The 139,319-nt window shown below is 41.7% G+C and overlaps 1 protein-coding gene across 1 annotated transcript; it reads left to right on the forward strand.

Moving 5' to 3' along the window:
- Positions 1–59,132: 59,132 nt before the first annotated feature.
- On the forward strand, positions 59,133–117,638 carry LOC148511557 (uromodulin-like). Its single transcript, XM_088442102.1, has 11 exons — positions 59,133–59,207; positions 68,235–68,249; positions 78,090–78,266; positions 78,400–78,498; positions 80,504–80,718; positions 103,017–103,171; positions 104,043–104,288; positions 104,910–105,066; positions 107,059–107,116; positions 114,937–114,972; positions 116,706–117,638. The coding sequence occupies exons 1-11, from the start codon at positions 59,159–59,161 to the stop codon at positions 116,765–116,767; spliced, it is 1,269 nt and encodes a 422-aa protein (XP_088298228.1). The 5' UTR covers positions 59,133–59,158; the 3' UTR covers positions 116,768–117,638.
- Positions 117,639–139,319: the final 21,681 nt, after the last annotated feature.

The following is a 139,319-nucleotide window of genomic DNA, read 5'->3' on the forward strand; positions in this document are numbered from 1 at the left end:
ACTTTTATGAGTGCGTGTATATTTATGATTATATGTAAGTATGCGTTGTGGGTCTACATGCAGCATAAAAGGTGCGCTGTGTGTGTTTCTATTTACAAATGCAATTATATCTATATGTGTGAATATATGTTCATAGATGGAGCAAGCTTTGGAAAACATTCTGATCATTTTAACAAAAGGCTCTCCTATGTTTATTCAGAATACAATTGTCAGTCCCTCTTAACCACATCAGCATTGAACACAAGGCCTACAATTGTTAACGATAGCTAAACGTCTGACAATTATAATACAAAAAACCTTAATGTGCCCTTAGTTGGCACTGGATATACAATAAAGGGTGATGTAAAAAACAAGAACGATACTTATCAAAAATGTCCTTTATCACCAAAGTCCCATAAACCAATGGTTTATGGGACTTTGGTGATAAAGGACATTTTTGATTGCTGGACTTTGGGATGCATTAACCTGTTTTGGGAGAAAGATAGCGGATTCCGGACTCCACTATCAGCACTCTACAGATTGTCATTTTATACGTTTATGTTGTGTGTTTAGTCATTGGAATAAAATTATTGTTCAGCCACCAACATCATCCTTTTCCTTTTTTAATGAGGATATATGAATGGTTGATGAGAAATTAAAAGTACAGTGAAGGGGACCCCAAAAGAAACCACTACGGACGTTGCCAGCGTATCCTGAATGTGAGTTAGGTACGCAGTACCACCTTTGTGTTGGGTCCACCACATACTCTAATTAGAAGCACTGTCGTTTTAAAAAGTGGAAGGATAAAGATACCGAGATATACATAAACTCACAGCTTGTCATGTGAGTTCGCTACGAAAAATACCTATGATATTTGGGTTCTAAATTAAGAATAAGTCGCCATACTTATTGCAATTTATGTGAAAATTGTTTTTCCATTAAGGAGTGTTTTTCTTCTGTATGCTTTTTCCACATATGCACCATATGGAGTCTCCTGTGTTTGCCTGAAATTGTACATAAAAGGATTGGGGGAGAATTTAAGACCACCCTAAAAGGATTAAGTATCGTTCTTGTTTTTTTACATCACCCTTTATTGTATATCCAGCGCCAACTAAGGGCACATTAAGGTTTTTTGTATTATATTTTGTGGGTTTAGTGAGACCCTTATTTTTGTGCCTATAGGGGCTGCAGGTATTGTGCACCGAATACGTGACCTTTCTTCTTTGTTAAACGTCCGACAATTGTTTCTACATCCACTCTCTCTGAGCATATCAGTGTCTGTGTTATACTTCAATTGCCACAGACAATCTGTTTCTATATGCAAAGTAAACACTCACAGTATCTTTGTGTATTCTTAATTATTTGTCACAAACATGTCCACAAGACATGTCTGCCATCACTGAATATATGAAGTCTTTAAAAATGTACGTATTGTTTTTGTAAGGACTTTTAACAGTGTTCTATTGCGTAGGAAATGCACGATGCTATATAATAACATAGTACCGTATACTGTGTAGGATTCGCAAAATGGTGCTGATTAGCCATTTGCCAATTGGCATCATGCAGATTTTGATTTTAACAGATTCTGTCTTAGACAACATTCCGGCTTCGACAGTCCACCCTTTGATAACAAATAAAGCGCTATCACAACCTGTACTGAATCTGTTTAGCCATGCATGATAATATACTGTTTAATGTTATGTATGCTATGATACAATGAGGTCATTTGAACCATTAAATAATGCACCTCTGGAAGGGACATAAAACTGCTCTTATACTCACACCGCAAATCTATAAGGGATCATGGGAAAGACGTGGGGATGCGCCTAACCTATAAGGGGGATTGGGACGGCATTATCTAGGATGTTTTAAAATAACATCAACAATACCACTCTGCATGACCAAACAAATCCAGATTATATCATCATATTGTACACTCTAATTCAATATTGTAATACAGTTCCTCCTTGACCTTGGTATCATAATATCATTGCTCATCACCAGTGGCGGGCTGGGCCGGGGGGCAGGGTGCCATGTGCCCCTCGGGCCGCAGCATCATGTGGGCCGTGGGCCACGGGCTGTCTGTGTCACTGTGACACAGACTGCACCACATGTGTAGTGCTAACCGGACGGAGTTCGGTCAGTGCTACACAGCACAAACACACAGCCGCCGGAGCCGGCAGCTGTGTGTTTGCTTTAGCAGCTGATGAGAGTCAGACAGACTCTCATCGGCTGCTGCTCCCACTTCCAGAGCCGGACATCTTCTGGCTCCCGCAGTGGGTAATGGGATTGACGCGTCACTCCCATGACGCATCACTCCCATAATGCAAAGCGGCAGACGGAGCAGCTGATCTCAGCAGCGGGACCAGGAGCAGGAGTGGGTGTCAGGTAAGTGGTTTTTTTTATTTTATATTATGTGTGTCTACTGCGGGGGCTCTGGCACTATAAGGAGGAGACCACTACTGGGGGCACTACAAAGGGGGGACTAATACTACTGGGGGCACTACAAGAGAGGGGGACTACTACTACTGGGGGCACTACAAGGGGGGGACTACTACTACAATTGGGACACTACAAGGGGGAGACTACTACTACTGGGGGCACTACAAGGGGAGGACTACTACTGGGGGCACTACTAGGGAGGTACTACTACTGGGGGCACTACAAGGGGGGGACTACTACTACTACTGGGGGCACTACAAGGGGGGGACTACTACTACTGGGGGCACTACAAGGGTGGGACTACTACTACTGGGGGCACTACAAGGGGGGGACTACTACTGGGGGCACTACAAGGGGGGTACTACTACTGGGGGGACTACTACTGGGGGCACTACAAGGGGAGGGGACTACTACTAGGGGCATTGCATAGGGGGGAGGGGACTACTACTAGGGGCACTACAAGGGGAGGTGACTACTACTAGGGGCATTGCATGGGGGGAGGGGACTACTACTAGGGGCACTACAAGGGGGTAGGGGACTACCACTGGGGGCACTGCATTGAGGGACTACTGCTGGGGGCTCTATATAAAGGGCAATAGTGGGGGTACTGCATAGGGGGAAGACTACAACTGGGGCCACTATTAAAGTGGCACTGCATAAGGGTTACCACTACTGGGGGCACTATATAAGGGGCTTACTACTGGGGGCACAAGGGGCACTGCATAGGGGGGATCACTACTGGGGGCACTACTCAAGGCCTGCATAAGGGTGTCCTCTCCTGTGGCACAGGGTGGCACTGCATATGGGTACTATGACAGGGGGCTGCCCCTAATCTTTATTGTTACCTTACATTAATCCCATATGGGCCCGCCTCCTCCCTAGAACACATAAGAGGGGGGGGGGACGCTGTAGCACACACGTTCTTTCGGGCACCCTGGCTACACGCTACTCCTCTGCCAGGGCCGCCTGCATGCATTTGCCCCCCCAGGCTAAAAGTTGCCAGCCAGCCCCTGCTCATCACCATCATCTCAGTTTCTCTGTTCGCCCTGGTACATCTTCCACACTTCAATACATTAGGAACACACCTGACACATAAGCCAATTACTATGATGACAATCAGTATAAGGATCAGGAGTTTACCCACAGTAGCAACCAGTTCCTGGACCCACTTTCCTAGACCAGAGAACCATTTCACAGGGTTCAACCAAGTGAACCACTCTTCTACCTTTTCCTCTACTTCAACCAGTGAAGCATTATGTTCTTTCGAAATTCCCATTTCAGCTGCAGAATTTCATCCATCTTCCAGTCTATCACCTCCTTGGGGTCACCAGTGTTTATAATGTGTATGAAGATATAGAGATGGTGTGTTTTTATAGATACCAAGCATTTCACCATGTGTAAGGGTCATAACCTCTAGGAGTACCCTTCTCAGGTAACATAAACCTTCAGAACTCGGAGAGAGACACTTATACGCTCGTTTTCCACTTACAAAATACATATCATCTGGGAGTACATAAGGGATAGAATATATCATTATTGTCGAACATAATTCTCTAACAAATAATCCTATATCAGATATCCCCATTTGACTAACACATTTCTGGTTGTATAATCCTGACACAGTACCCTTCTGGTACCCTACCAACCATTTCCTTGGTGGAACTAAGTGTATAATTATACAGAAGTGTCTACCACATAGTATAATGGAGTGTAAAAGTTCAAAATTAATAGGTTCATTTTCAGCTCTTAGTGAGAAGGTCATCGTCTGGTTATTCCCAGTCACCTCCCAACTTCATGGTTTGTTGGAGTTGGTGATGTTCAAACACAAAAGTGATCTATCTACTTGGTACTGGTGGAGTTTAAAATGGGGTGGTTTGGACATAAGAAATTTTCCATCCAGTGCCTCCCCTTTTTGCAAGTCTAAAACCTCAGAGACATTCAATTGGAATGGCACTTACCCTACATTATGCTGTCCCTGAGGCACGTGAGAGCACACCCAACATTCAGTTTGGTTTAAAACTTTGCCCACCATGGTATGATAATCCTCTAAAGGATACCCACACCAATACTGGTTATACTTAGGCTGACACCACTGGATGCATCTCTCATTGACTAGTGACCCACAAAACTCACAAATACAATAGTCCTCAGATGATAGAACTTCACACAGTCTCCGAGTATCCAAAATAACAGATCTCTTAGCAATTACTGTACTGGGTTTGGTCAGATACTCCCCCGATTGGTTTAACACTCCTTTTTCTGACTCCACTCCATCAGTATCACCATCGACCTCTCTCTCCATCATCTGCCCACCGTTACAGAAACAGGACCTCCCAAACCAAACAAGGATCATTAGAACTGTGGAAGAAAGTAAGAACACAAACCCAGCCCGCCACTGCTGGAACAGTGGGCTGCAAATTTCCCTAGCTCAGGTTATCTCACGACAGTCTTTAACTCTCCCAGAACAAGTTCGCGATTGACAGGGCTACGTTATCTGCCTTGACTCCACCTTGTATCTCCACTGGTTGGTTGACCTTTCTGCAGTGAGTGGAATAGACCCAGGTATCTCTCTCTGCTACTTTCATGGAAGTTGTACTTATCAGCAACCCTTGATATGGACCTTCCCACCGATCTGTCAGACAACCAGAATGTAAGAAATTTCTGATCATAACAAATGCTCCAGGTTTGACATCATGACAGTTTGTTTCTGACATATCAGGTGACAACAATTTCAGTTTCTGCTGCTGTTGTTTCAACTGTTTACTCATTGTTATAAGATACTTCACAGTAACCTCATTGTTACTCTTCAAATCATCCTGTGGACTTACAATCAAATGAGGTTGCCTACCAAACAGTATCTTAAAGGCAGACAGATTAAGAGGGGGTCTAGGAGTTGTCCTGATGCTATGAAGGACTAGCGGTAATGCTTATGGATATCCCAGTCCAGTTTCTGCCATGATCTTACTCAATTCATTTTTAATAGTACCATTTACCCTCTCCACCTTGGCACTGGCCTGGGGTCGGTAGGGGGTGTGAAGTTTACTATTAATACCCATCAACTTACACATATTCTGGAAGACATCACCTGTGAAATGAGTACCCCTATTTCTTCAATAATTCTAGGGATACCGTATCTGCATACAAACTCCTGTACAATCTTTTCAGCAGTGAACGCAGCAGTATTAGTAGCAGCTGGGTATGCCTGTACCCAGTTAGAAAATACATCTGTACAAACTAATACATACTTGAGGTTCCTGCAGGGTGGTAATTGGATGAAATCAATTTGTATTACCTGAAAGGGTCCATCTGTCGGAGGAATGTGGGATGGCTCGGTTGGTATTGTTTTTCCAACGTTCTTTCTCAAGCATGTCAAACAGGACATTGCCCTCTTTTCGGCTTGGGAAGGGAAACCTTGTGCACACCAGTATGTGCTGACCAACTTGCACATACCTTGCTTTCCCAGGTGAGTCAGACCGTGCGTTGCCTCAGTCAAACTTGGGTAGTATGCCTTGGGTGCCAACAGCTTACCTTGTCCATCTCTCCAGAGTCCAGAGGACTCTTGCCCACATCACTTAGATCTCCAGACTGCCTTTTCCTGAAAGGAACACAAATTTTGCATCTCAATTAGTTTCTGCATATCAATCGTCTGAAACATCATCATTTGGTTAATTGGCATTTTCACTCTTAAACCTGTTGCCCATTTGGCAGCTCCATCTGCCCTGTTATTGCCCAGTGACACCGGATCATCCTCACATGTATGGGCTTTACACTTAATGACGGCCACTGCCTTTGGTTTTTGGATCGCTCTCAATAGTCCTTTTATATGTTTTGAATGTGCGACTGGTGTGCCTGCTGCTGTCATAAAATTTCTCAGATGCCAAAGAGCTCCAAAATCATGCACTACCCCAAAGGCATACTTAGAGTCAGTGTAGATATTAGCTGACTTACCTTCTGCCAGTTCACACGCTCTCCTCAATGCCACCAGTTCAGCCACTTGGGCCGAGTGAGTTGGACCAAGGGGTTTTCTTCTATAACGTCCTCATCATTTACCACAGCATAACCTGTACATAACTCTCCAGTGTCAGTTTGTGTGTATCACGTATGTCAGGTCTTGCAGTAAAGGTCTGATTTAAATATTCCATACAATCATGTGTATCAGTATACCTGCAGAACTCACCTTCCACCAACGACTCACCTCTCTCCACCCTTTGTGCATCCTGAGGCACATATGGTAAATACGTTGCTGGGTTTGACATACTGCACCGTTTAATGGTGATGTTTGCAGATGCTATTAGAGCTAGTTCCCATTTCGTGAACCTAGCTGAGGAAACATGTCTGGTTTGGGAAGAATTCAGCAATGCAGATACAGCATGGGGTGTATAACCAGTCATAACATGGCCTAATACTACATCCTCACTCTTGTGTTGCTACACTCTTGTTGTTGCTACACTTCTTAAACACGTTGGGAGTGATCTTGCCACAGTGTCCAATTGTGCACTGTAGTATGCTACGGGTCTGCTAGCATCACCAGGTTTTTTCTGTGAGGACACCTGCTGCACAACCATTAGCTTCTGTACAATGTAAATCAAAAGGTTTTTCATAATCTGGTATTCCCAATGCAGGTGCTCTTGTCAGACTGTCCTTAAGGTTAAGGAAAGCCTGCTCTGTTTTCTCTGTGTGTATGACACAATTGGGCTTTGAGGAAGAGACTAAGGGGGTCATTCAGACCCACTCACGAGCGGCAGTCCGCTTGCAAGTGGGTCGATGTTCCCCACTGCGCAAGCGCACAATGGAAGGAGCTCCGTTGTGCGCATGCGCAAGACCCGGCGAGCGAAGGACATTCCATCGCTCCGGGTCTCGCACCAAAGGGGGCATGCTGTCGATGTTGATTGACAGCATGCCCCCTTTGGTGGGCATTCTGGGGGCGTGCCTGCCAGACGGAGGCATTCCTATGGGAACGCCTACCATCTCAAGCCGGCCCCACTGACATTACTAGTGATGTCAGTGGGAGTGATTTTGGCTCTGATAGAGCCAAAATCACTCCTGGCCTTGCGGTTGAGAAACCCAACCACAGGGTTTCACTCACAAGTCCGATGGTTGGACACTCATATATGCTGTGGGTGGTGACCCACAGCTATACGAGCGTCCAGGAGGATGCTCCATTTTAATAGAGGAGGGCCCTGATTCAGAGCGAGCGCTCTGGTCAGAGCGTCCGGCTCTGAATCAGGGCCAAAGGCCCTCTTTCAGAGGCGCTTGCAAGAAGCGAGCGCTCATTCTGAATGAGGGCGGCTGCTTGTTTATTTTAGTGCAACCTCCTGGTCACTAGCTAAGCTGTGGGTTACCACCCACAGCTTCAGCAACTGACCAGGTTGATGGTCGCGGTGGTCAAGACCATCGCGACCATTGGGGCTTGCGACAAGACCCTAAGGTTAGGTCTTGGCAACCACAAGCCCCAGGGAGCTTCCTGCTCTGATTGAGCAGGAAGCTCCCCACTGACATCACTGCTGATTTCAGTGCGGCCACCCACAAAATGGCAGTCGTTCCATCAGGAATGCCTCCGTTTGTGTAGCCACCCCCCGCCCCACCTACAAAATGGGGCGAGCTGTCGAACATCATCAACAGCCGCCCCTTTTGTAGTGAGCTCTGGAGCGAGATAATTTCTCTCTCACTCTGGGGCTTGCGCACGCACAGTGCGGGCCGCTGCATGTGCGCAGGGCCTTAACATCGACCCGGTTGGGAGCACTCATGGCTTGCAACCGGGTCTGAATGAGACCCTAAGTCCTGTAATGGTAAAGCCAAAACAGAAAAACCTGGGATCCACATTCTGCAGTATCCACACATTCCCAAGAAGTTAGGGATTTGCTGTTGGTTCTGCGGCAGTGTCATGGTCTGTATGGCCTGGATTCTGGCAATAGTCAGATGTCGTAATCCCTGGGTTAGACAGTGTCCTAAGTATTTAACCCTGGACTGGCATGGCTGTACTTTGTCCTTAGCAACCTTGTGAGATGAAGCAATAAAAGTTTAGTATCATATAAACATGATATAAACGAATCAGAACACAACAACAAATCGTCCACATATTGTATTAGAACAGATCCATTGGCAGGTTGAAAAGATTGTAAACAGTTGTGTAAGGTCTGGGAGAAGATACTGGGGCTGTCTATGAAGCCCTGGGGCAATCGTGTCCATGTGTATTGTACCCCCCTGTATGTAAATGCAAATAGGTACTAACAGTCTGGATGAAGAGGGACAGAGAAGAAGGCAGAACAGAGGTCAATGACAGTAAAATGGGTTGCAGTTGGTGGGATTTGAATGAGAATGATAGCTGGATTTGGCACTACAGGAAATTGGCTCTCAACTACCTTATTAACCCCTCTAAGGTCCTGTACTAATCTATAGCCCCTCTCCCCAGCCTTCTTCACTGGAAAAATCGAACTATTGGCAACACTTGCTGTACGGACTAAAATTCCCTGTTGCAATTACCGCTCAATTATGGGATAATCCCCTAACTCTACTTCTTTTTTAATGGGTACTGGGGAATTTTTGGAGCTTGCCTACCACTTTTTACAATTTACCATTACGGGAGCTACATTTGGTATCAATCCAGTGTCCTGTCCATCTTTGGTCCAAAGTGAACCTGGTATTTGAGATAACATCTGCTCTACCTGAGATGGATTTTTATCTGAAACAGTAGTGTGAAATAGTAACCTTTGGGGAGTGCCCAATATATCCCTCACGTCGTGCGCAACGCTCTCTGGGATATCTAAAAATATACCATCAGGGGTACAATAAATGACACATCCCATTTTACATAACAAATCCCTTCCCAGTAGGTTAGTAGGGGCTGCTGCTGCCAGGAGAAATGAATGCCTGGTATGCAATGGACCGATTGTAACCTCTGCAGATTTGGTTAAAGGATAATGTTGCACTTTACCCATTACACCCATTGCTGGTACTGTTTTGCTGGTCACCTGTAAATTAGATGGAGATTTTATCACTGATCTGGTCGCCCCTGTGTCTACAAGAAAATAATGTTTAGTACCAGCTACATCAACAGTCAATACAGGTTCTTCCCTAGTACTCCCAGTTAACCTGACTGGCTGTAGACTACAGGTGTGACCTGACCCCTTTAGCTGACTATCTTCTTCCAGCAATGCATTCACTGCTACTATGTGAGCCAGTGATGGCTGGAATTGTCCTGACTGTGGTGGGTGTCCCTTCTGTGGGTATCTAGGTGTTCCCTGGTTTGGGGTTTCCCACGGTTTAGCTTTACAAAACCTACTTATGTGCCCCTCCTTGTTAGATCTATAACACTTTCGTGGTTGACGTGTATTGAAATGTTGTTGTGTGGGTTGGGGAGTGTGAAAAGATTGTGGTTGTGTATGGGGATAAGGGTTTAGAGGTTGTATGGGATGAGTGTATTGTGGCTCTGTGTGTTAAGAGTGCTGCAGTGTTATTTGCATTCCTTCCAGTGCTTGAATACTAACAGCCATTAGTTTATTTCTCTGCATTTCTCTCGTCCAAAGGATGTTTTTATCATGTTCAATTGCAGATTCCCTGAGTGTGTCTACTGTAATGCCCCTCCAACCAGGAAGTGAGGTCTGAACCCTGGCCTTTAGAGTGTCTTTAAGACCATCCATAAGGACTGTGATTGTCATTTCCCTGTGGTGTGTGTTGTCTTTCATATCCTCTATACCTGTGTATTGGTTAATAGTCTGCAGTGCTCTGGTGAAATAATCTGCTGCAGACTCACTCTCTTTCTGCTTAATTGTAAAAATCTTACTCCAGTTAACTACTACTGGGAAGTATACGGCCAACAATCTGGGCTATGTTGTCCTGATTACCTTCATCAGTTATGGGACTATCTCCATCCAATACACAGGCCGTGATAAACTTTTTCACATCGGTATTGTGTGGAAGACATGCCCATAATACAACTCCCCAATCTTTGTTGGTTGGCTCATGAGCATTATCTAAATTCTTTGCAAATCTCTGGAACTTTGCTAGTTCTTTCCTAGGGTCAGGGAAATCTGTTATTATGGAATGTAGTTCTGCTCTTGTCCATGGACAATGTATCTCTACATTCCTTGTGGCCACTACACCATGTGCATCCGGATTCCCATTGGGAACAGTTATTGTCTGGACCGGATGGATGCCTGCCACACTGCTGCCTTTGGCCTGATTGCCTGGTTGAGGGTTCAGCCTACTATTACTACGTATGGTATTAACAACCTCCGCTACTGTTACAGCAGGTGTTAATACCTCCTGCACTATCAATGGTGGGGCTACCTCCACTATGGGTACTGGTGGGGCAGCTACCTGTGCTTGCTGTGATGGTACATTTAACTTTTGAGCAACATGGGAAAGAGCTGACATTACAACAGGTTCATCATCTACATCAAAAACATGTTCCTTATAGTTGCTTAGGAGAGGGTACAAGTTACTTGTTAAATTTTTATGATTTTTGAGATCGAATGTACCTTGACCCCCATCTGCATAGGACGGAGGTGGTGTGCATGCGCAACTAACAATACCTTCTGAAACACTACCTTGCTGTGTGTGCACGCTCTTTTGCGGTGCACACACGCTATTTAGCGTGGCGTACATGCTCCCTTGCACCATGTGGTCACGTGCACACCACTAAACCACATGTTTCCCTTGTGCTGCCACAACTTTAAACAGTCATTAAACTGATTCCTTTTCTCTAGAGATTTCACTAAACATATACTCTCTCTAACATTTTTCAGAGCCTCCAAATCAAAGCTAACAATCTTAGGAAAAGGTGTTCTACATTTCTTGGTCATCTTGACCCATATGTCACAGTACTCCATAGCATACGCACCATACTTTTTAAACATAACATACCTGGCCAATCCATGCGGCCCTTCCATCAGCAGCACATCATCGACCACTACTAGAGATTGCCTCGCACCCATCTGAGAAAATGCTTAGCAAATTCTAGAGAATTTCGATAGGTGAATGATTTTCAGAAAGCTACGTTCACGCACTCCCTCCTGTTATGCACAGTCGGCCTGCTGGGCATTACAGTTGGCTTGCACAACGACGAGCAGAATAACAACCTATTGTAAATTATTGTACCTGCGGCGATATTAAACCAAGCTTCAGCTGCTCACCTCTTCCCGCTATGCACCACTTTCCCTCTAAGCGATAGGGTCCATGTGCATAAACGAGGAGTAAAATAACCGCCTAGTGAATTATTTTACTTGTGGTGAATTTAACTCCAAGCTTCACCATTTTGAGTTTACTCCCACTGGTAGCATCTAGGAGTTCCAATACCTCCTAACCTTGCCAGCAGTTTCACTCCCACAACAACCCACTTCACAATCACAGTTTATATAACTATGTGGTTCGATCGCATTGCCCAAAGAACCTAACTGATCAATGGACTTTGCGATTAATGGGTGCTGGACCAAGAAACCCCTTTGTTTCTTGATAACCACAATGTACCTGCTTTGTACACTGGCCCAGTAGTTTGTACGGCCCCGTCAGGCACCTACCGAGTTTCCACTGAGGTTTAACAGACAGTAACCTCCACTTTTTAGGCTTAACATACAGTAGCCTTCACAATCACATGTTTCAATTACATACACCTTTTCTGTGCAGTCAAAAAATAAAACCTTCTCCCTAAATATAGCAGTATAATTCAGAGGGTTTAACAAGCAATCATGCTATGAATACAATGACTGGTTGAAAACGTGGCAGCTATACAGGAAATATGCATATGCTATTGTGCGACTTACCCCCTAACACAAACTTTAACAATGAAAGAAAACAAACTTTTCCTTCCTTGTCCCTGGATTCTAATCAGCGCTCCTTGAACTCATACAATAACAGATATCGGTCTCTCAACATCAAGTGGAAGCAGGTTTTCGGACACATTGCGTCCTTTCCTGCATATGGCAATGTCCACCCTTTGGAGAGAGATCAATAACCGTGTGTTACCATGTAATTTGGTAGCGTGACCTCACTGCGAGCCCCCAACTATGAATTCCTATTAATCTATACACCCTAAATGTCGCTATTTAGCATTGTAAGTCGCACAATAAATAATTGCTTTACAGACTTTGAGTGTGGTTCCAAAGCACAAACAGTTATTATTCATATAAAAAACATTTAGTTACACGCTATGTTCTAAATACAATTAGCGCAAAAGATTATACATAAACAAGATACAGTCGATATATACACAGGTGCACTGGTCCCAGTTACAGTCATCACTCCTGAGGTCTGTGGTCATCCAAGAGAATGGCTACTAACTGGGACCGGGACACAGTCTATATACCCTAAAAGATCATGATAACAACAATGTAGACAGACAAACATAATTCCATTGGTTCTTGCTCTTGGTCTTTGTAGTACACTGTAGTTCATAAGACAGTTCACTATAGGTATGTCCCAATTCTCCAGATTACATTGTCTTTCTTTAATTGATTTTAACTAGATAGATACACTACATTACAGTGTATACATTCTAACCGATAATTTCTTATATTCCATAACCATCGAATGCAAGATGCGACTCCCTCGCTGATAGATTCAGATATCTGGAAATAAACAGTGTGTCAGTTTAGTACCAAACATGCCATGTCTATCATGTTGTATACCATTATTATCAAATACATGCATTTTACATCATAATTAATAACTTTAATATAAACCATAATGTGCAGGAACCATTTATGAGTGCATGTACATTTATGATTATATGTAAGTATGCATTGTGGGTCTACATGCAGCATAATAAGTGCGCTGTGTGGGTTTCTATTTACAAATGCAACTATATATATGTGTGTGCATGCACTGTGGATACCCATGTGATCTTTTGAGTGTATATATACATATATATATATATATATATATATATACATAGCTTTAAACTGGTTATTATTAATATTACTTCTGTCTGAACTAAAAGATTGACAGACAATGAAGTTTGTCCTGTTCATAGATGAAGCAAGCTTTGGCAAACAGTCTGATAATTTTAACAAAAGTCTTTCCTATGTTTATTCAGAATACAATTGTCAGTCCCTCTTAACCACATCAGCCTGGGAAACAAGTCCTACAATTGTTAACGATAGCTAAATGTTTGACAATTGACAATTGTTTCTAAATCCACTCTCTCTGAGCATATCAGTGTTTTCAATTGCCACAGACATACTGTTTCTATATGTAAAGTAAACACTCACAGTATCTTTGTGTATTCTTAATTATTTGTTACAAACTTGTCCACAAAACATGTCTGCCATCACTGAATATTTGAAGTCTTTAAAAATGTATGTATTGTTTTTTGTAAGGACTTTTAACAGTGTTCTATTGCATAGGAAATGCACGATGCTAAATAATACTGTGTAGGATTCGCAAAATGGTGCTGAGTAGCCATTCGCAAAATGGCGTCATGCAGATTTTGATTTTAACAGATTCTGTCTTAGCCAACCATCCGGCTTCGACAGGTCGCTCATTGGCAGGGACCCACGTGGAGGAGCTGCTCATTGGCTAAGCCCACGTGGGTCCCAGCCAATAAGCGGCCACTAAAGGAAGCCGTTGCTGATTGGCTGGTGCCACAGCACTAATGATAGCTCAAGCCTGGAGCTGTCATTAGTGATACTGTAACAATATGCTGTAGCGTTTGTTAATGTGTCTCTGGGGCCCTCTTTGGTTTACTGCAGAGAACATCGTAGGACAAAAGGTGAGTATTGGTTCTTTTTTTACAGGTACAACCATTGGATACTTTATGTTGAGAAGGGTACGTGAACATCTGGGAGCAGGTAGGTATGTGTGTGTATGTATGTAAGTAATAAATCTTTATTTTCACGGTGTGTGTTGTGTTTTTTTACACATTTCTTTACAGGTGAACTACAGGTACCAGTGACCCCTTAATGCCCCGCATGCTGGTACTTGTGGTTACCCAAGTACCAGCATGTGAGAGAGGCTTGTTGGGACCTGCAGTTCTACTGTAAAGACAATGTTGTTGATTCAATATTTAACACTACACCTACACTATCAACCAGCCACCTGCCGCCCAGGGGTGGCGGGGATAGCCCCGGGCTATCGGCCTAGGCCAGACATACCCTGGAGAGGGGGTCCCCTTTATTGGAGGGGTCCCCAACTCCCCAGGGATCCCTGGCCTGGGCTGACTAGCGGTCAGGGCTGATGCTGTGGCTGGGGGGCCCTGTGAAAGGGCACCCCTAGATGTGGCATCAGCCCCCCACTAGAAAGGATCCAGTGCTGGTTTTCATTTTAGGGGTACCCCCACACAAAAATTTTTACCCCTAAAATGAAAACAAGGACTGGCCCTGCAGCCTGGTGCTGGTATCTAATTTACGGGTGAACCCTACTCATTTTGTTCTCCATAATTTTAGGTACCAGGACAGACTGACAAGTCTGGTGCTGGTTAGTCTTTTGGTGGGGACCTCACATAATTTTTTAAAAATAATTAACCTAACTTCAACAAGTTGAAAAAAAAAAAAAAGCAAAAACATAAAAAACAATGATTTGTGTATGTTTTCACCCAAACTCGCAGCTCAGGTGAGTGTTTAAAACTTCTATTTCATAGTGAGTTTGCCACAATCTCACACAAGATTGGAAACTCGAATCTTAGTAAATTTGTGAGTTGCATCTTTTTCATCTAAAGTACTTCCAATTTTGGCTGATGGTGAAAAAGAAAACTCACATCAAACTCACTTCAAACTCACTCGAGTTTGTCTTTAGTAAATCTGTGAGATGAAAAACTCAGGTAAGCTATACCTATCACCACTGTTCCACACACAATATACTGTATAATTCCAGAAAGGAGTTTGGTAATGCTTATACCCAACCATCCCCAAGAGTAATCTACCATCTCCTACTCTTCACTCCTCCTACTTTACATAATTCTTTCTGCATTTCTCCAACCTTCTTCAAATGTCCAACAATTTCTGCCTTATTATTATTATCAACATAGGTGAAGCATTCTTACCTACCAGTGAACAGGTACCAGCTTCTGCTGCCAACAACTTATCCAGTGCCATCCTATTCTGTAAAGTCACTTTCCTAATCTGAGCAACTTCCTCCACTGTCTGATTAATAGAACCAATCAATTTGTCCACCATTTGGTCCATTACAGTTACATTGTCAAAAGTACACATTTTTTTTAAATTAAACTAAAGTCTGATTCTTAATTAAAAACATTTGTTATCACTGTAATACCAACTAGAGCTAGTGTTACTAGAATGAGTATCAGGCATCTTAGTCACAAAGGTTGTCCCCCCACAGTCAGTGTACCCAAATCCTGCCTTTTAATCTTAACTCTTACAGTTGGACTGAACCCAACTAAATGAAAATATTCTGTCCTGTACGTTTCACATCATCTACATTCATGCAAAATTCAGGTTTTTCCATAGTAACAGTTACTCATAATGCAGGAGCATGGATTGAAGTAGTCACTGTGACATTCTAGAACTAGTCACTGACACATTTGGATTTTGATTAGCACAGTATGACAAAGCCATTCTCTATTTAACATATCAGCTGTGCTAATGAAGTGTGCTAGTATATGTATGCATGACTCTACATTCATAGACAAGTGAGTGCAAACCCAACAGTTACTCTCATTGAGTGTGTTAGAAATTTTCCCATGCATTTCTATCATTGAATTCCCAGAAAAATTATTTTCTGTGAGCTTCCTATTGCAAGGCTTTGCGGACATGCTTCTTACTTGGGAAAAAATGGTGATAGCGCAAACTAAATCAGATTTAAATCAGATTTATGTGCAGAGAATGGTTAAACAGTGTGGTTAACTTAATCCTCTGACGAAGCTGTTTTATACAGAAAAACGCGTTAGCCAGGACCTCACTTGCTACCTTTGGATCAAAACTTGGCACCCTTTCACTGGACATTATCATACCATTGTCCCCTGATCATCCAGCCGGACCCCGGTCACATCTCCTAAACAGGAATATAGGATCTCCTGCTGCATCACGCACCCAGCTGCCCAACAGCCGAGCTGTCACCATTGCTGGGAGATACCACCTGTTCACATCACATTCCAATATCCGTGGGACATCAATTGCCACTAAAACCCATTTACTAGACTACAGAAAAACCCTCTGAAATGCTGCATCAGTTGTCCAGCTGTGGAGCTGACATCCCCATGGAGAGAAATCAACATACATCCATTATCAAGTGGGATGTGGACCATTGGTCACTCCAACCTGCAGGTCAGGTAACTTTGAAATTAAACAGTGATGTGCCTGAGAATTCTCATATTTTCCCATCTGGGACTTACCAATTCAGTCCATTTTTTCATATGCTTTTTTATTATTGATAGTTTAAGTGTTTATTGTCTGCATCAATCCCAGTATATATATATATATATATATATATATATATATATATATATATATAGACATATTTTTTCATATTATATGATTTATTTATTCATTATTATGGACAATCTATACCTTTTTAATATGTAAAGATGATTTTAACCTTATTAAATATATGCTTCTTAGACATCTGCCTCATGATAAGTTAACCAAAGGTGATTCCCTATACACACTGTTTAACCATTCTCTGCACATAATTCTGATTTAGTTTGCACTATCACCATTTTTTCTTTTGATACATTTGCCAAATGACCATTGTGTTATTGATAGCAGCAGCCTATTTCCAGTTGATCCAAATTTCATATATTCAACAAACATTATCTGTCTACGACATAATATAGGTGACTCTCTAGCGCGGTCACTTTGTTATTTATCTGTGTATGCTTCTTACTTGACATACTACTAGTGGATGAATGGAAACTATCAGTTGTATTTCCCTTTGATATGTTATGTGGAATATCTGTGTCATTCTTCACATTGTCAGCAAATATTGAAATGCATAATGTAAATTCAATTAAAGCAAAAATCATCACAATCAGAGTTCCCCAGGAGAGAATGCACCACCAATGTCCCGAATCTGTCCTTAGACCTATCAGAATCACTCTGTTTAGCATGGTCCTGATGTTCACAGTACCCTTTAGAGTTATGTACCTCTTCAGAGGGCAAGTGGCCCTTCCCACGGTCTGTCAGTGAGCCTGATCTCGGGAAATTCCAGACCATTACCTCATCAGAAGGTTTTAGTTCATGACAAGCACCTTCCATAGGAGCTGGTTGTGTGCCTATCACAGCAGTCTGTATCTTCTTAAGCTAATTGCTTAATGAGGTAAGATAATTCACAGTTAAGTCATCTTTCTTACTGAGTTTATATGCAGGTGCAAAAATAATATTGGGTTGTTAGCAAACAGTATATCATAAGGGGAAATGTTCAGTTCTCTTCTAGGGGTGACACTGATTGAACAAGAACAAGGGTAAAGCCTCCGGCCTCTGCAAGCCAATCTCTTTGCATGTCTTACGAGAGTTGTTTATTTATTAGTCTCATTAAAACCTCTGATTTTTCTCTTTAATTGAGGTATATAACTGTTCTATTCCAAGAATTTGACACAAAAATTTGTCTAGAATAATGTGTGTCTTGGTCAGACAATATTACATAAAGTGTACTATACCTATAGACAAATTTTAGCAATTTGTTTGGCAGTAATTTATGCTATCAAAACACTTCAAAACATGACTACATATAACAAAACATACTGAAACATAATACCCTTTAGGAAGTTGAATGAAACATGAAATCAATCTATGTCATTTTGAAAAGACCTATGTTTTTGGAAGATGTGAAGGTAATGTCTTAATTGATAATACTGCATTTTTCTGTAAACAGATAATATAAGAGTTGCAATATCTGGCTGCTTCTGATGCAAACCTGGAGCATACCAATAAGTCTGAATCAAACTGATCATGGCCATCTTACCTGCATTGGTCATTCCAAGGAATATCTGTGCCAATGCTTGCAAGAGAGATTTTGGTTTGACAGGTTTATCTTCAGAGCTTCAACACATGCCTTCTGTGTATACTTTACATCTTCCCACTTGGTCTCTTTTCATAAATCACAATCTTTTTCATTTTGAATAATATTTGTTCACTTGATATACAGTACATATACTGTATCAATAGATGAGCAAACATGTTCTTTTATTATTATTTTTATACTGCTGCAATGTTACCATTAACATGTTAAACTGTTATACTTTTCTCATCCCCACTTCTCTGAACCTCATCAGTTTCATCAACTTGTAATGAGATAGTGGGTTCAAAATTTCACATTTGGCCAGAGTAATATCTTCATTGCAATCCATAAACTAGAAAAATAAAATAAGGTAATACAGATTCCTTAGAACTTTTAAACAACACATGTAACACCTCCCCTACAGCAGGTAAGCATCAACTTCACTGCCTACTTTCAGCAAGACAGGAATTTCCCGATCATGCCGAGACATCTGTCATTCAACAGTGAAATTTTCCTTACCCAGGAAAATGGTAAATAAAATAATATTTTTGCGGTAACATTTCTCTAACAGAATATTTTTCTTTTTTCAAATGAGGCATATGACGATTTCCTATAGTACTGAGAAATGAAAGTGAAAGGGTTATCTGTGTGAGACATTCCAATTCAGCAATTGCAGAACCACAGGGATCAATCTGAAAATAATGTCAGGTTAGGCATATTAACATATTAGGACCTTGATCATGACCATTTAAGTAATAACTTATAAATATAAAATTGCATAGAAAACCAAGGAAAGGGGAATGGGGAATGCAATTTGAGCACAGGATCTAATCTTCAATAATATAGGTGATTTATGAAAGAAGAAAAAATGAAATGAAATGATCCACAATCATAATTATCAAACCCAACTGTGGGTAACACAGAATATCACATGTGGAGGTGCTCCCCTTGAGAGTACAACTAAACATAGTTAGGGAGAGAGAAAGAAAAAACTCTCTTGGATGGGGGCACTCTAATGTGAATATTTAAAGGCATGAACGATAATTAATAATAATTAGCTTTTATTAGATATACATTAAAAGATGCCACCAATGGGTCTGGACCCATCAATATATAGCCTTACTGGCAGTCATAAACAACGAAAAACTAACAAACAAACACAGAACATAAAAAGACATATAGTCACCATGAAAATCACAAAATGTGTGAAGCTGAGTGAAATATTATCAATGGGTCTCAAATTCTTGATTTCATATAGTGTTGAGACCAAAATGCACGAAAAAAATGTCACAAAGTCCAATGACTATGTAATCAGGTAATAGCACAATGGCTCATAAAAATTACAGCAGACACAAAGACATCAAAATACTCTTTTAAAAAAAGGTATGTATATATATATATATATATATATATATAATGATAATGCATGGAAAATGTCACAAATATATGCAGACTGTCTGTCTACATATAGTGCACAGAACATATACTAACCCACTCTCTTCTGTTGCAATATACTCTCTACACCCTAATGATAATTGGGTGAGTGTTGCTCACACAGTATCTGTGCAATATCCACCAATATAGTCAGTGTTAGATGTATATCAAAACATCCCAAGGTACTCCTATGTCACAACAATTCCTCTGTTACAAAAATGTATGAGATAATGAGCATACATATATTATTAAATATACTGAGTTGTTGCACCTAGTTCTGAATCGGGAAAGCTGCCACGTGTAACAGCAGCATCAGCGGCTATCCGGCTGAACTTATTCCCCAGAGTAGTAACAGAAGAGGCTGCTGTGTGTATTCGCAGCATAAGTGGTCTGTCAGCTGGAGCCCGCACTGACTCTGCAGCGTCGTGCGGCTTACAGTTACACTCCTCATAGCCGCGTATCGTGCACAGTGTGGGACACACAGTATCCGTATTAAGGTATCAATTCACACATTTATAACAACATATTTAGACACATAGTTAGACACATTTAGACTGGCACAAGAAAAACGCCTGACGCGCGTTTCGCAGTTCTTTTTCAAAGGGCAGACCAGAACACACTTCCTGAGACCCATTAAATACCAGTCTCCTCCTATCACACTCAATTGCAACTTGATTGACATATCAGAGAGCCAGTCATAAAGGACTTGGTTTGGATATAATGTATCCCTTGAAAACATATCATATTCCTAATGCTCCATATCACCTATTAATGTAATATAACAAAAATAATAGACAATATACCAAAAAATATCAAATATCCATATCTTATTAATCTAATAAATATATATAAAAATAATTATAAACTCAAAGGTGCACATTTTCCAAAATTATATGTCTGTATATCTTATATGCATTAGTGCATCCACTCATAAATTATGACAATCCATAATACCTATAATAAAACTAATTAAACATATACCACCAACTAGAAAAGGGGTTTGCATGTATACCCATATATATACATGCACATCCATTGATATGCATGTACATATCAATATATACACATACGCACACATACACACCTACGTGTCCATAAATACCCACACATTTATAAATATCTGTCTCTATATGACTACGTGCTATAAATGAATAATGTAAGATTTAGAAAATATGCTTTCCTCATTATACCTAAGATTGCATATTCTAAAAAGTATCTAAAGTGTATGATCTAAAGCATAACATACATGCCAATCCTGTTATAGTGTTAATAACCATCATCTCTCTGTGCTCTCAAAATAAAAATATAATATAATTAAACTAAGTGAAAATACCAAACAAGTGACTAAAATTAATAAAAATAAGTGTTTAATTGTGATAGATATATACATTACACTCCGTACAATATTCCTTTAGAAAATTTTTTTTTTCCTTTCTTAATTTTTATAAACAAAACTAACTCTATATGATAATGGGATATCTAATAGTATTATTATATCCTACATTTACCAAAAGATCTCATCACTAGATTTACAGAAACATGGAATAATTAATATTCTCATTCATCCCTTTTGGGTATACACTATCCAAGAGAAAAATCCACCTCATTTCTCTGCGCAGTAATTCCTGCACCAAGTTGCCCCCTCTTAGGCCAAGCTGTTCTCTTTCGATGCCAAAGACTTTCAATCCACCACTATCACCTTCATGATGTCTTAAAAAGTGTCTAGCGACACTAGTCAAGGTTTTCATTCTCTCAGCATCTTTTATGGCATTTTTGATATTATAAACATGCTCTAAAACCCTGAACTTCAATTGTCATTTTGTCATACCTACATATAATTTTTGACAAGGACAGATGAGACAGTATATTATTCCATACGTGGAGCAATTGAAAAAATCTCTGATCTTCCAATTTTTGCCAATTTGTCTACAACCTGTTCCTTCTTGATCATGTATGAACAGGCACTACAATGTCCACATTTGTGTGTGCCTGTAACTCGTATTGAATTATTGATCTTCTTTTGTCAATTTTAGATTCAACATGTTGATGTTCAATTTATATAGAAATTCTTCCAAATGCTGTAGGTCACCCTCCCAGACAATCAGAACATCATCTATATACCTCAGCCACAGCAGTATATTATCCGTATATCTCGCGTTCTCTTCTGTAAAGACCACTTCACGCTCCCACCAACCCAAATATAGGTTGGCATACGTCGGGGCACATGTTGACCCCATCGCTGTGCCCCGCACCTGTAATTAATAACGTTCATTGAACGTGAAGTAATTCTTCGTTAAAATGAATTTTAATAATTCCAGAAGAAAATTATTCAATTCATTATCTCTCTCCATATCGAGAAAATACTTAACTGCTCTTAATCCATCTTCATGGTTGATACTGGTATACAGACTTTCAATATCACAAGTTGCCAAGATAGTGTGTTCTTTCACAGTTATATTCTCAATTTTACCTAAAACATCCAAGGTGTCTCTGAGATAAGATGGTAATTGGGTGACATGTTTCCTGATGTGCTTATCAATAAAATTACTTGCTTTTTCACCCAGACTGTCAATCCCCGACACTATTGGTCTTCCCGGAGGTACTTTGTCACTTTTATGCACCTTAGGTAGCATATAAAAAGTAGCAATTTTAGGATTATCAACCCACAAGTAATCAAAATCTGTTTTTGTCAAAATTCCTTCCTTGTATCCTTTTGTGATCAAGTTTCTGTATATAATCAAAAAGTTCTGTGTAGGATTGAAAATTACTTCTTTATAACAAGAGACATCTCTCAATTGTCTATACGCTTTGTCCAGGTACATATCTTTAGGCCATAATACGACATTACCTCCTTTATCCGAAGGCTTTATTTCAACATCATCCCATTCCTGGATTTCTTTCAATGCTTGATATTCTTTTATATTCAAATTATAAATTTGTTTTGATTTATCTAAGGAAATCTTATCCATCTCCCTAGACACCAGCTTAAGATATGTTTCTACTTGTGGACATATCTTCATATCAGTTGTAAATGTGGACTGTTTTTTCAAAATGGGTCTCTTGTTGCTTATACCTATCTCTTGTAACAATTCTTCTAATGTGTCTATCGCATTGCATTCTTCTATAGACATACTGTCTCTCCAATTGGTCTCTTCATCATGAGTTTTTTTATTTTTGAAGAATTTATAGAGTAATAACTTTCTCACAAAAAGATTCAGATCTTTCTCTATTTCAAATCTATTGATATTACTAGTGGGAGTGAAGGATAGTCCTCTATTCAGAAGGGAAATATGTTCTTCTTGCAATATTTTATCTGACAGATTGATAATTCTCAATCTGTCTGTAATCCCTAATACTTGTGATTCCTCCTCTGTCGCTTCGGAGCATCTTCCCACATTTTCTTTGTTTCTTTTTCCAGCAAATGAACTAGCAACGGTAGAATTACAGAAAGAATGGGAAACAGCTTTATTGAAATGCTCTAAAGAAATAATGCAGATAATAATTAAGCATGACACCAACCTTTTGGAAAGATATACTAAAGAGTTTTAAATCTTAGGAGAAAAACTTAAAACGTTTGAAGGAATAGAGAAATTTCAGAAAACTTTTGAAAAATTTAAGAATGAGATAGATCAATCAGAACAAGAGATTATTGAAATGAAAAAAAGAAAGTTTTCAAGAGACAAAAATGATTATGCACAAAATCTGGTATTTAAATGGCAGAATATCAATAAAAGGATGAGGGAGAAACAAGATACATCAATGAATTATACAACCTCTGAAATAGATTCATCGGATGGTGAGAATGCAGGAACATCATTTGGTAGACGCAATTTTTTAGGGAAAAGTGGAGACATTATAGAGGAACCCCTAAGAGAAAGAAGATACGGAGAGGGGGTCAGAGATCTCAAATGAAAAGAAACAAAGAAAAAGTGGGAAGATACTCCGAAGCGACAGAGGAGGAATCACAAGTATTAGGGATTACAGACAGATTGAGAATTATCAATCTGTCAGATAAAATATTGCAAGAAGAACATATTTCCCTTCTGAATAGAGGACTATCCTTCACTCCCACTAGTAATATCAATAGATTTGAAATAGAGAAAGATCTGAATCTTTTTGTGAGAAAGTTATTACTCTATAAATTCTTCAAAAATAAAAAAACTCATGATGAAGAGACCAATTGGAGAGACAGTATGTCTATAGAAGAATGCAATGCGATAGACACATTAGAATAATTGTTACAAGAGAGCTCAAGTGAGCCTTTAGGTATAAGCAACAAGAGACCCATTTTGAAAAAACAGTCCACATTTACAACTGATATGAAGATATGTCCACAAGTAGAAACATATCTTAAGCTGGTGTCTAGGGAGATGGATAAGATTTCCTTAGATAAATCAAAACAAATTTATAATTTGAATATAAAAGAATATCAAGCATTGAAAGAAATCCAGGAATGGGATGATGTTGAAATAAAGCCTTCGGATAAAGGAGGTAATGTCGTATTATGGCCTAAAGATATGTACCTGGACGAAGCGTATAGACAATTGAGAGATGTCTCTTGTTATAAAGAAGTAATTTTCAATCCTACACAGAACTTTTTGATTATATACAGAAACTTGATCACGAAAGGATACAAGGAAGGAATTTTGACAAAAACAGATTTTGATTACTTGTGGGTTGATAATCCTAAAATTGCTACTTTTTATATGCTACCTAAGGTGCATAAAAGTGACAAAGTACCTCCGGGAAGACCAATAGTGTCGGGGATTGACAGTCTGGGTGAAAAAGCGAGTAATTTTATTGATAAGCACATCAGGAAACATGTCACCCAATTACCATCTTATCTCAGAGACACCTTGGATGTTTTAGGTAAAATTGAGAATATAACTGTGAAAGAACACACTATCTTGGCAACTTGTGATATTGAAAGTCTGTATACCAGTATCAACCATGAAGATGGATTAAGAGCAGTTAAGTATTTTCTCGATATGGAGAGAGATAATGAATTGAATAATTTTCTTCTGGAATTATTAAAATTCATTTTAACGAAGAATTACTTCACGTTCAATGAACGTTATTATTTACAGGTGCGGGGCACAGCGATGGGGTCAACATGTGCCCCGATGTATGCCAACCTATATTTGGGTTGGTGGGAGCGTGAAGTGGTCTTTACAGAAGAGAACGCGAGATATACGGATAATATACTGCTGTGGCTGAGGTATATAGATGATGTTCTGATTGTCTGGGAGGGTGATCAACAGCATTTGGAAGAATTTCTATATAAATTGAACATCAACATGTTGAATCTAAATTTGACTTCAGAAATTGACCAGTCAAAAGTGAATTTTTTAGATTTAACCATTCAAATTGATGAAGATGGTAAATTAACAACTGACATTTATAGAAAACCCACGGCAATGAACAGCATATTGCATTATCAAAGCTCACATTTCCCAGCTACCAAGAATAACATTCCAAAAGGGGAATATTTAAGAATGAGGCGCAACTGTACTCAAGATAGTACATTTGAGAAGAGGGCAGAAGAACTTGGGTCCAAACTCAAGGTGAGAGGATATAGCAATACTATAATTAAAAAAGCACATTACAAAGCCAGGAAGACTAAGAGGGAGTGTCTCATTTATCCTAAGAACAAAGACAATTCCAAGGAATCTCAGCCTATTAGATTCATTGGTACATATTGTAACCAGTGGAAAGAAATAAAACAAGCGTTACAAAAATATTGGCATGTACTAAGAACTGATGACGACTTGGCTCAGCATATAGGAGAGCAAATACAGGTGAGCTGGAGAAGATCTAGAAATTTAAAAGACCATTTGTCACACAGCCACTTTCTGAGACAAAAGAAGATCAATAATTCAATACGAGTTACAGGCACACACAAATGTGGACATTGTAGTGCCTGTTCATACATGATCAAGAAGGAACAGGTTGTAGACAAATTAGCAAAAATTGGAAGATCAGAGATTTTTTCAATTGCTCCATGTATGGAATAATATACTGTCTCATCTGTCCTTGTCAAAAATTATATGTAGGTATGACAAAACGACAACTGAAGTTCAGGGTTTTAGAGCATGTTTATAATATCAAAAATGCCATAAAAGATGCTGAGAGAATGAAAACCTTGACTAGTGTCGCTAGACACTTTTTAAGACATCATGAAGGTGATAGTGGTGGATTGAAAGTCTTTGGCATCGAAAGAGTACAGCTTGGCCTAAGAGGGGGCAACTTGGTGCAGGAATTACTGCGCAGAGAAACGAGGTGGATTTTTCTCTTGGATAGTGTATACCCGAAAGGGATGAATGAGAATATTAATTATTCCATGTTTCTGTAAATCTAGTGATGAGATCTTTTGGTAAATGTAGGATATAATAATACTATTAGATATCCCATTATCATATAGAGTTAGTTTTGTTTATAAAAATTAAGAAAGGAAAAAAAATAAAAAATTCTATAGGAATATTGTACGGAGTGTGATGTATATATCTATCACAATTAAACACTTATTTTTATTCATTTTAGTCACTTGTTTGGTATTTTCACTTAGTTTATTTATATTATATTTTTATTTTGAGAGCACAGAGAGATGATGGTTATTAACACTATAACAGGATTTGGCGTGTATGTTATGCTTTAGATCATACACTTTAGATACTTTTTAGAATATGCAATCTTAGGTATAATGAGGAAAGCATATTTTCTAAATCTTACATTATTCATTTATAGCACGTAGTCATATAGAGACAGATATTTATAAATGTGTGGGTATTTATGGACACGTAGGTGTGTATGTGTGCGTATGTGTATATATTGATATGTACATGCATATCAATGGATGTGCATGTATATATATGGGTATACATGCAAACCCCTTTTCTAGGTGGTGGTATATGTTTAATTAGTTATATTAAAGGTATTATGGATTGTCATAATTTATGAGTGGATGCACTAATGCATATAAGATATACAGACATATAATTTTGGAAAATGTGCACCTTTGAGTTTATAATTATTTTTATATATATTTATTAGATTAATAAGATATGGATATTTGATATTTTTTAGTATATTGTCTATTATTTTTGTTATATTACATTAATAGGTGATATGGAGCATTAGGAATATGATATGTTTTCAAGGGATACATTATATCCAAACCAAGTCCTTTATGACTGGCTCTCTGATATGTCAATCAAGTTGCAATTGAGTGTGATAGGAGGAGACTGGTATTTAATGGGTCTCAGGAAGTGTGTTCTGGTCTGCCCTTTGAAAAAGAACTGCAAAACGCGCGTCAGGCGTTTTTCTTGTGCCAGTCTTATTGTGTCTAAATATGTGTCTAAATATGTTGTTATAAATGTGTGAATTGATACCTTAATATGGATACTGTGTGTCCCACGCTGTGCACGATACGCGGCTGTGAGGAGTGTAACTGTAAGCCGCACGACGCTGCAGAGTCAGTGCGGGCTCCAGCTGACAGACCACTTATGCTGCGAATACACACAGCAGCCTCTTCTGTTACTACTCTGGGGAATAAGTTCAGCCGGATAGCCGCTGATGCTGCCGTTACACGTGGCAGCTTTCCCGATTCAGAACTAGGTGCAACAACTCAGTATATTTATTAATATATGTATGCTCATTATCTCATACATTTTTGTAACAGAGGAATTGTTGCGACATAGGAGTACTTTGGGATGTTTTGATATACATCTAACACTGACTATATTGGTGGATATTGCACAGATACTGTGTGAGCAACACTTACCCAATTATCATTAGGGTGTAGAGAGTATATTGCAACAGAAGAGAGTGGGTTAGTATATGTTCTGTGCACTATATGTAGACAGACAGTCTGCATATATTTGTGACATTGAGGGGCATTACAGTACTTGATGGTTTATATTATCACCATCATGAGATACTGATATATTATGCACACTATCAACTTATGTTTAGTGTACCATAGAGTATTCATTAGTAGAACACACATGACTGAGCACGCATTAGTATTATACATACTATTTTAACAATTTTCTTTTTGATTTATATTTTGTTCGTGTTTTTTAAATTCTACCACTGAAGTGGTTATTTTATTATCTTAATAAAAGTTATATTTTATGTGAATATTGGCAAGAATCTGTGCACTCATATAGGGTTTCTTTTCTCTTTCTGTGTTCATATAGTATTGTAATATCCCTGAGTTGCACCCCTGTAGATCATTATACTAGAGATTGAGAGATAATTTGACTATTAACAGGGTTATTCTGCAAATATAATACTCTTGGTGCGACCCGTTATTCCAATTTTCCCTTTCCTTTTGTTTAAATACATGGAAAATGTAAGTTCCAACGAGATTCCTATTAAGCAAAATGACCCTAGAAGGTCTATCAAAGGTATCTAACACTGATGTGTAATGAAAGGCAGATCACGCACAGGCCGACTGTATGATTACCCAGGTACTCATAGATAGTAAGATAGAGATGAAAATTCAAATACTCCCTTATGTGGAGTTCTTAAAAACAGCAGCTGCTGCATGCCATTGTATTTTAACATTGAATGGCACGTGAGCATACTATTTAGTACTCCCAGGATAGGGAATGAGTGTAGTAAGTATCTGCTTTTGGACCACGCTCAAAAGAGGGTCCTGGTATAAATAGTGCAGGAGCCTCTAATGGTTGGACCCCAATGAGAGTACTCATAGAGCAATAGAGAACATATCATGAATCAATAACACAGCATAAAATCGCAGTCTGTGCTGCTGCCAATCACATACTCTGGGGTAGTGGTGAGTGGTGGAAAACCAAGATTGCGTATGCAGTAATAATAAGAAAGTAATGTAGCAGCACTGTGGCTAATAAAGAGTGAGTAGGACTCTGTTGTCAGAAAGGCATTGCAGGGTCAATTGCTCATCTCTAAATTACATAGCCGCTGCGTGTGCTGGAAAGAGAGATATGTAAAAGTACCTGAGTGCTCACATCCAGGGAGCCGGCATGAGATGAAAAAAGGGGGAGATCTGCCACGAGAAGAGCCTATCAGTGTGCTGCTGTGTAGAATCCAGCCTGTACACAGCCGGATTCGCGGGTCTGAGACACGCATTTCACTTTCGCTTCCTCAGTCAGATGCCGGTGGGCTGGAGTACACTTATTCATCCACACATTACACAGTACACACAGTACACTTAACCCACTTATTCATCCACACATTACCCCTACCTCACTATTATATATCCATTATAACACATTTTTTTCCCACTTTATATTCTTTTTCTTTTTTTCTTCCAATTTTCTTAATTTTCTATTTACATATTTTTCTTACACTTCAACCATTAAGTCACCACTGTTTTTATTTTAATTTAAAATTTTATTTTTATTTTTATTGTTTCACTTTATTATTTCTAATTTTATATTTATTTTTATTTTTATTTTACAATTATCCACATTTATGGTTTTATTTAAATGCCTCTTTGTTCACAATGATACCCCCGCTTATCATATGTCATAACTTTTGCTGAAAGCCATTACTATCACTTATCCATCAAAGTCTGCGAGTCTGTTTGTTTGTTAATAACTTCATCCAACTCTGCACCACCCTCCTAATGACTAACTCTCCTCTGTTGCTGTGGGCCAATAGAGGAAGAGAGTGTTAGCGTAGGATGCTAAATTAGATTATTAAATGCTCTATCTATGTGTGTGTCGCTTTAAGAGTGATTTTAAAAGTTACATAAGGTTGAAGTTTCAGAAAAACATGTTAATCACCAGACAGCTTGGAGTAGAGAAGATAAAGTATTATCAGGGGTGGAGACCCTTGGACAGTCTGAAGATAACGAGATAGAAGATGCTGACGAGATGGCAGGCGAGGATAACAACAAGAATGTGCATCGTAATGTCTTATGTTTATCTTATCTATATGTCCATCCAGTATGCATAAAGCTGACTCATGGTGACTGATCCTTTTAGACCCCTATAAATAAAGCCGGCACTCGTACCATTCTCTAGAACGGTCTACGCAGTGCTATGATGTGTAACTACTAGGGGTGAGCGGGTTCGGATTTCAGAAATCCGAACCCCCCCGAGCCCCCCCGATCCGAGTCCGATCCGAGACAGGCTCGACTTTTCCCGCCTAACTCGGATCTGAAATCGAGGCAAAACGTCATCATCCCGCCTTCCGAGTCTCGCGGGTTTTGGATCCTATATAAGGTACCCGCGTCGGCGCCATTTTCTCACTCGGCTGTGGACAGTGAAGAGGGAGGGTGGGAGTTAGGGCTGTGTAGTGTAGTGTAGTGTAGTGCTGCTGTTGTCCACTACTTCAAAGTCCATAGGGGCTGGCTGTGTTGTGCTGTGCTGCTGTTGTTAATAGGGGCTGTGTCCACTACTTCAAAGTCCATAGGGGCTGGCTGGACTGTGTTGTGCAGTCAGTTCTCCATAGGGGCTGTGTCCACTCCAAAGTCCTGTGCAGTGTCCCAGTCCTATAGGGGTGCTGTAGTGTTGTCCAGAGGGTGCTCTGTCCATCAGGGGTGCTCCCCCCAAGTGCTAAAAAAATAATATATTTTCTGTGTTTGTGAATTGTGTGCGCAGTAGCCGCACGTGCATCAACAAAGTAGTGCCAAGCGTGCGCCTGTGTCATAAGTAAAGGGCAGGCTGGCTTGACCGTTAAAGGGTGCTGTAACCCCCAAAGTACACTCCAAACCAAATAACAAAATATTTTTTCTGTGTTTGTGAATTGTGTGCGCAGTAGCCGCACGTGCATCAACAAAGTAGTGCCAAGCATGCGCCTGTGTCATAAGTAAAGGGCCGGCTGGCTTGACCGTTAAAGGGTGCTGTAACCCCCAAAGTACACTCCAGTCCAAACCAAAAAAAAAAATATTTTCTGTGTTTGTGAATTGTGTGCACTGTGGCTGCACGTGCATCAACAAAAGAGCAGCGCCAAGCGTGCGCCTGTGTCCCATATGTAAAGAGCCGGCTGGCTCATTTCTTAAAGGGTGGTGTAACCCACAAAGTGCACTACTCTCCAGCAAAAATAAAAAAATATTTTCTGTGTTTGTGTGCGCTTTAGCCACATGTATATATCAATATAACATAAATGGAGGACCAAACTTTCTCCGATAAAAATAAAATAGGGAAAGATCAAGAACCACTTCCTCCTAGTGCTGTTGCTGCTGCTGGGAGTTGTTCATCATCCCAGAGAGGAAGTAGGAACATCACTACTTTTACTAAACAATTGACCCTCCAACAGTCCCTAGCGATGAGGATGAAGTACGACAGCAGTCATCCTGAAGCAAAACGTATAACTGAGGCCTTGACTGCTATGTTGGTGTTAGATGTGCGTCCGGTATCCGCCATTAGTGCAGTGGGATTTAGACAATTGATGGAGGTAGTGTGTCCCCGGTTCCAAATCCCGTCTAGATTCCACCTGCATCCTCAAAGCAGCAGCGACAAGCGTGCGTCTGTCTGTTAAAGGATGGTGACACCCTCAAAGTGTGCTACACAAACAATAAAAATATTGTTATTTTTATTTCTGTCTTTGTGAAATGTGTGGACTGTAGCCGCACCTGCATCCTTAAAGCAGCAGCGACAAGCGTGCGTCTGTCTGTTAAAGGGTGGTGACACCCTCAAAGTGTGCTACACAAACAATAAAAATATTCTTCTTCTTTTTTCTGTCTTTGTGAATTGTGTGGGCTGTAGCCGCACTTGCATCCTCAAAGCAGCAGCGACAAGCGTGCGTCTATCTGTTAAAGGGTGGTGACACCCTCAAAGTGTGCTACACAAACAATAAAAATATTCTTCTTCTTTTTTCTGTCTTTGTGAATTGTGTGGGCTGTAGCCGCACTTGCATCCTCAAAGCAGCAGCGACAAGCGTGCGTCTGTCTGTTAAAGGGTGGTGACACCCTCAAAGTGTGCTACACAAACAATAAAAATATTCTTCTTCTTTTTTCTGTCTTTGTGAAATGTGAGGGCTGTAGCCGCACCTGCATCCTTAAAGCAGCAGCAACAAGCGTGCGTCTGCCTGTTAAAGGGTGGTGACACCCTCAAAGTGTGCTACACAAACAATAAAAATATTGTTCTTTTTATTTCTGTCTTTGTGAAATGTGTGGACTGTAGCCGCACCTGCATCCTTAAAGCAGCAGCGACAAGCGTGCGTCTGTCTGTTAAAGGGTGGTGACACCCTCAAAGTGTGCTACGCAAACAATAAAAATATTCTTCTTCTTTTTTCTGTCTTTGTGAATTGTGTGGGCTGTAGACGCACTTGCATTCTCAAAGCAGCAGCGACAAGCGTGCGTCTGTCTGTTAAAGGGTGGTGACACCCTCAAAGTGTGCTACACAAACAATAAAAATATTCTTCTTCTTTTTTCTGTCTTTGTGAATTGTGTGGGCTGTAGCCGCACTTGCATCCTCAAAGCAGCAGCGACAAGCGTGCGTCTGTCTGTTAAAGGGTGGTGTAACCCTCAAAGTGCTCCAAAAAATCAAAAACTATTTTTTTAATGTGTTTGTGACTTGTGTGCAATGTAGCCGCACTTGCATCCTCAAAGCAGCAGCGACAAGCGTGCGTCTGTCTGTTAAAGGGTGGTGACACCCTCAAAGTGTGCTACACAAACAAGAAAAATATTCTTCTTCTTTTTTCTGTCTTTGTGAATTGTGTGGGCTGTAGCCGCACTTGCATCCTCAAAGCAGCAGCGACAAGCGTGCGTCTGTCTGTTAAAGGGTGGTGACACCCTCAAAGTGTGCTACACAAACAATAAAAATATTCTTCTTCTTTTTTCTGTCTTTGTGAATTGTGTGGGCTGTAGCCGCACTTGCATCCTCAAAGCAGCAGCGACAAGCGTGCGTCTGTCTGTTAAAGGATTACATCAGTGACAGCATCCAAGTAGGCATGTCAGACAGTCCGTACCTGTACTGGCAGGAAAAAGAAGCAATTTGGAGGTCCCTGTACAAACTGGCTCTATTTTACCTGAGTTGCCCCCCCTCCAGTGTGTACTCCGAAAGAGTGTTTAGTGCAGCCGGGAACCTTGTCAGCGAAAGGCGTAGGAGGTTGCTTCCACAAAATGTGGAGAAGATGATGTTCATAAAATGAATTATCAACTCTTCCAGAGAGACCAGCCTCCAGAACGTACAGAGGGACCTGTGGTTGTGGATTCCAGCGGGGACGAATTAATACTCTGTGAGGATGAGGATGTACACAACACTGAAGAGGGTGAGGAATCAGTGGATGAGGAGGATGAGGACGACATCTTGCCTCCGTAGAGCCAGTTTGTGCAGGGACAGATTAATTGCCAGCTTGTTTTGTGGGGGCCCAAACGAACCAATCATTTCAGCCACAGTTGTGTGGCAGACCCTGGCGCTGAAATGTTTGGTTTGTTAAAGTGTGCATGTCCTGTTTATACAACATAAGGGTGGGTGGGAGGGCCCAAGGACAAAACTCTTTTTTTTCTTTGCATTATGTATAGTTTGGGGCCTAGTTTTTCAAACTGCCATCCTGTCTGCCACTGCAGTGTCACTCCTAGATGGACCACGTGTTTGTGCCGCCCACTCGTATCTCTTAGCATAGTCATCCAGCTACCTCGGTGCAACCTTTTGGACATAAAAACACTATTGTGAGGTGTGAGGTGTTCAGAATAGACTGGAAATGAGTGGAAATTAAGGTTATTGAGGTTAATAATAGCATAGGAGCAGAAAAACCCACAAATTCTGTGATTTTAGCTGTTTTTATGCTTTTTTTCAAAAAAATACAGATCCAAAACACAAAACCCAGAACCCAAAACACGGAAGGGTGGTTTTGGCAAAACCAATCCAGATCCAAAACACGAAGAAAGATCCAGATCCAAAACCAAAACACAAAACACGAAAAGTGGCCGGTGCACACCCCTAGTAACTACATTGTTGTCTGTGTCTGATTTGTTCTCCAACCATGGTTGTCTGTTTGTCCGCTTGCTCTGTCTTGTAACGTAAGCTACTGCTGATTCCAGATACATCGAAGGAAGTAGTGCAGCTCTCAAAACTACGCTCACTTAGAGCACTTAGACCTATTAACAAGGGCTTTACATTTGCAATACACAGCAGCTGCCCTCCTATATAACGCTGTTTTATTACATATGTAATTATTCACAATTAAAGTTTTATTTGGATGCCTCTGTGATCACAATGGTATCTCCGCTTATTATATGTCATAACTTTTGCTACAAACCATTACCAACACTTATCCATCTAAGTCTGTGAGTCTGTTTGTTTGTAATTAGTTTCTTTTAACTCTGCACCACCCTCCCGATGACTCACTCTCCTCTGTTGCTGTGGGCCAATAGAGGAAGAGAGCACTTTGACCTATTAACAAGGGCTTTTCATCTGCAACACTCAGCAGCTGCCCTCCCATTGGTCGCGACACAGGGTAAAGCTCACCTGTGTACTCCAGCTCACCGGCATCTGACTGAGGAAACGAAAGTGAAACGCACGTTTCAGACCCGCGATTCCGGCTGTGTACAGGCTGGATTCTCCACAGCAGCACACTGATAGGCTCTTCTCGTGGCAGATCTCCCCCTTTTTTCATCTCATGCCGGCTCCCTGGATGTGAGCACTCAGGTACTTTTACATATCTCTCTTTCCAGCACACGCAGCGGCTATGTAATTTAGAGATGAGCAATTGACCCTGCAATGCCTTTCTGACAACAGAGATCTACTCACTCTTTATTAGCCACAGTGCTGCTACATTACTTTCTTATTATCACTGCATACGCAATCTTGGTTTTCCACCACTCACCACTACCCCAGAGTATGTGATTGGCAGCAGCACAGACTGCAATTTTAGGCTGTGTTATTGATTCATGATATGTTCTCTATTGCTCTATGAGTACTCTCATTGGGGTCCAACCATTAGAGGCTCCTGCACTATTTATACCAGGACCCTATTTTGAATGTGGTCCAAAAGCAGATGCTTACTACACTCATTCCCTACCCTGGGAGTACTAAATAGTATGCTCACGTGCCATTCAATGTTAAAATACAATGGCATGCACCAGCTGCTGTTTTTAAGAACTCCACATAAGGGAGTAGTTGAATTTTCATCTCTATCTTACTATCTATGAGTACCTGGGTAATCATACAGGCGGCCTGTGCGTGATCTGCCTTTCATTACACATCAGTGTTAGATACCTTTGATAGACCTTCTAGGGTCATTTTGCTTAATAGGAATCTCGTTGGAACTTACATTTTTCCATGCATTACCATTATATATATATATATATACATACCTTTTTTTAAAAGAGTATTTTGATGTCTTTGTGTCTGCTGTAATTTTTAAGAGCCATTGTGCTATTACATGATTACATAGTCATTGGACTTTGTGACATTTTTTTCGTGGATTTTGGTCTCAACACTATATGAAATCAAGAATTTGAGACCCATTGATAATATTTCACTCAGCTTCCCACATTTTGTGATTTTCATTGTGACTATATACCTTTTTATGTTCTGTGTTTGTTTGTTTGTTTTTCATTGTTTATGACTGCCAGTAAGGCTATATATTGATGGGTCCAGACCCATTGGTGGAATCTTTTAATGTATATCTAATAAAAGCTAATTATTATTAATTATCGTTCATGCCTTTAAATATTCACATTAGAGTGCCCCCATCCAAGAGAGTTTGTTCTTTCTGTCTCCCTAACTAAATATAAAATTGCATAAGGTTGTTAAATGCATTAATTATGAGAGGTATATCTTACTTAATGAATTAATCATATTATTTTACTCCGGAGTTGTACTGTTACACTAAATATACCAATAACTACAAACCTCATTAGTAAACATATACTTATTTTGATATTGTTTTATTTCTGAACATTTTTAAGCTGTTTTTCAAAATTTAAGTATTTATAACAAAGTAATTGCAGAAGAAATAATTTAATCCATTAATCAGAAGTTGCACTGTGCTGTGGAGAGCTTTGACAAGGGTTAACATCAGGAATTGGACTCCTTTCGAAATATTATGGTATGTCCTTAAAGCGTTCCTTCGAACCTCCATTTTTCATTGAGAAAGAAGGGAGGATCACTGCGCACTGAGAGTGGGTAATGCTTGGCGAGCTGCAGTATAAGAAATAATAGCTGACTATTACAAGGTAAGTAGATTAATAGTAAATTATATACTGCGCTCAGCACTTTGCATCCTATTAGTGTGGTGTATGGCAAACTAGAATAATCTAGTATACAATGTTAGGGTGGTCTAACTGAGGAATAATTGTTATATCACTGGTCACTATTTGAGGAATAAGGATAATATCAATGTGGTAATATTAATGAGCAACAAATGTGTAGACAAAAAAAAATCTTTGCTTTTTAGGTGATGGTTGCAACGATAAATAGCAGGCAAACATAGGTAAATTCAAATGAACCCTGAGAACATATATAACCAAAACAATCCAATGAATGTTCAATCTTATAAAGTTGTCTCTTAATGCTTTGGGAGATAATTCCGATATGAATGGTAATGTTGAAAGAAAGTCTAAGCAGACTGCGGCATCCCGCTAGTCTGATTCATATATAGTTAAGGAATAAGTCCAGTATGTGCTCACCGGTGCCTGGGATGATCTTCTCGGGAGCGTGAGCCGGGAAACTGGGGTAGTATGAGAGAGTCTCCTGGCTGGACCTTATCCCCTCTGGATGGGATAACCGGAGATGTGCCTGTTGCCAGGTGTACTCGGGGACCCGTGCTGCAGGAGGGGCTGGTCAATGACTGGGGAGGGAATGTGACGGATCTGGTTCTGGTGAACCGGCCATCTAACACCTCTTCTTGATGGGGACTCACCTCTGATTAGCGCTCCAGATGTCCTGCTTCCACTCCTCACTGTCTTGCTTTCTGTGCTCTGTCTTCCTCAATCGCTGGTGTCCTGCACTTCTGGGTAGTTGGTCACGTGACCGCTGATTGTCTGGCGCATCGAATTAGTTAGTATAGATCTGTTAGGGATTCCCAATGTGTTTCTTGTATATTAATGCCAGTGCATATAAACTGCTCCAATGCGTTTCAGCCGTACAGGCCTTTTTCTAGGAGTTTAGGTAAGTAGTGGTTTGCTTGTCTGGGAATATAAGGGAGAGCTCCTCATCACGGATTGGTGATATGTAGATTAGGTGGGCTCTGATAGGTTATCTGGTCATAGGTATTCATTGGTGGGTGTATGCAGCTGTATTATTGGATTACAAAATAGGATAAGCAAACATAAAAATCTAATAACCTACTAGTGTCACAATATGGTTATAAATGTGTCTGATGGAAGAAGAAAGAAAATGTTAGATATGTATAGAAACTCAGACTGTAGGTGTATGATAAAAAAAGAGAAATAAACAATTATTAAATAGTGAATGTAAATGAAATCCTAATAAAATTGTAAATAAAAAAAGAAATAAATGAATCTAAATATGAAAAAATGGAAATAATATATAAATCAAAATTAGAAAGAAGGTACAGTCAGGTGCATAAATATTGGGACATTGACATAATTTTCATATTTTGGCCTCTATTCACCACCACAATGGCTTTGAAATGAAACAAACAAGATGTGCTTTAACTGCAGACTTTCAGATTTATTTTGAGGGTAATTACATCCAAATCAGGTGAACGGTGTAGGAATTACAATGGTTTCTATATGTGCCTCCCACTTTTTAAGGGGCCAAAAGTAATGGGACAAACTAAACAATCCTAAATCTAACTTTCACTTTTTAATACTTTGTTGCAAATCCTTTGCAGGCAATTACAGCCTGAAGTCTGGAATGCATAGACATCACCAGACGCTGGGTTTCATCCCTGGTGATGCTCTGCCAGGCCTCAACTGCAAATGTCTTCAGTTCCTGCTTGTTCTTGTGGCATTTTTCCTTCAGTTTTGTCTTCATCAAGTGAAATGCATGCTCAATTGGATTCAGGTCAGGGGATTGACTTGGCCATTGCATAACATTCCACTTTTCAGCCTTAAAAAACTCTTTGGTTACTTTTGCAGTATGCTTCGGGTCATTGTCCATCTGCACTGTGAAGCGCCATCCAATGAGTTCTGAAGTATTTGACTTAATATGAGCATATAATGTTTCATAATGAATTCATTCTGCTGCTTTTGTCAGCAGTCACATCATCAATAACCAGTTCCATTGGCAGCCATACATGCCCATGCCATGACACTACCACCACCATGCTTCACTGATGAGGTGGTATGCTTTGGATCATGAGCAGTTCCTTTCCTTCTCCATACTCTTCTCTTCCCATCACTCTGGTACACGTTGATCTTTGTCTCATCTGTCCATAGGATGTTGTTCTAGAACTGTAATGGCTTTTTTAGATGTTGTTTGGCAAACTCTAATCTGGTCTTCCTGTTTTTGTGGCTCACCAATGGTTTACATCTTGTGATGAACCCTCTATATTCACTCTTGTGAAGTCTTCTCTTGATTGTTGACTTTGACACATATACACCACCCTCCTGGAGAGTGTTCTTGATTTGGCCAACTGTTATGAAGGGGTTTTTCTTCACCAGGGAAATAATTCTTCTGTCATCCACCACAGTTGTTTTCCATGGTCTTCCGGGTCTTTTGGTGTTGCTGAGCTCTCCGGTGCATTCTTTCTTTTTAAGAATGTTCCAAACAGTTGATTTGGCCACACCTAATGTTTTTGCTATCTCTCTGATGGGTTTCTTTGGATCTCATATTGAGAGTTGACAGCAACTGGTTCCAAATGCAAATGTCACACCTAGAATCAACTCCAGACCTTTTACCTGCTTAATTGATAATGAGATAATGAGGGAATAGCCCACACCTGTCCATGAAATAGCTTTTGAGTTGATAGTTCCATTACTTTTGGCCCCTTAAAAAGTGGGAGGCACATATAGAAACCATTGTAATTCCTACACCGTTCACCTGATTTGGATGTAATTACCCTCAAATGAAATCTGAAAGTCTGCAGTTAAAGCACATCTTGTTTGTTTCATTTCAAAGCCATTGTGGTGGTGAATAGAGGCCAAAATATGAAAATTATGTCAATGTCCCAATATTAAGTCAAAATTAGTCATATGCATGTATCTATATATGCACACCACAAATGTACCTATATGTACATATTAAATTGAAGAAAGAGAAGAAGATGGTGTTTACTATAAGAAGGGAGTTAGATAGGGAAGCTGTAAAAGGTTATGTGGGCGGTCCTGGATTCTGATAAGCTTGTCTGAAGAGGTGAGTTTTCAGAGAACGCTTGAATGTTTGGAGACTAGCGGAAAGTCTTATTGTGGATGGGAGGGCATTTCATAGAGTGGGTGCAGCCCAAAGAAAGTCCTGTAACCGTGCATGGGAACAAGTAATGCGTGGGAATATGAGACGCAGATCTTGTGCAGAGCGGAGATGTCGGGTTGGAAGATATTTTGAGATAAGTGAAGAGATGTACAGTATGTTGGTGTGATTGCTTTATGTGTGAGTGTAAGTATTTTAAATTGAATATGGTAGAAGACCTGCAGCCAATGGAGGGACTGGCAGAGTTGATCAGCAGACACTGAACGTTTGGTGAGAAAGATCAGCCTCACAGCTGCATTCATAATGAATTGTAGTGGGGAGAGCCTGTTCTTGGGAAGACCAATAAGGAGACTATTGCAATAGTTGGTGCATGAAATAATGAGTGCATGGAGTAGAGTTTTTGCAGTGTCTTGTGTGAGATATGGTCGAATTTTAGCTATGTTTTTTAGATGTATGTAACAGGATTTTGAGACCGATTGAATGTTGGGAACAAAAGACAGTTCAGAGTCAGGGATAACACCTAGGCAGCGAGCTTGTGGAGTGTGGTTGATTGTCGAGTTGTCAACAGTAATAGAGATATCAGGTTGGTAACTACTATTGGCCGGTGGAAATATAATTAATTCTGTTTTGGATATATTTAGTTTGAGGTGGCAAGATGACATCCAAGATGAAATGGCAGAGAGACATGCAGTGACACAGACCACCACTAGAGCCAGCCCAAAGCAGCAGAGTATCGAGCTCAAGTCCAGCGCATGCCTTCAATTCACATTTTCACACTCACACAAATAACTGTGTGTGATATATTATTCATTGCTTACCACCCCATAATGTTATAAGTGTTGCTATCGAGCTGGGCCCGTGGCCTTAGAAAGGCTCTGTCAGTCTTGAAGCATCGCCTGCTTCTGTGCATTGACAGTCGCAGCAGCTGAGGTGGGGGAGTGGGTGTAATGTGAGGAGCTGATACAGCTGTGTGTGGCTGATGGAGATCACACACCAGGAGACCCAAACATCAGTCGCATTACTGGTGATCTGACTGCGGGGACACAGGACTTCATACCCCCTAAAAATGAGGCTCTCACTAGTAGTCTTGCCTGATTAGGATTAGCACATCTCACAAAAAAACAGACACAGATCCACGGGCTGCACTCTGCATGTGGAATGACACTGAATGGTGACTGCCAGAGCCTCCCCCTCTTTGCCAGGCAATTAAAAAATAAAAGAGGGAGTTGGTTCACTAAAATGCTCCCCCAAAGCCAGATTAAGGGCCTTATTCAATGTAAATTCCCGATGGTCAGGAATCTGTGCAGGCGCTCGACCCGTACTGCGCATGTGCAGTACAGGTACTGCGTGATCGCACACAGTCCGGCAGCAGACTGTCTGTTGCCATTTGTTGGTGGGGATGGGGCTGCGATGACCTCCGTTTCCTAAAATGGAGCCGTGTCGCCGCTGTTTGGGGGGAGGGAAGAGGCCAGTATCACCATCGGCTGAACGCGATTTCCTGGCCTCTTTCTCTCAACTGCAGTGGCTGGCTTGTGTGACCCCATGGGTCACTAAGCCGGTCAATGTTCTCGCAGATTATTTTATGTTGCGTTGTACAACGCAGCTCGGATAAGCAATGCATACAGGAGGTGTGATGTCTCCTGCTGCATTACCATAATTGCAAGGACAGAATTGCAAAGCTGCTTACGTACAGCTTTGCAATTCCTTCCTAAACTGAATCAGGCCCTAAGATCTCACAGATACTATCTTAGGGGCCCCCATCTTGATCCATTCAGGCAGTGTCTACCTTTCCTAGACAAACTAGAGTTTAAGTTGAAAATTAAAAAATCACCCCCTCTTAGCTTAAATTAGATGATTCATTGCACATCTATCATCTAAATCCCTTATAAAATATGTTGTTAGAGCAATCAAATTGCCACTGCCAAACAGTGTAGAAACAAATTGAAGATGCAGTGCAAAAAATTACATACAGATAGAAAATAGTGCAAAAATCAATGTAAATAAATAATTACAGAAAACAATGTAAACCTATGGACTCACTGAGTACACGAAGTGCCAACGCATCTAATCTGTGTATCCAATGGGACTGGAATACAGTATGTGTGTGTTCATTCCTCCCAAGCCACTGACATTCCCCAAGGCTCTCCATTGCCCTCTTTAGATACCATGCGCATGTGGACTGCATATTTTCAGCCTATGCAGAGCAATGGGACAATCCTGACAAGAAAGGTATGGTTGGGGGGTATGTATGTGTGAGTATGTATGAAACATTAACACACTCCCAAATAACAATACTACACCCCCTAAAAGCACAAACTTTGATGTATCTTCTTGATAACTCTAAATACCCTCCATAATATTAATATATCCCCTACTCCAACTACAGGTTGGATTAATAGCACTCCCCCCTCCCTCTCCCCCTCCCCCTCCCCCTCACTCTTCCATATACTTAACGCATCTGACAGGAGGCTCTCTACAGTAGTGTTCTGCTCACAGTGGAGCTCGGGAGAAGGTCAGAGACAGCCATGGGGTAGTGGAAAGGAGGGGGTGGGCACTTGTAGAAAGAGAGGCATAGATAAAGGAAGGAATGGGGCGGGGCCTAAGTGAGATGAGAAATAGGCTAAAGCTAGAAAGGGGGCGGAGCTTCAGATGAGAAAGAAGGCTCGGGGAGGAAGGTGAGTGTGATTGACATGCTGTATGGGCATGCTGCTCTCAAACAGCACACTGAGCAAACACAGCAGGCAGCAGCATGTGGTGTGACAGTTATGACAGCCTCCCCGTTAGAGGAGCGCCCTCCACAGTGCAGACAGTGTCAGTGCTTCTAGAGCTGCTGCTCCCAGCTGCTGACTGTTGGAAGTCCCCCAAGTTGCTACTCCACCCCCCCCTGCCACGGCCTGCTAAGCCCCGCCCACTTATAAAAAGGGGGGTAGGCATAAAGCAGTGGGGCCCACCGGGGAAATACCTGATTCCCCAGCAGCCCAGTCAAAGCCTGAGTGCAGGACACCAGCGATCGAGGAAGACGGAGCACAGAAAGCAAGATGGGGAGGAGTGGAAGAAGGACATCTGGAGCGCGAATCATAGGTGAGTCTCCATCAAGAGGGGGGTTAGACAGCCGGTTCACCAGAACCAGATCCATCACATTCCCTCCCCAAGCATCGACCAGCCCCCCCTACAGCACAGGTACCGGAGAACACCTGGCAATAGGCGCATCTCTGGTGATCCCGTCCAGAGGGGATAAGGTCTGGCCAGGAGACCCTCTCATACAGTACTGCCCCAGTTTCCCAGCTCATGCTCTTGAGAAGATCATCCCGGGCACTGGTGAGCGCATACTGGACTTATACCTTAACTATCTCAGAATCAGACTAGCAGGACGCCGGAGTCTGCTTAGATTTTCATTCAACATTACCATTAATATTGGAACTATCTCCCAATGCATTACGAGACAACTTTATAAGATTGAACATTCATTGGATTGTTTTGTTCTCAGGCTTCATTTGAATTTACCTATATTTGTCTGTAATTCATCATTGCAACCATCACCTAAAAGTAAAGATTTTGTTTTGTCTACACATTTGTTGCTCATTAGTATTACCACATTTATATTATCCTTATCTTCAAATAGTGACCAGTGATATAGCAATTATTCCTCAGTTAGACCACTCTAACGTTGTATACTAGATTATTCTAGTTTGCCATACACCACACTAATAGGATACAAAGAGCTGAGCGCAGTATATAATTTACTATTAGAATAAAATAACTGTAGGAACAGATTAAATGCGCTCTAAACCCCTATTCACACTGATATATGACAAGTAACGGTGTGTGACTATATGGCACAGTGTGGGCGTGTGTCTTAATTAAGAAGTCAAGGTATAATATTATTAATGCTTTACTAGAATTAAGCAATAATACACAATTACATAAGAAGTGTATATAGTACACTGTAATGAAAATTCTCAAATACTGAATCCAATGGGGTAGTTAGGATGTACTTGAAATATGATAGAGCTGAAGGTTTGAGCACTAAATATGTTCAAACAATATAGGGAATGGTGACAAAAATAGAAAGGCCAATGGTTAGCAATGGCCAAAAAAGGCAAAAAAATCTAAATTGGCAACTACAGATGGATGCTGCTGGAATGGTAGAAGGCGCTCATCTATATCAGCGCCTTCTACCATTCCAGCAGCATCCATCTTTAGTTTAAGTGCGGAACACCGCGCCAACTCACACACTTCTACGATACATATCACCCCTGTCAACGAGCTCCAGGGTCTCCGGGCTTCTTTTCTATACTGACTCAGACTTTGAACTTGATCATTTACATTTTTTTGTCTTTTTTCAACCTTTTATATTTCATTTATGATATCATCATTGATTCTTTATCAGCATTGGCATCAGTATTTGGACATTGCTAACCATTGGCCATTCTATTTTTGTCACCATTCTCTATATTGTTTGAACACATCTAGTGCTCAAACCTTCAGATCTATTATATTTCAAGTACATCCTAACTACCCCATTGGATTCAGTATTTGAGAATTTTCATTACAGTATACTATATACACTTCTTATGTAATTGTGTATTATTGCTTAATTCTAGTAAAACATTAATAATATTATACCTTGACTTCTTAATTAACACACATGCCCACACTGTGCCATATAGTCACACACCGTTACTTGTCATATATCAATGTGAATAGGTGTTTAGAGCGCATTTAATCTGTTCCTACAGTTATTTTATTATAATTCTAGAAGGCCAGACACCCTTCTATAGGTGCAGCTCACCCCCCCACATTCAGATCCAGTCCGGTGCGCAATATCCCTCCATCAATTTTGTCTATTATTAGCCAGAGTGTCTATTTATTGCAGCAAGGACTAACACACATGAATGTAGATGGGACCTTTTATAAACAGAGACATTAGGGAAGATAAGGCTACTACCCTATTTTTGCAATTGGGACATAAGAACCTACAGAGCAGTAACATCACTGATTTTTTTACAACTTTTACAAAATTAGAAAAAACAGTGACACTAGAAAGTAAGCTATGGTGTGACCTACAGACTCAAATGGTATTTAGATAACAAGGTAATACCCAAAGGCCTGAAAATCAAAACACAACCATCATATTATCATAACAACACTAAGTTTACAGATGCCTGGTGCACAATACTACAGGAATGTTCACATAGACTAGTACAATTACTCATCGAAACACATATAAATCAGCTGACAAACCTCAATGAGGACATACAACAACTGCACTCACTCTTAACTCCATATGAACAATATACTGAGTTTTTGACATTGACTAGGCTAATCACAGATAAAATAAACAAAAAAGAGGACAAAATTATTTACATCAAAAAGAAAAAAATCCATAGAGACAAGTACGGGATCAGTAATAAAACATTACAACTGAACACACACCAACTCAAATCTAAGATACAAGATCCCTTAAGAACGAGACATAAACAAACTAGTCATACAAGTAAGAGGTTCAAGCATTCGACACAGGGCACTCCCATTTATAAAAAACTGAATCTTACCTATCAAGAATATTAAACGAAGATTCACACACAGAATAGAACTATACATAACAACCAAACTGTAAGTATTCAGGCTATTCCGACCCCCTCGACAATTTCTGACACTACTACATTCAGTGAGGACTCATTCTCAGTACATGATATAGAGGAAGATTTTGATCTCAATTTGGCTATATTGTCATTAGAAAGGGGTTGGCTAGACATAGAGCCTGTACACCTCAACTTGACCACTCACGGTACTCACCCAGAGACCATACCAGAGGTAACTACTAACCATCAGACCAACAATACAACTGAATTGAATATACAAACAGCCGCACCCAATTCACCATGTGCACACCCCCTTTTTTTAGGACAACCAACAGCTCTACATCCAATCAACCCGCCACCAAAACAAACAAAAAGAAAATTAGAAGAGGATGCAGGGGAGGGGAGATCAGCAAAAAAACCCGGACAGACACAAACACCACCAGAGGACAGGGCATCTTTAACCTAAGTAAGTTTATACTAACAGATAACCACCTATCAGTACTAGATAAGGGACTCAAATTTGCCCCCACTACTCAACCTGATAAATTTAATACCTACTTGGACGTACACAAATTTGCCAGAAAATTGACCCTCAAGAGATTTGTTCATCAAAACCCTCACCTCAATACAAACCGGCTCAGGATGCATTTTTACAAACAGAACTCAAACCTCCGTCTAGATTTTACCCAATTCAGGCCACAGGTAACCACATTACAACATTTACAACCATGTTAGCCAAAGATCTTGAACATTTGTGTGATAAGATACCCAAACCCAACCTTAAACACAATAATCTATCTAAGAATGAATTAACAGCACTTGAGAAGCTAAGAAACAACACTGACATAGTTATCAAGCCAGCAGATAAGGGGGGTGGCATAGTTATTCTGGATAAAACTAAATACATTCAAGAGGCACAGAGGATCCTACATGATTTTTCAACATATAAATTACTACCATGTGATCCCACAAAAGAGTACCAACATGAACTTAGGTTATTATTGAAGGAAGGTTTGGACAAGGGGATACTCACCTAGAAAGAACATGAGTTTTTAGATATTACATACCCTATTATCCCAGTATTTTATCACCTTCCAGAGGTCCACAAAGATTCCACTAACCCTCCCGGTCAGCCCATTTTGTCAGGCATCAGTCTTTAACTTCCAACCTTTCTCAATATCTGGACACCTATCTACAACCATATGTCAAACTACAAAGGTCCCATCTAAAAGACACTACAAGTATCCTCAACAAACTCACTACAATAGACTGGAATGATAACTTGTGGCTAGCTACCAGTGACGTCACTACTTTATATTCCGTAATCAGACACACTCAAGGCGTAGAAAGTATTAAATATTTCCTTACAGATGACCCCAAGATGACCTTGATACAAGCTGAATTCATCCTGAACAGTATATCTTTCATTCTATCACATAATTACCTATGTTTCAACGAGCAATTTTATCTACAGACCACGGGCACAGCGATGGGGATGAGGTTTGCCCCAAGTTATGCCAAACTCTTCATGAGTCATTGGTAGGTCCTTGCTGCAATAAATAGACACTCTGGCTAATAATAGACAAAATTGATGGAGGGATATTGCGCACCGGACTGGATCTGAATGTGGGGGGGTGAGCTGCACCTATAGAAGGGTGTCTGGCCTTCTAGAATTATAATAAAATAACTGTAGAAACAGATTAAATGCGCTCTAAACACCTATTCACATTGATATATGACAAGTAACGGTGTGTGACTATATGGCACAGTGTGGGCATGTGTGTTAATTAAGAAGTCAAGGTATAATATTACAATTTATGACCAGATACAGTAAGACCAATATCGAATTTCTCAATTTAAACATCTTTATAGATGATAACCATATGCACACCAGTACCCATCAGAAACAAGTAGATGTCAACAGCTTCTTCCTAGCCACTAGCAGTCATCATCCAAGCTGGCTCAACAGCATACCAACAGGACATTATAAGAGACTTAGGTGAAATTGCTCTAAACCCAAGGATTTTGTGATACAGGGTGAACAACTCAAATCACAACTCATAGCCAAGAAATACAATACCGATACAGTAGAATCAGCCTTTCTAGCAGTAAAGGAGGGTGACAGAGTTCCCATTCTAACATATAAACCACAATCAGATTCTAATAAAGATAATGACATCTACTTTATTACTCAATACAGTAATCAAGCCAAACCCCTCAAACAACTAGTGTCCAAACATTGGCCCATCCTTTAGGAGATTAAATTCTAAGCAAGACTTTACCTTCTATACCTAAGGTAGTGTTCTGCAAAACACCAGATATCAGAACAAAATTTACCAACAATCATATACCTCCACAAAACACTCTACACAAAACACTCTGATGAATATGTGGCACCATAAACAGTCAGGGGAGTCAAGAGGATTTTTTTAATTGTGGCAGGTGTAAAGCCTGCACCCTAGCTAAACAAAAAAGCACCAAACCCAAAATGACAATACAGTCCACATGCAATGATGCAATGTGGAAGATTAGGGATAGTATGACTTGCAGTAGTAAAGGGGTCATATATTTACTGCAATGCCCCTGTAGCAAACAATATATCGGCAGGACCATTCGCCCTTTAAAAATAAGAATGCAAGAACACCTTAACAACATAACAAAGGGTTATGACTATCATCCTCTCTCGATACATTTTAAACAATTTCACCAATCAGACCCAATACCCCTTGAGTTCACTGCACTTAAATCAGTAAAGCATAACTAACAGGGGGATGATTATATCAAACAATTTAATAAAGAAGAACTCAGAGCGATGATCTACATGGGTACCATCCACTCGAGAGGACTCAATCTGGACAACGAGATTAGGTCCATTGTGTGTGACTAGATTAGCCATGTGTAAAACTAACATTATCTTACCACTTGTTGACACATTGCATCCAACCCTTATAAGCAGGGCATATGTTTTACATATGTTTCCTCCATCCAATACTCTGAGACCGAATCATTAGCCTTCCCTTAAGGACAATAGGTCCATAATTTCTGGAGTTACTGGGTCCAATACTCAGACCCTTCTTGAACATTAGAATTATGGACACAGCTCATATATATCCATTTGCACTGTGCCCACCAAGATGCTAGTTAACAGCCATAATGTTTTTCAATTAAAGTTGTACTCCTTTATGTAGGGTTCAGATTCACTATGAACCTTACAATTAGGGATACAGGCCTCTGATGGTCATTTGCATTTGCCTTCACAGAGGCCAGTTAACAAACAACAGTTTTTGGTATAGATATGCATTTAAATTTAATTTACATTTAGCTTTACAATAACGTGTATCATCATATCTTATATGCACATTGATAAAGTCAGATTGGTTTTCTGCAGTATTATATTTATTCGCATAACATAAGATGATATACACAGATCATGTAACCACATACTTGCAGGGCTTATCACCTTAAAACAATTGGTGATTTTTTCACACTAAGTTCATTTCAGCACTCTGTCTGTCTATGGCCATGTATTCATTATCAATCCTGATCAGCTGTTCAGAGTGGCTGATTGACACCTCATCCGGCCTATGTTCTATAAGGCATGTTATTTTCTTCACCACACCCCACCCTCCATCTACCTATCCATGATGAGACATGCCCCAGATATTTGAACTAAAGTAACCCCGGGACACAATCACTTCAATCATTTTGCCTAGAGGAAGACCCCATGTGGGTTGAAACGTGTTGGCTACACACTGCCACCAAGCGAGGAACCGGAAGTCTACCCTGTGACCATCTGCTTCAGCGGCACCTTATGAGCCGCTACACCCGCCCGAGGACTCGGAAGAAGACGTCGAAAAGAGGAGGAGAGCGACTGCAGCAAGCCGGCTAGGGGTAAGAGCGGACCCTGCCAAGTCCCTAGGAGGTGAGTCCTTAGTCAAGGAGGGGAGTACGGCATCTGGTCCACCGCACCACAACCGTATCTCCCCCCTCCCTGTACACCCAGCTGTCGGCCGACAGGACGCGCCAGAGGTTACTTGGTGATCCCAGGTGGTCTCTGTTATGCGCCTACGCGGCAAGACACTGGTTTGGAACCACACCTCCATTATACTCCAGCAGTTCTCCGTACTGCTTACCCTGGGAACATCATCTATATCAGTGCCTTCTACCATTCCAGCAGCATCCATCTGTAGTTTAAGTGCGGGATGCCGCACCAACTCACACACCCCCGTCAACGAGCTCCTGGGTCTCCGGGTCTCTTTTCTATACTGACTCAGACTTTGAACTTGATCATTTAGATTTTTTTGCCTTTTTTCAACCTTTTATATTTAATTTATGATATCATCATTGATTCTTTATTAGCATTGGCATCAGTATTTGGACATTGCTAACCATTGGCCATTCTATTTTTGTCACCATTCTCTATAATGTTTGAACATATTTAGTGCTCAAACCTTCAGAACTATTATATTTCAAGTATATCCTAACTACCCCATTGGATTCAGTATTTGAGAATTTTCATTACAGTATACTATATACACTTCTTATGTAATTGTGTATTATTGCTTAATTCTAGTAAAGCAGTAATAATATTATACCTTGACTTCTTAATTAACACACACGCCCACACTGTGCTATATAATCACACACCGTTACTTGTCATGTGTCAGTGTGAATAGGGGTTTAGAGCGCATTTAATCTGTTCCTACAGTTATTTTATTCTAATTCTAGAAGGCTAGACACCCTTCTATACGTGCAGCTCACCCCCTACATTCAGATCCAGTCCAGTGCGCAATATCCCTCCATCGATTTTGGCTATAATTTACTATTAAACAAACAAAAATGGCAGCTGCTCAATCAATCTAGCAGTACTAATCAGGTGCATGAAAGGGAGGGGTCATACTAAGTAGAAAAAGGAGGGGGATATAACCCCTATTGTACCTCAGCACACTGAATAATACCTGCAACAATATATGAAAACTATATGGTCATAGAAATTCAGAGATATTAGTTGCATGCATTTGCAAATACATGGGACGCTGCTAGGCCACGTCACGGCTTCTCTGTTGCTAGCCGTCCCTAACACTAAGGGGTTCACGTCTGGGGTGCAGTGCACCCCAAAAAACGTCCAGCCCAGGACCCCCCCAGGGCATCACACGAAAATGGAAAAAGAGTGACAGTGCAGTTTAAAGTAAAGATGTGTGCGAGTAATCATTAAGTGTGGAATGAGAGGTTAAAATATATGTGAAAAAATACATGAATAATAAACGAACATAAAAGGTGATGTGAAAAGCAACTATATGTGTTAAGTGGTGATGCCCTGAGGAGGCCCAGCCAGACCAGTCCCGGGGGCCCTACGCCCAAACTCTCATTCCACACTTAATGATTACTCGCACGCATCTTTACTTTAAACTGCACTGTCACTCTTTTTCCATTTTCGTGTGATGCCCTGGGGGGGTCCCGGGCTGGACGTTTTTTGGGGTGAACTGCGCCCCAGACGTGAACCCCTTAGTGTTAGGGACTGCTAGCAACAGAGAAGCCGTGACGTGGCCTAGCAGCTTCCCATGTATTTGCAAATGCATGCAACTAATATAATTTACTATTAATCTACTCCATTTTTCATTACCCACTGATTTAAATTTTAACGTTTAGTTGGATACTGTGAATTATGGCTACTGTCCATAGTCGATGCAGACCTTTTGAAATAATTTCTTACCAAATTTTGATTTGTTTGTCTAGCTTTAAAACATTTCTGGGAGTCAATATTCTGTGGAAATAGAATAATTAGTTGATAAACAATGTTATTAATATTCATGATGTTACATACTATAGTAGCAGAGTGATCTGTGTTAATGCCCATTGCTGCCCAGGTGGCAGCTCAATCAATGTCACCTAGCAGTGCTGCTCCTAGAAAAGATCTCCACTCATGGTTAGTTGGTTCATAAATGTTTCCTAATGTCTCAATGTATTTACAGCAAGCTACCACATTCATTCTAGGATTCCAACATTGGAAGGAGCTCCGTGTCTTCAAATATATTTTCAACCCCTCCATAATTCTGTATTTTTAGTTTTAAATCTCACCCATTATTCTCTTACACATTCTGTGAGTTCTTGTTTGATAATTTTTCTCCAATGAAGGTGGCATGGGAATTGAACCGTAAAGGCTCTCATCAACTCCTTTCATTCCTGATCTAAGTCATCCCTATCTATGTCTAATGCTGGCTTAAAAGTATTTTTTACCCATCCTGCTTCATGAGTGATTTTCTCATATTCCTCAGTAGTATGCAAACCAGCAAATAATTGTATCATGTCACTATGTGTTGGTAAGTATGTTTTACATAGCCGATAAAGTTTACTTATGACTTCTACTGGCTTTTTCATGTAGTCTGTAAACTGAGTACATTTCTGATTTAACTCACTTTTGATCCAAGGGACATGAGTGGACGTTTGAGCACCCTCACTAGTAGTTACCATTCTTAGAGGGGCTAGTGCAATGGGGCTTTTCTGAGTTTTTACACTATGTGTCTCAAAAGTAGTAATATTGTCTGGATGCAAGTTAGCATAATGTGTTCCCATCTTTGCATCAGATCTCTTTTTACAAAGGGCAAGTTCATCCATTTTATCTTTGCATAGGCTGTGTTTAAGTATCTTCCCCTCCTCAGTATATGTGGTGTCGTATGTGTTGGTATCTGGGTTATAGATATATACACCTTCCCTGTCTGTGTCCTCTCCTGATCTGTAATGCAACCTCCAGATTCCATCATCCCCTTTAACATAGTAATCATGTACATGTGTTTTACGGATCAATAGACCTTTGGAAAATGCTCTATCATATTCCAGAGCTGGTGCACCTGGGGGACATTGTTTAGCTAGTGCCATTACTGCAGGGAGTACTTGTTCTAATGTTTCTGCCACTAAAGTTTTAAAGGGCAATGTCTGTGTTATCTGAGAAGGAACATGCTTGTGCTTTATTTGAACAGTTCTTCTGTCATCTACTTCATATAACATTTGTGCTACATAGGCTTGTGAAGGGGTATAACTACATGCTTTCATCCATAATGTAAAGGATTTCTGCTCATCTCTACTTTTTAAATCAGAAGTTCCTATCAACAGTATGTCAGGGTATTATGAATGCCATCTCCCGAGATATTTCACAGTCATACTTCCATATCTCTTATACATCACACTTGCTGGACTGCTGTGCGGGATCTTTAACATTATAGATTTGACCACCAAGGATTTGCCTTGTTCCATAGTAAAGGTTTATCTTTTTTTTTTAAAGTCCGGCCTCAGTGTCCACTACAATGGAAATAGGGTCTCTCCCCTATTTAAGGAAAATTACTCCATTTATGGGAAACCTTGTAATCTCTTCAGATTAAATGGCTCTGAACAGACTCACATGTTTCACACACTAGTAAGCTTTGGCTATATAGCGTATAAGGTTTTTCCACAATAGGGAATGTCCCTAACTATTCAAGGTGTGGGAGTTTATAGCTTCTCTCTCACATTGGCCCCTGTCCAGATTCTGCTGGCGTGAAGCCTCGGCCAATCACACTCACAATCGCTCGCACTACTTATCCCCAATATAGCAAGATATGGCAAACAGAAAAACCAAATGTCTATACTTCAACAAGACAAGCCAACAACAACAACAACAAACAAAGGTAGATGGCTAGAGAGTGAGTACATGGAGTAGAAGTAAGAAAAACAAGTTCTCACCTGTGGTCACAAGTTGATCCATGTACCCCGCTCTCTACACCTTCCTTCTTTGTGTGTCAATGGTGGGTTGATCTCGGTGGAGCTTCCAAAATGATACTAATAAACTTTGGTTAGCATATCCGAACGTAACAGCCAAAATCGAAACCACTCATCTCTAATTATTAATGTATAGATTATTGGGCCTGATTTGGAGTTGTATGCAAACCCTATAGTTGTGTACAACATCATTGACATGCAGTGGCCATTTGAGTGTGGCGACAGGGCAGCGCTGCCTGTGTTCCCAATAAGCGGGGAGGTGTCAGCCCTATTTTATGGGGATGCCAAAGCCAAGCTCTGTGTCTACAGATGCAGATTTACTGGTTTTACAAGTGGGCAGGAGATGGCCATTCTGAGTAAGATTAGGCTTACTCAGATGACCCATGCTGCAAACATTGCAACTGATGGTTGATCTGATCCTGTGTCTTTGAACATTAATTTGGTTAGGGAATGTGGGTATTTATTTATATTAGTGATATGGCTGGTTGAAAATAACATGGTTGCTGATTGAAACCATTGCTAAGTGTTTTTATATAATTATGCCTTTAATAATTGAATTTGCTTGTGTGTGTTAGAATATTGCTAGAAAGCATTATTTTGCAAGATTAAAGGAAGTATACCCAGCGTCAGACTATGGACCTGATTCAGACCCGTTTGCAAGATTCGATCGCTCGCTCCGAGCATATGGAAATTTAGCTAAGTGACGTCAAGGCAGCCACTCGCAGGACAAGTCATATGCACTCCCACTTTGTTTTGATGTTTAAACACTCAGGCACGCCTGCTACCATAACTCCACTCCCCCGTTACTACTGCCCTGCCCCTGTTACCACCCACAAACGGCTTCTCCTGTCACTCATTCCTCTGGGCTGTCTTTGCAGTGCGAGTGAGTGCATCCCAATTGCTCATACTAGTTTGCGCACGCGCACTGCGAACTATATGCATGTGCACATTTGCAAACTGCCACCAACGAGCGATCGCCTGCTAGCGAGCAGGTCTGAATCAGGTCCGCCATTTCAGAGGTGTGCGTAATTAATAGCCAGCGTCATAGGACACGTCACTTGCTAGAAATATACACTAAAGTGCTCGTAGTGCTTGCCACAGTGTATAATTAACCTCAAGCACTGCGATCACATCCGATGGTGCTCGATGTACCAATGGTTTCATGCAATTCCAGGAGATGACGTTCGCAAGTGGGCGTCTTAAGACAGGCTGGTGGGCGTCTACAAATAAAAAGTGATCGCTCACCAAAACAAAGTGGGAGTGCTTATGACTTGCCCTGCGAGTGGCTGCCTTGACGTCACTTAGCCAAATTTTCATACGCTCGGAGGGAGCGATTGCATCTAGGGAACGGGTCTGAATCAGGTTCTATGTCTGGCTTAGATACCAAGATGTGGTGAGCCAGTTACTAGAAATATAGGGAAAAAAGAAGTGAGGCCCTGATTCAGAGCCGGACGCTCTGACAGAGCACTCGCTCTGAATCAGGGCCATCCTTCTTGTTTTACAGAGCTGCCTCCCTGGCCACTCGTATAGCTGTGGGTCACCACCCACAGCTATAGTGGGCGGCCAGGAAGATGGTCGCGATGGTCAAGACCATCACGACCATCGGGCTTGTGACGAGACCCTTGTGGTAGGGTCTCGTTGCCGCAAGCCCCAGAGTGCTTTTGGCTCTAACAGAGCCAAAAGCACTCCCACTGACATCACTTGTGATGTCAGTGGGGCCGACCCCAGATGGTAGGCGTTCCCATGGGAACGCCTCCATCTGGGCAGCCACGCCCCCAGCCCGCCCACCAAAGGGGGCGTGCTGTCACTCAACATCGACAGCACGCCCCCTTTGGTACGAGACCTGGAGCGACGGATTGCCCATCGCTATCCGGGTCTCGCGCATGCGCACGACGGAGCCGGCTCCGTCGTGCTCATGCACACTGGGCCACCATCGACCCACTTGCGAGCGCTCAGCGCTCGCGAGCGGGTCTGAATCAAGCCCTCTGTACAAAGGTTAAATTACCTTTTTAATGTATATCTCATAGTCATATGATTATTGCTACGTGACTATAATGATAAGATTGGATTTCTCCCAATAAGGGAGTAAAATAAGAAGTTGATTGGTCTCATGTCTTTAGGGGAGTATGACAATTATTTGATTGGCTTATGCTGGCCATACACCTGTACGACCAGCATACGTTCCGATTCAGCATCTGACTCCCCAGAGCTCCCTGGCAGTCCCGGGAGCATGTTTTGTTTTCTTAGCACAGGATCTGTCGTTTGATCGATCCTGTGCCTCACGTGCTCATTAGGAAAACAGTCATTGAAATTACTTGAATTGCTGCACGATGGATTGCAGAAACAAATCAAATGACAAGATCTGCACACGATACGATGGAACATATGGGCTGCACATCTGATCATATGATCTGATTATAGGAGCTGCGGGAGCATGCATCAGATCTTATCTTACTAAAGAAATACTCAAACAAAACAAAAACCAGAAACACATGAAACGCTATCACCGGCACGGAGTGAAGGGCTGACTGAAACAGGGTACAACCAGAGCAAGCCTCCCTAATGACAGACTAGTCTGCACCTGGGCTGTGCACAGACAGGAGAATTAATTAGTGTGCACCTGATACTGCACACAAACAGGCAGTAATTAGTGGAGAGCCTCAGTAGCAACTGAGACTGGAACTGCAAACAATATGCTGCTACCACAGATCCTAACAGGAGGAAGGAGGAGACTTCAGTGAACGCGGCGTTCACCCAAACGCAGTGGCTTGTGACACTCTACTTGTCTGGAAAACATCACTCTGGAGTTCTGTACACTAATCTGGGTACACTACAAAAGTTGATTGACTTTCTTAATGATACAGGTAAATTGGTGACAATGACAATTATTTAATAGGCTTATGTAATATTAAGAGCTTGATATATAAATGTATACAATGATTGATTATGTCAGTGTACAATAAATTATTTTTCCAACTTTGTGTATGGTGCACAATAAATCTTCAAAGAGACTTCATCAGTTTTGGGGTGGTGAACTTATCTTTGCACATTGCAGTCAATTTGTAGCTGGCGGAGCTGGAAATAGAGGGAGACCGGTACATGGCAGTTGGGAGATTGGGAGTCTCATCTACCCCCAAAGGCATTTTGTGTCTACCTCATATGTAAACCATTCTTTAAGGTAAAAATCCAAAGATTCTATACACTCTTTGTTGACTAGAGTTCAACATTATTACCCTATGTGAGGCTATTTTACCCCTTCAGTCATCTGCACCCAACTACATTTACTCATGCTCAAATCTTCCAAGGATCATCACAAAACATAAGGAACTACAATAACCCAGTCTCACCTCTTCTATGTTCCCATGGTAATTTCATGATTCTGTTATTAACATTCCTGTGTAATTTTGTTGTTGTTGTTTTGTCATGCTGTACCACTTACTGTTCTAGTATGCTGCCTTTTTGGAATTGTTGTCATCTCCTCTTAGTATCATCTGACTACTTGCCAGTGTCTTATTGAAATTCACATTTCTGTTTATACATCTAAGTGTCATTTTATTTTCTGCTTCATTTTCTGTTTTTAGATTTAAGTGCAATATTGTTTCTACCTGCCACAGCCATCTTGTTCTACTCAGGGTGGTGAAGCCCTGGGGGCAGCATGGACACTCCCCCAGCTCAGAATGCTATGGTGCTGCCCACAGGGTCTTCTGCAGTGCTGGACGGGCCACAACACAATAGATTATATGTGCTTAGTGCATCTTGCTCTCTCTGGCTCCCCTCATCCTGTTCTGGGTGGCTGTTTACTGTTGGCAGGGATAAGATATCATGATGTCTCATCAGTGAAAGACTGAGGGAAGACAGAAGGGAAGTGACAGAGACTGTCATACAGATTCTTTCCGCCAAAGGGTTTAACTGATAAAATAAATTTAAGGGGCAAAAAGGGACACCCCTGCCAAGTATCATTACTGATAAATATAGGAGAGGCTTGAAAACCATTACCAAAAACCCGAGCTGATGAAGAGGAAAATAACTCCAGGACCACCTCCAAAAATCGACCTCTAATATCAAATTTAAAAGAATTGAGTGCATATAGCCCAGTTGCCTTTTCTGCATCCAACAAATGTACAAGAAGTAGGCAACCAGAACTACCATAGGATTCAGTTACCATAAGAACACACCAATTATAAGGAGTTTGCCCTCCCACAACAAATCCCACCCCAACAATCCTAGCCTCCAACATTTCTGTTGGAAAAGAAACACCTGGGGTGTTAATACTCTCACTAGAAGCAGAGCCAGCCTCTAATGAAAAAGCATGCAAAAATTGTAAGAGAAGCCATCTGGGTCCAGCACCTTGTCTCTTTCCAGAGAAGATATAACAGCTCCATCCTCCTTAACCAACCAGGGGGCATCTAGGGTAGACTAAACCACAGTCCAGCAAAAGAAGAAAGGCACCTCAGTGGAACCCAGTCATCGTTACTCCGGAACACAATGAGCAGGAACAGCAAGTTAATAGGTAAGGTGGAGAAGTTCCAGGAGACTGCTGTCACCAGCTGCCATAAATCAAAACCTGGACACAGTGCTACAAATAGGTTCTAGATGCGATATTCACAAACACCATGGGGGTTCAGGGATGTTGGAGGCAAGTCTCGTCAGCTCAAATCCCCAGCAAGGCAGGAGCTGCTAGTAGGCATGTCTGCTCACAGAAGCAGGTAAGTTTAGTCTGGTACTAATGTAGCTTGCTGTTTCCATTTTATATTGCTCAAAATAAATATTTTATACACTATGGAGCAAAGTCTTGTTCTTACTCTTCAAGTTACCATAAATGGTGCCTGCATCATAAAATATTAACTAATTCTCTGATCATAAATATATGTTTATTGGCCCTATTAGCAATCATTTCATTTTGTCAACTTATTATAATTGATAAATAATATGAATTAATGTATTTATTATTTATAATTATTTATATAGTGCATATATATTCTGTCACACTTTGCAGAGAATATTTCAGTCCTTCGTATCAGTCCCTACCCTAGTGGAGCTTACAATCTATATTCACTACCACTTGCACACACACCACACACCAATTCATTAGGGTAAATTTTTTGTCAGAATACAATTACTCTACCTGTAGTTTGTATAATAGGAGGAAATCAAAGTACCCAGCGGAAGCTCATGCAAACATAGGGAGGTCTTGGTGTGAATCAAACAAAAGACCTCAGTGCTGTGAGGCAGCAAGCTAATCATTATGCGACCATGCTATTCCCTATACCCTAAGAGTGTTGAAGTAAGTCCACTCAGGTTGCTGAGGAGAAATGATGCCCATCTTAGACTGAGTGACACAATAAGCCCATTCGTGAGTTCTGAAACCTCTGAAAATCATGTTTTAGTGACTGAAATAATGTTTTAAATAATACTTTATAGATTCTGCTGTATTCATCATTCATGCATACCAATTTTGTGCATCAATAATAATTAGCACATGTAATTTTCAATATGTATTAGTATTTGTTCCAAGCATTAGCGTATAGAACTATATGTGGCATCCAATACTTAACATAATAAATAACTTAGTAGTGTTCTTTATCTAACCCATTGTAATAAAATTCAAATAATTTCAGCATTGCGGCTGAATATATTTCTCCCAGTTTTTCCACAAGATTACATGGAATAAGTTCTGAAATCTTTAATAGCCATTATGTGCATTACTATATGGTATTTGTGTCTAATTAGAGCTCATATTCACATTAAATAAGAAAATATATATTTTTTTATAATGACTTAAGCTAGACAATATTCAGGACTGTTGAGACATCCACAGAGCCTGGGCACTGAGGGGTTCTTGTCCAAACCCAGGAAGTGTGGCCACACACTCTTAAAAATATGTTAAATACTATGCAAGGGCCCGGGTAAATAGTAACCACCCCCCATCCTTCCTCTTGACACCCATAACAACATTTTGAGAAGATGATTGTCAGAGAGCCCTATAACAAAATTTAGAAGAGCAAACACTTTGAGGAATAAATTGATTAGCAGCTTGATTGGAAGTAAAACCAGGTGCTAAATTTACAAGCGACGGGTTTGAAAACAAACCACAAATTGATCAATACCACAGAATTTAATATAGGTCTTTTTAGCTTTTAAACTTATATATTCGCCAGACCGCTCTCTACCTCCTCTGTGTGACAATTATCATGACTACAATCTTAGTTGTGACTCTGGGGATCAGACACCTTCCCCATCTTCTAGCAAGGCAGTGGTCTGCTGTGACATTGGGAATGTTCTGCTTGATGTGGTCCCATTGTAGCAGCGAGAACCATTAGTTGAAGAGATGGTGTGCTCTGGCTACCAAAACCATTAGCTTACTACAGCGCATGACTAAGACAAGATGACATTCAGGACTATATTATAGATTCTACACTGTTTTCTGTGCACCTTACTCTATTTTTGTCAACTAAAAGCTGCAGGAAAAATAAAACATTATTGTCAGTGTCAAGAACAACCTATGACATGTAACCTTAGGGGAAAGCAAAGGCACCTTTTCATCATCAAAGATTTCATTTTCACTGTAACTGTACAATCACATTCCTGAATTACACTTTTTCTTAGCCCTGAAGATGTTACAGGCCAGCATTAAAGACAGTATGTAAAGATGAATGTACTTAAAAATAATCCAGAACCACCTCTTCTACAAAAATTGTCCAATCATTCTGTTGTTGACCCTATTACGTCCTTACAACATGTAATCTATTGCTAATATAAAAGCAACAAATACAGAGTGCATCTTAGCACTTGACATTGGAGAGGAGGCAGAAAGAATATAAAGAAATGAAATTCCTCATTTGTATCACCCTGTGCATCCTTCTGAGATATACAGGTAATTGTTTATTTGTGGGTTAGCTAAGGATGATACATTTATGGGAAATGTATTTAATTATGTTTGAAATCAGCATTTACTTTTTGCCTAAAATGCAGTTATGGGAAAATGTAATTATCATTTATGCTAAATTGATTATTATCATTTCTCCTATTCACATTGTGCAAGATTTGGATTACAAGAACTTTTTATACTGTACTTGCAGCATTTTTTTAAACAAACTGGACCGAATTTACAAAGCTCACTGGTTTCATGCTGTAAATCTCCTTGGTTTTGTACCTGTTCATCTGGATATGCTCAGATAATTTTAAAGTAGGCTGTTAATCTCAATTCTCAGGAGACACTAGATGAGCTTCTTGGTATGTGTAGAGATGGGAAAATCTATGCAGACATGCTAGGCAACAGTCCAACTTCCTACCATTTTAAAACCACCACTTTTGTTGATTATTATAACATTTTCCTACTAAGATAATCATTCAAGAAATGAGAGGAAACATTGTGCCTGCCCTTATTGCATGTTTGTTTTATAATTAGCAGATAATAAAGTTGCTGCCTTACAAACAATAGCCACAAACACATACACACCAGCAGCTATAGTCGTTATACAGTACACTTTCCTTATGTATTCAGTGTTTCAGCAACACAAATTGAGGTATATTTACTAAAGTGTGGCTTTTTAGAAGTGGAGATGTTGCCCATAGCAACCTATCAGATTCTACTTAACATTTCTCTAGCACCATCTAGAAGATAATAGCTAGAATCTGATTGGTTGCTATGTCTCCACTTCTAAAACCCTGCACTTTAGTAAATATACCTCTATGACTGTAAGATCATTTGGACAGGGTCATCTTTACATTCTATTTCATTGAATTGTATGTAATTTATTTGTATAAAAAGTTAAAAATCCACTTCGGGTAGAGTGCTGCATAAGATGTTAATGTTTTACATCAGTGTTGTCAAACTCGGGCTTCCAGCTGCAGTGGAACTACACATCCCAGCATGCACTGCCACAGTTTTGTTTTTAGGGCATGCTAAAACTGTGGCAGGGCATGCTAGGATTTGTAGTTCCACTGCAGCTGGATGGCCCGAGTTAGACACTACTGCTTTACATAAAAGGAAAATAATAATAATAATAATAATAATAATAAATATAACAATATCGAATACATATAATAATAATATCAAATACATGCCAATATTTTAACTGCAAGATAATAGCTATGTGTTATTGGAAGGATAGAGTGAAAACTGGGGGGGTAAACATACCATAGTAAAAAAAAAATAAGCAAATCATGATCCGTTATGTTTCTAAAATTACTTTATTTGCAAGTATTCATTCACATATACATATATTTAATTAGCGGAGCAGTTTCATTGAGAATAATACTTCTTATATGTTAAAAGTTTCCTTTATAATATGTGATGACTGCTTCTGATACTCGAAAGCTAGGAATCTCTTGATGACACGAAAGCCAAATTGAGGAACAGACAATGAGTTTGCTTTGGAATATGCCAAAATTACATAAATATTATAGCATGATTAAAACATGGTGCAGTATTGTCATTAAAATGCATTCAGTTGTGTGAATACAGATTAGTCTCTTTTATTAAATGTGTTGTTCTCATTTATTACTGAGATTAAGGGTAATATGCTGCTTTGTTCAAAGTTAGAGGCCACAAACACTACTCTTCAATTTGTATTATAGGCTCATCACTGTTCTTAATTAGAACAGTGATGAGCATGTGTCTGTGGGGGCAGATGGAGAGGAATCCAGAGGACCTTTCTCTAGTAAAATCTGTTAAAATTTGCAAAGGGTAGTCCATAGCTAGGGATGCTATATCAATTTTTCTGGGATTGTAGCGGATTTGGCGAATGCACCTGGCATCCCAGAAATAGTATTCAGGATGCCCAAGTGTTCCAGTTTTGGAGGAGTGAGGCTTGAGGGGTGGCCACTGTCACTGTAGGGGTGCTGTTATCACAGTGATTGCAGAAGATGGGGAGTGGTCGGTCAGGAAATGCATCATGCGTGCCTACAGTCGGCTGCATGTTATATCATGATGTCAACTGAGGCTGGGTGTCTTTTTCTTCCCACCCACAGTGGTGCTCAGGCATTCTGTGGCTAGCCATTGGACTGGAAATATCACTCCACCCCACACTCACTGAGCAGTGTAAGAGAAAGAAGAAACTCAATGCTGTTGAGATGAAGTGCTCTGTATAAACCAGGCTGTTTGTGACAGTGAAAGTCACTAAACAGACAGAGTTGTCTGATATTATATAATTATTTGTAAATATAGTCTGTTTGCTGGAGGGGTGGCTTCAAGATCAGGCCGGACCCAGTTTTTAAATATTTCTTTGGCTGAGTCTAATAACCCTTTCACACTGCCAAAATAACCCCGGTTATTGCTGGGTAGACCTGAGTTGCAGCTGGGTGTGAAAGGGTCCTTGAAAAGTAACCAAAGTCCAACCCAGGCAACGAGCAGGGTTATGCTGGATACACACTGGATGATATTATGAACGATTTGACAGATTGGAACAACAAATCGTTCATATCATCCAGAATCAGCTCCTGCGCATCATCAGTGTTAGGATCTGAGTTTGTTGTCAACGGGGTGGAAATAGGAGCAGATAACTGAACAGATTTCAATTGAAAAGTGGGTCTTTTAATGGGTGAACTTGCAGACATGTACACGGATAATAAAATAAAGTCCAGAATATTAAGAGGAGGGTGATGATTAGAAACTGTAGTGAAGTATGTATAGGTAATGTCCAGGTAGTGGCAGAACAAATTAAAGTCTTTGTAATCCAAACGATCACTGCAAGGCTGCAGACAGGATGACAGTATTGATTGAAACAGGTGAAGTGAAATCCAGAGAGGTAATGGAGTAATTAGAATAACAGCAGCTGATGAATTAAGTGGAGAGTTGTACTGAGATGTGTAGAAAAAGGAGCTATGTAAATGGAGGCAGTGTAGGTTCAGGGTTAACTGTATACACAGAAGGGAAAGGGTAAAAAGAAGGTGCAGGATGGTTCCAGCAGGAGACTGGGAGTAGGCAGAGCGGTGCTGGCTACTTGGAAGCTGGGATCCAGCAGGAGCACAGGCGAGCACTCAAACAGGCAGGTATACAGCAGCACAGGAACTCTCTCACAGCATACGCTGTGAAACACGTTGCACTGGCAACCATGGGAAGCTCTGAACTAGCCCCAGACTTACCATCATTTGGGATGGCGTCCTCGGCATTCTGGCGTCGGAATTATGATAGGTGTCGGTATTTTGACGCCTATCATTAATCCTTAGCTGGCATTCCAATTCCGGGATTGTGACTGGCAGCCGCCAGTCACATGACTACATCCCCTTGAAAATACGGTATAAACTAGACTATTGTTACTCTACACTAATGGATAAAAAATAATTTTCACACTACTAAGTTCTGTGCAAAAGACTCCATATACTAATATACTGTATATATAAACTAGACTATAACACTGCTATAAGGGATAAAAATATATGTCCCATCATTTATATTAAATCCTATTTTGCGTTTTAGCTCATAGTTCTAATTTATAAATATTTAGGAATGCCACCATCAAAGAGAAAATGTCAGTTAACGTATACATTGTGTAATGACTTTCCTTTTATTAAGAATTGTAAAGAGAACAAAGATGAAACTGTGTTATGTTCAATGCTGTGTATGTACAGCAGTCAGCCATAGTGGGAGGTCTGACATCAATGACTATATTAAAACAAATAAATACAGACTTACAACTCAGGCTTATTTATCTTCCATACAATACAAATGAGACTATCTGCGCAAGACCTTTCGGGGTAAGCAGTTAAATGTTCAGCAGCCATTTAAGCAACCTGGGTCCATTCCCAGTTAACAGGATAAGAGCTAGAAAAGCTAAAGTCTAAACTATAGCCATGCTTATGGCACTAAAACATGTTAAGATTAGAAAGAAGGAAGATAATTAAAACAAAGATAATAAGAGGAAGAAAAGGTATAAAGAATTAGAGAATTCCCGCTCTGAGTAAATGGCTAAATAATATATGTATTTATTCTATAGAAAAGTATTCATAAAATTGTTTCACAAATAACAATAAATACCAGGTACCTGGAGATATATAAACAACAATATATAATAAAAAGCACAATTGCAATCAGTTATAAATAGTATATAATGTGTCTGTGTGTATATATTCACACAACACACAAGGTGCATCTGCTTGTGATGCAAAGAATTAAGCCTAACCAGCTTAGATAATGTCCAGGGACCTGTATTCCTTTTAAAACAGAAAATAGCATATATAAAAACTTCTGTCTCCTGCTACAATGTTAACCATTAGCCAAATGGCTGAAGTATGTTCCATAAATAATAGGATCGGTTATTCCCTTTAAACGTGATGTTGCTTCGTCTCCTGTAATATGGAGTGAGGTGGAAAGACCTTAACACTGACTGGCATTACCTGGTCTTTTCTTTTTCTAGCAGAGGATAGATTCCCCGTTTCTTCGTTGCCGCCTGTGCTCAGGTGTGTAGCACCTCACCGAATAGAATATCTTTGGAATGGGTTGTGTTACTCATGTTTTTGTCACAGAATGCCGGACACCGGCATGCACTTATGGGGTCCAGCGGTGGCGCAATGGCAGAGCAACAGACCTGGTGTCCCCAGAGCCTGCTGCTGTTGAATCCTCCTCCTCTCAGCGGCTTGGTGCGGGTGGGCTCAGTTCCCCTGCATGGCAGGCGCCGAACTGAAATACATTTAAAGGGCCAGACCACCTTCCATCGTGATGTCAAAGGAGGTGCCTAATTCAAGCCGTCCCTATATAAGGAAGAGCCTGGGATCACTCCTGTGCCAGAGTATAGGCTCCCAAATCTTACTCCAACATGCTTACCTGTGATACTATTGCTTGTTCCTGACCTTGGTTGTTCGTGACCTGACATTGTCTCCTTCCTGGTACTGTGCATAGTATTCTGGTTTTGACCCTTGGCTATCCTCTGTGACTTGCATACATCTGCTCCCTAGTACCATCTTGACCATTTGGTTCTGACCCAGCTTGTTGATTACATTATAAGCCTTCAACATACACAGCTCTTTAATCCAGAGTATAATAGCACCTGTACTAGGGAACCCAGGCTGATGGCCATGACCTGTGTGTCGGATTCAGCAAGGGATGGACTGGGGCTGTACATCAGCCCAGGCATTCTGTCAGTTTACAAAGAGGTGTGGGTTAGCTTCGAGGGGATGTGCCGTGAGTCAAAGGGGCCTGGCCTCACAGCATGCCCCCTTCCCTTCCCTCCCCATGCCTGCATATCTAGTATCTAGCGGCATTGGGTGGAGGGTGGGGGTACTTCTGCCCTCCTCAAACCGGCCCTGACACCATCGGCCATTCTGGCAAATGCCAGAAGTGCCCGATGGCTAGTCCAGCCCTGGATTTAGCTAACTCCAAATCTCCTTGTGGAGGTCCCTGGTGAACACCGCTGGCACGTTAGACTCTGTGCCTCAGTACTGGGTCTTGCCAATCCCAAAGTATGGGTTAGCATCTACTATCTATCGGAGAGTTGCAATACAATTTTCTTGCCAAAACCATGGAAGCTGTTGTTAATCTTTCACCATGTAACTTGCTGGAGAACCTCTCATCAGAGTCAAAAAGCAAGAACAAGACCAGGCCCAGATGCAGTGTTTACAAAAGCTAATGCAAGGAGTTGGTGTCACTCAGCCACAACCAGCTCCACCCCTGCGGGGACAGTTCAAGCTGCAGGTGCTTCTGCGGTGTTGTCAGGATTCTGCCTAGGATTGGCTGTTACTTACCGCAGTGCCGGCTTCCCCTCATTAGCAAGAGCAGTGAGACATCAGGTGCAGCGGTGGGTGACTTGCTGCGTATTCTTCCCGGGGCCAGGGTGACTAATGCAATTCTCCATATTGGAGTTCCTGCGACGATGGTCATGGGTGCAGCCATCTTGGCTGAATCACCTGATAGATCCTAATCCAGTGGTAGCTGTGTCAGTTCTCACTAGTGAACACCTCCCAGCAGGTTAGACTCCGTACCCTAGGTCAGGTCTCGCCAACATCCGATGCTTGTGGATGAGGAGACTGAACATCCAGGCCCCTCGCTCCTGATTCCTTCATTGACCCGGGACTACAACTTCCAGACCCTCAATAGGGGACTCCAGGACACTAGACATGACAGATGTTATGGGTAATGAATTCTTCAAAGTATGATAGGGATCCCAAAGGCTGTCGAGGATTCCTGAAGCAGTGCATGATTCAGTTCAAGATCCAGACGGTGAATTTCTCATCCAAGAGGATAAAAGTGGCTTTTGTCATCTAGCTACTGTCTGGACAGGCATTGCTTTGGCTTCTCTGGTTAATAACAGTGCTGGTTTCCTGGCAGCCTTTCAGAAGGTCTTCGATGAACCCGGGTGAGTATCTTCTGCAGGGTCGGCTATTCTGCATTTGAACCAAGGCAGCCAATCTGCAGGACAATATACTATACAATTCTGAACCCTTGCCTCAGAGTTAGGGTGGAAAAACGAAGCCTTGGTCACTGCATTTGCGCAAGGACTATCAGAGCAAATTAATGATGTACTTGCAACTAGAGAATTGCCAACTTCTCTGGATGACCTGATTTCCTTGTGTATCCGGGTAGATCTTCGCCACAAAGAGAGAGCACAAGAGAGGGAACAGTGTCTGTGCTTCAGCTTCAAGCTTGCCCCATGTTTCACAGCACCAGTTGAGCATCCATAAGAGCCCAGGCAGGTCGTGAAGTCTCACCTTCCTGCTGTAGAGAGGGAAAGGAGGTTCAAGAATAAGCTGTGTCTGTACTGTGGTGAACCAGGTCGTCTTCTCTCTGGCTGCTCAAAATGTTCGGGAAACAAGAAGGCCTAACTGATTTAGAGGTTGTCAGATTGGGTGCAATTCAACACCTCAAAAAATAAAAAGCTTCCTCCCAATTTTCTATCAATGTGGTCCTAGGAAAATCCTCTGAAACTCTAAAGACCTCTTTAGACTCAGACTATTTTTTTAATGGTAGGTGGGGAGTGGACAGGACTGCATTATAGTATAGTATATTACAAGTACCTAACATGAAAATACCATCATCCTGGATTGATGTACTAATAATACGAATAATACCATGATCATCATAATGTATATTACTATATGCTTGTAATATATGGCAGTCCTGTCCACTTCCCAGACCCCATCTACCATAAAAAATAAATCCTACATAATTCAATCTATATTAGAGCAGTTGAGAATAGCAGTACTTGACCCTACCTGACAGGCTGCTGTGATTCCCTGAGATCTGGATCCTCGGTCACTGTCTCACTCAGCCAGACTCTGCCTTGGCCTGTCCCTCTGCTCCTTGCTGGGTGCCACCGATGCATGCTACTGGTGGCAAGCTGCAAGCCTGGCAGTCAGTGGCAGAGGCTGCTGTGCTGGGGGTGGGCTGGAGCTGGATGGGTCTGTTCGGAGAACCTATGATCCTCCTCCTCCCTCTTATGCACAGTCACTCTGTGACAATGCAGACAGTGGCGCCACAGTGGATCTCTATAAGGGGGTCCTTGTGACACCATGTTGTCACGCGGTACTCGTACAGTCCTCCTCTGGGAGCATTTTGACCGGCCAGATTTCTTGGGGAAAAGGGGCCGTCTAGGGGCCCATGAGTCCAAAGGGGCCCATCCACGGGCCCCTTGGGACTCGCGGGGCCCTAGGCGAGCGCCTAGGTTGCCTTGTGGGAGATCCGGGCCTGATATCTATTTAGCTACCTCATATCTATCTATCTATCTATCTATCTATCTATCTATCTGTCTGTCTGTCTGTCTGTCTGTCTGTCTGTCTGTCTATCTATCTATCTATCTATCTATCCATCTATAAGCAGGCACAAAAACACTAAAATAGCATATGTGAATTTGTTTCTATTAGGCCTATTTACTAAAGTAAATTTCAGGTATCCCATAAACACCCTTTTTTGAGAGATATCTTCAAAATTAGAAATTCCCTTGAATGTATCTGCATTCCGGAGACTGGCCCTTGTAGCTAACACTATCTCAAAGTGTAGTTAGCTGCTGTTGCCTATGGGCTACAGACCACAAAAAGTACCAGGAGAGGGATCTGTACAGGAACTTATTTATAATGGGTGAAGGTGTGCTGTGCACATGGGCCCCTATATCCAGGGAGCCCCACACACCGCACACCCTGCAACCAATTAAATATACTTACCTCCCTGTCAGCCAGGCGCTGGCAGTAGCGCTGAATAAATCACTATGAAAATGGCCACCGTGGCCATTTCCCCGGTGATTTGCGCATGTGCAGTAGAGATATCCCAGGAATGTGGTATGGGTGCCATGTTCCTGGAGAACTGCACTGCCGGAGAGGAGGGGCCCAATTGGAGCCTGCACACTGGCCCCCTCCTTCTGAAAGCGTCTCTGGATCCGTAGCCACCCTCCCTGGCACTCTCCACTCATACCACGCATGGACGGTAGTGCTGAAGGAGAAGCAAAGGGTTTGCATTAGGGTTGTGTATAGCTCCCCTTCAGTTAATGTGCCTTTTACACATGCAAAGGTAGGCAGCTCTCCCATCGTATACCAGAGACACAAGATAAGGTATAACAGTGTAAGCACACATTTCATCCACATGACCACATCACTTTCGCAGCAACATGTAACCAATAGCAGAACGATTGAAATCACAAAATAGTGTAGTAATAATAGCTAAGCCTTTTTTGTAGGACAACAATGACTACATAACTGGAAGCTACTTTCATGTTATGGTTCATAAACGTGGTGACAGCAAACTGATAAAAATGTAATCTTATTATGCAAATCATTACTGAAATAATTTTTATTCAAAGAAACTAAATAGCAAAACAAATTGCTAATATTGTATTGTATATTACAATTCCTATAGGGGAGTTATACATAATATTTATGTGAGACTAAAAAACTTTTTAAATATTATTTTTTAAAAGAAAATATAGAATAAAACTGTAAAAATAATAAGTAACATTATTTTTCTCTTTCCTTGCAGAGGCAGCATGCTACAGTAAGTCATTTTAAAACACCATATTGTTTTATTTCAAATGTATATTATGTATAATATTGTCATTCAAAAATAATCTATTGAGTGATGAAAATTGGAAGGATTTATGTAAGAACACAATACTCTGACATCGGGTGTTAGGACAGATACATACATTATGCTGCTTCTATATTTTGCAGCAAAACCCAGGTGACACTTGCATTGAAATATTTGATGTTTCCAAATGTTGTAGTAATAGAAACATTCTCACAAGCTGTACAACAAGGTCTACATTTTCACCTGCCCTCATGGCCTCCATATATACTGTATAAACACAACTGTGTTACACAATAAAATACTTTCCCTTAACTGCGAATCCTTATTTCCCTAATTGGTGTGGCAGCCTCTCCCAGCATCCTATTACCCAGTGGTGTCACTCACCCTGGTGACACCCGGTGCGGAAACATAAGTAGGGATGGAAATCAGATGCCGATGGTTAGCAACCAACAATGTTTCTGATTCGATGCAAGTAATTTTTCCATTGAATACTAGAAATTTGATGGTTGTCAGCCAACGGATACAACTTTCCCATGCCCATCCGATGGCTGGCTGTAGAGGGGCTGGTGTGCAGCAGTAGAATAGATGCTGTGCGCATGCACATGGTATATATTCTCTATATAGGGGAGCCTGGGGGCAGCCCAGCATCTCGGAGAGTGCTGGGCACGCCTCCACAGTGAGGTGTGGGGCGGATCGTGATGCTCTGCCCCCTTTCCCATAGGCCCCACCCCTTTTCAGGCGGTACTATAACCATTACAATGGTTACAGTATCACATGATTTGATGTAAAAAGCCCGGCAACTTCAATGCCAGGCTTCCGATGTCCATTCCTACCCATCAGATGAGATCGTAGTACACATGGCAAAGTATCTGTAAATAGGGGGCATGGCCTCACATATATGGGGCATGGCCTCACGGATAGGGGACGTGACCTTGCTGCCCAAACCCCTGTCTAGCCACACTGGAGGTCTGGGGATGCAGACTGTCCCCAGGAACAAGCCTGTGTGAAGTGCCATCTCCCTCAATGTGTCAGGATCCAAGTGTTGCATGTAATGCTACAGTGCATCATCTGGCTCCTGTCACTGAGGAGGAGCCAGCACTTTGGTGTCATCCCTGGGCGCATCCCTTGCACCCCCCTTGTGACACCATTTCTATTACCAGGGGACATAATAAGGAGAAACAGAAGATTTCACATACTGTACTCTTGCTCAGATTCTGGTTATATTGCAGAATATCTTCCCAACAGATAACATTGTGGGAACCCCCTTTCTTCACTGATTTACTGTTTATTTTGTTCCGCTACATGTGTAAGTATTGTGTAACCAGTGATATTGTTCTTTAGATCCAAGGGGATATTTAATGAACTGACCTTTTGTTTTTCAGTAATAGCAGTCAAGCAGGTTATATCCGGGGAGACCCTTTTGTCTTTAAGACACCCTTATCGATAGTCAGTTGAAGCTAGATACGTCTCCTTGGTTCCAGTTGAGGATACTGTATAGCTTTCTAACTAACTCATTTGGCGGTGGCTCCCCGGTTATTAATATAAACTTCATTAAATTATTACATGCAGCACTCGGCTACTGACACAGTGAGGGAGATAGCACTTCACACAAAATGGTCCCCGGGGGCAGTCCGCATCTTTGGACCCCCGGTGTGACTTCATTAATGCCTTCCATCTCTCATCCTAACTTGCTGCTACATGCTCCTTCCTCCCCGTCTACCCCATCTGTGTCACACCTGTTTATCCGCCCCTCCATTTTAGAATGTAAGCTCTTATGAGCAGGGCCCTCTAACCTCTTGTGCTTCTCCCTACATTACTTTCATCTACATCTTACTCCCCACTAGGGCACCTAACACTTGGTTGCTTATGCTCTGCTGCTTATGTGGGTGTTATGTTGCTAAAATAGCACTGTATATTATCCATGTCCTTGTCCAGTATTGTTTTGTAATGTAAGTCACTGGTCAACTTATTGTTTATGTACTTTGTAAGGCGCTGCGGAATAGTTGTGGCACCATATTAATAATAATAATAATAATAATAATAATAATAATAATAATCAAAGAATAATACATCAACTCTTTTATGTAGCTGCACAAACACCAAGGTCATAATCATGTTGTTTATGCACAATAACAACTTTCTGCACACTAGCAACTTTTTTGCCTATGTCAGCACATGATCAGTAAATGTTAAATAATTACTTATTAGCATAGCCAGCAAGTCAGCAGGGGAAGCAGTCGGGAAGCCGACAGTCGAAATGCCGACCGCCGGCTTCCCGACTGTCTAATCCCGGCAAGGTACAAATGACAGGCATTGAAATCTCGACGCCTGTCATTAGACCTACACCAGGAGCCCGACACCCGGCTTACCGATCGAAGGTAAGCCGGGTGCCGGGCGCGGACAGCTGTGCAGGGGGGCAGGGTTAGGTTAGGGGCTCCCAGGAGAGACTTAGGGTTAGGTTAGGGGAAGGGGGTTTAGAGCTAGGCATACCCGGGGGGAGGTTAGGGTTAGGCACCCTCCCGGGAGACTTAGGGTTAGGCTGTGGAGAAGGGGGGTTAGGTTTCAACACTTAGAGGGGGGTTAGGGTTAGGCACTTGGGGGAAGTTAGGGATAGGCACCCCTAAGGGAGGGTTAGGGTTAGGGGGGGAATTATGTTAGCTATACTTACCTCAATGGACAATCAGGATTTTCACCTGTGACCGGACGCCTTTCGCCTAGGCCGTCCCTCGTCATGGGTTAGCGCTTTTGGACTCCCACTCACCGTCAGTGACCTCCTGTCACTGACTCCGCCCACTGCGCTGTGGGCGTGTAGCGATGCTGCCACCAAACTCTACCATCGGCGTTTGGAACCGCTTATTAGGTACACTCAGGCTCCTGCCTTGGAACCTGGAACCGCTTCTGCTGCGTATGCGTTTGACTAACTGTGGACACACCTCCTGTTTGGTGTCAGCTGTTCCCACCTGATCCCTCGCAATGGACCAAGTCTGCATGGTAGCTTGGCAGAGGGCTTGAACTTGGAGACACGGAGCTCTTAGCCAGAACAGCAGGAGAACGGAATAGCGTTTTGGCGCAATTCTGTTGGTCGCAGGATTGAGTCAATTGAAGTAACGGCAAACGGTGTTTATTTGCTCAATGTCTTAAAGAAGACCCTCCCTTCCGTCTGAAGGGGAATATCACACATAAATCAAACAGCAATTCTCCACAAAGGATTTTCAAAGATGTACCACATACAGGAATCTAAACAGCAGCTCTTCTCCTCACAGAAGTTACAGGGTTGTACACATACAGGGCTCACAGTCCCTCTTTTTATGTCATTCTTACACACATCATCACAGGGGGGCAAATCCACCCTGTGTTCCCTCTAGCCAATCAGGCTATCTCAGAAAACATAAGTTAACAACATATTACATTTCAAAGGAGTCACTCAATATCCTCCTTCCTAATCCACCAACACAAATTGATTTATCATACATTATACTGTCTCATAAAACGTTGATATAACATTTCACAGGAAATAGTAAATGACATTCATCCTGATTCCTTATCAATCAGTTTGGCATTTCCAACCTTAACACTATTCAGTGACATCCAAAAGGTTCTTAAAAACAGATTGTCTTTTCAAAGGAAGTTCTGTACATGTAGTGTTTGGCTATATGACACCATTCACACCTTCACACAGAGAACTTCCAGTCACCCTATTCATCAGACCTCCTGCTAAGGGAATCACAATCAGCATCTAGTATCTGCAGACACAGAGGCTGGTCATGTCTTATACAGACATATGTTTAATAAGTGCATTTTCTCTACAAAATATACATTTAAACTAGGGGTGAGCGGGTTCGGATTTCTGAAATCCGAACCCCCCCGAGCCCCCCCGATCCGAGTCCGATCCGAGTCAGGCTCGACTTTTCCCGCCTGACTCGGATCTGAAATCGAGGCAAAACGTCATCATCCCGCCTTCCGAGTCTCGCGGGTTTTGGATCCTATATAAGGTACCCGCGTCGGCGCCATTTTCTCACTCGGCTGTGGACAGTGAAGAGGGAGGGTGGGAGTTAGGGCTGTGTAGTGTAGTGTAGTGTAGTGTAGTGCTGCTGTTGTCCACTACTTCAAAGTCCATAGGGGCTGGCTGTGTTGTGCTGTGCTGCTGTTGTTAATAGGGGCTGTGTCCACTACTTCAAAGTCCATAGGGGCTGGCTGGACTGTGTTGTGCAGTCAGTTCTCCATAGGGGCTGTGTCCACTCCAAAGTCCTGTGCAGTGTCCCAGTCCTAAAGGAGTGCTGTAGTGTTGTCCAGGGGGTGCTCTGTCCATCAGGGGTGCTCCCCCCAAGTGCTAAAAAAATAATATATTTTCTGTGTTTGTGAATTGTGTGCGCAGTAGCCGCACGTGCATCAACAAAGTAGTGCCAAGCGTGCGCCTGTGTCATAAGTAAAGGGCCGGCTGGCTTGACCGTTAAAGGGTGCTGTAACCCCCGAAAGTACACTCCAGTCCAAACCAAAAAAAAATTATTTTCTGTGTTTGTGAATTGTGTGCGCAGTAGCCGCACGTGCATCAACAAAGTAGTGCCAAGCGTGCGCCTGTGTCATAAGTAAAGGGCCGGCTGGCTTGACCGTAAAGGGTGCTGTAACCCCCGAAAGTACACTCCAGTCCAAACCAAAAAAAAAATTATTTTCTGTGTTTGTGAATTGTGTGCGCAGTAGCCGCACGTGCATCAACAAAGTAGTGCCAAGCGTGCGCCTGTGTCATAAGTAAAGGGCCGGCTGGCTTGACCGTTAAAGGGTGCTGTAACCCCCAAAGTACACTCCAGTCCAAACCAAAAAAAAAATTATTTTCTGTGTTTGTGAATTGTGTGCGCAGTAGCCGCACGTGCATCAACAAAGTAGTGCCAAGCGTGCGCCTGTGTCATAAGTAAAGGGCCGGCTGGCTTGACCGTTAAAGGGTGCTGTAACCCCCGAAAGTACACTCCAGTCCAAACCAAAAAAAAATTATTTTCTGTGTTTGTGAATTGTGTGCGCAGTAGCCGCACGTGCATCAACAAAGTAGTGCCAAGCGTGCGCCTGTGTCATAAGTAAAGGGCCGGCTGGCTTGACCGTTAAGGGTGCTGTAACCCCCGAAAGTACACTCCAGTCCAAACCAAAAAAAAAATTATTTTCTGTGTTTGTGAATTGTGTGCGCAGTAGCCGCACGTGCATCAACAAAGTAGTGCCAAGCGTGCGCCTGTGTCATAAGTAAAGGGCCGGCTGGCTTGACCGTTAAAGGGTGCTGTAACCCCCGAAAGTACACTCCAGTCCAAACCAAAAAAAAATTATTTTCTGTGTTTGTGAATTGTGTGCGCAGTAGCCGCACGTGCATCAACAAAGTAGTGCCAAGCGTGCGCCTGTGTCATAAGTAAAGGGCCGGCTGGCTTGACCGTTAAAGGGTGCTGTAACCCACAAAGTACACTCCAGTCCAAACCCAAAAAAAAATTATTTTCTGTGTTTAGCCGCACGTATATATCAAATCGATATAACATAAATGGAGGACCAAACTTTCTCCGATAAAAATAAAATAGAGAAAGATCAAGAACCACTTCCTCCTAGTGCTGAAGCTGCTGCCACTAGTCATGACATAGACGATAACATGCCATCAACGTCGTCTGCCAAGGCCGATGCCCAATGTCATAGTAGAGGGCACATACAATCCCAAATGGCAAAGTTCAGGAAAATGACCTTGAAAAAGACATTTAAATCAGCTGAAGAGAAACGTAAACTTGCCAATATGCCATTTACGACACGGAGTGGCAAGGAATGGCTAAGGTCGATCCCTAGTATGTTCATGACTAGTGGTTCAGCTTCACATGACGATGGAAGCCCTCCTCCCACTAAAAAAATCAAAAGAGTTAAGCTGGCAAAAGCACAGCGAAGAACTGTGCTTTCTAAGAAGATATCACAAATCCCCAAGGAGAGTCCAAGTGTGGTGGTGGTTGCGATGCCTGACCTTCCCAGCACTGGACGGGAAGAGGTGGCTCTTTCCACCATTTGCACGCCCCCTGCAAGTGCTGAAAGGAGCACCCACAGTCCACTTGCTGATATGCAAATTGAAGATGTCACTGTTGAAGTACAACAGGATGAGGATACTGGTGTAGCTGGCGCTGAGGAGGAAGTTGGCGAGGAGGATTCTGATGGTGATGTGGTTTGTTTAAATCAGGCTCCGGGGGAGACAGTTGTTGTCCGTGGGATGAAAAAGCCCATCACGGTCATGCCTGGGCAGAAGACCAAACATTCCACCTCTTTGGTCTGGCAATATTTCTATCCAAATCCGGACAACAACTGTCTTGCCATATGTACCATATGTAAAGGTGAAATAAGTAGGGGTAGGGACGTCAACCACCTAGGAACATCCTCCCTTATACGGCACCTGCAGCGCGTTCATAAAAAGTTACTGTCAAGTTCAGAAACTTTGGCTAAGACCGTAAGCAGTCCAGGGACACCTAAATCCCGTTGTCCTGTTGTATCCAAGCGCCTGCAAACCACACCGTCAACTCCCTCCTCGTCAATTTCCTCCTTAGTTAGGATCGGAAGTAGTCCTGCAGGCCATGTCACTGGCATGACTGACTCTCCTATCCGGGATTCCTCCGGAGGATCCTGCATTGCTACGCCTACTGCTGCCGCTGCTGCTGTTGCTGCTGCTGGGAGTCGTTCATCATCCCAGAGAGGAAGTAGGAACACCACTACTTTTACTAAACAATTGACCCTCCAACAGTCCTTAGCGAGGAGGATGAAGTACGACAGCAGTCATCCTGAAGCAAAACGTATAACTGAGGCCTTGACTGCTATGTTGGTGTTAGACGTGCGTCCGGTATCCGCCATTAGTGCAGTGGGATTTAGACAATTGATGGAGGTAGTGTGTCCCCGGTTCCAAATCCCGTCTAGATTCCACTTCACTAGGCAGGCGATACCGAGACTGTACAGAAACGTCAGAAAAAGTGTCCTCAGTGTCCTGAAAAATGCCGTTGTACACAATGTCCACTTAACCACGGACATGTGGACAAGTGGAACAGGGCAGACTAAGGACTATATGACTGTGACAGCCCACTGGGTAGATGTATCACCTTACGCAGCAACAGCAGCAGCGTCACCAGTAGCAGCATCTCAGAAATGCCAGCTCGTTACAAGGCAGGCTACGCTGTGTATCACCGGTTTCAGTAAGAGGCACACCGCCGACAACCTCTTAGAGAAACTGAGGGAAATCATCGCCCAGTGGCTTACCCCACTTAGACTCTCCTGGGGATTTGTGATATCTGACAACGCCACCAATATTGTGCGGGCATTACATCTGGGCAAATTCCAGCACGTCCCATGTTTTGCTCACACAATAAACTTGGTGGTGCAGAATTTTCTGAAAAGCGACAGGGGCGTGCAGGAGACGCTTTGGGTGGCCCGAAAAATTTCTGGCCACTTTCGCCATTCAGCGACTGCGTGCCGAAGACTGGAGCGCCAGCAAACACTTTTGAACCTGCCCCGCCATCACCTGAAGCAAGAGGTTGTGACGCGGTGGAACTCAACCCTCTATATGCTTCAGAGGATGGAGGAGCAGCAAAAGGCCATACAAGCCTATACATCCACCTATGACATAGGCAAAGGAGGGGGTATGCACCTGACTCAAGCGCAGTGGAGAATGATTTCCGTGTTGTGCAAGGTTCTCCAGCCCTTCGAACTTGCCACACGTGAAGTCAGTTCAGACACTGCCAGCTTGAGTCAGGTCATTCCCCTCATCAGGCTTTTGCAGAAGCAGCTGGAGAAAGTGAAGGAGGAGCTAAGACGGAGCGATTCCGCTCGGCATGTGGGACTTGTGGATGAAGCCCTTCATTCGCTTTGCCAGGATTCCAGGGTGGTCAATCTGTTGAAATCAGACCACTACGTTTTGGCCACCGTGCTCGATCCTAGGTTTAAAGCCTATGTGGTGTCTCTCTTTCCGGCCGACACAAGCCTGCAGAGGTGCAAAGACCTGCTGGTGAACACACTGTCAGCTGAAGCGGAACGTGACACGTCAACGGCTCCTTCTTCATTTTCTCCTGCAACTGGGGCTGCCAGGAAAAAACTTAGGTATCCTAAGCAACCCGCTGGCGGTGATGCAGGGCAGGCAGGACCAAGTTTGGACATCTGGTCCGGACTGAAGGACCTGGCAACAATTTCTGACATGTCTACTGTCACTGCATATGATACTGTCACCATTGACAGAATGGTGGAGGATTACATCGGTGACAGCATCCAAGTAGGCATGGCAGACAGTCCATACCTGTACTGGCAGGAAAAAGAGGCAATTTGGAGGCCCCTGTACAAACTGGCTCTATTTTACCTGAGTTGCCCCCCCTCCAGTGTGTACTCCGAAAGAGTGTTTAGTGCAGCCGGGAACCTTGTCAGCGAAAGGCGTAGGAGGTTGCTTCCACAGAATGTGGAGAAGATGATGTTCATCAAAATGAATTATCAGCTCTTCCAGGGAGACCAGCCTCCAGAAGGTACAGAGGGACCTGTGGTGGTGGATTCAAGTGGGGACGAGTTAATACTTTGTGAGGATGAGGATGTACACACTGAAGAGGGTGAGGAATCGGTGGATGAGGAGGATGAGGATGACATCTTGCCTCCATAGAGCCAGTTTGTGCAGGGACACATTAATTGCCAGCTTGTTTTGTGGGGGCCCAAACGAACCAATCATTTCAGCCACAGTTGTGTGGCAGACCCTGGCGCTGAAATGATTGGTTTGTTAAAGTGTGCATGTCCTGTTTATACAACATAAGGGTGGGTGGGAGGGCCCAAGGACAATTCCATCTTGCACCTCTTTTTTTTCTTTGCATTATGTACAGTTTGGGGCCTAGTTTTTCAAACTGCCATCCTGTCTGCCACTGCAGTTTCACGCCTAGATGGGTCACATGTTTGTGCCGCCCACTCGTGTCGCTTAGCATAGTCATCCAGCTACCTCGGTGCAACGTTTTGGACATAAAAACACTATTGTGAGGTGTGAGGTGTTCAGAATAGACTGGAAATGAGTGGAAATTAAGGTTATTGAGGTTAATAATAGCATAGGAGCAGAAAAACCTACAAATTCTGTGATTTTAGCTGTTTTTATGCTTTTTTTAAAAAAAATACAGATCCAAAACACAAAACCCAGAACCCAAAACACGGAAGGGTGGTTTTGGCAAAACCAATCCAGATCCAAAACACGAAGAAAGATCCAGATCCAAAACCAAAACACAAAACACGAAAAGTGGCCGGTGCACACCCCTAATTTAAACCATATAGTGCACAGCCTATTAAATATACGTTGCCTCATGCACTAATGCACTGCAGCAATACATATATACTTTAATACAGTTTATTATAAACCATGTGCAGTGTGCTTTTACACTGTACTTTTAAAAATGGCGCAATGGCATGAGGGTTAATCCCTTCAGTGCTGTGGCAGCCATTAACCCCGTGTGGCCTGCCTCTGGCCACACCACCTTTGCCGGGATGCCGCTGTCGGAGTCATACTGACTCCGTCAGCAGTTGCAATGTTCTGTAACTCCTGCAGTATCTTCTTTCAAACCTAGGACATGTGACAATAACTCTTTTAACCCTATGCATAAAAGTATGCAAACCTGATTACTAAACAAATAATACACATTGTAGTATTTACAACGTCAGGAACAATAGCAAAGTAAGATATTCCCCTCCAATCTTCTCTATTCTGTATCTTCAGCTTTATAAGGTCTTGTTCCTATGTTCATACTACTATGGTATTCAGTTCTAAAGTAATGAAAATGACACATGAATGTTTGTATTATTCAACAGGTGGCTCTGACCCAGCTTCATGCACAAGTTGTGGAGGGGGATGCGATTCAAATGGGTGCTTTTGTGCTGATGGTGCTACATCATGTGTTCCTGATAATAGTGATCAATGCCCAACACAGTCCAATGACTGCTGCATTACTGACTGGTATTGGGATTCAGTCTCAAATTGTTGCTCAGGTGAGTTACATTACTAGGTTACCTGACAATGGCTATTACACATCTACAACTACATTATACAGTATCAGAAAGCTGAAGCTCTGGACTCACCTGCTGGTTTCTTTTGTCTTCTAACCATGGTTGTCTTTTATAGATGTGAAACAATGCGGTCCACCTTGTAAGATTGATGAATCCTGTGATATAACTGGAACACCAACCTGTGTTTGCAATGGAGACGTTTACAATGGGATAAGTAAGTTTTATCTATGTTTCTTTACGTAATAGAAGCATACTTGCCTACTTTTGAAAAAGCATTTCAGGGAGATTGTGAAAGCAGCACCTATGAGCGCGGCGGTAAAGTAGGTGTGTACTGCTACATCTGAGAGGCGTGTCTTAAAATTGATTTACATCCACATGTAAATGAGCCCCAAAGCAGTTAGTAAGATCTACTTGTTGATGAAAACACACTGATACTTCTCAGAAACTACATGTAGCCATAGGGATCATTGTGCCTTATAACCAATGCAGGGAAATTATACTAATAATCCCATTTGAATGTATATATCTCTGTTTTTTCTTTTATATAACAGTGTCATAATGGGGTAAGGTGAAATGAGGGAGATTGGTAGACTCTTCAGGGAGACAGGGAGATTGCTGTTATTTCAGGGAGTCTCCCTGACAATGAGGGAGAGTTGGCAAGTATGATAGAAGATTAGTAAATAAAGACAATATTGTCAATGATCCATATATATGCTCTTTGATAAATAAATGTTATTTTTAACATTATTCACATTTTATAACTAAAACAAGACAATAGTAGCACCTTAAATAATTTTTCCAACTTCCTCGACAGAGTGTAGTTAGCAATCACTAGCAAATGTATAGTATATCAAAGCTCAGCCAGTGACAGTTTCTAGGAGTTTACCATTTCTTTATAATGCAGATATTAACATTCAACATTGTCTACTTACCTGATTGAAATTCTGATGAAATTCTTCAACCACAGTTATTAGCTGCCCTGGCACTTCTATCACTTCTAGGTTTATGAACAGAAGTATGTAAAGTACAAGCATGGCAATCGGGCAGCACATGTGCTAGTGGCCACTATAAGAGAGAGATTCTTCAAATCCCTCTCCTGGCCACTTTGTGGTGCTGTATCCAATAGATTTTGTTTGCTAACGGTCCCAAACTTGATACATGCGGCCATATTGCAACTCCAAACACACCTATTATGACTGCTCTGCCATGGTATCACAGCAGACATCTCTGATATCTGCTGCAGACACTAATCATACATACAATGGATCTTTCAGTGTTGCAGAAAGAGATTTTACCACAAAATAACATTGATACATCTCATCAGGAACTTTCATAACAGTACAGGACAAATTGTGAATGATAGATACATTGTATGGTGTTTAACATGTAGCAGGAGGCGATTCAATTGTGTTCTGGTCTGCTATTTTTTGAAGGCGCCAGATGGAGCAATTCAATTGTTGCTGCATCTGAGTACTGGCATTTCTCCACGCACCCTCAGGAAGGTGTAAGCAGTGAGCAAAAATGTGCAATAATCCCATGGTTAGGGCACCCTAACCGCAGTTTAAGCGCCCTAACGAGGACTTTAGACAGGTTTAGCCATTTTACACGGCTAAATCCGACCCAATAAGGCGTGAAGAGAGTAATAATTAATGGGCGTCTAGAACAATTGAGTTGCAATACTGGGCGTTTATTATCACCGCCCCCATGCAACAATTGAATTGCCCTCACAAAATTCAGGCTATAATACTTATATAATCCTTAAGAGAGACGTAAGGAGCAAATAGGGTTGAGGTTGCCAAAAGGATAAATAAAAGGGGCAGACTAGATGGGCCAAGTGGTTCTTATCTGCTGTCAAATTCTATGTTTCTATGTTAACCTCCCCAACATACCCAAACTAGAATAAGTAGTGACACAAAATAAAATACTATTTTTAATTCATTGTTTTAACTTATTACCCCAGGACCCATCACCCAGAGGTTTTTGGTTGAACCACAGTCCTATCAGCAAATACCCTGCTATGAAATACTGCGTCAGTGGTTTTGTTCTTGGTACTGGCACACCTTTGCTGTTCACATAAGTAGCAATGTTACCAGAGATTCAGGAGAGAAAACTGCATGTGTTACTGTCTGTATGGAATATAGCCAAATGCTTGTCTGAACATGTCCTTAATGTGAGATGCATGTATCAAATATTATAACATTATTTCCATCTTTGTGCAGCAACTTCTGATTTGAATCCTACAGTGAAGTGTGACAGTGGTACAATGATAACTTCTGTCAATAAATGCAGACTGCAAAAACTTGGGTACGATTACAGTACCTTACATCTGGCTGATGCCTCTATTAATTGCACCTACACATATCCTGATTATGCAAACAATGTTTGGAGCCTTCAAGCAAAAGCAGCTATAGGATGGTGCGGGAACTTCATTGAGGTAAATACTTTTTTTTCTGTAGTTAAAACTTGTTTTGTTAAATGTGGAACAAACTATAAATTTAATTCTTACTCCTTTAATCTTTATGTCTAGTTTTCAACATAATATCAAGTTCTAGAGTATCGGCATATTGTAGAAGGCAAAGCACAAAAAATATGTAAGCTCCAAGCCATACTAGAATAATCTCTCTGAGGGGCCTATTCATCGTGCACATTTTCACATGCTATTGTAAAAATTAAGTTATTGGGCCATTCATTAAGAAGGTGAAGCAGGAAATATCACAGATATCTCCTACTTACCTTCCTTTTGCGGAATGGCCCACTGTCCCCATACACTAGTATGGGGACAGAATTCATCAAGCTCCTAAAATATTATATTTTCAGAGCTTGACTGCAGGAGCATTTGCCATTTTCAGATGGTGAATTCTCCTGCCCTGGGCTCGCAACCCACTCCTTCCCTATGGGAAGGATGTCTGGGTTGCAAAGAGGGATATTTTTGGATCCCTCCGGGTACCTCTGCCTCTGTCCGGCTCCTTTCTCCATCTGTGAGCATGAGTGACCTGTGATGGTGCATCACACCGAAAAGGAACAGTGAATCGACATGCGGGGACAGCTGTCACTGCGCCGGAGCAGTGATGAATTGCACCAGCAGCCGCGGCAAGTCAGAATAATTATCATGAATAAGCCCCATAAGTCAGTGAGACTGTCTGAAATAGTCGGTGATCTGATCTAAATCTCTTTGTATATCTCCATGAAGTTGGGCCAGGTAGGTGCAACACAATGATGACATCATCACTGTAGGCCCGGGGTGGGGAACCTTTTTTCTGCTGAGGGCCATTTTCATGTATATAACATTATACATGGGCCCGGTGCAGGCCATGCCCCCTCTGTGTGACATCACACGGGGCGGGATCACAATTGCTGGTGATTTTAGCAATGCCTGGAACATCCTGAGGGCAGCAGTGTGACCATCTGAAGTGTCTTAAGGATGCTTCAAGCAGCACTGCTGCATTGATTCTGGCTGCAGGGTGCCATTCTAGGCAAATTACTAGCCAGATGAGGCTAACAGAAAAAAGATTAGAGGGTTCCTGAGCTTGAGGTTTCCCATCCCTGCTCTAGGCCCACCATGGAGGAATCACTGGGGAGAAGAATAAGAAGGATGTACATTATAAGAAAATATCAGTGACTTTTCAGTGCATTCATAGCTGTATGAGTGGCTGTATGCACAAGAATGTGTGATGAAATACAGATGATTTGTGCTGATCTGATGGAGATGTGTGCTCAATTACAGGGCATATATGCTTCATTACAGGGTACAGTATGTGCAGTAGCGCACGCAGGGGGGGTTTCTGAGTACCTAGAAACCCCCCCTGCACACACACACCGACAGCCCGAGCCTTCTTCCGCACGGGCTGTCAGAAAACTAGCCCTTCTGTTATTTCAGCTGAGGCAGGGAGCCCTCTCTCTGCACTCATGTTGCTGAACGTTCAAAACCATCCCCCTCTATACACACTGCTGCACGGGAGCTCTCCACAGCCCGGGCAGGCACAATGGTGAGTTAACCCTTTGAAAACCTTCATGGTTTCTTGAGTGATTGCTTATGAATGCTTCAAGGGTGCCCTTCCAAAATATCACTAGCCCAGGCCCTGGTATGTACAGTATATGTATGGATGTATGTAAGTATGTATGTATGTATATATATATATATATATACATATATATATATATATATATATATATATATATATATGTCTGCCTGCTCTTCTCTTTGAATCTATATGAGACCTGGAGCTCCATCCCTTTGCTATATATACATATATATATATATATATATATATATATATAAACATTTAAGTTTTACATATACTTATATATATGTATATATAAATATACTGTATGTATAGAAATATACAGGCGCGTATGTATGTATGTATGTGTGTATATATATATATATATATATATATAATATATATATATATATATATATATATATATATATATAGCAGACTAATTCAGCACAAAGTCAGGGGTGGTCTAGGTCTACCTGACATCTTTACATTTTCCGAAGTGTCAGCCTTTCAATACATATCTGATGTGTTAAGGTTCTGCTCACTTTACTAACCTCTCCCTAGAAGAGGCAATAATCTCTCCTTACTTACCTGTTGTGCTGTTACAAACCTACTGCTCCAAACTGACTATAGGCATTCTGAATAATCTCATTTTGCAAGCTATAGATATATATATATATAATGTGGCTTAAATCACATACACAGTTGTATTTTAATCCCTATTTTGCAAACTATATCCTGTTATGGGGTAAGCCAAATTGTTTACCATCTCTTAGTATTTCCCTATATACCGTGTAGAGGCAAAAGGGGATTGCAGCAATAAGAAATATTTTTAAAGCTAGAGGCAAAGCTTTAAGGGGCACATCCACTAGGCGATATAAATGAGTGATTAAATGATAACAACATCGCTATAGTTCAATCGGTCATTAATTGTGCACAAATCGTACCCCAAAATGTCAGAAACGACCAGCGATGCGCGATTCCGCTGGTCCTTTCCAACATCAATCATCGTCTGAACATGCCGTTCAATCTGCCGATAATCACAGATTGACCATGTTCAGGGATGAGGGAGAGTGCCTACACTGAATGACATATCGTTCGGGGTAGGCACTGCACAGTTTAATGAATGACTGAATGATAACGATATTGTTATTGTTCGGTCCTTCACTAGTCGCCTAGTGGATGTGCTCCTTTACTCTTTTCATGAACTTAAAAATGTGTATACTACAGTAAGCCTAACTCTCAGTTTTTTATACTTACAGACACATCACTACATCACTATGTATTAGCACAGTATGTTACCCCCTGGCACTTCATGTCTTCATGTGACACAGTGTCCTATTTGCTCTCTCTTTACACTGTACACAGCCAGAAAATGTAAACTCCGCTTTTTATATTCTGTTTTACTTTAATATAATGTAGGAAAACTATGGCCCTCATTCAGAGCCACTCGCTAGCGGCAGTACGCTCGTTCCGAGCGATGTTCGCACATCTGCGCATGCGTACGGTTTTTAGTACGCATGCGCGAACCAGTCAGTGCGGCCGAAAATCGTTGGCACGCAATATAGCGAGGGCCTGCTATTTTGAGTGACAGAATGAGGCGTATGTGGGTGGTAACAGGGGAAGGTGCTTGAAAATGGGGAGTGGAGATCCGAACGCAGGCGTGCTTAAAGGTCAAAACGGGCGTTTTAAGGGAGTGCATAATTAATACAGCAGCGTCATTGACCACGTCACTTGGTGTTTTTTAACTCAGAACTGCTCGCAAAATAGCGGTTGAAAACACCAACCACAAGAATAGCGAGCAGTTCATACACTGTACGATGTACTCGATTAATCTAATAAATAGCGGACATGACGTATGGTGCGTGCGGCCAGGGGGCGTTTTTATCAAATAAACGAGCGTATGTTTTGCTCGCTCGTTCAGACTTAGAGGTGGGAACAGACTGCAATTTGCGAACGGATCATTTGAATAGCCACCCCTTGTTTTTGAACGAACGACCACAAATAGCGAACGGCTCTGAATCAGGCCCTATGATCAAACGTATGTGTATTGTAGCTTGGTCTCAAGATTTCCCAGATTCTGGCTCTTCCGACTGTATTATATCTTCTCTACCAGCTACAATGAGATTTGTTGGTTCTGCCAGATTACCAGAAATTCATATTAAATTTATCATCAGAGCTTATATATCACAAGTCCAAAAATGTCATAAGATGCCAGGAGAACCAAGTCCCTGCCATTCTAATACTGCAACTTTCATACACAATGTCTGGCAGTGTACAAAACTTTTAAAAGAAATTTGGTATAATTATTTTATCAAGTAATTAACTAAAGTCTCTCTAACTTTTTTTTGTAAAGTCTTCCTATCGGCTAATTTTGACTCTTGGTCATCTGAACTTTTACCTACTAATGCTATTCATCTCCTTGTAGCATTGATAACTGTAGCCATAAAAGTGTTACTGAAAAAATGGCTATCGTCAAGCCCCCCCCCCCCCCCCCTCAATATAGAAGGGTAAAATTGAGCTCCTTTCTATACAATATTTAAAAAGATGTATAGCATTACTTGATATTGAGAAAGGTGTTATTAGATTTCATAAAAAGTGGCATTTTTGTCTTGAATATTTACCTACCTCTACATCCCAACAAATTCTGAAAATTTTAAAAACACCTCTTGCTCTCTCCTACACAATTTAACTTCAATTCTTTCAACTATTATACACACCTCATACCGGTTTTAATAGATTATAAATTATATGGTGATTACTAAGGGCTCTATTTATTAACATTATTTTTACTAAAATAAAGTGAAAAAGGGTGTTTTCACACCCTTTTCACATTATTTTAGTATCACCTATAGTTATTACAGGGCAATTGGAGTAGAATTCATAAAATTCTACTCCAACCCCTAAGTATCACTTATTTTTAGTAATCAGATCGCATTTCCCATAACTGTAATGGGAAATGTGTCCGACCTGAGTTACTAAAAATAAATCGTAAAAAAATATCGTGGAAAGCCCTGTGATAATAATGCCACCTGGAGGTGGCGTTATCCAGGGTCTCCCCCGGTTACCGGCCTCCTGCCCTGCTCTAACGGGGAGAGCAGAGCGGGGAGTCGGTACCAGTAATCAGCTGTGTGGTCTAAATAGACCGCAAGCTGATTACTGTAAAAAAAATTAAAAAAAATGGTAAAAAAAATAATTTACTTACCTGACTCCAGGGATTGGTGATTGGGCCTCCGGTGATGACTCCCCTCCGGTCAGCTGGTCTCCCATAGTGCACTGCTGCCTGGTCATCAGGTGATCGGGTCCCAGTGCAGTATGGCAGAACACCTGACCGGAGGCATGGAGAACATCACCGGATGCCAGGAGCATGCAGGTAAGTGTAATTAAGGGAGGGGGGTCACGGGGGGGTCCGGAATTGTGGGGGGTGGGGCTTAGCGAAAATACCGTAAAGCTCACAACAAGTATGAATTCAGCTGAGTAAAGCACAGTGCTTTACTCAGCTGGATTCATACTTGTTATAAGTTTTCCTGCTTGTTTCTGTTTATGGCTTGAAAAAGGTTGGTGAGGCCAAACGAAACATTGCTGCTATACTGTGAGCAAATAAATATAACCTAAGCTGCTTTCATTGGTGAGTGCATGCAAACTCTTTACACACATATATATATATATATATATATATATATATATATATATATATGTACTGTGTATATATATATATATATATATATACATATATATATAGTTTACCAAAGGACAGGCACTCCACAAAACCTCACAAATTCTTGCCTTGTCGCCTTCCCCGGGAGGAAAATTTCCCAAACAATACTGCAGCAATAAATAGTTAAAAAAAGACAGAACACACACACCGTATATAGTGGAGCTTTATTACATACCTACCTCACTCAAACATTCTTACCTACTGCCAGATGTTCATGTCATAGATCCTGTTTGGAGTACCTGAAGAAAAGATCTTATATTCACCTCCATCCTCATGCTGGTCTCCGTAGCATCCAGGGGTCGGAAACCGGCACCTGATCCATATACTTACATTAGTTGTGTCTGTGTGTGACCACATACACCGCTAATGACCCAACGTCAATTTTTTTTTTAAATTTAACCCGTTTTTTACTATTTGCAGGCAGAAACACTCATGGATCACACTGATCTGTGAATGTTTCTGTCAAACTCGCAGATCACAGGCAGGTGAATTGATTTCACAAATTTTTACTGGAGTGTTGTCTGTTCACTTGAGAGTTTATAAACTTTCATCTTGGTAAAATCCTGAATCCTGTCTTCACTAGTGAAAAGTTACTTGAGTTTAACTGATGGTGAAGTGAAGAGAGTTTGCTAACTTTCCAGAATTTTCCTGTAGCAAAAGAAATTTCTCTCCCGAGTTTGTCAATAGTACATTTGCGAGTGGAAAAAAATTCCCAAACTCTACAGAGATTGCTAACTCGACTAAGAACTCGAATCTTAGTAAATTTACCCCTTATAAATATGAGAGCAAAGGACAAATTGAATATTGTCCAAATAGGGAGTAAAATGGTTCATACTCCAAGTCACATGTTGAAACCATTTAATCCTGTTGGAATCCTGGTATTAATTAAAAGGCTTATTAAAATTAGCTCAAATATACAGTTTGTAGAACAATAGTAAATGTCAATGTTTCTCCAAACAATCTAAAAAACATGAAGTGTTGAGCCCTGTAGTTCATCTGGAACAGCGCAGGATGACAGGAGAAGCCCACCTCATGATTGCATGCTATGGATGATATCAATTATGGGTAGGTACTCTCTTGAATTCAGCGCACATGGTTCCAGGGGGTGGCCTGCCACATACCCTTCACCTGTGACAGATACACCATTGTGCCCATGTGGTGGCTCCCACTATACTTGCATCCATGAGCTTGATGTTTCCAGCTACATCTTTAGAAAGATGGCACCTGGCACTGCCTCAGAGTCTGGTACCACAGGGAATATGTAAGGGGGGACCTGCTGCATGGAGGGTGGCACAACATGCTGCCCCTTCTCCCATAAAATGCCACTGGCTATATACTAGCAATCTATTTGAACAATGTTTGAAAAAATCATTAACTCTAAAAAGGAAAGTATTTTTTCAAGAGCCACTGACATACTTTAACCAGAGATTTCCATTATCTAACAGTAAAAATAGCCATGCCTGCACACACTGGGTATAATTTGGAGTTGAGCACAACTTGCAGCCCAAATCCACATGTAAAAAAATATTACGCTATTAGGGACTGATTCATAGATGGATGCTTTTGTAACAGCCACTGTGTCTTGCTATGCAGTGACTGTTACAAAAGCATCCATCTATGAATCAGTCCCTAATAGCATAATATTATTTTACATGTGGATTACACTAATGACATAGGAAGCATCCAATGTAAAAAGCTGTCTACCACACCTTGGGGGCCCCCACACTGCTGCAAATATTGACTGGAACTTGGCCACTCTCATTGGCCGGCTAATGTCCCAGTAGCATCACAGCACACTTTCACTGCTACTGATTGATGGACCGACTGTGGCTGCCTATGGAAGCCCCACCCCCTTTTTGAGATAATGCCATGATTCGCGGGTGCATGGGTAGAGGTTGCTGCCTAGTGAAGCGAAGTACTCATCCCTATCAGAAGGCTGATGGCTGCTGAAGCTGCAACAGGTTTTTGTGTGCGCTCCCTTCCTCCCTCTCTCTCTCCCCTTCTCTCAGTCTCCTCCTCTATCCCCTCCTCTTACTTTCTCCCTTCCTCTGTCTCTCCTTCTCTATTCCTCTATCTCCCTCTCTGTCTCCTTTCCCATCCCTCTCTGTCTCACTCTCTCCCCTGTCTCCGTTTCTCCTCCCTCTCTCCCTCCCTGTCTTTTCCTCCCTCTGTCTCTCTCCCTCCCTCTCTCTCCCTCCCTCTCTCTCTCCCTGTCTCTTCCTCTCTCTCTCTCCCTCCCTCTCTCCCTCCCTGTCCCTTCCTCCCTCTCTCTCCCGTCCTCCCTTTCTCTCTACCTCCTTCCCTCCCTCTTTCTCTCCCCTAACTCTCTCTCTCCCCTTACTCCATCTCTCTGTCTCTCTCCTCCCTCTCTCCCTGTCCCTTTCTCCCTCTCTCTCTCTTTATATATCTATCTTATCTATCTATGTATATCTATATAAATCCCTCCACTCTAAATCCTGCGTTTTCCCCTGGCCAATGTTTTTGATAGAGCCCCATAACTTAGTTGCCCACACAAGCCTTAATCAGGCCCTGAGGCTAAGCCTTCATCTCCGCTGCCGAAGACAGTAAATCTGCGATGGAAGACATACACACTGTCCTCAGCACTCCCACAAAATGCTAGCAAAATGCCTATGTTTCGGGGAACGGATTCTTGCTCAACCCCAGAATGCCTGCAGCCTGTCAATAAGGCTGTGGCATCCAGGACAGTGCGATCGATGACGCAGGACAAGATCTGCACATGCGCAGTGCGGCTTCTTCACATGAGCAGATCTCAAATCATTGGATATGTACATGAACATCACAGTTCTGTACATCTCTGACTTAGGGCTTTGGTTAATTATTTTGAGTCACACATATCTTCAAGATACATGCAATTCAGACTAGATAATTAAAATGTGTCCACTTCAGGATCAAAAGTGCATCAAGATACCCTTTAAGGCTAAATACTATATAATACAGTGATCATCATCAACTTGATGATGCTGATTGACATTTTATGTGTGTAAAGTAATTAAATAATTATAAAAGCAGCATGCCCTCCATCACTCCCATTCCAAAGGGAACTGAGCAACAGCTAGACTTACTGCAAGAGGACTGATAGCATGGTATCCAACTTCAAATGCAGCTACCACCACCAGGCTAGGATGATCCCATTGTTACTCAGGGCCTGTTTTATAGTTGGATGCAGTGTCGATAATTGTGCAGTCGATCAATTATTTACTACTGCACGTGTGTGAAAAGTCCTGGAAGCCCCTATGGTGCATACATTGTCTATGCAGAGAACACTGTTGCAGTCTCATAGGTGTGTCAGTGAACAAGGCTGCCTTCTCAAATACAGAGCCACGTCCACAGAGTCTGGTTTTAGATAAAGTTTAGAAGAAGACACTGCGCCATCCATAGGGCGTCATAAGTGTCGATGGTATAATATATATATTTCTCATAGGAGTTGGCTTACAATATCTCTTAGTTCACAATAACTGTAATATTTACCACCTGCCTATTACAGTATATGCAGGCTCTTTGATCAGTTTCTATTTTACTGTAGAACCAGTTTTCATCTACAGTAAATTAACTCTCCTGCAGCCACAATTATGTAACAGATTATGGCCTCGATTTATTAATGAGTTTAATCACCAAAACGAGTGATAAATTTTACTGTGTATGCTAAATAGTGCTCCAGCCATTCAGCTCCCAACTGTCATTTTTCTAACAGTTGACAGTTGGCAGCTGATTTCCTGGAGCTCTATTTATCATTCACTCATTTTGGTGATAAAATTTGTTAATAAATAAGGCCCTATGTCTCACTTAATGAATCGTGATGTATTCTATTACAAATAGTAAGCTTATCTTAACAATTCACATCTACTGCTGTGAGCTATGGCCCTGATTCAGACCCGCTCGCTTACGGAGGCACCTAGCAGGTCTGAAGGGCGTTTTTGGCCAGCCACCCCCCCCCCGACCCGCCTACCAAACGGGGTGAGCTGTCGATCAACGTTGACAGCCGCGCCTTTTGGATGCGAGTGCCGGAGCAAGTGATTTCTCGCTTGCTCCGGGGCTCGCGCTCGCACAGTGCATCCGCCGCGCATGAGCACTGCTCACCCATCGACCCACTTGCGAGCGCATAGCGCTTGCGAGCGGATCTGAATCAGGCCCTATGTTCCATTTATCAGTGAGCTATATATAATATTAAACCAATATATTAACCAGCGGGATTAAGATACAGATGAATTTTAAATATTTTGATAAGAATTGGAAACCCTAAATAACCTATTTTTAATGTAAAACCAATAAAGATTTTGGAAGTTTTTAAACAACATTTTTTGTGCTTTATTTATATGTGGCCTGTGTGAGTGAAACTAAGTGCACCATATCGAATACTCTTACTTTTACTTTCATGTTTATGTTAATATATACATTAGAGTAATTGGTAGCACCTTAGTAACAGGAATTACCCTCTTTTTGGAACTGTAATAATCCTCCTAAATTGATTGAAATGGTACTAACCATTAAGAGATTATTTATTAACAGCTGAGTTAGTATCACACACATACCCAACTGACAGTGAATAAATACAGATACCCATTATTCTGTACATTATATCACTGGTGCGGGATCAAACTTGACCTTTGCATGATATCAAAGATGTACAGGTATGCCCAGATGTATTTGGATGATCCCCAGTTCTATCAGAATGGTGAGGTGTTTTGCTATGGGGAAGCCCACATTCTTTTTGCTGGCATTATTCACCTACAGTATGAAATTCAGTCCTGTGCTGAACAGAGTGGGACCCACTATGACTGGGGACCACACACTGCATATAACCTAGTTATAGTCAGGCCAGCTTAGCCTGTAAGAGCTTAGTCCTATTTGCTGGAATACGAGTACTATTAGCAGTGGTATGGCAGAGTAGTTGTACACAGCAGCAGATGCCCTGAGTCAGTAAACAGCCCAGTACTTAACCAGTGGGGTGGTTAATTCAGCAGTAATGTGATTAGTATAGCCATACCCACAGTTATGCTTATACAGACTCTCAGCATGGAGCAGAGTATACAGGTAACCAGCCGATGACGGTGTGTGGGTAGCGGTGCTGGATGCAGGTGGTATCAGCTGTTGTAGCAGGATGGAACACACAGTCATAACAGGGTCTTTCTGGAACTAAGTAGGACACATCCATTTCCCCCTGTGGCACTGTAACACAGTGACAAGATGGTGCTTCACATGCGCAGAAATAGTGGAGTTTTTGCAGTAGCCTTTTCCAGCTGCAACATTTTCTTTCCACTTTCTTGTAGCAAACTGTAAAAAATTGAGGGTTATTCAAGCGAGAAAACATCAAGATTTGATATGTTTCTAGAACACATTTCTTGGTAGGGATATCAGCAGGACTTCTCTCACTGACTGTGCAGATCATATTAAAAGTCTCTTTCTTCAGGAACTCACCACTGCTCTTACTCTCAACATTATTGATGTTTTCCACACCTGTGAAATTCAATTTAAGCAAAGTCTCTGCCTATTTTGCACTTCAACTCAACAATATTTGTGAATTCATCATTTTTTTCTGTGATTGGATGTCCACGCTGTGAGCCTTAGGTGCAGGTATGTCTCAATAACCAAGCATGATACACTTCATGGACTTTGAATCCAGCTTGCCTCTTCTTTCTTTTGGTATGTGTACATAGGCACGGGAGGCAATCGGGAAGCCGACTACCATTCTCAGATCTTAAGGTCTTTAGTCTGTGACCTGTTTGATTTTCTACAAGTCTCTTGTAGTATGCATTTTTCTTCACTACTCCAGCCTTCTCTTTAATGAAGTACTGTATATGTGTGACACTCTTGTGAAGTCATCATCGAGTGTTATGAAGTATCTGTATCCACTTATGGTCTCACTTCCATTGACTGTATATACTAAATCTAGTGGTGCTTTAGCTCTGCTTGCTGACTTTGGAAATGGCTGGCAGCTTTCCAGTTATACAGCTTTCACATACGGGTTTCCCTGTAGCAGTCACTGATATTTCTGTAACAATCCCGCTCAGGTATTTTTTAACATTGACATAGCCAAAATGACCAATCTTTGCCAAAGTTCCATAGAATGTGACTCAGTCATCATCCTGGAATAACAATGCTGTGTGTCAAGGACATATAATTGACGGCACTGGGTACCTGTTGCTATTACAGTCAGTTTTCTGTTCCATAATGTGCACTTTCCTCTTGTGAAATGAACTATGTGACCTCATTGCTGAAGGAAACTGATGGCTATGAGATTTGTTCCCATCTCTGGTACATAAAACACATCTTGGATTTTTGTGACTTTAGTTTTAGTTCCAATTTCCAAGCTGGTAGTGACTGTCCCAACTTTTATAGCTGTAAGCACTTAATTCCCAATGCTTTTGGTTGTTATAAAATCACATGCGGCTAGTGTGGGGAGCCACTTTTTTATTGCCAGAAATGTCGAAAAATGGGTAGGGCATTCTGAGCTCTGCCCGTCCTAGCTGCTGGTGATATTATCCCGGGCCCAATTCACCAAAGGGCCAAGTAGGACAACAGATAAATAATATGTGGGTGAGGTAACGACTCCTTGCTCGGATGTGCATCAAGAGATAAATTCCTTGTTTATCGTAATAAACAGTGTTGAATTTATTAAGCTCAAAAACAATGGATCACACTATAAAAACCTTAGTAATATTGAGCATATAATATATGGACATGAACGAAAAGTCAGGTAAATATAGGCAAGAGTAACAATCAAATAGCATGAAAAAAATATTTTTGTTGTACAATGATAAAAATTCTAAAAATGATGGTGATGTCTAAAACATCATTACCCTCACACAAGGGCTATGATAAAGGTAACAGGAATGTACCCAGATAGTGGGAAATGGGAACCCTAGGTTACCAGTTCCCACAAACTCCGGATATTCTAAGGGGTAAAAACATAGAGGGTCCCTGAGCTTACACGGTTCCTGGATGGCTCTTTGGTAGTCTACACACCTGCCTCCAATGCATTTCAACCTTTTGGTCTTTGTCAAGCCTTGGCGTATATATAATGGGAGCAGGGTGTGTGGTGCACATGGGCCACACCACACACCCTGCACTCATATTTAGTTATATTAACCTTTCCAAAGATTCCGGTCTCCTGCACTGCAGCACCAGACTGTTGCTGCAGAGCAGCAAAAATCACAGGGAAAATGGTGGCGGACATTTTCCCAGTGACTCGTGCATGCGCAGAAAAGACGTCCCCGGGAAAAAGGCGCGGGTTTGAGTTTCCCAGAGACCCCCTCGTGCACAGTAGATTCTGGCATGAAGCCAGAATCTACTGCACTGACAGAGAGGAGTGGACCCAAATGGAGGCTGCACACGGGCCCCCTCCTCTATTAAAACGCCCCTGGTTGTAAAATGTAGTAATAGCAGGGTCTCTCTAGAGCTAAGTGGGACATGTCCTTGTCCCACTGTTGCAGTTTAACACAGTGAAAAGTTGGTGCTGTGCCAGAGCTGGATTTAGATGTCATGGGACCCTAGACAAGATACCAGTTTTGGGGGCCCCCTCCCTCAAGTAATCCAGAGCACTATATTTTAATTTCTGATTCATGCCCCTGTACAGCACTGTGAAGAAAATTTCCATTGCGGCCTTGAAACATCCGCTATGTATGTATGAGCTGAGTATGGGATGCCAGACTCCATACGCCGGCATCCTGAAAAGTTAAGGATACCAATACCTGTCAGCTAGTCTCCTAGCCCAACCCCTATACCTAACCCTCCGGACAGCCTAAACCTAACACACCCCCTCACAACCTAACCCTAACCTTCCCCCCCAGCAGCCTAACCCCTCTCTACACAGACCCCCTCTCCTCACAGTGCAGACTCCCTCTTTCCTCACATCACTGACCCCTCTCCCCTTTCAGCACAGGCAACCCCCTCCCCTCACAGCACAGGCCCCCTTTGTCCTTACATCACTGACCCCTCTCAGCACAGACCCCATCTGTCCTTACTTCACTGTCTCCTCTCAGCACAGACCCCCTCTCACCACAGACCCTTCTCTTTTCACAGCAGATCCCCCTCCTCTCACATCACTGATCCCTCTCAGCACGGACCCCCTTCCCCTCACAGAACAGACCCCTTTTTCTTCACATCACTGACCCCCTCCCCTCTCAGCACAAACCCCCCTCCCCTCATAGCACAGACCCTCCCCTCCCATCATAGCACAGACCCCCTCTTTCCTCACATCACTGATTCCCCTCCACTCTCAGGACAGACCCCCCTCACCTCACAGCACAAACCCCCTCATTCCTCACATCACTGACTCCTCTCAGCACAGACCCCCCCCTCTCCCCTTATAGTACAGACTACATCTTTCTTCACATAACTGACCTCTCTTTCCTTACATCACTGACCCCTGGACCTAGAAATATGAAAATCGGAAAGTATATGCCTTCCATGACATAGGTACCCACTAAGGGATTTTTCTGAATTCCACCCCTAAGGGGGTGAAAAGGGCTAAAATGTTTCCCCCTCCTGTGCAATGTCCTGACTGACTGACTCACCATGGCTGCAGCACAGTCCAATATTAAAATAGGGGAGCCATAGGGGAGCCACACCAACTGTCACCCGAACTGCTGCCAAACATCACTGGCAGTTGGTGTGGCTCCGCTATTTGAATATTGGACTGTGCTGCAGCCCCACCTCCGGAGCCACCACTAACTGTATGATCCTGATGTCTCTTATTAGGCAGACAGAACTGCAAAGGGGTAAACTGTGTTTTCATGGTTCTTCAATGTGTTACTATACTGTAGAGGTGAGGTAAGGGAATGTGTTACTACAAAAAAGAGGGAGGAAAATGTGTTACTACAGGTTGAAGGAAGGGAATGTGTTACAACACAGGTGAGGAAAGGGAATGTGTTACTACAGTGGTGAGTGGGTATAATGTGTTACTACAGAGGTGAGGGGGCATAAGATACCACAGGAGTGAGTGAGGGTAATGTGTTTCTATAGGTGTGATTGAGGGATTGTATTTTTACACAGGTGAGGGATGGGAAAGTTGAATGTGTAACAACATGGGTGAGGGAGGGAAATGTGTTATTACAGAGGTCAGCAAGGAAAAATGTGTTGCTACAGAGGTGAAGGAGCAGAATGTGTTAGTACACAGGTGAGGGAGAGTAATATCTTACTAGAGCAGTAAAGGCAGGGATATATTACTATAGAGGTGAAGATTTAATTAGTTACTGGAGTGTTGAGATGGAAGTGGAAAGAGTAAATATCTAAGGTCTAGATGTGTGAAACTGAGCACATCAGCTAGTCCAACTGTTATTAACTATATGAGGGTAATTATCAAAGTTTGGAGAGAGTCAAAATTTTGTGAGAAAAGTTCTAACCAATCAGCTACTCAATTACGTTTCACAGGCTTTTGGAAAATGACTGGAGCTTTTTGGTTGGTACTTTATCACTCACAATTTTATCTCTCGCCAAGATTTGATAAAAACACCCACCCATGTGTTAATAAAATTTTTAAGCACAAAAGACATACAGTATATGTTGTTATCATATGTTTTTTTGACTGCAGTGTGAAAGGGTAACCTGGGTCGTTCACAGCATAGGAAGAGTCGGCCCTTGAATATGATCTCAACTCCAAGCGCCAGCTCAGCAAGTGATGGCGGTGATGATATTGACCCTGCAACAAGCTGGGTTTGGCCGCCAGTCTTTTAGGGGTGGCTGACAGAAGGCTCACTAAGCCTCAAAGGGTTTAAACTAGAGATGTGTGCTGACCCTAGCGTTTTGGATCTGTATTAACTTCGTGTTTTGGTTTTGGTTTTGACAAAACTGCCCTGGCTTATTTTGGTTTTGAATCTGTTTTTTTCAAGATATGATAAAACAACTAAAATCACATAATTTGGGCCTGTATTTGTCCCTACAGTATTATTAACCTCAATAACATACATTTTTACCAATTTACAGTAAATTTTGAAAACCTCACAGCTCACAATATTGTTTTCATCAAGTTTAGGCCAAAAGGTTGCACCAAGCTAGCTGGCTGACTAAGCTAAGTGACAGCAGTGGGCACCATAAACAGGTGGCAGTTCAACTTCCAACATGGCACATCTAGGAAACAGTGTGGCACTGCACTGCAGACAGGATGGCAGTGTAATAAACTATACGACCCCACAGAAAGAAACCAAGAATGTTTTCATTAATCAAGAGGCCTGAGGGAGATGGATGTACCGTATGTAATTGAAGGCAGGGAAAGGAAGGAAGGATTAATTGATTTGGTAGTAAATTAAATTAATTTTTTTTATTTTGAAGCAAATTTATGAGTGAGAATGGCAGAGTATTCTAACAAGTGGTTGAACATGTCCCATGTCCCATGTTTTGCCCACAAAATCAACTTGTTGGTTCAGAAATTTTATAAACTTAAAAGGGGCATGTAGGAGATGATGTCTGTGGCCAAAAATATTTATTTAAATTTTCGGGCGGGTTCAGTTTCCATGAAATCGAACAAGCTCATCTCTAGTTTTAACCCTAAGGCATAGGCTGGCCTTTGCTATGAGGTCAGGATTGGGGGTGTTTCTTATACAGGGGTCAAGTTAGTCTTTCCATCACCTGGGGCAAAGACTCAGCTTAGTGTGTATGTGTGTTCCAGTAGATAGCAGTCACACTTGGCTTGCTTGAATACAGATGTGGAGTGAGGGCAAAACCCATTACATTAAGGTCACAGGGTCTGTTGCATTTATTCTGTGGTTATGGGGTGTCTTCACTCCTAATGGAGCATGCAAGCTCCAATGTTTGAAGACTCAAAGATAAGTATTGCTGCCTGTACTACACTATCTCATCCATGAAAAAGCTCTACAGTGACTGCAAAACTATAGAGCTCTGTGAACTCTAGCCGATTGGTTGGTACTTTATCTCTGTCCACTTTATCTCTCTCCAAGGTTTGATACATCTCCCCCTTTACTTGCTGAAGTTTCCTGTGCAAATTTGTAGTAAAAACAAATTACATATATATTTATAAATATTTTGTCACCATTGCAACAGGTATTTGGTAGAAGTTGTACATAGTGATAAGTCACTTATTGCTCTGCATAATTTCTATTATAAAATCAAAACATTATCATTTATTTAAATGGTCAGACATGTTTGCGTTCTTGTAACCACATGCCCATTACCACCCCCAAATGCTGTGACTTACTTTGCGAAAGGTTCTTCTGTATGAATGTAAACTCCATGCAATCACTGTGCTTGTGCAATGCAGCATTCATGCTTGTGCAATAGCAAACAATTGCTTGTTCTGTGAAAGCATCAGCATTGTATCCATCTCTGAATCAGGCCCAAATAGCATTTTATCACTCTCAGGGTGATCTCATCCTATCGTTCCTTTGTAATATTACTCTGAAAAAAGTTTGTTAAAGTGAATGCGAATATACCCTCTCTGTGCTTTCAAAATTAATGAAATAAGCAATATATAACAAACTGATAAAGTGTGTCTTATTCTGGGACGCTCCTGTAAATGCTGCCTTATGTGCTCTCCTCGTATTAATGTCATATTCTTATAGCAAATATTCTATTTTTATCATTTAGGACGGGAAGCAGCAAATATAGAAAATGTGGGTTTGATAGCTTTTCTCATATGCACCAAGCCCGGTTGCGTTGGGTAACGCCAGCTCCTGATTGGCATTAACCTATAGAAGCCTATGGGCTTCTATCGGAAGAGTGCTGTGAGAGGGATCCAATTGGATCCCTCCCAGCAGCCCCAGTGGCACGTGCATCCTTCTGCACATTCGCAGAAAGATGCCAGAGGGGCTTGTGGGACATACACCCGGAAGTCTCTACATCACAAAGGGCCGATCTTACCGAGAGAGTGGTCCTTGCGTTGTTCGTCAAGCATACTGGCATTGTTAACGCATGCATGCATACGAAGGGTGGTGGGATGCATCCCGACTATGATGTGTAATTTATACTGCCCATAATAATTTATCATTATTACAGTAATAACTAATTATATACCTTTTAATAATTGACTTGTAAAGTTATACCAAGGAAATGGGAGGTAATCACAATCCTGGCAAATCGGATGCTGGCGATTAGAATACTGACACTTGTCAGAATCCCGGCCCTGGCATCCTAAAGGTAAGTAATTGGGGGACAGTTAGGGTTAGGTACTGAGGGAAGGTTTAGGTTTAGGCACTAGGCAGGGAGGATTAGGGTTAGGCATGGAGGGTAGGTTCAGGGTGCAGGGAGGGAGGTTTAGGACTAAGAGAAGGGTTAGGATACATACTGAGAGGGGTCTGTATCCTAACCCTGTCAGGATGCCAGTGTTGGGTTATTGGGTTATTGACTACCGGGATCGCGAGCGCCGGCATCTTGTACCCAACCCCAAAAGGAAATATACCTTTAAATTAGTAGGATAATTCTATTCAAGAAAGATTGCACACAATGGAGTCACTCCAATTAGGTGTGAGTTGTGGATTGCGAGTTTGTTTCATGTAGACCTTTTATATTCAAGACCTTTTATATACAAACTTCCATGGTACCACAATCTCCATAGACCACAAACACGTCAGAGCAGACCTATTTGATCTATAGTCAGATCCATCCCTAAAACACTGAATACAGACTATAATTGTATCTATGATAATCTAGTCCATTATACAAACTTGTTCAGGCATCATTACAATATTATCCGCCAAACACGTGAGTAAAAAAAACAGGTGTGGTCTTGCTAGGAAGGGACATATGAATAGTGCCCACAATTGAAATTATGCCACACAGTAATGCCCCTTCGTCACATTACACCGCACAGTAGTGTCCTTTAGTCACATTATGCTACACAGAGCCCAGTAATGTTATGCCACACAAAGCCAATTCATGCCATGCCACACAGTAGTACCCCTTATACATTATGCCACACAGTAGTAGTGCTCCTTATACATTATGCCACACACAGTAATGCCCCTTATAACACAGTATGCCATACATTGTAATTCCCCCACATTATACCAGACAGTATTGCCTCTCAAAACACTTTATGCCACACAGTAATAGACCTTGTAACATGACACCACCTCCCCAGTGTCCCTCTATAAAACCTCTTACCGCGCTCTTCAATGCCCACTGTAGTAGTGCCCCTTATTAAGTGCCCCCAGTAGTGCCCCTTATACAGTGCCCCCAATAGTGCACCCTCATACAGTGCCCCCAGTAATGCACCTTTACACAGTGCCCCTTATGCAGTGCCCCCAGTAGTGCCACTTATACAATGACCCGTATTCAGTGCCCCTTATACAGTGGCCCCAGTAGTGCCACTTATACAGTGCCCTAGTAATTCCCATTATACAGCGCCACTAGTAGTAGTCACCCTATGCAGTGCCTCCAGTAGTGCCTGTTATACAGTGCACCCAGTAGTGCCACTTATACAGTGCCACCAGTAATTCCCCTTATACAGTGCCACTAGTAGTGGTCACCCTTGCAGTGCCCCAGTAGTGCCCCTTTTACAGTGCTCCCATTAGTGGTCCTCCCTATGCAGTGCTCCCAGTAGTGCCCCTTATACAGTGCCCCCAGTAGTGGTCCTCCCTTTGCAGTGCCCCTTATAAAGTGCCCCCTAGTAGTGGCCCCCTTTAACAGTGCCCCCAGTAGTGGTCCCCCTTATACAGTGCCCCCAGTAGTGGTCCCCCTTATACAGTGCCCCCAGTAGTGGTCCTCCCTTTGCAGTCCCCCTTATAAAGTGCCCCCTAGTAGTGGCCCCCCTTTAACAGTGTCCCCCAGTAGTGGTCCCCCTTACACAGTGCCCCCAGTAGTGGTCCCCCTATGCAGTGCTCCCAGTAGTGCCCCTTATATAGTGCTCCCAGTAGTAGTCCCCCCCCCATGCAGTGCCAGTGCCCCTTAAATCATACTTGCCTACTCTCCCTCATTGTCAAGGAGACTCCCTGAAATATTAGCAATCTCTCTGTCTCCCTGAAAAGTCTAGTAATATCCCTGATTGCACCTACCCCCATTATGAAGCTGTTATATTAAAAAAACAGAGATATATACATTCAAATGGGATTATTAATATAATTTCCCTGTATTAATTACATAATTACCCTATGGCTACATGCATTTTCTGAAAAGTATCAGTCTGTTTTCATCAACAAGTCGATCTTACTAGCTACTTTTACGCTTGTTTACATTTGGATGTAAGTCAGGTTTATGACACGCCTCTCAGATGTAGCAATACATGTCCACTTTTCCGCCCCGGTCATAGGTGCTGCTTTCACAATCTCCCTGAAATGCTTTTTCAAAAGTAGGCAATTATGCCTTACATATATAAGAGATGTACGCTGGACCATTTTTGCTGGATTTGAATTTGTCAAATTGCCGTGACTGGTTTTGGATTTCTTACAACAATTTACAAAACAAGCTAAAATTACATAATGTGGGTTTTTCTTCCCCTAGAGTATTAATAATCTCAATACCATTAATTTCCAGTTATTTACAGTCAATTTAGACCACCTCACAGCTCACAACATTGTTTTCACCATTATTGGCCAAAGGCTGCAGTGAGCTGGCTGGTTACTAAGCGACAGAGCAGCAGCACAGACACCACAGTTTAAAGCACATCTATGAAACCTTGCCACACAGCAGTGGCAGAAATGAAGGTAGTGCAAGATGGAATTGTCTTTGAGCCCTCTCATTCACACTTATGTTGGATATTAAAAAGGACATGCACACTTAAAAAAAACCAAGCACTTCCGCCACAGGGACTGACACTTTTGGGAACACTAAGAACACACAGTGGGTTATGGCCCAAGGATTCACAGTGGTTGTATACACAGTGAACTACAGCCTGCAGAGTCACAGTACACAGTGGGGTACAGCACAAGTAAACAGTTTCTTTTTACTTTTATACATTTTTTACTTTGTTAAACTTTTTTCAAGTTTTCTTGCATTAACTTGTCACAGTACTTGTGTGCTATGAACACGCAGTGGGCTACAGCCCAAGGAGTCACAGTGCTTGTATACATAGTGGGGTGGGTCACAGTGCTTGTATACACAGTGGGGTACGGCCCAAGGAGTCACAGTGCTTGTATATACAGTGGGGTATGGCCCAAGGAGTCACAGTACTTGTAAACACAGTGGAGTACAGTCCAAGGAGTTACGGTGCTTGTATATACAGTGGGGTACAGCACCGAAAACATTTTTTTTTTACTTTTTAAACTTTCTTGAAAGTAAGTTTTTTTTTCACTTTTTTAAACTTTTTTTTGTACACACAGTCACTTGTAAGTCTGGACACAGCCACTTTAATCAGCAGTGCATATTGCAGCATACATCAGTATGCAGTGTTCCCCCTATATTTACAGTCACTTTACCAGCACAGCCACTTGTGAGTCTGAACACAACCACTTTAATCAGCAGAGTATAGCACAGCATACATCAGCATGCAGTGTGCCCCTTATACACAGTCACTTTACCAGCATAGCCACTTGTGAGTCTGAACACAACCACTTTAATCAGCAGAGTATAGCACAGCATACATCAGCGTGCAGTGTGCCCCCTATACACAGTCACTTTGCCAGCACAGCCACTTGTGAGTATGGACACAGACACTTTAATCAGCAGAGTGTAGCTCAGCATACATCAGCGTGAACTGTGCTCCCTATACACAGTCACTTTACCAGCACAGCCAGTTGTGAGTCTCTGGACACAACCACTTAATCAGCAGAGTATAGAGCAGCATATATCAGCGTGCAGTCAGTGCCCCTATACAATCACTTTATCAGCACAGCCACTTGTCTCAGGAGAACAGTGCATAGCGTGCGAGCGAAATGGCGCAGAGTCCCAGCCGCAGTGCCTTATATAGAAAACAACTCTCGCAAGAATCCGACTTCAGGAGGATGATGTTTGGCCTCACAGTGGGATCCGAGTCAGGCAGGAACACCCGAGCCGCGGTTCGTGTGGACTCAGATCCCCGGTGTTCAGAGCAGTTTGGATTCCACAGAATCTGAACCGCTCAAAGATACAAATGAAAAAACCACACAACACTTACCTGAATCGCCGTGGAAGGTGGAGCACATGAGTGAGCTCCAGCCCGGTTCTGGCTGTGGGTACAGCAGCCAATTAGAGTCTGTCTGGTTCTCATTGGCTGCCAAACCAAACACACTGCCGCCGGGTAGTACGAGTGTACTACCCACCCGGTGCCGGTGTTTGTTACTGACTTGAAACCAGTGTCCTGGGCCGCGGCCGTCAGCATCGTGCCCCCCCACTTGCTTCCGGTCCAATGGCGCCTGCCCTGCTGGACCCCCCCCTAGATATTCCACTGACCAGCATGCAGCTACACTGACTTGAAACCAGTTTCCTGGCCTGTCGCCAGTCATGAGCTAATTGAAGCGGCCAGGCAGCCAATCAGCATGCTCCGATTGGCTCGCGACCAGCACCAGATAAAAACTGACAACGTCATTGTTTCTGAAGGGCTGCCACTGCTGTGGCTGTATGCCAGCGACACTGGCTGGACCAGCCCATCTGGTCATCAGGCCCTTCTGGAATTTGCCAGAACTGCCAATTGGGCAGTTTGGCCCTGGTGTGTAACCATATTGGTGGGAGATATGGTCCTTAGCCATAAGAGGGAGAGGACCAGCTTCCAACATCGGGGTATGTTTAGTTCCAGTCTTTGTGAGTGAGTGAGTGAGTGAGTGAGAAAAAGAAAGAAAGAAGAAAGAAAGAAAGAAAGAAAGAAAGAAAGAAAGAAAGAAAGAAAGAAAGAAAGAAAGAAAGAAAGAAAGAAAAAGAAAGAGAGCTTTGTGTGAGTTGGTTTATTCCTGTACCACCTCAGCACAAGAAGTGGTTAAAACCTTTTGTCTAATTTCCAGGCAAGGCACTTTGTGTATGAACCATGTCTGTTCAAAAGCTTATGGACCAAGTCAAGTGGTTTCTAAGCAGACATCAGTTTATGTGCAATATATCTAAAATGGAATGTAAGGAAATCTACTGTAACACAAACAAAACAGATTTTCCCTTTTGGTATTTTTACATTTCTTCATCTTATTTCCTTATGTACATTAGGAGGAGTCATCACAAATCTATTTTACCAACACTATTTTCATTAATCCAATTCCTGGACCTCTTATTACCAAGAATCCAATCAGCTACAACATGACCTGTATGTACAACATGACCATGCAGACCAGTCTAGATTTCGCTCTACATCCTATAATAAGGTGAGAGGCTTATGATGACACATGTTGTTACGCCACAAAGTGAGGTCTAATAGGTATACAGTATAATTATGTAATTTATTTATAATACAATATAAATCATGGTTAAACATAGTACATAGTAAATGTTTGATAGGAGAGGCAATGTGCTAAAAATTCACTTCAATGTTGAATGTTTCCTAACATCTCATCTCGCAGAGCACAGTTCTGTGTCCCTAAAGATATGGTTTGGAGTTCAATGAAGTGGTGGGGATACGTTTAGGAAGCCGGCGGCCGCAATCCCGACCTCCGGCTTCCTGAATCCTCTATCCCGCCTAGAGTTAAATGACAGGCGTCTAAAATGTAGACGCCTGTCACTTTCCCGACGCCGGGAGACAGGCGTCCGGCATCCCGATCGAAGGGATGCCGGGCGCCGCAAGCGGACAGCCGCGGGGGGGGAGGGTTAGGTTTAGGGCACCCGGGGGCAATATGGGTTAGGCACCCCCCTGGGAGGGTTAGGGTTAGGCTAGGGAGAGGGAGGGTTAGGGTTAGACACCCCCAGGGGGGACTTAGAGTTAGGCACCCCCCGGGGGACTTAGGTTAGGCACGGAAGGGGGGGTTAGGGTTAGGCACCCCTAAGGAGGGTTAGGGTTAGGGGGGTTGGTTAGGTTAGTTTATACTTACCTTAGGGACGATCGGGATTTCCAGTGCTTTCGGGCTTTGGCTGTCGGGCTCTGCTGTTTTGTCGGGCTGCCGCTGCCAGGTATCGAACTGCTGGTCAGGCTTTTCATACCGAATGCTGAGCGGTGATGGAGAGTGTCAGAGGAAGTACTGGAGGGCTATATACTAATGTCATTAAAAATAGTTTTTTATTGGAGTGTTTTTATTTTTACAGTTCAGTCCTTATAAAACCATCTGATGGAACCGGCACTTTTACTGTCATCATGGCTGCATATAGTAATGAAGCATGTACTGAGCCATTAGACCAGGATGCGCAAGTGGTCATTGGAACAAATTTCTATATCGGGGTGTTTTCTCCAGATGCAGATGGTGCTACATTTGCTTTAAAGGCAGAGACATGCTTTGCTAATCCCTCTGGTATACGGAATGACACCAATAATGTGCAACTTGTAACAGGAGGGTGAGTAAAAGCAAATATTTTGGTCTTGATATTGTTAAATCAATGGAGATGATGCCATACTGTACACCCTTTGAAAGTTAAGTAAATAATCATATAGAAAATGCCGTTGATGTGCACATGAAAAACATGATTCCATATAGACAAATAGAGAGTGCAAACTCCATGTCCATCTTATAATGAGAACCCAATGAAACAATTCCACTAATACTAATTTGTAGGAGGAGAGTGCTCTCACTGTGCATTCCCATAGTAATGGAAGCCCGCTCACTGCACAAGAACAACCTTCAACCTAATGCGCCTTTGTCACATGTGCGTCTTACTGCATGTTTACTCTTTCTCCGTCCTCCATACTGCTAGGACCTGCCCATGAGCATCTTACAGTTACTGAGCCATATATAGGCATGACGGTGCCACCGCTTAGCACAGTGTTACCACCACTCACCACAGTGTCACCACCCTGTTGTTCAACTTGGTTAATAAACCAATCACTGGCTAAGGTATTCAACATGTGGACTAACCTCCATTACTGCTGACACTTATCAACATAGGTTCTGCCAACATAATTACATGTATCAGGTGAGAATCTAATTATGACGCATACCATTTAATTTCTATTCACAGCTCTGCAGTTCCTGGTGATGTTGAAGTTGTAGTGTTGCAAAATGGAGATAGTCTAGAGGACAGGATTCAAGTCAGTTCATTCAAATTTCAAGGATTCGATAACGTGTATATATTCTGTGACGTGCGTCTCTGTAACAAAACTAGTGGATGTAATGGGGTAAGTGAGAGGGTTTATTGTATTGTACAGCTGTAGTAACTAGTGTGTATTGTACAGACTTTATAAAACCCATAACAAAAGTTTATATAGGAGGCTAAAAAGTGAATATGATGTGAATTCAACAGATTCTGTATATGTCTGACTTCAAGGGGTTTATTTACTAAAGGTCGATTTTAATCTACATCAACAACACTGTTGTATTTCTGGGGCTAAATTACACATTTACTAATACTGAAACAAACAAAATAAAAAATTGTCTGTTAGTAAACGTGTGATTTAGCACTAGAAACACCACATCAATGTTGAGCGATTTTAACCAATTTTAAATCTATCAAAATTGATTAAAATCAACCTTTATATCCCCATTGTCTCCATTTCAACTGGTTTTAATCAGCCACAGAACCTGTATAATTCACGTGTCCTGAATTAAAGGAATTATATGGCAATCCAATCCTAAGAACAGCAACCTACATGAGGCAGATGAAAAATGAGACTTAAAATTTAAAGCAACAATGTATTAAAAAAAATTGTAGAAAATAAAGGAGATCGGATCGGAAACACTGATCCACCAGTCGGAAATGCGACCGGTGGCCATCGATGTTCTGCGATATGTCGGATGATCGGTAAAATTCTCCATGTTAAATTTCACCGTTTTGCAAATCACAATCATATTTCGATTGTGATCTACAAATCGGTAAAATCCAACATGTTGGTTTTCACTGATCCTGCAACCTGGCATCTCAGGATCGCAGGAACGCGTCGATCCTACACTAGTGTGTGGGCCCGTTCCTCTACATTACCTTTAGTCTTTAAACAGTGGTAATATCTGTGGTATGCTTCATTACACAGCTTTAGTTTCAAAGTAGTTTGAAAGTAACTTGGATCCAACACTTTAATAAGGAGTATTGACCATGTGTTTTGTTTACCTGCTATATATGTAATTTCTCCTCTAAGTAATCTGAGAGGACATACACTGCTAATGTAGAGAGATTCAAAACTTCACTAGAGAAGTTGCCATTCTATGTCCGCTGATAGCAACTTACTGTACATGTAACAATTATGTTGAAAAGAGTGCACATGTGACTAATCCAGGGGTTAAAGTGGGCCAGAACTGCATTCCATCAGTTCTATTTGAAGGTGGCACCAGTTGCACCACTTCCAGCTAACCTTTCCTAGCCAGTCAGTCTTGTGCCGCAGGGGGCATTACTATTGGGGGTATTACTATTGAGGGCACTACTACTTGGGGCATTACTACTGTGGGCACTACTAATGGGGGCATTACCTCTGGGGGCACTACTAATGGGGCCATTACCACTGGGGGCACTACTAATGGGGCATTGCATAGGGGTACTGCATAAGGCGCACCACTTCTGGGGGCACTGCATAAGGGGCACCACTACTGTGGGCTCTGCATAAGGGGCACCACTAATATGGGCTCTGCATAAGGGGTACCACTACTGGGGGCATTGCATAAGGGGCACCACTACTGGGGGCATTATATGTAAGGGGCACTACTGCTGTGGGCATTGTCTAAGGGGTACTAATACTGTGGGCATTATGTGTATTAGGGGCAATATTACTGTGGGTATTGTGTATAAAGGACACTAATGTGGGCATTGTGTAAAAGGGGCACTACTGTGAGTCATTAACAGAGTGCTTATTTCCATCAAAAAACAAGAAAAAACACACCCTAGGTGCTGGAAATGGAATTGCAAAATAGTTTGTTATATACAGTATGAATATCACCAATATTTTATAGGTGATTGTATAAATGTATTGACGTTGTTTATAATAAATACACTTCGGTGATGCAGTCATTTAGTATTGACCACAGTGCTGTGGATTTTTCTATTTTTTTTCTATTTCCATCATCAACTTATTGGAATATTTGTCATAGAGAGACCTATCACTGCTCATCACTGTCCTATTTCACTATGCTAATGATCCGCAAGGTGTTAATTGAAGACATGCTCTCTCTTTTTGTTCTCACAGAATGGCCGGTCAGGAGATACAGTGTATGAGGGACCAGTAATAAATGTGCAATTTAGAGGTAAATATGAATTCTAAATTAATGTTTATATTTGTTGGGCCAAATTGTTACCTGGTATAACGTAGGTTTCATAAAAGGGTTGTACTCTCCCTAGTGTCTAAGTGTTGACCAGTGCTTTTGAGTGCAATCAGAGGGTGAACTTGAAAAGAGGGAGGTGTATTCAGTGACATAAATGGTGGCATATTAAAGATTGTAAGCAGATAAAAACAATCGATGTTGCCATCTATGTCAATAAATGCCTGCACTCCCTTATAACCCTCTTTTAGGAGTTTACTAATTTTTCAGCCATGTTTAAACAATATAAATATAAAAAGGAGAGACAGAAGTAGATATGTGTTATATGCAATGTTTATAGTACTTTTTAAAAAATTAATTTACAGCAGAGGATACTGTATTACTGAATGGTGGTGGTTATCTTTGTTTTATGTAATATAAATGGATTTTAGTGCTGTACATCATAATTATATATGTATAAAATACATTTATTTTTTATTGTTAATGCAGTATTAATAATTAATAGGGACTAGGAAAATACTGTTTTATTTAGATAGGGGAAGAGAAGACTGAACTGTAATATTTAACACTGAAGCAGCACCTGGAATACCAGAGGGGCACTATACTTGTAACTGACAGCAGCTGTTAGCCTTTTACAGCTTTCCAGAAGCCCCACGTGCCAGATTTTGGCAGTGAGGGAGTTAATGTGGGAATGTACATTATGTGGTTGGGATGTACTTATCATACCGGCAGTCGGGATACCAGCGCTCAGAATATCGGAGCTGGAATATCGACAGCAGTCAGAATTCCTGCCCCAGAATCTCAAACACTGGCATTCCGATGGTAAGTATTAGGGTTAAGGGGCCCATACATGGTGCAATTTTTTACACGATATGGACGATTTCTATCATTCATAATGACTAATCGTGTAAAAAATGGCTTTTTCTAGACGATTACGATGCCGAAGCGGCATTGTGAATCGGCATCATAGATCAGATGAACCTGCCATGAGATTTCGATCAAACATGTACAATGTGACACACATTGTATGCTGCTTTACTTGTAGAACGATCTGAAGTATGACGTCTTGAAGAATCCCTTCCCTTGATAAAAATATTCCAGCTGATGCACTGTGAAGTTGTTTGCTACATATGATATATCGTAAACTATTTGCAATTGCTTTATGACACATCTAGTCTTATGCTCGTTTGTACAATCGTTCCATTTGTTGGTACAAATCATAAATAATTTCAAAGGAAGAATCTCAAGGGAAATTGTACACGAGATTGGAACATTTGGAAATCGCACCATGTATGGGCCCCTTTAGGGGCACGGTTAGGTTTAGGGTTAGGCACTGGGGGGTGGGGGCTATGGTTAGGCTGTGGGGGGAGGGTTACGGTTAGGCTGCTGGGGGTATAGTTAGGATTAGGTGGTGGGAAAGATGGGTTAGGGGGAGGGTTAGGTGTTAGGGTTAGGATAGTTACCCAATTGGATCGGAATTCTGACTTGCGGGATGCCGCTGTCAGTATTCTGACGGCATCTTGACTGCAGGGATCCAGTACTAAGACCATGTGGTTAGCTGTTGGGTGATTTGAAGGTTTCGATGGCAACCCCTGGCAAGGAAGCCAGGAGAGTGACAAATTATTTCAGATAACTGACTAGACAGGCAGAGTTCTGCTAGCTTCCCTACATCTGGTCTGGGCAAAGGGAGAAAAGTTCCTGTGATAACGGCCTGAAGGGTAGATGTATTAAGCCTTAGATAGAGATAAAGTGAACAGAGATTTGGGGGAGATGCACTAAGCCTTGGAGAGTGATAAAGTACCAACCAATCAGCTCCTGTCAGTTTACAGGCTGTGTTTGAAAAATGACTGGAGCTGATTGGTTGGTACTTTATCTCTCTCCACTTTATCACTTTACAAGGCTTGGTGCATCTACCCAAAAGTATCAACCAATCAGCTCCTAACTGTCAATTTACAGGTTGTGTTTGAAAATTTACAGTTAGGAGCTGATTGGTTGATACTTTGGGGTCTATATACTAAGCCCTGGAGAGAAATAAAATGAACAGAGATAAAGTACCAGCCAATCAGCTCCTAACTGTTATTTTTTAAACACAGCCTGTAAAGAGGCAGGAGCTGATTGGTTGATATTTTATCTCTCTCCACTTTATCTCTATCCAAGGCTTAGTACATCTACCCCTAAGTGAGGGGACAGGCTCCAGCTTTGGTGAAGCCCACAGCTGTAATAGAGTAAGGATAAGAGGAACATGCAAAAATGGCTGCCAGAGTGTGGGCAGAAGTCTGAGGTAACGATGGAACACAGAGAATGCACCTGCAGTGTGAGGCCCAAAGCTGTATATGAGGTACAGTAGATGCTGCCAGTAAAGAGGTGGAGAGAGAGGAGATCCTTAGGCTAGGTACACATTTAACGACCAGCCAATTCAACGCCTAATGGTGCCAATGAACGATATATTGGGAAGTCATTCACTGAATAGTGCAGTGTCTACCAACCGACCGGTATATCATTCACCAACACCAATGACCCTGCTGGCATCAGCAGCAGGGTCACTTCAGCAACCATTCATTTAGGTCGATGGAACAACCCCGATGAACAATCAGTGGGAGCAGACATAATGGGTACACAATAGATGATGTGCCCGATATGTCGGCCAGATCCATGGGATCAGACGACATATGGTCTAGTGTGTACCCAACTTTAGAGTAACTGAGAGATTTTTAGGGCTTTCTAGAAGCCTACGTACCCTGGACAGCTGCTGGGGCACAAGTCTGACCTGTGGGTACTGACAAGATGGCGGTCAGAGAGATCTGTTAAACTCCCCAGCAGGGGCATATTAATAGAGGAGGGAACCCATTTGCAGTCTCTATCCTGGGGTTGCCTTGACGGGACCTGTAGTCCCCCTGTAAAGGACAATATTTATTTTTTCACACTAATTAACCCCTTACCCATCACAGGAAAAAAAGATATCCAGAGGGTAACATATGAGGTAAATGCAGGTTGGGTGATGAGTGATGACAAAGCTGGTGGGCCTGGGTTGGCTTCTCAAATTCTGTTTCTAAATTTTACAGCATCAATATTTTAACTGTAAAAAAAGCTGTGAAATTCCATAGACAGAGCAGCATGAATGGTGTGGGGGCAACAGAACGTGGTGGATAGTGTAGAGGTTGACAGAGTGGTGTGGATGGGGGTAGAAAGAGTGGCACAGCTGGGGGGAGACAGAGCAGCATGGATGGCAGGCCTATAATTTTGGTTTTACAGCTGCTCAGACCTTCAGTTGCATAGACTGCATGTGTGTATTCCAGTGAGTACACAAATCTGTGAATTAGCAGCTCCACCATTTTGTGAGTGACAGCAATCTCACTCTGCGAGAGTGCTGAAACTGCAGTAACCACAGGGTGTAATGGCATACCATATCTGTATTGCGCAAGGAACACTTCCATTAAGGCATCAGCCTTAATGATCGGAATTTCATTGCTTTTTGGAGTTTGAGTGGAAGAGTTACACCAGGTTTCTGAAATTTCCAATCATGTGTAAGAAACCTTCATGGGACATGAGAAACTGTAAGGTTTTTTTGGAATTATTTGTCTGAGTCCCACTCTCAACTCTGAACTAAAAAAAATTCACTCCGTGGAATTTAAAAAGTAAAAATGGGAAGTCACTCATTACAGCTGTTACATGTGACCTTAACGGATTACCACAGCCTTCCCCATCCGCACCATATTGGTTTAAGTGATAAAAAGCAGTCTTGTGCAAATAGTTTATTCAGATATATAGTTACATAGCACCTGTATATATGCTATAATACCAATAACCAGTACTGTATATACAAGAACTGTTTCTGGTATAGTATTGTGGTCACCTATATAAATATATTGTTATTGTTTCTGTGTGGATAGGAAAAAAAATAGTGAGTGTATAGTATGTGTAATTATTGTAAGTGATATTAGCTAAGCATGTAATTGAGCTTTGAAGAGAATATTAGTGACAAGTGGTAGGAGGTGTTATGTAATACTATTTTTTTCGGGAGAGTCACTTAATCTAACCTTAGATTACTTGATAAAAGGTATGTTATGTTATCGATCTGTGTATAGCAATATAAATGTTATCATTATTATATTTGAAGTATTTTTTTATGGGTGCAGGCCAGGAGTGTTCCTATGTAGTAATATTCAAATTATTTAATTTTGGAGATACAATGTTTGTGTTAATGTTTGAGACCATAATGGGTTCTAGCCCTTTCTCTACACCCATTAACTATAATTAGGGGTCTCTTAAGCCAGTGGCGTCACTGGGGTCGGTGACACTCGATGCATCATCAAATTGTGGTTTTGCTGCATGCCCCTGGCTTTATCACTCTTGTTGCATGCCCATTCCAAAGTATCAAATCGGAAGGAAAAAGGGCAAAGGGAACCAATACACTAACTGATGTCAATAAGGACCCCAGTCATTACCAAATATGCCTATTTTGAGGTATGGTGGTGCTGCCCAGGACTCAAATGAGAAATCATAAATCAATACTCCAAGAAGAATTGGAAAAGGAAAGAGATGTCCTATATTGGCGCCCAGAGGAAATTTGAATAAAATATAACCTTTATTATCGTATATTAAACCATTATTCAGTGAAATATGTTAAAATTGTGTAGATTTAAGAAATGGTGAAAAAAAGTTTTGAAAAGTGACAGGTAAAATTAAAATAGACCCTGACACACTGAAAGCTGCTATTCAAAAATAAACTGTTTATATTATATTATTGAGTATCCATGACTCTTATTTGTAGTGATTGTGTTGATAAAATATATTACCCATGCATAAGGAATATATATTTAGTTGGTATATTCCTTATAGTATATTGTGTAATTGTCAAATCCAAGAACAATCCAGACAATAGGAATCATTCCAGATATACTGTATATAAAGTTTCCCAGAAAAACTCCCATTAAAGTAAATATATGTCTTTATCTGACAAGGGTATATATCACTTAATTCCCATCAGGGTTTGCACTATTACACCTATTCTCACTAAATATGTGATCTCTCTTTATGTAGAATAATATTATCTTTCTGCAGGTTATTTCCTTTTCAAGAACAAAAATAAAATGCTGGTTTCATCGACTGAGGGCTTCCATATTATGCAGCATAATGTGTTAAACCAACAGATTATTCAAAATGTTACATTGTGTCTTGAAGTCAGTCTGACTAGTAACAATTGTTACTATTCATAGGGGAAAAGTAACACTTCTCCTTCATTGGTAATATGTTACATGTAGCTCAATCTTTTGTCTGTCAGCCCCCCTGTTATGTCTGGTTCAGCGTCTATGCAGGAACATATTACTGATAAACACAGTACGGACTCATCCCCATATTGGTTACACTATCCCATATAATTCATATATACTTAGGAGATTATAAATAACACAGAGTAATGTCTATTGTAAAAATAGATAAAATTGTGACATACATATCACCAACCAATCTGCTTCTAACTTACATTTTGCAGGCTGTGTTTAAGAAATTATAGTTTCGAACTGATTGGTTGGTGATATATATTTCACAATTGTATCTCACATCAAGCTTTGATACATATGCCCCAGAGTCTGGATTTCACAGCATCAGGGCAGCTACCCTCACATATGGGAGATAATTACGCTAATACAGTTGATCAATAGACACAACTCTGTCTTATTTATAATCTCCTAAGTATATATGGAATTATATGGGATAGTGCAGCCAATATGGGGATGAGTCCACACTGTGTTTATCAGTAATATGTTCCTGCATAGACGCTGAACCAGACATAAGACGAGGGCTGACAGCCAAAGGATTGAGCTACATGTAACATATTACCAATGAAGGAGAAGTGTTACTTTTCCCCTATCCTGGCATTTAGCTAGCCAACAGTGATTAAAGAATAGCAACAATTGTTACTAGTCAGACTGACTTCAAGACACAATGTAATATATTAAATAATCTGTTGGTTTAACACATTATGCTGCATAATAAGGAAGCCCTCAGTCGATGAAACCAGCAATTTATTTATTTTCTTGAAACGGAAATAACCTGCAGAAAGATAATATTATTCTACATAAAGAGAGATCACATATTAATGGGCCAATTTGTCATTGAATATTTGAGGTAAAATCCTCGAAACACACATCTTCTAGGGTTTACCTCAAATACTAAGTAACCCCCTGATGTATCAAGGAGGGACCGCAGCAGGTATCTCCAATAACTGCTGTGATCCCTCCAGTCCCGCTGGCTGGCACTTCCCCCATAGGTTTCTATGGGGGATGCGATGCTGACAAATGTACCAATATCCGGAATGCGAAGCATTCCCGATATTGGTCCCAGCAGCTAACGCCATCTGAAGATAGCATTAGCCGCTGTAGCCTATGGGGACTTACCGCATATCAGACGGTAGAGGGATCTCCTGGAACCCTCCGCCAGAAATGAGTGCCGGTTATGTGCAGTCTGCGGGACTGCGCATGCACAGCGGCCCTGAATGCACTCCGGCCACATCGCAGGGATGGGCTACTTTCAGAGCCCGTCTCCCTGTATGTGCTAGTTAATACATCCTGCCGCTATGATCGCATTTTACAAAGTGATCATGGGCAGTACTGACATGCCCTGATCACATTGCAAAAGCGATCATTAATAAATGGGTTCCTTAGTGAGAATAGGTGTAATAGTGCAAACCCTGATGGGAATTAAGTGAGATATACCCTTTTCAGATAAAGACAGATATTTACCCTAATGGGAGTTTTTCTGGGAAACTCTCTATATATCTGGAACGATTCCTATTGTCTGGATTGTTCTTGGATTTGACAATTAAACAATATACTATAAGGAATATACCAACTAAATATCAATTCCTTATACATGGGTAATATATTTGATCTACACAATCACTACGAATAAGAGTCATGGATAATCAATAATATAATATAAACAGTTTATTTTTGAATAGCAGCTTTCAGTGTGTCAGGGTCTATTTTAATTTTAATTGTCACTTTTCAAAACTTTTTTTCACCATTTCTTAAATCTACACCGTTTTAACATATTTCACTGAATAAGGTTTTAATATACGATAGTAAAGGTTATATTTTATTCAAATTACTATTAGTTCTTTCCTCTGTGTGCCAATATAGGACATCTCTTTTCCAATTCTTCGTGGAGTATTGATTTATGCATGCCCATTTCTCCTGGAGATGCCAGTCTACTCCTAGAGACTGTTGGATCCTCCTCAGTGACCGGGAGCTGGGCACTGCAGAATTACATCACAATGAAGTGCCCAAAAGAACAATGAAGTGCAAAAGAAAGTCCGAAGATCCTTTCAGTTGAGCCAGGGTGTCATGTAACTTCTCCAACCAGAAGCTGTCAAAATAGTGAATAACATTTAACTTAAAGGAGACCTCTACCCTGGATTGTATAGGCTGCTTTCTATGTAAAGTATGGAACAGGCATATTGGAGCCGATGCAGACTTGAATGCAAATAAGTTTTGAGGATGGAACACGCTGGTAAAGTTTCATAGAAAAGATACCATGTAATGATATAAGACATATAAAAAATAATAGTAACATATGCTTGAACTAAACATTCAAATTTACAGTAAGAAAAATAATAGAAAAAAAATGTATGTCGCTTATTATAATTACAGGTGAATCATTTTCTAGAATTTTTGATTTCTGTTAAGATTATTCTATACTCCTTTCTTACACTCTATATTCTCTACATCAATTAATTGAATCATTATGTCATTAAATAAATAAAAGCAGGCTTTATTATCATTTAAAATATTTGTTTTCTTTTACAGATGATTCCTATTTAAATAGTGCTGGATACCATACAGGTAAGATTATTTTAATACAGAAAACAATAACTGGTAGGGTTATTTACCATGTACCATTTGTCTTTTATTTTAGATCAGTGGTTCTCAAACTCGGTCCTAAGGACCCCACACAGGTTATGTTTTCCAGGTGACCCAGCAGATGCACAGGTGTATTTATTACTTACTGACACATTTTAAAAGATCCACAGATGGAGCTAATTATTTAACTTGTGATTCTGTGAGGAGACTTGGAAAACAGGCACTGTTTGGGGTCCTGAGGACAAAGTTTGGGAACCAGTGGTATAGAGGGATAGTTTGAAGAGGTGAGTTAGGTGTAGTGAAACATTGAGAGGGTGGAAGCTGAAAAGTTAGGAGGACATGTGGTCAAGAGGTTAGATTGTGTGGGAAGAGGAAAAGAGGATTATAAAGACCTCATAAATGGAGAGAAAGTACTAAGGGTGGGTGTTAAGTGGTGGATAACGTTTGTAGGGTTATTGGGTGTAAGTGATCTGGCAAAAGGAAATTTCTTGACAGATGATCTCGATTTTGCTTTTGAAAAATATGTGGGTCTGCATATTAGGGATTCAAAGTAGATTTGCTTGGTGAGAGATGATGATATATACAGTAAAGGAGACAGACTAAATTTGGAATGAAGAAACCTTACTTTGGAGCAAACATTTTTTCCATAGGTACTTATTAATGTGAGGACACTTTTGCAGGTGGTGAGTCTGTTTGGGGTGCCAAGGCCGAAATTTGTGACTTTAGAGAGCATATATGGTGGCTGGAGCTGCCTTGTTTATGGCTGCAAAAAATGTGGTCTTGTAAAAAAAAAGACTGCAGCAGGAAAGGGTAGTGTGGAGCTATTAATGCAAGGCAGAGAAGATAATTGGGTCAATGCTATTTAGGTGTCATTGTGTGTGCACACATATGGGTGTAGGAGGCCAAATGAGATATAAGGAAAGGTGGTGGTGTCATATAACTGGAATGGTGAGTTGGAGAAGCTGGAAATGGCAGAGATGGGAGGATATAAGGTCCAGAAAAAGTCAATTATAATGTGTGTGAGATTATAGCAACTCAAAAAAACTTAGTTTACACTATACTGTAGGCAGCAGTGTAAGTAGAGTTGCTGATGTGGATGTTAAAATACCATAGAGAGTGGGTACATCAGTGAAGAGAAAATGAGAAATGCAGGCAGCAGAGTTCTGAAACAATGGAATGGAGGGCTTATAGATGACAGCAATTTGGAGGTAGATAGTACAGAATAAAAGGACTACTGTATATGAACTTCAGACAAGGATAACATGAGGCATGGTTATAGAAGGATTACCACACAAAGTTCAGCCAGCAGACAGAAGGAAGCCTACTCCATCACGTTGGTCACCTATTCAAAGATTGTTGTAGAAGGAGATAGCCCCTTTAAGTAAAGCACTGCTGAATGTATGTGCGCTATATAAATAACTGATAAGGAGATAGCCCCTTTAAGTAAAGCACTGCAGAATATATGTGCGCTATATAAATAACTGGTAATATTATTATTATTATTATTATTAAGATAGAGGTAGTGATAGAGGGCTAGAGGCTGCAGGGAGCCATTCCAGACATTCTGAAAGTAAAGTGCATGTGCCCTATGACAGTGACGATGCTGCTCCCACGGCCCTGAGCACTAGGTGAGGGCACCGCTCGCACACCCCTGCTAATGGCCCTGATTGTCTGGATACAATATAACCTCCCTGTATCTCTCTCTCTCTCTTTAGCTGCATCATGGGCTGTGCTGGCTGCTTCTCTGCTCACATTTTTGACCAATAAGCTCTTCTAACAAGACAGATGCAATCCAGTCTGCAGAGATGGCTATAGATGGAGTACATCATGGGTATCACTTTTATGTAAGACTTCATTCTAAAGGGATTGAAATTAACTTATTTTTCTTCTGCACTTGAATAGAGGTATATGTATAATAGCACTGTGAGGAAATTGTGAACATAACAGGATACCTTCTGTTGTGTCATATACCCAGAGCTTTCCTGTCAGCCTTCCCACTTTCTTCTCCTTTCTGTATTACACAAATCAGAGACACTAGTTCTATATGTTTTTATCCATCATTGTATACAATAAGTGTATTTGTAGTATACAGTAAATATATTTGTCTGCTTCATTTATTGGTAAACTACATGAGTACTGAGAATATAGCAGGTATACGTGTGATCAGAGACCATGGGCCTTATGCTGACTTGGACAGATATGTGGCAAAATGACCCACAAAACAATTACTTGTGAAGAAATCCTACTTGCACATACAGGTTGATCTGGACACAAATGAAGATGCGCCCAGCTTAGTAACATACAGTATGCACTACGTACATCAGACACACAACAAACTCAACACAGAACCTACTGTATGCATCTAGCTAAACGATGCCCATATGTGTATGTACAGTGCAGTGTCTGCTGTGCTTGTCAATTAGCATTGTCCAAATTGAAAACAAAAAGGGCCTGTTACATCATACTGAATACAGTAATGCTATATGAACAGTGAGTATGTCTTGTTTACTGACATATAACCATTTGCAATTTTTATTATTTGTACCATGATTCTTGCTACCTTATTATGCATGTATTATTTATCTCTATGCATTGTTCTGTGACTGTCCCATATTTAACCAATAAACACTTTTTGACCTTGACTATTACCACTTTATTATGTATATTTATTGTGTACTGTGATTGCACTTTCTTCTAATAGCTCACATTTATCTCACTAATTATTATTCATTCACTTAATTTGAAAAGGAAATATCCAATTTATGCTCAATGAACGAAGAAAAGTGGAATAATAATAACTTTACTGGGATATATCCTTTCTATCTGAGCAGCATCTGTACATGAGTGAGTCAATAGTATAGATTTGCCTGACATACAGAGTGTATCCATCATTGTTGATAATTGGTGTTAGTTTGGACGTGTTTAGTATTTCATTTTATTTTTTTATTTTCACATTCATTTTCAATCAAATGAAATCTTGAATTCTATGATTCAGCATAGAAGCAGCAGTTATTCTTAGCTTTACATATGTTATAGGGCACAATGCATCGTATGTCATCTTGGCTGGAATACATTGAAACCTCTTTGGATTATACTACTTGGACATGTGTGGTCTACAATGTTTCTTAAAATGTTAATGTTATATAATTATTGTAATATCTGCTTTAAATTATATAATATATATATATTTTAAATATAATATTGTACATTTATAAGGTAATGTAAGGTGAGAAGGAGAGCATATTACATATAGATGTAGAAGAACAACAGGCAAAGCAGTGGACCTATTATGAGCATATGCATCATACTGAGCATAAGGCATTATAACAAGTGTCATAATACAAGCATGGGTGAGCTGGAAGCAGACTAAGTTGATCCTGGCATAGAAGAAACATGGCAGGCTTCCTGGAAAATGATTTTACACCATACGTAGGCTGCAGCAGGGCAAGGTTACATAATTAGCACAAATTTACTAAGGTCACATAGTTCTTCCAAAACAAAACTTTCGAAAAACCCTAGCAGCTGTTTGAAACTCTTGTACTAAAGACATAATCAACAACCATAAGACCTTAACTCTCTCTACAGTCAGTGCCAGATTAAGGTCTACATGGAACTGGAGCTGAATTTTATGAAGGGCCTATTAAATGTCACCACAGAGGGTGTGACCAGTGCCATGGGGGTGTGACTAGTGATGAGTGGGTAGTGACCAATGTTGTGGGCAGTGATCTGTCTCCTGGGGTGTGACCAGTGCCTTCCTTCAAAAACCTCAATCTCCATCCACTTTTCGCTTATATCTGTACTGTATTTTGAGTCTGCAAATGAACAAAGGGAAACACCCCTAGTAATAGACATCGATGCTCAAATGTTTAACACCATCAATGTTTTCTTTTGATGGTAGCTGCCATTGAATGGTGTGGAAGCAATGGCCATTCGATGTTAAATTGCAGCTGAATTCAGCTATTTAACATCAAGACCAGCCATGGGTCACTATTGCACATGCGCAAACATTGGTTTATGTGCGAATCGTAATGTTTTTTTCATTGAATATATTTGTATATATATATATGTATATTATATGTAATCCAAAAAATAAAAGGGGCACTCACCAGAGTGTTTCCAATAGAAAAAACTACTTTTTATTTCTTACATATATCAGTCCGGTCGACGTTTCGGTCATTCCTGACCTTTATCAAGACCAACAGCATAATAGCAATGGTACAGCTAACGGCATATGTCACCAAACCGCATCACAGATCCTCTTACCTGTGTCCCCTTAAATAGCCCGCTTTTCCCGCAAATCGCCATGCTGGACACCGCCGGACCGGAAGTGCCGTGCGTTCCACCCTGTGGAACGCAAAGCCCATCCCCCGGAAGTGACCAAACATCCGGTCATCAAATCGCAAACGGCTAAGCCCATAGACGGGGTGATCAACAGCCGGCACATAACTCACGTCACACACTGACACCACCAGTCAGTCGGCTAGGGGTTCACTCCTTCAGCCACTTGCTCAACTGATTGATAGTTACCTACAAGAAATAGTGGTAACTATCCCCAGTTATGTGAAGGATACGGGGGATTTTCTGAATAAAATTCGGGATATTTCGGACTTACCTGCTGATGCCCTCCTGGTGTCGCTTGATGTCTCATCTTTATATACCATAATTCCACATGATCAAGGCATTATGGCAGTGAGAAAAGCGTTACAAGCCAAACCCATACAGGGCCCCCCGACTGAATTCATAGCTGTTTGCGATTTGATGACCGGATGTTTGGTCATTTCCGGGGGATGGCCTTTGCGTTCCACAGGGTGGAACACACGGCACTTCCGGTCCGGCGGTGTCCAGCATGGCGATTTGCGGGAAAAGCGGGCTATTTAAGGGGACACAGGTAAGAGGATCTGTGATGCTGTTTGGTGACATATGTCGTTAGCTGTACCATTGCTATTATGCTGTTGGTCTTGATAAAGGTCAGGAATGACCGAAACGTCGACCGGACTGATATATGTAAGAAATAAAAAGTTGTTTTTTCTATTGGAAATGCTCTGGTGAGTGCCCCTTTTATTTTTTGGATTGTATTATTCTGGACCAAAGAATTTATTTTTTTTTATTCAAGGGGAGCACCCCATAAAGTTGACAATCATGTAGATGTGAGTGCAGACTCTCTTTGGACTGTATATATATGTATATATATATATATGGAAACATAGAAAGAGGGTGTCATATCAACCCGGCACATCAACAGTTTAAACCTCTGATGCTTAGTGGTAAAATTATCTGTGTATGGATTTTAGCACCAATTGTGGGGTACCCCTCTATGCACAGAGGACCCCTGTACTATTGATTATTGTCTCACTGGGAATTTCTTGCTACTCATCTCATCCCTGTTCTCTCATCAGCTGCGATTGGGGTTCTTGTCCTGCAATGCCTCGAAACAGGATTTAGTCCATAGTCCACTGCTGACAGCAGAAACAGGTCTTTTGTTTCTTCTCTGAGCCCTTGCACGGGACTCTTATTTCCAGTCTGATGCTCTGCAAGACTGGAAAAAGCAGATCCCAGTGCATGTAAATATACAGTCTACACATGAATTTATTTTAAATAATATTTTAAATATTATTATTCTACTTAATTTTATGTACCTGAAATTGTATACACTTCTATATTCCCAGTCATTTGAGGGGTGCCACAATTTACTATGTTTTCATTTTGAAAATTAATATTGAGTTGACTGATTGGATATGGTGCTGCGAAATTTCCACGCCAACTATTATACAAGATTTTATGTGATATCAAACTGTGATGACAAAATTTATGTCAGTAAGAGCGGGTACATGCCCCCTTTTTCATTAAATTATCTGATTTAATATTTCGTAAATGGATTGAATTTAAGTCCCGGTAGGGATGATGAATATGAACATGATGCATTGTATGTCTTCTGAGTTTATTTGATAGCCTGCTTGGAGTTAAGAGGCAATTATTCTAATAGTATAGAATTAAAAGTTATGTTTTAATGACATCATAATTCAAATTTAAGAGTGCTCACCAAACAGAGTTTGTTTTTCTTTCTCTTCTAAACTACAATGCTCACCAGATATCTGGAAAGTGAAATGATCCCCAGGGTATTGTGAATCTTTAAGGCTTGCTCTTTTAAAGATGATCCAGAAATTATAAATAAATGGAACAAAATTCTAGATGATTGTTTGTTTTCCCTTATTAAATTATTGATCTCATATAGAAAACAAAGAATTGATAACCTATCACAGGAGATAGACTAAATACAAAATCTTATTAAACCCTTCAAAAGTGATAAAGAATTTAAAGAGAGAGACTTGGTGCTGAATAGGAAAACTGAGGATTTAAAATTTTTTTTAGTGTCTAATAAAAATAGAAACTAGCAAGGGACAGCAGAGATTATGATAATGATCAGGTAAGAATGTATAATAAAAAACATTAGTCACTAGAAAAAAATTGTCCAAAATGGAGACATGGAGACCTAATCGATATGAACAAGTAGATTGTTGGACTTATGTCGAAAAAGATATTTCTTAACCAAATTATTTAAAAAGAAAGGTATTACAGGTACACCAGTAGTGTTAAACACAGAAGACGAGAATGCCCTTCAGATTTTGGAAGAATTATTATTCCAAAATGATATATGTGAGGAATATAGCGATATGGCACATAGTGTGAATTATAGTTCTCACATCATAACAGATTGGTAATTAAAAGCCATAGAATAAATAGTTTGCTAAATGTGAGGGCAGGAGAGCTGACTGTCCGTATTAGGTCATGTGTCCTGGGAGTCCTGTTACAAGGTTAATGACAGACAGGAAAGATAGGAAACTAACCCTTTGACATGCAAATGGAACCTAGCTCTGTATGTTCCTGAAAGGGCCTATTTCACATTTCGGAGCCACAGCTTAATTTTAAGAATTGTTAAATGTCATAGGACTCACATGATAATTATTCTTTGAAGTTTACAAGTCAGGAAACCTTTTGGTTAAGTATTGCCCAGGTAATGTATTTAACAGGGACAGGCTAAGTTCCCTGTTAATGAAATTAGGAAATACAACACAGATTTGTCTAGCTTAGAGCCTATCTGGTTTTCCTTTCAATTATGATAACGTTGTCACCAGGGCATGTGTATTGCTCAGTCTTTGTGTCTGCATCTATAGACATTCAGCACCATAGGGGGTAAAACAAATAGAAACCAGGCTTATGAGATATGGCAGATCAATGATCAGTCATATTTGGATGGTTTATGTGATAAAATTGTTGTATCAGTGATAGCTGGAAGCTAGGGAAGTTAAATACATATAACTGGACTCCATATCCAGGTTGTGTGCAATTCCCAGATCACTGAGACATACAGATCTAAAGATATGAGATATCTCAGGAATGCTCTATGATAACCACATCATATTTACACTTGTATAACAGATAAAATATGGACAAGTATTAGGAACACCCCATATTGTGGGTAGTTCATCCACAGGGGAAGTTATTAGGTTTATTCAGTTATAAGTTTAAAGATATTTAAACTTAGCTGGGAGGTTCCTGACCTTCAATTAGCTAATCCACCAATCAGAACAGATGGGTATGACCTCACCGGAGGTGTGATGCGCTCTGATAAAATGGATTGAAGCCCTGTGTTCTGTGTTCAAGCTGGGGGATCAATTTGTCGCATTGAAGTTTAACCTGCAGTCTCTGCATTTCTTACCATTCCTCCTGGGCGGAACGCTATGTGTTTCTAATGCAGCATGTTTTCCGTAAATTTACCTCTACCATTTTTATTTTATATTGCTGTATGTACCTTTGTAAGCATTCTGTTTTCTGTAACATTCTTTTTTAAGCATTGTACTACCTTTTGTGTAAATAAAGTATTCTTTATTAGTTTATTTCATATATGCTCTGAACCCTAGTCTTTGAAGAGATTATTAGTGACGCTACACATATTGTTAAGTACGGGAAGCAGAGGGTTGGTCACAGCGAACTGTGTGGTCATCTGGGATGCCTAGTCTGCACAATTGTGGAGAGGTTAAGCAACAGATTAACTGCATGGGGAACTTGTTGCTGAGCCTGTGCAATTATTGGGATAATAGAGGACCGGTGGCCTCTTTAAATTGTTCCATCGGTGGTGGCAGTTTCGTAAGGAAGGTATTTGTATTACGGCACTCTGTCTATAGCTGAGGTTCACCCCCCCACCTCAGGGATACTGGGTACGGGTCTCTGACAATATACAAAATAACAAAGAGGGTCAGGTCAAAATTTATGATGTAACTAAGTCACATACGATTAATTCCTTTAAGGAGAAATCAGAGTTTTATCCCATCCAATTTAAAAGTGCTATGCTAACATAGAACCCATTTGCAATGCCACTCTTGACAATTTATGTAAAATGTATGAAAAAACAATAAATGCAAAGTTACTTGAATAGTAATGAAAGGAGAGCACTCAAAGCTCTAAAAATAGATACAACAATAACCATTAAAGCATCTGACAAGGAGTGGGACAGTCATTCAAGATGCATTGATTGAGGGGGCTATCGCTAAGGATGAATTTAACTATATATTTACCCCCTATCCTGTTATCCCCACATATTACCACTTACCAAAAATATACAAGTCTCTCACATCACCCCCTGGTCATCCTATTATTTCAGGTGTGGGGTCCCTCACCACTAATCTGCCTGCTTTTGTTGATTCTTTTTTACAAGCACATGTCACTTCCTTCAGGTCTTATATCCGAGACACCACCCACTTTCTTCAACTAGTGGGTGGTGTGGAGTGGCGGGATGGCTATGTGCTAATGACTTGCGATGTTGAGTCGTTATACACCAACATTTCACATGTTGGTGGAGTGGAAGCCCGCCGCCACTTCATGTGTCTCGATTCAGACCTGGGGGAGAGATGTCAGGTTTTTGTGTTGGATTCCATTATGTTTATTTTGACTCACAACTATTTTTCTTTTGAACCACAGTCTTAGCTACATGGTACTGCCATGGGCACCAAGTTCACCCCAAGTTTTACAAATCTACATATGGGCCTCTTTGAGGAGGAATATGTGTGTGGGTCCCTTCAGGGCAAGCTTGGTGCTCTATGGCAGATTTATAGATGATATGTTTAATATTTGGGATGGGGACTTAGAATCAGTTTCTTATTTTGTTTTATATCTTAATTCATTTCTAACACATTCAGGCTTTCCTTTACTAACACTGTTCATCCTACAGGCATTCATTTCTTGGACATTGCACTCTCGATCAGGGAGATCTGTATATGCACCAAGACCTTTCGTAAGGAGGTAGATTGTGATAATTACTTGAATTATTCCAGTTGTCATAATTTCAAAATGGAAGATTATATTCCAAAGGAACAATACTTAAGTATCAAACTAAATTGTACTGACATAAGGGACTTTCATGAACAAGCAAAGGATCTAACTATTGCTTTTCGAAAACAGGGTTATCCCGATGATCTGCTAAATGAAGCTTTCAATGCAGTGGATGCTCTGGACAGGTCAGAGATTGTATCTAAGAAAGTGCAAAATAAAAAGGAAGTATCTGATCATCAATTTAGCCTACCATTTGTTTCAAAATAAGTTTGTTACAACCAAATTAAAAAAATCTTGAAGAAGAATTATTCTCAACTTAAAATGGACAGGATTTTGGCACCACATTTGACTGAGGATCTGCGAGTAAACTTTAGGAAGGCCAAAAGCCTAAAAAATGATCTATCCCCTAGCTTTTTTTTGTTGGAAAACAAGAGGTGACTCTAAAAAATACCAAAATACCACAATTGGTTGGTTACCAAAGAGACCAAATGGTTGTTATACATGTGGCAAACCCTCTTGTATTACCTGCAAATTTGTTAAGCATAAAAGTACAGAATTTTGTTCCACGGCACTAAATGCTATATTTACTATAGAAAGTTATATTAATTGCAAATTGATATATGTGATTTATTTAATCACCTGTGTATGTGGAAAACAATATGTCAGATGGACAGTTAGAACTCTAAACACTAGATTTTTAGAACATAGAATAAATGTCTTGAAAACTAATGCACTACATAGTGTGTCACATGATGTTGTGTCTGAACACAGGGGAATAGAGTGGGTGATAGGTTTACCCAATTGTCAAAAAGGGAAACATTTTGAATTTTGACCTAGGGGCATTAACACCGGGTGGGTTAAATGAAAATATAGAAATTAATAACATCTAAGTTGGGAGTATAAGGTTATATTGTTAGAATTTTGGAATAAATGGTCTGTTGTTTTAGTCTTTAAGTTTTTGTCCAATTTATATAAATTCCTTAAGAGAAAAGGAAAAAGGGAAAAGAATAATACTAAAGTTGGAATTTGTGCATCATATACATATGTAAAGTAGGGGTGTGCACCGGCCACTTTTCGTGTTTTGTGTTTTGGTTTTGGATCTGGATCTTTCTTCGTGTTTTGGATCTGGATTGGTTTTGCCAAAACCACCCTTCCGTGTTTTGGGTTCTGGGTTTTGTGTTTTGGATCTGTATTTTTTTTAAAAAAAGCATAAAAACAGCTAAAATCACAGAATTTGTAGGTTTTTCTGCTCCTATGCTATTATTAACCTCAATAACCTTAATTTCCACTCATTTCCAGTCTATTCTGAACACCTCACACCTCACAATAGTGTTTTCATGTCCAAAAGGTTGCACCGAGGTAGCTGGATGACTATGCTAAGCAACACGAGTGGGCGGCACAAACACGTGACCCATCTAGGAGTGACACTGCAGTGGCAGACAGGATGGCAGTTAGAAAAACTAGGCCCCAAACTGTACATAATGCAAAGAAAAAAAAGAAGTGCAAGATGGAATTGTCCTTGGGCCCTCCCACCCACCCTTATGTTGTATAAACAGGACATGCACACTTTAACAAATCAATCATTTCAGCGCCAGGGTCTGCCACACAACTGTGGCTGAAATGATTGGTTCGTTTGGGCCCCCACAAAACAAGCTGGCAATTAATGTGTCCCTGCACAAACTGGCTCTACGGAGGCAAGATGTAATCCTCATCCTCCTCATCCACCGATTCCTCACCCTCTTCAGTGTGTACATCCTCATCCTCACAGAATATTAATTCGTCCCTGCTGGAACCACAGGTCCCTCTGTACGTTCTGGAGGCTGGTCTCCCTGGAAGAGTTGATAATTCATTTTATGAACATCATCTTCTCCACATTTTGTGGAAGCAACCTCCTACGCCTTTTGCTGACAAGGTTCCCGGCTGCACTAAACACTCTTTCGGAGTACACACTGGAGGGGGGCAACTCAGGTAAAATAGAGCCAGTTTGTACAGGGACCTCCAAATTGCTTCTTTTTCCTGCCAGTACAGGTACGGACTGTCTGACATGCCTACTTGGATGCTGTCACTGATGTAATCCTTTAACAGACAGACGCACGCTTGTCACTGCTGCTTTGAGGATTCAAGTGCGGCTACAGCCCACACAATTCACAAAGACAGAAAAAAAAAAAAGAATATTTTTATTGTTTGTGGAGCACACTTTGAGGGTTACACCACCCTTTAACAGACAGACGCACGCTTGTCGCTGCTGCTTTGAGGATGCAAGTGCGGCTACAGCCCACACAATTCACAAAGACAGAAAAAAGAAGAAGAATATTTTAATTGTTTGTGTAGAACACTTTGAGGTGTCACCACCCTTTAACAGACAGACGCACGCTTGTCGCTGCTGCTTTAAGGATGCAGGTGCGGCTACAGCCCACACATTTCACAAAGACCGAAAAAAAAAAAGAACAATATTTTAATTGTTTCTGTAGCACACTTTGAGGGTGTCACCACCCTTTAACAGACAGATGCACGCTTGTCGCTGCTGCTTTGAGGATGCAAGTGTGGCTACATCGCACACAAGTCACAAACACATTAAAAAAATAGTTTTTTATTTTTTGGAACACTTTGAGAGTTACACCACCCTTTAACAGACAGACGCACGCTTGTCGCTGCTGCTTTAAGGATGCAGGTGCGGCTACAGCCCACACATTTCACAAAGACCGAAAAAAAACAACAATATTTTAATTGTTTGTGTAGAACACTTTGAGGGTGTCACCACCCTTTAACAGACAGACGCACGCTTGTCGCTGCTGCTTTAAGGATGCAGGTGCGGCTACAGCCCACACATTTCACAAAGACCGAAAAAAAAAAGAACAATATTTTAATTGTTTCTGTAGCACACTTTGAGGGTGTCACCACCCTTTAACAGACAGACGCACGCCTTGTCGCTGCTGCTTTGAGGATGCAAGTGTGGCTACATCGCACACAAGTCACAAACACATTAAAAAAATAGTTTTTTATTTTTTGGAACACTTTGAGAGTTACACCACCCTTTAACAGACAGACGCACGCTTGTCGCTGCTGCTTTAAGGATGCAGGTGCGGCTACGGCCCACACATTTCACAAAGACCGAAAAAAAAAGAACAATATTTTAATTGTTTGTGTAGAACACTTTGAGGGTGTCACCACCCTTTAACAGACAGACGCACGCTTGTCGCTGCTGCTTTAAGGATGCAGGTGCGGCTACAGCCCACACATTTCACAAAGACCAAAAAAAAAAGAACAATATTTTAATTGTTTGTGTAGCACACTTTGAGGGTGTCACCACCCTTTAACAGACAGACGCACGCTTGTCGCTGCTGCTTTAAGGATGCAGGTGCGGCTACAGCCCACACAATTCACAAAGACAGAAAAAAGAACAATATTTTAATTGTTTGTGTAGCACACTTTGAGGGTGTCACCACCCTTTAACAGACAGACGCACGCTTGTCGCTGCTGCTTTAAGGATGCAGGTGCGGCTACAGCCCACACAATTCACAAAGACAGAAAAAAGAACAATATTTTAATTGTTTGTGTAGAACACTTTGAGGGTGTCACCACCCTTTAACAGACAGACGCACGCTTGTCGCTGCTGCTTTGAGATGCAGGTGGAATCTAGATGGGATTTGGAACCGAGGACACACTACCTCCATCAATTGTCTAAATCCCACTGCACTAATGTCGGATACCGGACGCACGTCTAACACCCAACATAGCAGTCAAGGCCTCAGTTATACGTTTTGCTTCAGGATGACTGCTGTCGTACTTCATCCTCATCGCTAGGGACTGTTGGAGGGTCAAATGTTTAGTAAAAGTAGTGATGTTCCTACTTCCTCTCTGGGATGATGAACAACTCCCAGCAGCAGCAACAGCACTAGGAGGAAGAGGTTCTTGATCTTTCCCTATTTTATTTTTATCGGAGAAAGTTTGGTCCTCCATTTATGTTATATTGATATATATACGTGCGGCTAAAGCGCACACAAATACAGAAAATATTATTTTATTTTTGCTGGAGAGTAGTGCACTTTGTGGGTTACACCACCCTTTAAGAAATGAGCCAGCCGGCTCTTTACTTATGGGACACAGGCGCACGCTTGGCGCTGCTCCTTTGTTGATGCACGTGCAGCCACAGTGCACACAATTCACAAACACAGAAAATAATTTTTTTTTTGGTTTGGACTGGAGTGTACTTTCGGGGGTTACAGCACCCTTTAACGGTCAAGCCAGCCGGCCCTTTACTTATGACACAGGCGCACGCTTGGCACTACTTTGTTGATGCACGTGCGGCTACTGCGCACACAATTCACAAACACAGAAAATAATTTTTTTTTTTGGTTTGGACTGGAGTGTACTTTGGGGGTTACAGCACCCTTTAACGGTCAAGCCAGCCGGCCCTTTACTTATGACACAGGCGCACGCTTGGCACTACTTTGTTGATGCACGTGCGGCTACTGCGCACACAATTCACAAACACAGAAAATATTTTTTTTTTTGATTTGGACTGGAGTGTACTTTCGGGGGTTACAGCACCCTTAACGGTCAAGCCAGCCGGCCCTTTACTTATGACACAGGTGCACGCTTGGCACTACTTTGTTGATGCATGTGCGGCTACTGCGCACACAATTCACAAACACAGAAAATAATTTTTTTTTGGTTTGGACTGGAGTGTACTTTCGGGGGTTACAGCACCCTTTAACGGTCAAGCCAGCCGGCCCTTTACTTATGACACAGGCGCACGCTTGGCACTACTTTGTTGATGCACGTGCGGCTACTGCGCACACAATTCACAAACACAGAAAATAATTTTTTTTTTGGTTTGGACTGGAGTGTACTTTGGGGGTTACAGCACCCTTTAACGGTCAAGCCAGCCGGCCCTTTACTTATGACACAGGCGCACGCTTGGCACTACTTTGTTGATGCACGTGTGGCTACTGCGCACACAATTCACAAACACAGAAAATAATTTTTTTTTGGTTTGGACTGGAGTGTACTTTCGGGGGTTACAGCACCCTTTAACGGTCAAGCCAGCCGGCCCTTTACTTATGACACAGGCGCACGCTTGGCACTACTTTGTTGATGCACGTGCGGCTACTGCGCACACAATTCACAAACACAGAAAATAATTTTTTTTTTGGTTTGGACTGGAGTGTACTTTCGGGGGTTACAGCACCCTTAACGGTCAAGCCAGCCGGCCCTTTACTTATGACACAGGCGCACGCTTGGCACTACTTTGTTGATGCACGTGCGGCTACTGCGCACACAATTCACAAACACAGAAAATAATTTTTTTTTGGTTTGGACTGGAGTGTACTTTCGGGGGTTACAGCACCCTTTAACGGTCAAGCCAGCCGGCCCTTTACTTATGACACAGGCGCACGCTTGGCACTACTTTGTTGATGCACGTGCGGCTACTGCGCACACAATTCACAAACACAGAAAATATATTATTTTTTTAGCACTTGGGGGGAGCACCCCTGATGGACAGAGCACCCCCTGGACAACACTACAGCACCCCTTTAGGTCTGGGACACTGCACAGGACTTTGGAGTGGACACAGCCCCTATGGAGAACTGACTGCACAACACAGTCCAGCCAGCCCCTATGGACTTTGAAGTAGTGGACACAGCCCCTATTAACAACAGCAGCACAGCACAACACAGCCAGCCCCTATGGACTTTGAAGTAGTGGACAACAGCAGCACTACACTACACTACACTACACAGCCCTAACTCCCACCCTCCCTCTTCACTGTCCACAGCCGAGTGAGAAAATGGCGCCGACGTGGGTACCTTATATAGGATCCAATACCCGCGAGACTCGGAAGGCGGGATGATGACGTTTTGACTCGATTTCAGATCCGAGTCAGGCGGGAAAAGTCGAGCCTGACTCGGATCGGACTCGGATCGGGGGGGCTCGGGGGGGTTCGGATTTCAGAAATCCGAACCCGCTCACCCCTAATGTAAAGTGAGATAAATGTAATTTTTCAAAAATATTGTACATTTAAGTAACATAATAATGGTAAATAAAATTAGATAAATGAATATCAAGCAACAATATTGGTAAAATGTATAAGCAACAATAAAATGAATACATTTATATTGGTATTCAATCTGGGTTATTTATAATTTGAGAATCTGATTGACACATGGTGTTATGGAAGCACTGAAGATATCACTTAAATTATAGTAATAAGGATTCTTAATTTTAATAATTAAAAACTTAAATAGTCTATACTGGGATTCAAACCCAGGATTCTTATACACTGTGCGCTGTGTGTAGTGTTTTAGCTGGTTGAGCCACAGCAACCCCTAAGTTTCTAGGTGTTTTTTAGATATTTATTTATGAACAGTTTCTTATATAGCACAGCATATTCCGTTGTGCTTTACAATTGGAACTTTAATAGAACAAAACTGGGTAATAACAGACAGATATATAGGTAGGATGGCCCTGCTCGCAAGCTTACAATCTATAGGGAAATAGGCATTGATATACAAGGATAGGTGATATATATTGCAGTGAAAGGGGATGTAATTAGACATGGTATATAGTATACATAACTGTAGTAGTGTTTGTGAGGAATTTATATCTGTTTTTAGAATTATAAATATTTTTACTATGTATTCATAGGATTTTTTGATATGATATATATTTCATCTCTATAATGTTATTTTTATCAAATTGCCTTTTCATTTATTTACTTGTTTAATCCAAATAATAGATCGGAGTAGATATGAGGTGGTTAATACCATAAAAATGACCTCAGGACACATTTGTATTTGATTATCTAATCAGCAATCTAATTGGTCCCAAAACTAATAAGGAGAGGTATATAAGATACCCATAATGGGGCCTTGCCATACTGACTCTTTGAGGAAACCGCCACATGACAGAGAAATGCGTCACTGATGATTAATACCGCTATTTCTGCATCAGGTATCTAGTCTGCTTATATTAGTACCCTTTTATCCTTCCTACAAATTCTCCCTACAAACCATTCATCATTCAAATACACACCAGCTGTGTGTCATGGATTTGAATCTGAAATAACTACCCTCCAGTATTACGATCTATACAAGTAGGTAACATCATAAGTTTGAGCACTGCAGTGAACAGTCACTTCCTGACCGGCGTTGCTCCTGAAAACTTAAAAGGAAAGGAGAGCTGGGTAACTATCCCGGGATTGGGTAATTGCATTTCCCATCGATATAAAGATTCTACAGTGATTCTGGCTGGAAAATATATGTGTTACTGGAGTTGACACTTCAAACACTCCTTTGTAACGTTTGCACGGAGACTTATTTTGTTACATATACCAACTGGAATAATTACTTATTGATGGAGTTGGAGGTTTAGTGACTTTCTTTTATGATTTATACCATTTAAAGGAGCTGTTTTTTTTCTCAATGCTAGTGAACCTTTGCATGTTCACACTTTATACTAATCATTCAATCTGTGGAAGATACAAACAAATAACGGATGTATAGATTGATGATTTAAATATATTGTGTTCATTTTTTACGAATGTTTTGTGTTTAAAGATTTTTAATAAAAATATATATAACTGTACTTGGATCCTGAGGTTTAAATAAGCGCACCCTTAGGTGGATTTTAATTATTTTAAAATTCACCTTCTATATATTCTTTGTATTTTTTTAATTAGCATTATTAGAACTATTATTTGGGTAGCAGCTTTTAATATATTTCATTTAAATAACCTGATATTGCACCTGGTTATATTTATAAATCTGAGATTCTACTTATTAGAGGGCCATCTTCATACCTCTGCTCCATTCCAGCCCTACAATCTTTCAGACACATCACCTCTGAATTAAAATATTTAGGCATTAAATAACCTCTGACATCTCTCATTTATATAAAGTGAATATTACACAAATTATCACCAGAATCACTACAATGCTTGATAACTGGAAACTTACCCCCTTTCCTTAATAGGCCATACAGGAGACCTTCAGAGCATAATATTTCCAAAAGTCTTATATTTAATACAGATGCTCCAAATAGTATATTAATAGCAGATGTCAAGGTAAAACTTGTCTTATGTCTCGTTTTCTGTGGCAAAACAAAAAAACTAGAATAGCTATCTCAAAACTAATGGTGACTCGTGGTAAGGGGGAATGGGGATGTTTGACTTAGCTTCCCAGTCGCTGACAGTCTTCTTTAGATACATTAGTGATTGGTTGCTTCAGTGAAGAACTTATACAGAGTCTACATAGCACTATTCACAGCATACCTTTCCAGTGCACTTCTCCACACTATTATTATTACCAGTTATTTATATAGCGCACACATATTCCGCAGCGCTTTACAGAGAAAAACTAAACCTTCAGACACCCCAAATTAAACTTTTAACCATATAACTTTCTGAGAAATATTGAAACGTAGAATTTGACGGCAGATAAGAACCACTTAGCCCAACTAGTCTGCCCCTTTTTAACCTTATGGTAACCTAAAACCCTATTTGATCCTTAGTTCTTTGTAAGGATAGCCTTATGTCTATCCCAAACATATTTAAATTACTCTACTGTCTAAGCTTCTACCACCTGTGATGGGAAACTAATCCACTAATCCACTACCCTTTCTCTTAAGTATTTTTTCCTGAAATGTGTCCTGAACCCAGTGGCATCACAAGGGGTATGCGGGGGGTGCGGTATGCCGAGGGGTGACACCAAGGTACAGACTCCCACTCACTGACAGGAGGCGGGTGCTGCTCTGTAGCTTTAAGCATAGCACTCGGCTCCTGACATTGAGGGAGTCGGCTGGCACTCCACTCAGGGACCTCCTGCACCCCCCCTCCCCCCCAAGTAATAGGCATGGGGGTTCAGGCAGCGAAGCCATGACTGTTCCCACAAGGCCACACCTCCTTCGTGTGCACAGCATCCCTCCCTGCACCAGGTAACACCGCGGGGAGGGATGCCACTACCTGAACCTACCTTCCTCCAGTGTCAGTGCATGTCCTCGTGTTCTAATACTTCTCTTTATTTGAAGAATGTCTCCCTCCTAAATCGTGTTAAAACCCTTGATATATTTGAAAGTATCTATCATGTCCTCCCTTGACGGATATTATGGCTCATTCCAGCCCTGAAGAAGTCTATATAGTGTGCAGTGTTGTTAGAAGTGGTCTCAAATAACCTTTCTTTTTTGATTTGGTTTGACTTATCAAGCTCTCATAGATATTAAGTAGGCTGTTCCAAACAAGGTTTTGCAATAGTGAACGTGGGTTTATTTGCTGATATTATATGCATGGTTCAGTGATTTATTTATACTAGGGGTGTGCACCGGCCACTTTTCGTGTTTTGTGTTTTGGTTTTGGATCTGGATCTTTCTTCGTGTTTTGGATCTGGATTGGTTTTGCCAAAACCACCCTTCCGTGTTTTGGGTTCTGGGTTTTGTGTTTTGGATCTGTATTTTTTTGAAAAAAAGCATAAAAACAGCTAAAATCACAGAATTTGTTGGTTTCTCTGCTCCTATGCTATTATTAACCTCAATAACCTTAATTTCCACTCATTTCCAGTCTATTCTGAACACCTCACACCTCACGTTAGTGTTTTCATGTCCAAAAGGTTGCACCGAGGTAGCTGGATGACTATGCTAAGCGACACGAGTGGGCGGCACAAACACGTGACCCATCTAGGAGTGACACTGCAGTGGCAGACAGGATGGCAGTTAGAAAAACTAGGCCCCAAACTGTACATAATGCAAAGAAAAAAAAGAAGTGCAAGATGGAATTGTCCTTGGGCCCTCCCACCCACCCTTATGTTGTATAAACAGGACATGCACACTTTAACAAATCAATCATTTCAGCGCCAGGGTCTGCCACACAACTGTGGCTGAAATGATTGGTTCGTTTGGGCCCCCACAAAACAAGCTGGCAATTAATGTGTCCCTGCACAAACTGGCTCTACGGAGGCAAGATGTCATCCTCATCCTCCTCATCCACCGATTCCTCACCCTCTTCAGTGTGTACATCCTCATCCTCACAAAGTATTAACTCGTCCCCACTTGAATCCACCACCACAGGTCCCTCTGTACCTTCTGGAGGCTGGTCTCCCTGGAAGAGCTGATAATTCATTTTGATGAACATCATCTTCTCCACATTCTGTGGAAGCAACCTCCTACGCCTTTCGCTGACAAGGTTCCCGGCTGCACTAAACACTCTTTCGGAGTACACACAGGACGGGGGGCAACTCAGGTAAAATAGAGCCAGCTTGTACAGGGGCCTCCAAATTGCCTCTTTTTCCTGCCAGTACAGGTATGGACTGTCTGACATGCCTACTTGGATGCTGTCACCGATGTAATCCTCCACCATTCTGTCAATGGTGACAGTATCATATGCAGTGACAGTAGACATGTCAGAAATTGTTGCCAGGTCCTTCAGTCCGGACCAGATGTCCAAACTTGGTCCTGCCTGCCCTGCATCACCGCCAGCGGGTTGCTTAGGATACCTAAGTTTTTTCCTGGCAGCCCCAGTTGCGGGAGAAAATGAAGAAGGAGCCGTTGACGTGTCACGTTCCGCTTCAGCTGACAGTGTGTTCACCAGCAGGTCTTTGCACCTCTGCAGGCTTGTGTCGGCCGGAAAGAGAGACACCACATAGGCTTTAAACCTAGGATCAAGCACGGTGGCCAAAATGTAGTGGTCTGATTTCAACAGATTGACCACCCTGGAATCCTGGCAAAGCGAATGAAGGGCTTCATCCACAAGTCCCACATGCCGAGCGGAATCGCTCCGTCTTAGCTCCTCCTTCACTTTCTCCAGCTGCTTCTGCAAAAGCCTGATGAGGGGAATGACCTGACTCAAGCTGGCTGTGTCTGAACTGACTTCACGTGTGGCAAGTTCGAAGGGCTGGAGAACCTTGCACAACATGGAAATCATTCTCCACTGCGCTTGAGTCAGGTGCATACCCCCTCCTTTGCCTATGTCATAGGTGGATGTATAGGCTTGTATGGCCTTTTGCTGCTCCTCCATCCTCTGAAGCATATAGAGGGTTGAGTTCCACCGCGTCACAACCTCTTGCTTCAGGTGATGGCGGGGCAGGTTCAAGAGTGTTTGCTGGTGCTCCAGTCTTCGGCACGCAGTCGCTGAATGGCGAAAGTGGCCAGAAATTTTTCGGGCCACCCAAAGCGTCTCCTGCACGCCCCTGTCGCTTTTCAGAAAATTCTGCACCACCAAGTTTATTGTGTGAGCAAAACATGGGACGTGCTGGAATTTGCCCAGATGTAATGCCCGCACAATATTGGTGGCGTTGTCAGATATCACAAATCCCCAGGAGAGTCTAAGTGGGGTAAGCCACTGGGTGATGATTTTCCTCAGTTTCTCTAAGAGGTTGTCGGCGGTGTGCCTCTTACTGAAACCGGTGATACACAGCGTAGCCTGCCTTGTAACGAGCTGGCGTTTCTGAGATGCTGCTACTGGTGACGCTGCTGCTGTTGCTGCGTAAGGTGATACATCTACCCAGTGGGCTGTCACAGTCATATAGTCCTTAGTCTGCCCTGTTCCACTTGTCCACATGTCCGTGGTTAAGTGGACATTGTGTACAACGGCATTTTTCAGGACACTGAGGACACTTTTTCTGACGTTTCTGTACAGTCTCGGTATCGCCTGCCTAGTGAAGTGGAATCTAGACGGGATTTGGAACCGGGGACACACTACCTCCATCAATTGTCTAAATCCCACTGCACTAATGGCGGATACCGGACGCACGTCTAACACCAACATAGCAGTCAAGGCCTCAGTTATACGTTTTGCTTCAGGATGACTGCTGTCGTACTTCATCCTCCTCGCTAAGGACTGTTGGAGGGTCAATTGTTTAGTAAAAGTAGTGGTGTTCCTACTTCCTCTCTGGGATGATGAACGACTCCCAGCAGCAGCAACAGCAGCAGCGGCAGCAGTAGGCGTAGCAATGCAGGATCCTCCAGAGGAATCCCGGATAGGAGAGTCAGTCATGCCAGTGACATGGCCTGCAGGACTACTTCCGATCCTGACTAAGGAGGAAATTGACGAGGAGGGAGTTGACGGTGTGGTTTGCAGGCGCTTGGATACAACAGGACAACGGGATTTAGGTGTCCCTGGACTGCTTACGGTCTTAGCCAAAGTTTCTGAACTTGACAGTAACTTTTTATGAACGCGCTGCAGGTGCCGTATAAGGGAGGATGTTCCTAGGTGGTTGACGTCCCTACCCCTACTTATTTCACCTTTACATATGGTACATATGGCAAGACAGTTGTTGTCCGGATTTGGATAGAAATATTGCCAGACCAAAGAGGTGGAATGTTTGGTCTTCTGCCCAGGCATGACCGTGATGGGCTTTTTCATCCCACGGACAACAACTGTCTCCCCCGGAGCCTGATTTAAACAAACCACATCACCATCAGAATCCTCCTCGCCAACTTCCTCCTCAGCGCCAGCTACACCAGTATCCTCATCCTGTTGTACTTCAACATTGACATCTTCAATTTGCATATCAGCAAGTGGACTGTGGGTGCTCCTTTCAGCACTTGCAGGGGGCGTGCAAATGGTGGAAAGAGCCACCTCTTCCCGTCCAGTGCTGGGAAGGTCAGGCATCGCAACCACCACCACACTTGGACTCTCCTTGGGGATTTGTGATATCTTCTTAGAAAGCACAGTTCTTCGCTGTGCTTTTGCCAGCTTAACTCTTTTGATTTTTTTAGTGGGAGGAGGGCTTCCATCGTCATGTGAAGCTGAACCACTAGTCATGAACATACTAGGGATCGACCTTAGCCGTTCCTTGCCACTCCGTGTCGTAAATGGCATATTGGCAAGTTTACGTTTCTCTTCAGCTGATTTAAATGTCTTTTTCAAGGTCATTTTCCTGAACTTTGCCATTTGGGATTGTATGTGCCCTCTACTATGACATTGGGCATCGGCCTTGGCAGACGACGTTGATGGCATGTTATCGTCTATGTCATGACTAGTGGCAGCAGCTTCAGCACTAGGAGGAAGTGGTTCTTGATCTTTCTCTATTTTATTTTTATCGGAGAAAGTTTGGTCCTCCATTTATGTTATATCGATTTGATATATACGTGCGGCTAAACACAGAAAATAATTTTTTTTTTGGTTTGGACTGGAGTGTACTTTGGGGGTTACAGCACCCTTTAACGGTCAAGCCAGCCGGCCCTTATGACACAGGCGCACTCTTGGCACTACTTTGTTGATGCACGTGCGGCTACTGCGCACACAATTCACAAACACAGAAAATAATTTTTTTTTGGTTTGGACTGGAGTGTACTTTGGGGGTTACAGCACCCTTTAATTGTCAAGCCAGCCGGCCCTTTACTTATGACACAGGCGCACGCTTGGCACTACTTTGTTGATGCACGTGCGGCTACTGCGCACACAATTCACAAACACAGAAAATAATTTTTTTTTTGGTTTGGACTGGAGTGTACTTTCGGGGGTTACAGCACCCTTAACGGTCAAGCCAGCCGGCCCTTTACTTATGACACAGGTGCACGCTTGGCACTACTTTGTTGATGCACGTGCGGCTACTGCGCACACAATTCACAAACACAGAAAATAATTTTTTTTTTGGTTTGGACTGGAGTGTACTTTCGGGGGTTACAGCACCCTTAACGGTCAAGCCAGCCGGCCCTTTACTTATGACACAGGCGCACGCTTGGCACTACTTTGTTGATGCACGTGCGGCTACTGCGCACACAATTCACAAACACAGAAAATAATTTTTTTTTTGGTTTGGACTGGAGTGTACTTTCGGGGGTTACAGCACCCTTAACGGTCAAGCCAGCCGGCCCTTTACTTATGACACAGGCGCACGCTTGGCACTACTTTGTTGATGCACGTGCGGCTACTGCGCACACAATTCACAAACACAGAAAATAATTTTTTTTTTGGTTTGGACTGGAGTGTACTTTCGGGGGTTACAGCACCATTTAATTGTCAAGCCAGCCGGCCCTTTACTTATGACACAGGCGCACGCTTGGCACTACTTTGTTGATGCACGTGCGGCTACTGCGCACACAATTCACAAACACAGAAAATAATTTTTTTTTTGGTTTGGACTGGAGTGTACTTTCGGGGGTTACAGCACCCTTAACGGTCAAGCCAGCCGGCCCATTACTTATGACACAGGTGCACGCTTGGCACTACTTTGTTGATGCACGTGCGGCTACTGCGCACACAATTCACAAACACAGAAAATAATTTTTTTTTTGGTTTGGACTGGAGTGTACTTTCGGGGGTTACAGCACCCTTAACGGTCAAGCTAGCCGGCCCTTTACTTATGACACAGGCGCACGCTTGGCACTACTTTGTTGATGCACGTGCGGCTACTGCGCACACAATTCACAAACACAGAAAATAATTTTTTTTTTGGTTTGGACTGGAGTGTACTTTCGGGGGTTACAGCACCCTTAACGGTCAAGCCAGCCGGCCCTTTACTTATGACACAGGCGCACGCTTGGCACTACTTTGTTGATGCACGTGCGGCTACTGCGCACACAATTCACAAACACAGAAAATAATTTTTTTTTTGGTTTGGACTGGAGTGTACTTTCGGGGGTTACAGCACCCTTAACGGTCAAGCCAGCCGGCCCTTTACTTATGACACAGGTGCACGCTTGGCACTACTTTGTTGATGCACGTGCGGCTACTGCGCACACAATTCACAAACACAGAAAATAATTTTTTTTTTGGTTTGGACTGGAGTGTACTTTCGGGGGTTACAGCACCCTTAACGGTCAAGCCAGCCGGCCCTTTACTTATGACACAGGCGCACGCTTGGCACTACTTTGTTGATGCACGTGCGGCTACTGCGCACACAATTCACAAACACAGAAAATAATTTTTTTTTTGGTTTGGACTGGAGTGTACTTTCGGGGGTTACAGCACCCTTAAGGTCAAGCCAGCCGGACCTTTACTTATGACACAGGCGCACGCTTGGTACTACTTTGTTGATGCACGTGCGGCTACTGCGCACACAATTCAC

This window comes from Taudactylus pleione, unplaced genomic scaffold, assembly GCF_031769625.1.
Source record: "Taudactylus pleione unplaced genomic scaffold, aTauple2 ptg000305l, whole genome shotgun sequence".
Classification (NCBI taxonomy): domain Eukaryota; kingdom Metazoa; phylum Chordata; class Amphibia; order Anura; family Myobatrachidae; genus Taudactylus; species Taudactylus pleione.

Coding starts and splice junctions, on each gene's coding strand:
- LOC148511557 (XM_088442102.1), top strand. CDS start 59,159: ATGAAATTCCTCATTTGTATCACCCTGTGCATCCTTCTGAGATATACA. Junction 78,267..78,399: donor AGTCTCAAATTGTTGCTCAG/GTGAGTTACATT, acceptor TGTCTTTTATAG/ATGTGAAACAATGCGGTCCA. Junction 104,289..104,909: donor GTGCAACTTGTAACAGGAGG/GTGAGTAAAAGC, acceptor TTCTATTCACAG/CTCTGCAGTTCCTGGTGATG.